Source organism: Macaca fascicularis, chromosome 13 (genome assembly GCF_037993035.2).
Source record: "Macaca fascicularis isolate 582-1 chromosome 13, T2T-MFA8v1.1".
NCBI lineage: Eukaryota > Metazoa > Chordata > Mammalia > Primates > Cercopithecidae > Macaca > Macaca fascicularis.
In genome coordinates this window covers 32,194,814-32,338,992 of record NC_088387.1, presented here as the reverse complement: position 1 = coordinate 32,338,992, position 144,179 = coordinate 32,194,814, and positions in this window count along the sequence as shown.

Below are 144,179 nucleotides of genomic sequence, written 5' to 3'. Positions count from 1 at the left end.
GTGAGGATATTTTCTATTTCACCATAGCCCTCTATGGGCTTCCAAATAACACTTTGCCAATTCCAGAAGAACTGTCTTAGCGAAAGGCTTCTTGAGGGGAAAGCTGTAACTCTGTGAGATGATTTCACAGAACACAAAGAAGTTTCTCAGAAAGCTTCTTTGTCTTTTTTATCGGAGGATATTTCCTTTGGCCCTATAGTCTTCAAAGGGATCCGAAATATCTGTTGTCAGATTCCACAGAAATAAGGCTAGCAAAGAGATCCACGAAATAAAGATGTAACTCTGTGAGATGAATTAACAGAACACTAAGCAGTTTCTCAGAAAGCTTCTTTCCAGATTTCATCTGAGGATATTTCCTTTTTAACCATAGCCCTCTATGGGCTTCCAAATATCACTTTGCCAATTCCGCAAGAACTGTCTTAGCGAAAGGCTTCTTGAGGGGAAAGCTGTAACTCTGTGAGATGATTTCACAGAACACAAAGAAGTTTCTCAGAAAGCTTCTTTCCCTTTGTTATCGGAGGCTATTTCCTTTGGCCTTATAGTCTTTCAAGGGATCCGAAATATCTGTTCTCAGATTCCACAGAAATAAGGCTAGCAAAGAGATCCACGAAATACAGATGTAACTCTGTGAGATGAATTAACAGAACACTAAGCAGTTTCTCAGAAAGCTTCTTTCCAGATTTCATCTGAGGATATTTCCTTTTTCTTCAAAGCCCTCAATGGGCTTCCAAATATCACTTTGCCAATTCCACAAGAACTGTCTTAGCGAAAGGCTTCTTGAGGGGAAAGCTGTAATTCTGTGAGATGATTTCACAGAAAACAAAGAAGTTTCCCAGAAAGCATCTTTCTCTTTGTTATCGGAGGATATTACCTTTGGCCCTATAGTCTTCCAAGTAATCCGAAATATCTGTTCTCAGATTCCACAGAAATAAGGCTAGCAAAGAGATCCACGAAATACAGATGTAACACTGTGAGATGAATTAACAGAACACTAAGCAGTTTCTCAGAAAGCTTCTTTGCAGATTTCATCTGAGGATATTTCCTTTTTCACCATAGCCCACAATGGGCTTCCAAATATCACTTTGCCAATTCCACAAGAACTGTCTTAGTGAAAAGCTTCTTGAGGGGAACGCTGTAACTCTGTGAGATGGTTTCACAGAACACAAAGAAGTTTCTCAGAAAGCTTCTTTCTCTTTGTTAACGGAGGATATTTCCTTTGGCCCTATATTCTTCCAAGGCCTCCGAAATATCTGTTCTCAGACTCCACAGAAATAAGGCTAGCAGAGAGACCCAAGAAATACAGAGGTAACTCTGTTAGATGAATTAACAGAACACTAAGCAGTTTCTCAGAAAGCTTCTTTCCAGATTTCATCTGAGGATATTTCCTTTTTCAGCATAGCCCTCTATGGGCTTCCAAATATCACATTGCCAATTCCACAAGAACTGTCTTAGCGAAAGGCTTCTTGAGGGGAAAGCTGTAACTCTGTGAGATGATTTTACAGAACACAAAGAAGTTCCTCAGAAAGTTTCCTTCTCTTTGTTATCGGAGGATATTTCCTTTGGCCCTATAGTCTTACAAGGGATCCGAAATATCTCTTGTCAGATTCCACAGAAATAAGGCTATCAAAGAGATCCACGAAATACAGATGTAACTCTGTGAGTGGAAGTCACATATCACAGAGCAGTTTCTCAGAAAGCTTCTTTCCGATTTCATGAGGATATTTCCTTTTTCACCATAGCCCTCTATGGGCTTCCAAATATCACTTTGCCAATTCCACAAGATCTGTCTTAGCGAAATTCTTCTTGAGGGGAAAGCTGTAACTCTGTGAGATGATTTCACAGAACACAAAGAAGTATCTCAGAAAGCTTCTTTCTCTTTGTTAACGGAAGTTATTTCCTTTGGCCCTATAGTCTTCAAAGGGATCCGATATATCTGTTCTCAGATTGCACAGAAATAAGGCTAGCAAAGAGATCCACGAAATGCAGATGTAACTCTGTGAGTGGAAGTCACATATCACAGAGCAGTTTCTCAGAAAGCTTCTTTCCATATTTCAACTGTGGATATTTCCTTTTTCACCATAGCCCTCTATGGGCTTCCAAATATCACTTTGCTAATTCCACAAGAACTGTCTTAGCGAAAGGCTTCTTGAGGGGAAAGCTGTAACTCTTTGAGATGATTTCACAGAACACAAAGAAGTTTCTCAGAAAGCTTCTTTCTCTTTGTTATCGGAGGATATTTCCTTTGGCCCTATAGTCTACAAAGGGATACGAAATATCTGTTCTCAGATTCCACAGAAATAAGGCTAGCAAAGAGATCCACGAAATACAGATGTAACTCTGTGAGATGAATTAACAGAACACTAAGCAGTTTCTCAGAAAGCTTCTTTCCAGATTTCATCTGAGGATATTTCCTTTTTCACCAGAGCCCTCTGGGTGCCTCCAAATATCACTTTGCCAATTCCACAAGAACGGTCTTAGCGAAAGGCTTCTTGAGGGGAAAGCTGTAACTCTGTGAGATGATTTCACAGAACACAAAGAAGTTTCTCAGAAAGTTTCCTTCTCTTTGTTATCGGAGGATATTTCCTTTGGCCCTATAGTCTTCAAAGGGATCCGAAATATCTGTTCTCAGATTCCACAGAAATAAGGCGAGCAAAGAGATCCACGAAATACAGTGACATGAATTAATTCTGTGACATGAATTAACAGAACACGAAGCAGTTTCTCAGAAAGCTTCTTTCCAGATTTCATCTGAGGATATTTCCTTTTTCACCATAGCCCTCTATTGGCTTCCAAATATCACTTTGCAAATTCCAGAAGAACTGTCTTGGCGAAAGGCTTCTTGAGGGGAATGCTGTAACTCTGTGAGATGATTTCACAGAACACAAAGAAGTTTCTCAGAAAGCTTCTTTCTCTTTGTTATCGGAGGATATTTCCTTTGGCCCTATAGTCTTCAAAGGGATCCGAAATATCTGTTCTCAGATTCCACAGAAAGAAGGCTAGCAAAGAGATCCACGAAATACAGATGTAACTCTGTGAGATGAATTAACAGAACACTAAGCAGTTTCTCAGAAAGCTTCTTTCCAGATTTCATGAGGATATTTCCTTTTTCACCATAGCCCTCTATGGGCTTCCAAATATCACTTTGCCAATTCCACAAGAACTGATTTAGCGAAAGGCTTCTTGAGGGGAAAGCTGTAACTGTGTGAGATGATTTCACAGAACACAAAGAAGTTCCTCAGAAAGCTTCTTTCTCTTTGTTATCGGAGGATATTTCCTTTGGCCCTATAGTCTTCCAAGGGATCCGAAATATCTGTTCTCAGATTCCACAGAAATAAGGCTAACAAAGAGATCGACGAAATACAGATGTAACTCTGTGAGATGAATTAACAGAACACTAAGCAGTTTCTCAGAAAGCTTCTTTCCAGATTTCATGTGAGGATATTTTCTATTTCACCATAGCCCTCTATGGGCTTCCAAATAACACTTTGCCAATTCCACAAGCACTGTCTTAGCGAAAGGCTTCTTGAGGGGAAAGCTGTAACTCTGTGAGATGATTTCACAGAACACAAAGAAGTTTCTCAGAAAGCTTCTTTGTCTTTGTTATCGGAGGATATTTCCTTTGGCCCTATAGTCTTCAAAGGGATCCGAAATATCTGTTGTCAGATTCCACAGAAATAAGGCTAGCAAAGAGATCCACGAAATAAAGATGTAACTCTGTGAGATGAATTAACAGAACACTAAGCAGTTTCTCAGAAAGCTTCTTTCCAGATTTCATCTGAGGATATTTCCTTTTTAACCATAGCCCTCTATGGGCTTCCAAATATCACTTTGCTAATTCCGCAAGAACTGTCTTAGCGAAAGGCTTCATGAGGGGAAAGCTATAACTCTGTGGGATGATTTCACAGAACACAAAGAAGTTTCTCAGAAAGCTTCTTTCCCTTTGTTATCGGAGGCTATTTCCTTTGGCCCTATAGTCTTACAAGGGATCCGAAATATCTGTTCTCAGATTCCACAGAAATAAGGCTAGCAAAGAGATCCACGAAATACAGATGTAACTCTGGAGATGAATTAACAGAACACTAAGCAGTTTCTCAGAAAGCTTCTTTCCAGATTTCATCTGAGGATATTTCCTTTTTCACCAAAGCCCTCAATGGGCTTCCAAATATCACTTTGCCAATTCCACAAGAACTGTCTTAGCGAAAGGCTTCTTGAGGGGAAAGCTGTAATTCTGTGAGATGATTTCACAGAAAACAAAGAAGTTTCCCAGAAAGCATCTTTCTCTTTGTTATCGGAGGATATTACCTTTGGCCCTATAGTCTTCCAAGGAATCCGAAATATCTGTTCTCAGATTCCACAGAAATAAGGCTAGCAAAGAGATCCACGAAATACAGATGTAACTCTGTGAGATGAATTAACAGAACACTAAGCAGTTTCTCAGAAAGCTTCTTTGCAGATTTCATGTGAGGATATTTCCTTTTTCACCATAGCCCACAATGGGCTTCCAAATATCACTTTGCCAATTCCACAAGAACTGTCTTAGTGAAAAGCTTCTTGAGGGGAACGCTGTAACTCTGTGAGATGGTTTCACAGAACACAAAGAAGTTTCTCAGAAAGCTTCTTTCTCTTTGTTATCGGAGGATATTTCCTTTGGCCCTATATTCTTCCAAGGCCTCCGAAATATCTGTTCTCAGATTCCACAGAAATAAGGCTAGCAGAGAGACCCAAGAAATACAGAGGTAACTCTGTTAGATGAATTAACAGAACACTAAGCAGTTTCTCAGAAAGCTTCTTTCCAGATTTCATCTGAGGATATTTCCTTTTTCAACATAGCCCTCTATGGGCTTCCAAATATCACATTGCCAATTCCACAAGAACTGTCTTAGCGAAAGGCTTCTTGAGGGGAAAGCTGTAACTCTGTGAGATGATTTCACAGAACACAAAGAAGTTTCTCAGAAAGCTTCTTTCACTTTTTTATCGGAGGATATTTCCTTTGGCCCTATAATCTTCAAAGGGATCCGAAATATCTGCTCTCAGATTCCACAGAAATAAGGCTAGCGAGGAGATCCACGAAATACAGATGTAACTCTGTGAGATGAATTAACAGAACACTAAGCAGTTTCTAAGAAAGCTTCTTTCCAGATTTCATCTGAGCATATTTCCTTTTTCACCATAGCCCTCTATGGGCTTCCAAATATCACTTTGCCAATTCCACAATAACTGTCTTAGTGAAAGGCTTTTTGACGGGAAAGCTGTAACTCTGTGAGATGATTTCACAGAACACAAAGAAGTTCCTCAGAAAGCTTCTATCTCTTTGTTATCGGAGGATATTTCCTTTCGCCCTATAGTCTTCCAAGGGATCCGAAATATCTGTTCTCAGATTCCACAGAAATAAGGCTAGCAAAGAGATCCACGAAATACAGATGTAACTCTGTGAGATGAATTAACAGAACACTAAGCAGTTTCTCAGAAAGCTTCTTTCCAGATTTCATCTGAGGATATTTCCATTTTCAACATAGCCCTCTTGGGCTTCCAAATATCACTTTGCCAATTCCACAAGAACTGTCTTAGCGAAAGGCTTCTTGAGGTGAAAGCTGTAACTCTGTGAGATGATTTCAAAGAACACAAAGAAGTTTCTCAGAAAGCTTCTTTTCTTTGTTATCGGATGATATTTCCTTTGGCCCTATAGTCTTCAAAGAGATCCGAAATATCTGTTCTCAGATTACACAAAAATAAGGCTAGCAAAGAGATCCACGAAATACAGATGTAACTCTGTGAGATGAATTAACAGAATACTAAGCAGTTTCTGAGAAAGCTTCTTTCCAGATTTCATCTGAGGATATTTCCTTTTTCACCATTCCCCTCTATGGTCTTCCAAATATCACTTTGCCAATTCCAAAAGAACTGTCTTAGCGAAAGGCTTCTTGAGGGGAAAGCTGTAACTCTGTGAGATGATTTCACAGAACACAAAGAAGTTTCTCCGAAACCTTCTTTCTCTTTGTTATCAGAGGATATTTCCTTTGGTCCTAGAGTCTTCCAAGGGATCCGAAATATCTGTTCTCAGATTCCACAGAAATAAGGCTAGCAAAGAGATCCACGAAATACAGATGTAACTCTGTGAAATGAATTAACAGACCACTTAGCAGTTTCTCAGAAAGCTTCTTTCCAGATTTCATGAGGATATTTCCTTTTTCACCATAGCCCTCTATGGGCTTCCAAATATCACTTTGCCAATTCCACAAGAACTGTCTTAGTGAAAGGCTTCTTGAGGGGAAAGCTGTAACTCTGTGAGATGATTTCACAGAACACAAAGAAGTTTCTCAGAAACCTTCTTTCTCTTTGTTATCGGAGGATATTTCCTTTGGCCCTATAATCTTCCAAGGGATCCGAAATATCTGTTCTCAGATTCCACAGAAATAAGGCTAGCAAAGAGATCCACGAAATACAGATGTAACTCTGTGAGATGAATTAACAGAACACTAAGCAGTTTCTCAGAAAGCTTCTTTCCAGATTTCATGAGGATATTTCCTTTTTCACCATAGCCCTCTATGGGCTTCGAAATATCACTTTGCCAATTCCACAAGAACTGTCTTAGCGAAAGGCTTCTTGAGGGGAAAGCTGTACCTCTGTGAGATTATTTCACAGAACACAAAGAAGTTTCACAGAAAGCTTCTTTCTCTTTGTTATCGGAGAACATTTCCTATGGCCCTATAGTCTTCAAAGGGATGCGAAGCATCTGTTCTCTGATTCCACAGAAATAAGGCTAGCAAAAAGATCCACTAAATACAGATGTAACTCTGTGAGATGAATTAACAGAACACTAAGCAGTTCTCAGAAATCTTCTCTCCAGATTTCATCTGAGGATATTTCCTTTTTCAACAAAGCCCTCTATGGCCTTCAAAATATCACTTTGCCAATGCCACAAGAACTGTCTTAGCGATAGGCTTCTTGAGGGGAAAGCTGTAACTCTGTGAGATGATTTCACAGAACACAAAGAAGTTCCTCAGAAAGCTTCTCTCTCTTTGTTATCGGAGGATATTTCCTTTGGCCATATAATCTTCAAAGGGATCCGATATATCTGTTCTCAGAATCCACAGAAATAAGGCTAGCAAAGAGATCCACGAAATACAGATGTAACTCTGTGAGATGAATGAACAGAACACTAAGCGGTATCTCAGAAATCTTCTTTCCAGATTTCATCTGAGGATACTTCCTTTTTCACCATAGCCCTCTATGGGCTTCCAAATATCACTTTGCCAATTCCACAAGAACTGTCTTAGCGAAAGGCTTATTGAGGGGAAAGCTGTAACTCTTTGAGATGATTTCACAGAACTCATAGAAGTTTTTCAGAAAGCTTCTTTCTCTTTGTTATCGGAGGATATTTCCTTTGGCCCTATAGTCTTCCGAGGGATCCGAAATATCTTTTCTCAGATTCCACAGAAATAAGGCTATCAAAGAGAACCAAGAAATACAGATGTAACTCTGTGAGATGAATTAACAGAACACTAAGCAGTTTCTCATAAAGCTTCTTTCCGGATTTCATTAGGATATTTCCTTTTTCACCATAGCCTTCTATGGGCTTCCAAATATCACTTTGCCAATTCCACAAGAACTGTCTTAGCGAAAGGCTTCTTGAGGGGAAAGCTGTAACTCTGTGAGATGATTTCACAGAACACAAAGAAGTTTCTCAGAAAGCTTCTTTCTCTTTGTTATCGGAGGATATTTCCTTTGGCCCTATAGTTTTCAAAGGGATCCGAAATATCTGTTCTCAGATTCCACAGAAATAAGGCTAGCAAAGACATCCACGAAATACAGATGTAACTCTGTGAGATGAATTAACAGAACACTAAGCAGTTTCTCAGAAATCTTCTTTCCACATTTCATCTGAGGATATTTCCTTTTTCAACACAGCCCTCTATGGGCTTCCAAATATCACTTTGCCAATTCCACAAGAACTGTCTTAGCGAAAGGCTTCTTCGGGGAAAGCTGTAACTCTGTGAGATGATTTCACAGAACACAAAGAAGTTTCTCAGAAAGCTTCTTTCTCTTTGTTATCGGAGGATATTTCCTTTGGCCCTATAGTCTTCCAAGGGATCCGAAATATCTGTTCTCAGATTCCACAGAAATAAGGCTAGCAAAGAGATCCACGAAATACAGATGTAACTCTGTGAGATGAATTAACAGAACACTAAGCGGTATCTCAGAAAGCTTCTTTCCAGATTTCATCTGAGGATACTTCCTTTTTCAGCATAGCCCTCCATGGGTTTCCAAATATCACTTTGCCAATTCCACAAGAACTGTCTTAGCGAAAGGCTTCTTGAGGGGAAAGCTGTAACTCTGTGAGATGATTTCACAGAACACAAAGAAGTTCCTCAGAAAGCTTCTTTCTCTTTGTTATCGGAGGATATTTCCTTTGGCCCTACAGTCTTCCAAGGGATCCGAAATATCTGTTCTCAGATTCCACAGAAAAAAGGCTAGCCCAGAGATCCACGAAATACAGATGTAACTCTGTGACATGAATTAACAGAACACTAAGCAGTTTCTCAGAAAGCTTCTTTCCAGATTTCATCTGAGGATATTTCCATTTTCAACATAGCCCTCTTGGGCTTCCAAATATCACTTTGCCAATTCCACAAGAACTGTCTTGGCGAAAGGCTTCTTGAGGGGAAAGCTGTAACTCTGTGAGATGATTTCACAGAACACAAAGAAGTTTCTCAGAAAGCTTCTTTCTCTTTGTTTTCGGAGGATATTTCCTTTGGCCCTATAGTCTTCAAAGGGATCCGAAATATCTGTTGTCAGATTCCACAGAAATAAGGCTAGCAAAGAGATCCACGAAATACATATGTAACTCTGTGAGATGAATTAGCAGAACACTAAACAGTTTTTCAGAAAGCTTCTTGGCAGATTTCATCTGAGGATATTTCCTTTTTCACCGTAGCCCTCAAAGGGCTTCCAAATATCACTTTGCCAATTCCACAAGAACTGTCTTAGTGAAAAGCTTCTTGAGGGGAACGCTGTAACTCTGTCAGATGGTTTCACAGAACACAAAGAAGTTTCTCAGAAAGCTTCTTTCTCTTTGTTATCGGAGGATATTTCCTTTGGCCCTATATTCTTCCAAGGCATCCGAAATATCTGTTCTCAGATTCCAGAGAAATAAGGCTAGCAGAGAGACCCAAGAAATACAGAGGTAACTCTGTTAGATGAATTAACAGAACACTAAGCAGTTTCTCAGAAAGTTTCTTTCCAGATTTCATCTGAGGATATTTCCTTTTTCAACATAGCCCTCTATGGGCTTCCAAATATCACATTGCCAATTCCACAAGAACTGTCTTAGCGAAAGGCTTCTTGAGGGGAAAGCTGTAACTCTGTGAGATGGTTTCACAGAACACAAAGAAGTTTCTCAGAAAGCTTCTTTCTCTTTGTTATCGGTGTACATTTCCTTTGGCCCTATAGTCTTCAAAGGGATCCGAAATATCTGTTCTCAGATTCCACAGAAATAAGGCTAGCAAAAAGATACACTAAATACAGATGTAACTCTGTGAGATGAATTAACAGAACACTAAGCAGTTTCTCAGAAAGCTTCTTTCCAGATTTCATCTGAGGATAATTCCTTTTTCATCATAGCCCTCTATGGGCTTCCAAATATCACTTTGCCAATAACACAAGAACTGTCTTAGGGAAAGGCTTCTTGAGGGGAAAGTTGAAACTCTGTGAGATGATTTCACAGAACACAAAGAAGTTTCTCAGAAAGCTTTTTTCTCTTTGTTATCGGAGGATATTTCCTTTGGCCCTATAGTCTTCCAAGGGATCCTAAATATCTGTTCTCAGATTCCACAGAAATAAGGCTAGCAAAGAGATCCACGAAATACAGATGTAACTCTGTGAGATGAATTAACAGAATACTAAGCGGTATCTCAGAAAGCTTCTTTCCAGATTTCATCTGAGGATACTTCCTTTTTCAGCATAGCCCTCTAGGGGCTTCCAAATATCACTTTGCCAATTCCACAAGAACTGTCTTAGCGAAAGGCTTCTTGAGGGGAAAGCTGTAACTCTGTGAGATGATTTCACAGAACACAAAGAAGTTTCTCAGAAAGCTTCTTTCTCTTTGTTATCGGTGTACATTTCCTTTGGCCCTATAGTCTTCCAAGGGATCCGAAATATCTGTTCTCTGATTCCACAGAAATAAGGCTAGCAAAGAGATCCACTAAATACAGATGTAACTCTGTGAGATGAATTAACAGAACACTAAGCAGTTTCTCAGAAAGCTTCTTTCCAGATTTCATCTGAGGATATTTCCTTTTTCACCATAGCCCTCTATGGGCTTCCAAATATCACTTTGCCAATTCCACAAGAACTGTCTTAGTGAAAGGTTTCTTGAGGGGAAGCTGTAACTCTGTGAGATGATTTCACAGAACACAAAGAAGTTCCTCAGAAAGCTTCTTTCTCTTTGTTATCGGAGGATATTTCCTTTGGCCCTATAATCTTCAAAGGGATCCGATATATCTGTTCTCAGATTCCACAGAAATAAGGCTAGCAAAGAGAACCACGAAATACAGATGTAACTCTGTGAGATGAATTAACAGAACACTAAGCAGTTTCTCAGAAAGCTTCTTTCCAGATTTCATCTGAGGATATTTCCTTTTTCACCATAGCCCTCTATGGGCTTCCAAATATCACTTTGCCAATTCCACAAGAACTGTCTTAGTGAAAGGATTTTTGAGGGGAAAGCTGTAACTCTGTGAGATGATTTCACAGAACACAAAGAAGTTTCTCAGAAAGCTTTTTTCTCTTTCTTATCTGAGGATATTTCCTTTGGCCCTATAGTCTTCAAAGGGATCCGAAATATCTGTTCTCAGATTCCACAGAAATAAGGCTAGCAACGAGATCCACGAAATACAGATGTAACTCTGTGAGATGAATTAACAGAACACTAAGCAGTTTCTCAGAAAGCTTCTTTCCAGATTTCATCTGAGGATATTTCCTTTTTCACCACACCGCTCTATGGGCTTCCAAATATCACTTTGCCAATTCCCGAAGAACTGTCTTAGCGAAAGGCTTCTTGAGGGGAAAGTTGTAACTCTGTGAGATGATTTCACAGAACACAAAGAAGTTTCTCAGAAAGCTTCTTTCTCTTTGTTATCGGAGGCTATTTCCTTTGGCCCTATAGTCTTCAAAGGGATCCGAAATATCTGTTCTCAGATTCCAAAGAAATAAGGCTAGCAAGGAGATCCAAGAAATACAGATGTAACTCTGTGAGATGAATTAACAGAACACTAAGCAGTTTCTCAGAAAGCTTCTTTCCAGATTTCATGAGGATATTTCCTTTTTCACCACAGCCCTCTAAGGGCTTCCAAATATCACTTTGCCAATTGCACAAGAACTGTCTTAGCGAAAGGCTTCTTGAGGGGAAAGCTGTAACTCTGTGAGATGATTTCACAGAACACAAAGAAGTTCCTCAGAAAGCTTCTTTCTCTTTGTTATCGGAGGATATTTCCTTTGGCCCTATAATCTTCAAAGGGATCCGAAATATCTGTTCTCAGATTCCACAGAAATAAGACTAGCAAAGAGATCCACGAAATACAGATGTAACTCTGTGACATGAATTAACAGAACACTAAGCAGTTTCTCAGAAAGCTTCTTTCCAGATTTCATCTGAGGATATTTCCATTTTCACCGTAGCTCTCTATGGGCTTCCAAATATCACTTTGCCAACTCCACAAGAACTGTCTTAGCGAAAGGCTTCTTGAGGGGAAAGCTGTAACTCTGTGAGATGATTTCACAGAACACAAAGAAGTTTCTCAGAAAGCTTCTTTCTCTTTGTTATCGGAGGATATTTCCTTTGGCCCTATAGTCTTCGAAGGGATCCGAAATATCTGTTCTCAGATTCCACAGAAATAAGGCTAGCAAAGAGATGCCGAAATACAGATGTAACCCTGTGAGATGAATTAACAGAACACTAAGCAGTATCTCAGAAACCTTCTTTCCAGATTTCATCTGAGGATACTTCCTTTTTCACCGTAGCCCTCTATGGGCTTCCAAATATCACTTTGCCAATTCCACAAGAACTGTCTTAGCGAAAGGCTTCTTGAGGGGAAAGCTGTAACTCTGTGAGATGATTTCACAGAACTCAAAGAAGTTTCTCAGAAAGCTTCTTTCTCTTTGTTATCGGACGATATTTCCTTTGGCCCTATATTCTTCAAAGGGATCCGAAATATCTGTTGTCAGATTCCACAGAAATAAGGCTAGCAAAGAGATCCACGAAATACAGATGTAACTCTGTGAGATGAATTAACAGAACACTAAGCAGTTTCTCAGAAAGCTTCTATCCACATTTCATCTGAGGATATTTCCTTTTTCACCATACCCCTCTAAGGGCTTCCAAATATCACTTTGCCCATTCCACAAGAACTGTCTTAGCGAAAGGCTTCTTGAGGGGAAAGCTGTAACTCTGTGAGATGATTTCACAGAACACAAAGAAGCTTCTCAGAAAGCTTCTTTCTCTTTGTTATCGGAGGATATTTCCTTTGGCCCTATAGTCTTCAAAGGGATCCGAAATATCTGTTCTCAGATTCCACAGAAATAAGGCTAGCAAAGAGATCCACGAAATACAGATGTAACTCTGTGAGATGAATAAACAGAACACTAAGCAGTTTCTCAGAAAGCTTCTTTCCAGATTTCATCTGAGGATATTTCCTTTTTCACCTTAGCCCTCTATGGGCTTCCAAATATCGCTTTGGCAATTCCACAAGAACTGTCTTAGCGAAAGGCTTCTTGAGGGGAAAGCTGTAACTCTGTGAGGTGATTTCACAGAACACAAAGAAGTTTCTCAGAAAGCTTCTTTTCTTTGTTATCGGAAGATATTTCCTTTGGCCCTATTGTCTTCAAAGGGATCCGAAATATCTGTTGTCAGATTCCACAGAAATAAGGCTAGCAAAGAGATCCACGAAATACAGATGTAAATCTGTGAGATGAATTAACAGAACACAAAGCAGTTTCTCAGAAAGCTTCTTTCCAGATTTCATCTGAGGATATTTCCTTTTTCAGCATACCCCTCTATGGGCTTCCAAATATCACTTTGCCAATTCCAAAAGAACTGTCTTAGCGAAAGACTTCTTGAGGGGAAAGCTGTAACTCTGTGAGATGATTTCAGAGAACACAAAGAAGTTTCTCCGAAACCTTCTTTCTCTTTGTTATCGGAGGATATTTCCTTTGGCCCTATAGTCTTCCAAGGGATCCGAAATATCTGTTCTCAGATTGCACAGAAATAAGGCTAGCAAAGAGATCCACGAAATACAGATGTAACTCTGTGAGATGAAGTAACAGAACACTTAGCAGTTTCTCAGAAATCTTCTTTCCAGGTTTCATCTGAGGATATTTCCTTTTTCACCAAAGCCCTCTATGAGCTTCCAAATATCACTTTGACAATTCCACAAGAACTGTCTTAGCGAAAGGCTTCTTGAGGCGAAACCTGTAACTCTGTGAGATGATTTCACAGAACACAAAGAAGATCCTCAGAAAGCTTCTTTCTCTTTGTTATCGGAGGATATTTCCTTTGGCCCTATAAGCTTCCAAGGGATCCGAAATATCTGTTCTCAGATTCCATAGAAATAAGGCTAGCAAAGAGATCCACGAAATACAGACGTAACACTGTGAGATGAATTAACAGAACACTAAGCAGTTTCTCAGAAATCTTCTTTCCAGATTTCATCTGAGGTTGTTTACTTTTTCACCAAAGCCTTCTATGGGCTTCCAAATATCACTTTGCCAATTCCAGAAGAAATGTCTTAGCGAAAGGCTTCTTGAGGGGAAAGCTGTAACTCTGTGACATGATTTCACAGAACACAAAGAAGTTCCTCAGAAAGCTTCTTTCTCTTTGTTATCGGAGGATATTTCCTTTGGCCCTATAATCTTCAAAGGGATCCGATATATCTGTTCTCAGATTCCACAGAAAGAAGGCTAGCAAAGAGATCCACGAAATACAGATGTAACTCTGTGAGATGGATTAACAGAACACTAAGCATTTTCTCAGAAAGATTCTTTCCAGATTTCATCTGAGGATATTACCTTTTTCAACATAGCCCTCCAAAGGCTTCCAAATATCACTTTGCCAATTCCACAAGAACTGTCTTAGCGAAAGGCTTCTTGAGGGGAAAGCTGTAACTCTGTGAGATGATTTCAGAGAACACAAAGAAGTTTCTCCGAAACCTTCTTTCTCTTTGTTATCGGAGGATATTTCCTTTGGCCCTATAGTCTTCCAAGGGATCCGAAATATCTGTTCTCAGATTCCACAGAAATAAGGCTAGCAAAGAGATCCACGAAATACAGATGTAACTCTGTGAGATGAAGTAACAGAACACTTAGCAGTTTCTCAGAAAGCTTCTTTCCTGATTTCATCTGAGGATATTTCCTTTTTCACCTTAGCCCTCTATGGGCTTCCAAATATCGCTTTGGCAATTCCACAAGAACTGTCTTAGTGAAAGGCTTCTTGAGGGGAAAGCTGTAACTCTGTGAGGTGATTTCACAGAACACAAAGAAGTTTCTCAGAAAGCTTATGTTCTTTGTTGTCGGAAGATATTTCCTTTGGCCCTATTGTCTTCAAAGGGATCCGAAATATCTGTTGTCAGATTCCACAGAAATAAGGCTAGCAAAGAGATCCACGAAATACAGATGTAAATCTGTGAGATGAATTAACAGAACACAAAGCAGTTTCTCAGAAAGCTTCTGTCCAGATTTCATCTGAGGATATTTCCTTTTTCAGCATACCCCTCTATGCGCTTCCAAATATCACTTTGCCAATTCCAAAAGAACTGTCTTAGCGAAAGGCTTCTTGAGGGGAAAGCTGTAACTCTGTGAGATGATTTCAGAGAACACAAAGAAGTTTCTCCGAAACCTTCTTTCTCTTTGTTATCGGAGGATATTTCCTTTGGCCCTATAGTCTTCCAAGGGATCCGAAATATCTGTTCTCAGATTCCACAGAAATAAGGCTAGCAAAGAGATCCACGAAATACAGATGTAACTCTGTGAGATGAAGTAACAGAACACTTAGCAGTTTCTCAGAAAGCTTCTTTCCAGATTTCATGAGGATATTTCCTTTTTCACCATAGCCCTCTATGGGCTTCCAAATATCACTTTGCCAATTCCACAAGAACTGTCTTAGCGAAAGGCTTCTTGAGGGGAAAGCTGTAACTCTGTGAGATGATTTCACAAACACAAAGAAGTTTCTCAGAAAGCTTCTTTCTCTTTGTTATCGGAGTATATTTCCTTTGGCCATATAATCTTCAAAGGGATCCGAAGTATCTGTTCTCAGATTCCACAGAAATAATGCTAGCAAAAAGATCCACTAAATACAGATGTAACTCGGTGAGATGAATTAACAGAACACTAAGCAGTTTCTCAGAAATCTTCTTTCCAGGTTTCATCTGAGGATATTTCCTTTTTCACCAAAGCCCTCTATGAGCTTCCAAATATCACTTTGCCAATTCCACAAGAACTGTCTTAGCGAAAGGCTTCTTGAGGGGAAAGCTGTAACTCTGTGAGATGATTTCACAGAACACAAAGAAGATCCTCAGAAAGCTTCTTTCTCTTTGTTATCGGAGGATATTTCCTTTGGCCCTATAAGCTTCCAAGGGATCCGAAATATCTGTTCTCAGATTCCATAGAAATAAGGCTAGCAAAGAGATCCACGAAATACAGACGTAACACTGTGAGATGAATTAACAGAACACGAAGCAGTTTCTCAGAAATCTTCTTTCCAGATTTCATCTGAGGTTGTTTACTTTTTCACCAAAGCCCTCTATGGGCTTCCAAATATCACTTTGCCAATTCCAGAAGAACTGTCTTAGCGAAAGGCTTCTTGAGGGGAAAGCTTTAACTCTGTGACATGATTTCACAGAACACAAAGAAGTTCCTCAGAAAGCTTCTTTCTCTTTGTTATCGGAGTATATTTCCTTTGGCCCTATATTCTTCAAAGGGATCCGAAATATCTGTTCTCAGATTCCACAGAAATAAGGCTAGCAAAGAGATCCACGAAATACAGATGTAACTCTGTGAGATGAATTGACAGAACACTAAGCAGTTTCTCAGAAAGCTTCTTTCCATATTTCATCTGAGGATATTTCCTTTTTCACCATACCCCTCTATGGGCTTCCAAATATCACTTTGCCAATTCCACAAGAACTGTCTTAGCGAAAGGCTTCTTGAGGGGAAAGCTGTAACTCTGTGAGATGATTTCACAGAACACAAAGAAGTTTCTCCGAAACCTTCTTTCTCTTTGTTATCGGAGGATATTTCCTTTGGCCCTATAGTCTTCCACGGGATCCGAAATATCTGTTCTCAGATTCCACAGAAATAAGGCTAGCAAAGAGATCCACGAAATACAGATGTAACTCTGTGAGATGAAGTAACAGAACACTTAGCAGTTTCTCAGAAAGCTTCTTTCCAGATTTCATGAGGATATTTCCTTTTTCACCATAGCCCTCTATGGGCTTCCAAATATCACTTTGCCAATTCCACAAGAACTGTCTTAGCGAAAGGCTTATTGAGGGGAAAGCTGTAACTCTGTTAGATGATTTCACAGAACTCAAAGAAGTTTCTCAGAAAGCTTCTTTCTCTTTGTTATCGGAGTATATTTCCTTTGGCCCTATAGTCTTCCATGGGATCCGAAATATCTGTTCCCAGATTCCACAGAAATAAGGCTAGCAAAGAGATCCACGAAATACCGATGTAACTCTGTGAGATGAATTAACAGAACACTAAGCAGTTTCTCAGAAAGCTTCTTTCCAGATTTCATGAGGATATATCCTTTTTCACCATAGCCCTCTATGGGCTTCCTAATATCACTTTGCCAATTCTTCAAGAACTGTCTTAGCGAAACACTTCTTGAGGGGAAAGCTGTAACTCTGTGAGATGACGTCACAGAACACAAAGAAGTTCCTCTGAAAGCTTCTTTCTCTTTGTTATCGGAGGATATTTCCTTTGGCCCTATGACTTTCCAAGGGATCCGAAATATCTGTTCTCAGATTCCACAGAAATAAGACTAGCAAAGAGATCCACGAAACACAGATGTAACTCTGTGACATGAATTAACAAAACACTAAGCAGTTTCTCAGAAAGCTTCTTTCCAGATTTCATCTGAGGATATTTCCATTTTCACCATAGCTCTCTGTGGGCTTCCAAATATCACTTTGCCAATTGCACAAGAACTGTCTTAGCGAAAGGCTTCTTGAAGGGAAAGCTGTAACTCTGTGAGATGATTTCACAGAACACAAAGAAGTTTCTCAGAATGCTTCTTTCCCTTTGTTATCGGAGGATATTTCCTTTGGCCCTATAGTCCTCCAAGGGATCCGAAATATCTGTTCTCAGATTCCACAGAAATAAGGCTAGCAAAGAGATCCACGAAATACAGATGTAACTCTGTGAGATGAATTAACAGAACACCAAGCGGTATCTCAGAAAGCTTCTTTCCAGATTTCATCTGAGGATACTTCCTTTTTCACCATAGCCCTCTATCGGCTTCTAAATATCACTTTGCCAATTCCACAAGAACTGTCTTAGCGAAAGGCTTCTTGAGGGGAAAGCTGTAACTCTGTGAGATGATTTCACAGAACACAAAGAAGTTTCTCAGAAAGCTTCTTTCTCTTTGTTATCGGAGGATATTTCCTTTGGCCCTATAGTCTTCCTAGGGATCCGAAATATCTGTTGTCAGATTCCACAGAAATAAGGCTAGCAAAGAGATGCCGAAATACAGATGTAACTCTGTGAGATGAATTAACAGAACACTAAGCAGTATCTCAGAAAGCTTCTTTCCAGATTTCATCTGAGGATACTTCCTTTTTCACCATAGCCCTCTATGGGCTTCCAAATATCACTTTGCCAATTCCACAAGAACTGTCTTAGCGAAAGGCTTATTGAGGGGAAAGCTGTAACTCTGTGAGATGATTTCACAGAACTCAAAGAAGTTTCTCAGAAAGCTTCTTTCTCTTTGTTATCGGACGATATTTCCTTTGGACCTATATTCTTCAAAGGGATCCGAAATATCTGTTGTCAGATTCCACAGAAATAAGGCTAGCAAAGAGATACACGAAATACAGATGTAACTCTGTGAGATGAATTAACAGAACACTAAGCAGTTTCTCAGAAAGCTTCTTTCCAGATTTCATCTGAGGATATTTCCTTTTTCACCATACCCCTCTATGGACTTCCAAATATCACTTTGCTCATTCCACAAGAACTGTCTTAGCGAAAGACTTCTTGAGGGGAAAGCTGTAACTCTGTGAGATGATTTCACAGAACAGAAAGAAGCTTCTCAGAAAGCTTCTTTCTCTTTGTTATCGGAGGATATTTCCTTTGGCCCTATAGTCTTCAAAGGGATCCGAAATAACTGTTCTCAGATTCCACAGAAATAAGTCTAGCAAAGAGATCCACGAAATACAGATGTAACTCTGTGAGATGAATAAACAGAACACGAAGCAGGTTCTCAGAAAGCTTCTTTCCAGATTTCATCTGAGGATATTTCCTTTTTCACCATAGCCCTCCATGGGCTTCCAAATGTCGCTTTGCCAATTCCACAAGAACTGTCTTAGTGAAAGGCTTCTTGAGGGGAAAGCTGTAACTCTGTGAGATGATTTCAAAGAACACAAAGGAGTTTCTCAGAAAGCTTCTTTTCTTTGTTATCTGAGGATATTTCCTTTGGCCCTACAGTCTTCAAAGGGATCCGAAATATCTGTTCTCAGATTACACAGAAATAAGGCTAGCAAAGAGATCCAAGAAATACAGATGTAACTCTGTGAGATGAATTAACAGAACACTAAGCAGTTTCTCAGAAAGCTTCTTTCATCTGAGGATATTTCCTTTTTCACCATACCCCTCTGTGGGCTTCCAAATATCACTTTGCCAATTCCAAAACAACTGTCTTAGCGAAAGGCTTCTTCAGGGGAAAGCTGTAACTCTGTGAGATGATTTCACAGAACACAAAGAAGTTTCTCAGAAAGTTTCTTTCTCTTTGTTATCGGAGGATATTTCCTTTGGCCCTATAGTCTTCCAAGGGATACGAAATATCTGTTCTCAGATTCCACAGAAATAAGGCTAGCAAAGAGATACACGAAATACAGATGTAACTCTGTGAGATGAATTAACAGAACACTAAGCAGTTTCTCAGAAAACTTCTTTCCAGATTTCATCTGAGGATATTTCCTTTTTCACCGTAGCCCTCTATGGGCTTCCAAATATCACTTTGCCAATTCCACAAGAACTGTCTTAGCGAAAGGGTTCTTGAGGGGAAAGCTGTAACTCTGTGAGATTATTTCACAGAACACAAAGAAGTTTCTCAGAAAGCTTCTTTCTCTTTGTTATCGGAGGATATTTCCTTTGGCCCTATAGTCTTCAAAGGGATCCGATATATCTGTTCTCGGATTACACAGAAATAAGGCTAGCAAAGAGATCCACGAAATACCGATGTAACCCTGTGAGATGAATTAACAGAACACTAAGCAGTTTCTCAGAAAGCTTGTTTCCAGATTTCATCTAAGGATATTTCTTTTTTCACCACAGCCCTCTATGAGCTTCCAAATATCACTTTGCCAATTCCACAAGAACTGTCTTACCGATAGGCTTCTTGAGGGGAAAGCTGTAACTATGTGAGATGATTTCACAGAACACAAAGAAGTTTCTCAGAAAGCTTCTTTCTCTTTGTTATCGGAGGATATTTCCTTTGGCCCTGTAGTCTTCCAAGGGATCCGAAATATCTGTTCTCAGATTCCACAGAAATAAGGCTAGCAAAGAGATCCACGAAATACAGATGTAACTCTGTGAGATGAATTAACACAACACTAAGCAGTTTCTCAGAAAGCTTCTTTCCAGATTTCATCTGAGGATATTTCCTTTTTCACCATAGCCCTCTATGGGCTTCCAAATATCACTTTGCCAATTCCACAAGAACTGTCTTAGCAAAAGTCTTCTTCAGGGGAAAGTTGTAACTCTGTGAGATGATTTCTCAGAACACAAAGAAGTTTCTCAGAAAGCTTCTTTCTCTTTGTTATCGGAGGATATTTCCTTTGGCCCTATAGTCTTCCAAGGGATCCGAAATATCTGTTCTCAGATTCCACACAAATAAGGCTAGCAAAGAGATCCACGAAACACAGATGTAACTCTGTGACATGAATTAACAGAACACTAAGCAGTTTCTCAGAAAGCTTCTTTCCAGATTTCATCTGAGAATATTTCCTTTTTCACCATAGCCCTCTATGGGCTTCCAAATATCACTTTGCCAATTCCAAAAGAACTGTCTTAGCGAAAGGCTTCTTGAGGGGAAAGCTGTATCTCTGTGAGATGATTTCACAGAACACAACGAAGTTTCTCAGCAAGCTTCTTTCTCTTTGTTATCGGACGATATTTCCTTTGTCCCTATAGTCTTCCAGGGATCCGAAATATCTGTTCTCAGATTCCACAGAAAAAAGACTAGTAAAGTGATCCACGAAATACAGATGTAACTCTGTGACATGAATTAACAGAACACTAAGCAGTTTCTCAGAAAGCTTCTTTCCAGATTTCGTCTGAGGATATTTCCTTTTTCACCACACCGCTCTATGGGCTTCCAAATATCACTTTGCCAATTCCACAAGAACTGTCTTAGCGAAAGTCTTCTTGACGGGAAAGCTGTAACTCTGTGAGATGATTTCACAGAACACAAAGAAGTTTCTCAGAAAGGTTCTTTTTCTTTGTTATCGGAGGATATTTCCTTTGGCCCTATAGAGTTCCAAGGGATCCGAAATATCTGTTCTCAGATTCCACAGAAATAACGCTAGCAAAGATATCCACGAAATACCGATGTAACTCTGTGAGATGAATTAACAGAACACTAAGCAGTTTCTCAGAAAGCTTCTTTCCAGATTTCATCTGAGGTTATTTACTTTTTCACCAAAGCCCTCTATGGGCTTCCAAATATCACTTTACCAATTCCACAAGAACTGTCTTAGCGAAAGGCTTCTTGAGGGGAAAGCTGTAACTCTGTGAGATGATTTCGCAGAACACAAAGAAGTTCCTCAGAAAGCTTCTTTCTGTTTGTTATCGGAGGATATTTCCTTTGGCCCTGTAATCTTTAAAGGGATCTGATATATTTCTTCTCAGATTCCACAGAAAGAAGACTAGCAAAGAGATCCACGAAATACAGATGTAACTCTGTGAGATGGATTAACAGAACACTAAGCAGTTTCTCAGAAAGCCTCTTTCCTGATTTCATCTGAGGATATTACCTTTTTCAACTTAGCCCTCCAAAGGCTTCGAAATATCACTTTGCCAATTCCACAAGAACTGTCTTAGCGAAAGGCTTCTTGAGGGGAAAGCTGTAACTCTGTGAGATGATTTCACAGAACATAAAGAATTTCTCAGAAAGTTTCTTTCTCTTTGTTATCGGAGGATATTTCCTTTGGCCCTATAGTCTTCCAAGCGATCCGAAATATCTGTTCTCAGATTCCACAGAAATAAGGCTAGCAAAGAGATCCACGAAATACAGATGTAACTCTGTGAGATGAATTAACAGAGCACTAAGCAGTATCTCAGAAAGCTTCTTTCCAGATTTCATCTGAGGATACTTCCTTTTTCACCATAGCCCTCTAGGGGTTCCAAATATCACTTTGCCAATTCCACAAGAACTGTCTTAGCGAAAGGCTTCTCGAGGGGAAAGCTGTAACTCTGTGAGATGATTTCACAGAACACAAAGAAGTTCCTCAGAAAGCTTCTTTCTCTTTGTTTTCGGAGGATATTTCCTTTGGCCCTATAATCTTCAAAGGGATCCGATATATCTGTTCTCAGATGCCACAGAAATAAGGCTAGCAAAGAGATCCACGAAATACACATGTAACTCTGAAAGATGAATTAACAGAACACTAAGCAGTTTCTCAAAAAGCTTCTTTCCAGATTTCATCTTCGGATATTTCCTTTTTCACCATAGCCCTCTATGGGCTTCAAATATCACTTTGCCAATTCCACAAGAACTGTCTTAGTGAAAGGCTTCTTGAGGGGAAAGGTGTAACTCTGTGAGATGATTTCACAGAACACAAAGAAGTTTATCAGAAAGCTTCTTTCTCTTTGTTATGGGAGGATATTTCCTTTGGCCCTATAGTCTTCAAAGGGATCTGAAATATCTGTACTCAGATTCCACAGAAATAAGGCTAGCAAAGACATCCACGAAATACAGATGTAACTCTGTGAGATAAATTAACAGAACACTAAGCAGTTTCTCAGAAAGCTTCCTTCCAGATTTCGTCTGAGGATATTTCCTTTTTCACCCCACCGCTCTATGGGCTTCCAAATATCACTTTGCCAATTCCAGAAGAACTGTCTTAGCGAAAGGCTTCTTGAGGGGAAAGCTGTAACTCTGTGAGATGATTTCATAGAACACAAAGAAGTTTCTCACAAAGCTTCTTTCTCTTTGTTATCGGAGGATATTTCCTTTGGCCCTATAGTCTTCAAAGGGATCCTAAATATCTGTTCTCAGATTCCACAGAAATAAGGCTAGCAAAGAGATCCACGAAATACAGATGTAACTCTGTGAGATGAATTAACAGAACACTAAGCAGTTTCTCAGAAAGCTTCTTTCCAGATTTCATGAGGATATTTCCTTTTTCACCATAGCCCTCTATGGGCTTCCAAATATCACTTTGCCAATTCCACAAGAACTGTCTTAGCGAAAGGCTTCTTGAAGGGAAAGCTGTAACTCTGTGAGATGATTTCACAGAACACAAAGAAGTTCCTCAGAAAGCTTCTTTCTCTTTGTTATCGTAGGATATTTCCTTTGTCCCTATAATCTTCAAAGGGATCCGAAATATCTGTTCTCAGATTCCACAGAAATAAGACTAGCAAATAGATCCAGGAAATACAGATGTAACTCTGTGAGATGAATTAACAGAACACTAAGCAGTTTCTCAGAAAGCTTCTTTCCCGATTTCATCTGAGGATATTTCCTTTTTCACCATAGCTCTCTAAGGGCTTCCAAATATCACTTTGCCAATTCCACAAGAACTGTCTTAGCGAAAGGCTTCTTGAGGGGAAAGCTGTAACTCTGTGAGATGATTTCACAGAACACAAAGAAGTTTCTCAGAAAGCTTCTTTCTCTTTGTTATCGGAGGATATTTCCTTTGGCCCTATCGTCTTCCTAGGGATCCGAAATATCTGTTCTCAATTTCCACAGAAAGAAGGCTAGCAAAGAGATGCACGAAATACAGATGTAACTCTGTGAGATGAATTAACAGAACACTAAGCAGTATCTCAGAAAGCTTCTTTCCAGATTTCATCTGAGGATACTTCCTTTTTCACCATAGCCCTCTATGGGCTTCCAAATATCACTTTGCCAATTCCACAAGCACTGTCTTAGCGAAAGACTTATTGAGGGGAAAGCTGTAACTCTGTGAGATGATTTCACAGAACACAAAGAAGTTTCTCAGAAAGCTTCTATCTCTTTGTTATCGGAGTACATTTCCTTTGTCCCTATAGTCTTCAAAGGGATCTGAAATATCTGTTCTCAAATTCCACAGAAATAAGGCCAGCAAAGAGATCCACTAAATACATATGTAACTCTGTGAGGTGAATTAAGAGAACACTAAGCAGTTTCTCAGAAAGGTTCTTTCCAGATTTCATCTGAGGATATTTCCATTTTCACCATAGCTCCCTATGGGCTTCCAAATATCACTTTGCCAATTCCACAAGAACTGTCTTAGCGAAAGGCTTCTTGAGGGGAAAGCTGTAACTCTGTGAGATGATTTCACAGAACACAAAGAAGTTTCTCAGAAAGCTTCTTTCTCTTTGTTATCGGAGGATATTTCCTTTGGCCCTATAGTCTTCCAAGTGATCCGAAATATCTGTTCTCAGATTCCACAGAAATAAGGCTAGCAAAGAGATCCACGAAATACAGATGTAACTCTGTGAGATGAATTAACAGAACACTAAGCAGTTTCTCTGAATGCTTCTTTCCAGATTTCATCTGGGGATATTTCCTATTTCACCATACCCCTTTATGGGTTTCCAAATATCACTTTGCCAAATCCACAAGAACTGTCTTAGCGAAAGGCTTCTTGAGGGGAAAGCTGTAACTCTGTGAGATGATTTCACAGAACACAAAGAAGTTTCTCAGAAAGCTTCTTTCTCTTTGTTATCGGAGGATATTTCCTTTGGCCCTATAGTCTTCCAAGGGATACGAAATATCTGTTCTCAGATTCCACAGAAATAAGGCTAGCAAAGAGATACACGAAATACAGTTGTAACTCTGTGAGATGAATTAACAGAACACTAAGCAGTTTCTCAGAAAACTTCTTTCCAGATTTCATCTGAGGATATTTCCTTTTTCACCATAGCCCTCTATGGGCTTCCAAATATCACTTTGCCAATTCCACAAGAACTGTCTTAGCGAAAGGCTTCTTGAGGGGAAAGCTGTAACTCTGTGAGATGATTTCACAAAACACAAAGAAGTTTTTCAGAAAGCTTCTTTCTCTTTCTTATCGGAGGATATTTCCTTTGGCCCTATAGTCTTCGAGGCATCTGAAATATCTGTTCTCAGATTACAGAGAAATAAGGCTAGCAAAGAGATCCACGAAACACAGATGTAACTCTGTGAGATGAATTAACAGAACACTAAGCAGTATCTCAGAAAGCTTCTTTCCAGATTTCATCTGAGGATATTTCCTTTTTCACCATAGCCCTCTATGGGCTTCCAAATATCACTTTGCCAATTCCACAAGAACTGTCTTAGCGAAAGCGTTATTGAGGGGAAAGGTGTAACTCTTTGAGATGATTTCAGAGAACACAAAGAAGTTTCTCAGAAAGCTTCTTTCTCTTTGTTATTGGAGGATATTTGCTTTGGCCCTATAGTCTTCAAAGAGGTCAGAAATATCTGTTCTCAGATTCCACAGAAATAAGGCTAGCAAAGAGATCCACGAAATACAGATGTAACTCTGTGAGATGAATTAACAGAACACTAAGGAGTTTCTCAGAAAGCTTCTTTCCAGATTTCATCTGAGGATATTTCCTTTTTCACCATACCCCTCTATGGGCTTCCAAATATCACTTTGTCAATTCCAGAAGAACTGTCTTAGCGAAAGGCTTCTTGAGGGGAAAGCTGTAACTCTGTGAGATGATTTCACAGAACACAAAGAAGTTTCTCTGAAAGCTTCTTTCTCTTTGTGATCGGAGGATATTTCCTTTGGCCTTATAGTCTTCCAAGGGATCCGAAATATCTGCTCTCAGATTCCACAGAAATAAGGCTAGCAAAGAGATCCACGAAATACCGATGTAACTCTGTGCGATGAATTAACAGAACACTAAGCAGTTTCTCAGAAAGCTTCTTTCCAGATTTCATCAGAGGTTATTTACTTTTTCACCAAAGCCCTCCATGGGCTTAAAATATCACTTTGCCAATTCCAGAAGAACTGTCTTAGCGAAAGGCTTCTTGAGGGGAAAGCTGTAACTCTGTGATATGATTTCACAGAACACAAAGAAGTTCCTCAGAAAGCTTCTTTCTCTTTGTTATCGGAAGATATTTCCTTTGGCCCTATAATCTTCAACGGGATCCGATATATCTGTTCTAAGATTCCACAGAAAGAAGGCTAGCAAAGAGATCCACGAAATACAGATGTAACTCTGTGAGATGAATTAACAGAACACTAAGCAGTTTCTCAGAAAGCTTCTTTCCTGATTTCATCTGAGGATATTTCCTTTTTCACCATAGCCCTCTATTGGCTTCCAAATATCACTTTGCCAATTCCACAAGAACTGTCTTAGCGAAAGGTTTCTTGAGGGGAAAGCTGTAACTCTGTGAGATGTTTTCACAAAAGACAAAGAAGTTTCTCAGAAAGCTTCTTTCTCTTTGTTATCGGAGGATATTTCCTTAGGCCCTATAGTCTTCAAAGGGATCCGAAATATCTCTTCTCAGATTCCACAGAAATAAGGCAAGCAAAGAGATTCACGAAATACCGATGTACCTCTGTGAGATGAATTAACAGAACACTAAGAAGTTTCTCAGAAACCTTCTTTCCAGATTTCATCTGAGGATATTTCCTTTTTCACCATAGCCCTCTATGGGCTTCCAAATATCACTTTGCCAATTCCACAAGAACTGTCTTAGCGAAAGGGTTCTTGAGGGGAAAGCTGTAACTCTGTGACATGATTTCACAGAACACAAAGAAGTTTCTCAGAAATCTTCTTTCTCTTTGTTATCGGAGGATATTTCCTTTGGCACTATAGTCTTCAAAGGGATCCGAAATATCTGTTCTCAGATTACACAGAAATAAGCCTAGAAAAGAGATCCACGAAATACCGATGTAACTCTGTGAGATGAATTAACAGAACACTAAGCAGTTTCTCAGAAAGCTTCTTTCCAGATTTCATCTGAGGATATTTCCTTTTTCACCATACCCCTCTATGGGCTTCCAAATATCACTTTGTCAATTCCAGAAGATCTGTCTTAGCGAAAGGCTTCTTGAGGGGAAAGCTGTAACTCTGTGACATGATTTCACAGAACACAAAGAAGTTCCTCAGAAAGCTTTTTTCTCTTTGTTATCGGAGGATATTTCCTTTGGCCCTATAGTCTTCAAAGGGATCCGAAATATCTGTTCTCAGATTACACAGAAATATGGCTAGCAAAGAGATCCACGAAATACCGATGTAACTCTGTGAGATGAATTAACAGAACACTAAGCAGTTTCTCAGAAAGCTTCTTTCCAGATTTCATCTGAGGATATTTCTTTTTTCACCACAGCCCTCAATGAGTTTCCAAATATCACTTTGCCAATTCCACAAGAACTGTCTTAGCGAAAGGCTTCTTGAGGGGAAAGGTGTAACTCTGTGAGATGATTTCACAGAACACAAAGAAGTTTCTCAGAAAGCTTCTTTCTCTTTGTTATCGGAGGATATTTCCTTTGGCCCTGTAGTCTTCCAAGGGATCCGAAATATCTGTTCTCAGATTCCACAGAAATAAGGCTAGCAAAGAGATCCACGAAATACAGATGTAACCCTGTGAGATGAATTAACAGAACACTAAGCAGTTTCTCAGAAAGCTTCTTTCCAGATTTCATCTGAGGATATTTCCTTTTTCACCATAGCCCTCCATGGGCTTCCAAATATCACTTTGCCAATTCCACAAGAACTGTCTTAGCGAAAGGCTTCTTGAGGGGAAAGCTGTAACTCTGTGAGATGATTTCACAGAACACAAAGAAGTTTCTCAGAAAGCTTCTTTCTCTTTGTTATCGGAGGATATTTCCTTTGGCCCTATAGTCTTCCAAGGGATCCGAAATATCTGTTCTCAGATTCCCCAGAAATAAGGCTAGCAAAGAGATCCACGAAATACAGATGAAACTCTGTGAGATGAATTAACAGAACACTAAGCAGTTTCTCAGCAAGCTTCTTTCCAGATTTCATCTGAGAATATTTCCTTTTTCACCATAGCCCTCTATGGGCTTCCAAATATCACTTTGCCAATTCCACAAGAACTGTCTTAGCGAAAGGCTTCTTGAGGAGAAAGCTGTAACTCTGTGAGATGTTTTCACAAAAGACAAAGAAGTTTCTCAGAAAGCTTCTTTCTCTTTGTTATCGGAGGATATTTCCTTAGGCCCTATAGTCTTCAAAGGGATCCGAAATATCTGTTCTCAGATTCCACAGAAATAAGGCAAGCAAAGAGATCCACGAAATACCGATGTAACTCTGTGAGATGAATTAACAGAACACTAAGCAGTTTCTCAGAAACCTTCTTTCCAGATTTCATCTGAGGATATTTCCTTTTTCACCATAGCCCTCCATGGGCGTCCAAATATCACTTTGCCAATTCCACAAGAACTGTCTTAGCGAAAGGCTTCTTGAGGGGAAAGCTGTAACTGTGTGAGACGATTTCGCAGAACACAAAAAAGTTCCTCAGAAAGCTTCTTTCTGTTTGTTATCGGAGGATATTTCCGTTGGCCCTATAGTCTGCCAAGGGATCCGAAATATCCGTTCTGAGATTCCACAGAAATAAGGCTAGCAAAGATACCACGTAATACAGGTGTAACTCTGTGAGATGAATTAACAGAACACTAAGCAGTTTCTCAGAAACCTTCTTTCCAGATTTCATCTGAGGATATTTCCTTTTTCACCATACCCCTCTATGGGCTTCCAAATATCACTTTGCCAATTCCACAAGAACTGTCTTAGCGAAAGGCTTCTTGAGGGGAAAGCTGTAACTCTGTGAGATCATTTCACAGAACACAAAGAAGTTCCTCAGAATGCTTCTTTCTCTTTGTTATCGGAGGATATTTCCTTTGTCCCTATAATCTTCAAAGGGATCCGAAATATCTGTTCTCAGATTCCACAGAAATAAGGCTAGCAAAGAGATCCACGAAATACAGATGTAACTCTGTGAGATGAATTAACAGAACACTAAGAAGTTTCTCAGAAAGCTTCTTTCCAGATTTCATCTGAGGATATTTCCTTTTTCACCATACCCCTCTAGGGGCTTCCAAATATCACTTTGCCAATTCCAGAAGAACTGTCTTAGCGAAAGGCTTCTTGAGAGGAAAGCTGTAACTCTGTGAGATGATTTCACAGAACACAAAGAAGTTTCTCAGAAAGCTTCTTTGTCTTTGTTATCGGAGGATATTCCCTTTGGCCCTATAGTCTTCCAAGGGATCCGAAATATCTGTTCTCAGACTCCACAGAAATAAGCCTAGAAAAGAGATCCACGACATACAGATGTAAATCTGTGAAATGAATTAACAGAACACTAAGCAGTTTCTCAGAAAGCTTCTTTCCAGATTTCTTCTGAGGATATTTCCTTTTTCACCATAGCCCTCTATGGGCTTCCAAATATCACTTTGCCAATTCCACAAGAACTGTCTAAGCGAAAGGCTTCTTGAGGGGAAAGCTGTAACTCTGTGAGATGATTTCACAGAACACAAAGAAGTTCCTCAGAAAGCTTCTTTCTCTTTGTTATCGGAGGATATTTCCTTTGGCCCTATAATCTTCAAAGGGATCCGAAATATCTGTTTTCAGATTCCACAGAAATAAGGCTAGCAAAGAGATCCACGAAATACAGATGTAACTCTGTGACATGAATTAACAGAACACTAAGCAGTTTCTCAGAAAGCTTCTTTCCAGATTTCATCTGAGGATATTTCCGTTTTCACCATAGCCCTCTATGGGCTTCCAAATATCACTTTGCCAATTCCACAAGAACTGTCTTAGCGAAAGGGTTCTTGAGGGGAAAGCTGTAACTCTGTGAGATGATTTCACAGAACACAAAGAAGTTTCTCAGAAATCTTCTTTCTCTTTGTTATCGGAGGATATTTCCTTTGGCCCTATAGTCTTCAAAGGGATCCGAAATATCTTTTCTCAGATTACACAGAAATAAGGCTAGCAAAGAGATCCACGAAATACCGATGTAACTCTGTGAGATGAATTAACAGAACACTAAGCAGTTTCTCAGAAAGCTTCTTTCCAGATTTCATCTAAGGATATTTCTTTTTTCACCACAGCCCTCTATTAGCTTCCAAATATCACTTTGCCAATTCCACAAGAACTGTCTTAGCGAAAGGGTTCTTGAGGGGAAAGCTGTAACTCTGTGAGATGATTTCACAGAACACAAAGAAGTTTCTCAGAAAGCTTCTTTCTCTTTATTATCGGAGGATATTTCCTTTGGCCCTGTAGTCTTCCAAGGGATCCGAAATATCTATTCTCAGATTCCACAGAAATAAGGATAGCAAAGAGATCCATGAAATACAGATGTAACTCTGTGAGATGAATTAACACAACACTAAGCAGTTTCTCAGAAAGCTTCTTTCCAGATTTCATCTGAGGATATTTCCTTTTTCACCATAGCCCTCTATGGGCTTCCAAATATCACTTTGCCAATTCCACAAGAACTGTCTTAGCAAAAGGCTTCTTCAGGGGAAAGTTGTAACTCTGTGAGATGATTTCTCAGAACACAAAGAAGTTTCTCAGAAAGCTTCTTTCTCTTTGTTATCGGAGGATATTTCCTTCGGCCCTATAGTCTTCCAAGGGATCCGAAATATCTGTTCTCAGATTCCACACAAATAAGGCTAGCAAAGAGATCCACGAAATACAGATGTAACTCTGTGAGATGAATTAACAGAACACTAAGCAGTTTCTCAGAAAGCTTCTTTCCAGATTTCATCTGAGAATATTTCCTTTTTCACCATAGCCCTCTATGGGCTTCCAAATATCACTTTGCCAATTCCACAAGAACTGTCTTAGCGAAAGGCTTCTTGAGGGGAAAGCTGTAACTCTGTGAGATGTTTTCACAAAACACAAAGAAGTTTCTCAGAAAGCTTCTTTCTCTTTGTTATCGGAGGATATTTCCTTAGGCCCTATAGTCTTCAAAGGGATCCGAAATATCTCTTCTCAGATTCCACAGAAATAAGGCAAGCAAAGAGATCCACGAAATACCGATGTAACTCTGTGAGATGAATTAACAGAACACTAAGCAGTTTCTCAGAAATCTTCTTTCCAGATTTCATCTGAGGATATTTCCTTTTTCACCATTGCCCTCTATGGGCGTCCAAATATCACTTTGCCAATTCCACAAGAACTGTCTAAGCGAAAGGCTTCTTGAGGGGAAAGCTGTAACTCTGTGAGATGATTTCGCAGAACACAAAGAAGTTCCTCAGAAAGCTTCTTTCTGTTTGTTATCGGAGGATATTTCCTTTGGCCCTATAGTCTGCCAAGGGATTCGAATTATCTGTTCTCAGATTCCACAGAAATAAGGCTGGCAAAGAGATCCACGAAACGCAGATGTAACTCTGTGAGATGAATTAACAGAACACTAAGCAGTCTCTCAGAAAGCTTCTTTCCAGATTTCATCTGAGGATATATCCTTTTTCACCATAGCCCTCTAGGGGCTTCCAAATATCACTTTGCCAATTCCGCAAGAACTGTCTTAGCGAAAGGCTTCTTGAGGGGAAAGCTGTAACTCTGTGAGATGATTTCACAGAACCAAAGAAGTTTCCCAGAAAGCTTCTTTCTCTTTGTTATCGGAGGATATTACTTTTGGCCCAATGGTCTTCCAAGGGATCCGAAATATCTGTTCTCAGATTCCACAGAAATAAGGCTAGCAAAGAGATCCACAAATACAGATGTAACTCTGTGAGATGAATTAACAGAACACTAAGCAGTTTCTCCGAAAGCTTCTTTCCAGATTTCATCTGAGGATATTTCCTTTTTCACCATAGCCCTCTATGGGCGTCCAAATATCACTTTGCCAATTCCACAAGAACTGTCTTAGCGAAAGGCTTCTTCAGGGGAAAGCTGTAACTCTGTGAGATGATTTCAGAGAAAACAAAGAAGTTTCTCAGAAAGCTTCTTTCTCTTTTTATCGGAGGATATTTGCTTTGGCCCTATAGTCTTCAAAGAGATCAGAAATATCTGTTCTCAGATTCCACAGAAATAAGGCTAGCAAAGAGATCCACGAAATACAGATGTAACTCTGTGAGATGAATTTACAGAACACTAAGCAGTTTCTCAGAAAGCTTCTTTCCAGATTTCATCTGAGGATATTTCCTTATTCACCATACCCCTGTATGGGCTTCCAAATATCACTTTGTCAATTCCAGAAGAACTTTCTTAGCGAAAGGCTTCTTGGGGTGAACGCTGTAACTATGTGAGTTGATTTCACAGAACACAAAGAAGTTTCTCAGAAAGCTTCTTTCTCTTTGTTATCGGAGGATATTTCCTTTGGCCCTATAGTCTTCGAAGGCATCTGAAATATCTGTTCTCACATTCCACAGAAATAAGGCTAGCAAAGAGATCCACGAAATACAGATGTAACTCTGTGAGATGAATTAACAGAACACTAAGCAGTATCTCAGAAAGCTTCTTTCCAGATTTCATCTGAGGATATTTCCTTTTTCACCATAGCTCTCTATGGGCTTCCAAATATCACTTTGCCAATTCCCGAAGAACTGTCTTAGCGAAAGGCTTCTTCAGGGGAAAGCTGTAACTCTGTGAGATGATTTCACAGAAAACAAAGTAGTTTCTCAGAAAGCTTCTTTCTCTTTGTTATCGGAGGATATTTGCTTTGGCCCTATAGTCTTCAAAGAGATCAGAAATGTCTGTTCTAAGATTCCACAGAAATAAGGCTAGCAAAGAGATCCACGAAATACAGATGTAACTCTGTGAGATGAATTAACAGAACACTAAGCAGTTTCACAGAAAGCTTCTTTCCAGATTTCATCTGAGGATATTTCCTTTTTCACCATAGCCCTCAATGGGCTTCCAAATATCACATTGCCAATTCCACAAGAACTGTCTTAGCGAAAGGCTTTTGAGAGGAAAGCTGTAACTCTGTGAGATGATTTCACAGAACACAAAGAAGTTTCTCACAAAGCTTCTTTCTCTTTTTTATTGGAGGATATTTCCTTTGGCCCTCTATTCTTCCAAGGGATCCGAAATATCTGTTCTCAGATTCCACAGAAATAAGCCTAGAAAAGAGATCCACGAAATACAGATGTAATTCTGTGAGATGAATTAACAGAACACTAAGCAGTTTCTCAGAAAGCTTCTTTCCAGATTTCATCTGAGGATATTTCCTTTTTCACCATAGCTCTCTATGGGCTTCCAAATATCACTTTGCCAATTCCACAAGAACTGTCTAAGCAAAAGGCTTCTTGAGGGGAAAGCTGTAACTCTGTGAGATGATTTCACAGAACACAAAGAAGTTCCTCAGAAAGCTTCTTTCTCTTTGTTATCGGAGGATATTTCCTTTGGCCCTATAATCTTCCAAGGGATCCGAAATATCTGTTCTCAGATTCCACAGAAATAAGGCTAGCAAAGAGATCGACGAAATACAGATGTAACTCTGTGACATGAATTAACAGAACACTAAGCAGTTTCTCAGAAAGCTTCTTTCCAGATTTCATCTGAGGATATTTCCTTTTTCACCATACCCCTCTATGGGCTTCCAAATATCACTTTGTCAATTCCAGAAGAACTGTCTTAGCGAAAGGCTTCTTGAGGGGAAAGCTGTTACTCTGTGAGATGATTTCACAGAACACAAAGAAGTTTCTCAGAAAGCTTCTTTCTCTTTGTTATCGGAGGATATTTCCTTTGTCCCTATAGTCTTCTAAGGGATCCGAAATATCTGTTCTCAGATTCCACAGAAATAAGGCTAGCAAAGAGATCCACGAAATACAGATGTAACTCTGTGAGATGAATTAACAGAACACTAAGCAGTCTCTCAGAAAGCTTCTTTCCAGATTTCATCTGAGGATATTTCCTTTTTCACCATAGCCCTCTATGGGCTTCCAAATATCACTTTGCCAATTCCACAAGAAGTGTCTAAGCGAAAGACTTCTGGAGGGGAAAGCTGTAACTCTGTGAGATGATTTCACAGAACACAAAGAAGTTTCTCAGAAAGCTTCTTTCTCTTTGTTATCGGAGGATATTTCCTTTGGCCCTATAATCTTCTAAGGGATCCGAAATATCTGTTCTCAGATTCCACAGAAATAAGGCTAGCAAAGAGATCCACGAAATACAGATGTAACTCTTTGACATGAATTAACAGAACACTAAGCAGTTTCTCAGAAAGCTTCTTTCCAGATTTCATCTGAGGATATTTCCATTTTCACCATAGCCCTCTATGGGCTTCCAAATATCACTTTGCCAATTCCACAAGAACTGTCTTAGCGAAAGGGTTCTTGAGGGGAAAGCTGTAACTCTGTGAGATGATTTCACAGAACACAAAGAAGTTTCTCAGAAAGCTTCTTTCTCTTTGTTATCGGAGGATATTTTCTTTGGCCCTATAGTCTTCAAAGTGATCCGAAATATCTGTTCTCAGATTACACAGAAATAAGGCTAGCAAAGAGATCCACGAAATACCGCTGTAACTCTGTGAGATGAATTAACAGAACACTAAGCAGTTTCTCAGAAAGCTTCTTTCCAGATTTCATCTAAGGATATTTCTTTTTTCACCACAGCCCTCTATGAGCTTCCAAATATCACTTTGCCAATTCCACAAGAACTGTCTTAGCGAAAGGCTTCTTGAGGGGAAAGCTGTAACTCTGTGAGATGATTTCACAGAACACAAAGAAGTTTCTCAGAAAGCTTCTTTCTCTTTGTTATCGGAGGATATTTCCTTTAGCCCTATAGTCTTCCAAGGGATCCGAAATATCTGTTCTCAGATTCCACAGAAATAAGGCTAGCAAAGAGATCCACGAAATACAGATGTAACTCTGTGAGATGAATTAACAGAACACTAAGCAGTTTCTCAGAAAGCTTCTTTCCAGATTTCATCTGAGAATATTTCCTTTTTCACCATAGCCCACTGTGGGCTTCCAAATATCACTTTGCCAATTCCACAAGAACTGTCTTAGCGAAAGGCCTCTTGAGAAGAAAGCTGTAACTCTGTGAGATGTTTTCACAAAAGACAAAGAAGTTTCTCAGAAAGCTTCTTTCTCTTTGTTATCGGAGGATATTTCCTTAGGCCCTATAGTCTTCAAAGGGATCCGAAATATCTCCTCTCAGATTCCACAGAAATAAGGCAAGCAAAGAGATCCACGAAATACCGATGTACCTCTGTGAGATGAATTAACAGAACACTAAGAAGTTTCTCAGAAACCTTCTTTCCAGATTTCATCTGAGGATATTTCCTTTTTCACCATAGCCCTCTATGGGCGTCCAAATATCACTTTGCCAATTCCAGAAGAACTGTCTTAGCGAAAGGCTTCTTGAGGGGAAAGCTGTAACTCTGTGAGATGATTTCATAGAAAACAAAGAAGTTTCTCAGAAAGCTTCTTTCTCTTTGTTATCGGAGGATATTTGCTTTGGCCCTATAGTCTTCAAAGAGATCAGAAATATCTGTTCTCAGATTCCACAGAAATAAGGCTAGCAAAGAGATCCACGAAATACAGATGTAACTCTGTGAGATGAATTAACAGAACACTAAGCAGTTTCTCAGAAAGCTCCTTTCCAGATTTCATCTGAGGATATTTCCTTTTTCACCATACCCCTCTATGGGCTTCCAAATATCACTTTGTCAATTCCAGGAGAACTGTCTTAGTGAAAGGCTTCTTGAGGGGAAAGCTGTAACTCTGTGAGATGATTTCACAGAACACAAAGAAGTTTCTCAGAAAGCTTCTTTCTCTTTGTTATCGGAGGATATTTCCTTTGGCCCTATAGTCTTCAAAGGGATCCGAAATATCTGTTCTCAGATTCCACAGAAATAAGGCTAGCAAAGAGATCCACGAAATACAGATGTAACTCTGTGAGATGAATTAACAGAACACTAAGCAGTTTTTCAGAAAGCTTCTTTCCAGATTTCATCTGAGGATATTTCCTTTTTCACCATAGCCCTCTATGGGCTTCCAAATATCACTTTGCCAATTCCACAACAACTGTCTTAGCGAAAGGCTTCTTTAGAGGAAAGCTGTAGCTCTGTGAGATGATTTCACAGAACACAAAGAAGTTTCTCACAAAGCTTCTTTCTCTTTGTTATCGGAGGATATTTCCTTTGGCCCTATAGTCTTCCAAGGGATCCGAAATATCTGTTCTCAGATTCCACAGAAATAAGCCTAGAAAAGATATCCACCAAATACAGATGTAATTCTGTGAGATGAATTAAGAGAACACTAAGCAGTTTCTCAGAAAGCTTCTTTCCAGATTTCATCTGAGGATATTTCCTTTTTCACCATAGCCCTCTATGGGCTTCCAAATATCACTTTGCCAATTCCACAAGAACTGTCTTAGCGAAAGGGTTCTTGAGGGGAAAGCTGTAACTCTGTGAGATTATTTCACAGAACACAAAGAAGTTTCTCAGAAAGCTTCTTTCTCTTTGTTATCGGAGGATATTTCCTTTGGCCCTATAGTCTTCAAAGGGATCCGAAATATCTGTTCTCAGGTTACACAGAAATAAGGCTAGCAAAGAGATCCACGAAATACCGACGTAACCCTGTGAGATGAATTAACAGAACACTAAGCAGTTTCTCAGAAAGCTTCTTTCCAGATTTCATCTAAGGATATTTCTTTTTTCACCACAGCCCTCTATTAGCTTCCAAATATCACTTTGCCAATTCCACAAGAACTGTCTTAGCGAAAGGCTTCTTGAGGGGAAAGCTGTAACTCTGTGAGATGATTTCACAGAACACAAAGAAGTTTCTCAGAAAGCTTCTTTCTCTTTGTTATCGGAGGATATTTCCTTTGGCCCTGTAGTCTTCCAAAGGATCCGAAATATCTCTTCTCAGATTCCACAGAAATAAGGCAAGCAAAGAGATCCACGAAATACCGATGTAACTCTGTGAGATGAATTAACAGAACACTAAGCAGTTTCTCAGAAATCTTCTTTCCAGATTTCATCTGAGGATATTTCCTTTTTCACCATTGCCCTCTATGGGCGTCCAAATATCACTTTGCCTATTCCACAAGAACTGTCTTAGCGAAAGGCTTCTTGAGGGGAAAGCTGTAACTCTGTGAGATGATTTCGCAGAACACAAAGAAGTTCCTCAGAAAGCTTCTTTCTGTTTGTTATCGGAGGATATTTCCTTTGGACCTATAGTCTGCCAAGGGATTCGAAATATCTGTTCTCAGATTCCACAGAAATAAGGCTGGCAAATAGATCCACGAAATGCAGATGTAACTCTGTGAGATGAATTAACAGAACACTAAGCAGTCTCTCAGAAAGCTTCTTTCCAGATTTCATCTGAGGATATATCCTTTTTCACCATAGCCCTCTAGGGGCTTCCAAATATCACTTTGCCAATTCCGCAAGAACTGTCTTAGCGAAAGGCTTCTTGAGGGGAAAGCTGTAACTCTGTGACATGATTTCACAGAACCAAAGAAGTTTCTCAGAACGCTTCTTTCTCTTTGTTATCGGAGGATATTTCCTTAGGCCCTATAGTCTTCCAAGGGATCCGAAATATCTGTTCTCAGATTCCAGAGAAATAAGGCTAGCAAAGAGATCCACGAAATACCGATGTAACTCTGTGAGATGAATTAACAGAACACTAAGCAGTTTCTCAGAAAGCTTCTTTCCAGATTTCATCTGAGGATATTTCCTTTTTCATCATAGCCCTCTATGGGCTTCCAAATATCACTTTGCCAATTCCACAAGAACTGTCTAAGCGAAAGGCTTCTTCAGGGGAAAGCTGTAACTCTGTGAGATGATTTCACAGAACACAAAGAAGTTTCTCAGAAAGCTTCTTTCTGTTTGTTATCGGAGGATATTTCCTTTGGCCCTGTAGTCTTCCAAGGGATCCGAAATATCTGTTCTCAGATTCCACAGAAATAAGGCTAGCAAAGAGATCCACGAAATACAGATGAACCCTGTGAGATGAATTAACAGAACACTAAGCAGTTTCTCAGAAAGCTTCTTTCCAGATTTCATCTGAGGATATTTCCTTTTTCACCATAGCCCTCTATGGGCTTCCAAATATCACTTTGCCAATTCCACAAGAACTGTCTTAGCGAAAGGCTTCTTGAGGGGAAAGCTGTAACTCTGTGAGATGATTTCACAGAACACAAAGAAGTTTCTCAGAAAGCTTCTTTCTCTTTGTTATCGGAGGATATTTCCTTTGGCCCTATAGTCTTCCAAGGGATCCGAAATATCTGTTCTCAGATTCCCCAGAAATAAGGCTAGCAAAGAGATCCACGAAATACAGATGAAACTCTGTGAGATGAATTAACAGAACACTAAGCAGTTTCTCAGAAAGCTTCTTTCCAGATTTCATCGGAGAATATTTCCTTTTTCACCATAGCCCTCTATGGGCTTCCAAATATCACTTTGCCAATTCCACAAGAACTGTCTTAGCGAAAGGCTTCTTGAGGAGAAAGCTGTAACTCTGTGAGATGTTTTCACAAAAGACAAAGAAGTTTCTCAGAAAGCTTCTTTCTCTTTGTTATCGGAGTATATTTCCTTAGGCCCTATAGTCTTCAAAGGGATCCGAAATATCTGTTCTCAGATTCCACAGAAATAAGGCAAGCAAAGAGATCCACGAAATACCGATGTAACTCTGTGAGATGAATTAACAGAACACTAAGCAGTTTCTCAGAAACCTTCTTTCCAGATTTCATCTGAGGATATTTCCTTTTTCACCATAGCCCTCCATGGGCGTCCAAATATCACTTTGCCAATTCCACAAGAACTGTCTTAGCGAAAGGCTTCTTGAGGGGAAAGCTGTAACTGTGTGAGATGATTTCGCAGAACACAAAAAAGTTCCTCAGAAAGCTTCTTTCTGTTTGTTATCGGAGGATATTTCCGTTGGCCCTATAGTCTGCCAAGGGATCCGAAATATCCGTTCTGAGATTCCACAGAAATAAGGCTAGCAAAGATATCCACGTAATACAGGTGTAACTCTGTGAGATGAATTAACAGAACACTAAGCAGTTTCTCAGAAACCTTCTTTCCAGATTTCATCTGAGGATATTTCCTTTTTCACCATACCCCTCTATGGGCTTCCAAATATCACTTTGCCAATTCCACAAGAACTGTCTTAGCGAAAGGCTTCTTGAGGGGAAAGCTGTAACTCTGTGAGATCATTTCACAGAACACAAAGAAGTTCCTCAGAATGCTTCTTTCTCTTTGTTATCGGAGGATATTTCCTTTGTCCCTATAATCTTCAAAGGGATCCGAAATATCTGTTCTCAGATTCCACAGAAATAAGGCTAGCAAAGAGATCCACGAAATACAGATGTAACTCTGTGAGATGAATTAACACAACACTAAGAAGTTTCTCAGAAAGCTTCTTTCCAGATTTCATCTGAGGATATTTCCTTTTTCACCATACCCCTCTAGGGGCTTCCAAATATCACTTTGCCAATTCCAGAAGAACTGTCTTAGCGAAAGGCTTCTTGAGAGGAAAGCTGTAACTCTGTGAGATGATTTCACAGAACACAAAGAAGTTTCTCAGAAAGCTTCTTTGTCTTTGTTATCGGAGGATATTTCCTTTGGCCCTATAGTCTTCCAAGGGATCCGAAATATCTGTTCTCAGACTCCACAGAAATAAGCCTAGAAAAGAGATCCACGAAATACAGATGTAAATCTGTGAAATGAATTAACAGAACACTAAGCAGTTTCTCAGAAAGCTTCTTTCCAGATTTCATCTGAGGATATTTCCTTTTTCACCATAGCCCTCTATGGGCTTCCAAATATCACTTTGCCAATTCCACAAGAACTGTCTAAGCGAAAGGCTTCTTGAGGGGAAAGCTGTAACTCTGTGAGATGATTTCACAGAACACAAAGAAGTTCCTCAGAAAGCTTCTTTCTCTTTGTTATCGGAGGATATTTCCTTTGGCCCTATAATCTTCAAAGGGATCCGAAATATCTGTTTTCAGATTCCACAGAAATAAGGCTAGCAAAGAGATCCACGAAATACAGATGTAACTCTGTGACATGAATTAACAGAACACTAAGCAGTTTCTCAGAAAGCTTCTTTCCAGATTTCATCTGAGGATATTTCCGTTTTCACCATAGCCCTCTATGGGCTTCCAAATATCACTTTGCCAATTCCACAAGAACTGTCTTAGCGAAAGGGTTCTTGAGGGGAAAGCTGTAACTCTGTGAGATGATTTCACAGAACACAAAGAAGTTTCTCAGAAATCTTCTTTCTCTTTGTTATCGGAGGATATATTTTTTGGCCCTATAGTCTTCAAAGGGATCCGAAATATCTTTTCTCAGATTACACAGAAATAAGGCTAGCAAAGAGATCCACGAAATACCGATGTAACTCTGTGAGATGAATTAACAGAACACTAAGCAGTTTCTCAGAAAGCTTCTTTCCAGATTTCATCTAAGGATATTTCTTTTTTCACCACAGCCCTCTATTAGCTTCCAAATATCACTTTGCCAATTCCACAAGAACTGTCTTAGCGAAAGGGTTCTTGAGGGGAAAGCTGTAACTCTGTGAGATGATTTCAGAGAAAACAAAGAGGTTTCTCAGAAAGCTTCTTTCTCTTTTTATCGGAGGATATTTGCTTTGGCCCTATAGTCTTCAAAGAGATCAGAAATATCTGTTCTCAGATACCACAGAAATAAGGCTGGCAAAGAGATCCACGAAATGCAGATGTAACTCTGTGAGATGAATTAACAGAACACTAAGCAGTCTCTCAGAAAGCTTCTTTCCAGATTTCATCTGAGGATATATCCTTTTTCACCATAGCCCTCTAGGGGCTTCCAAATATCACTTTGCCAATTCCGCAAGAACTGTCTTAGCGAAAGGCTTCTTGAGGGGAAAGCTGTAACTCTGTGAGATGATTTCACAGAACCAAAGAAGTTTCCCAGAAAGCTTCTTTCTCTTTGTTATCGGAGGATATTACCTTTGGCCCAATGGTCTTCCAAGGGATCCGAAATATCTGTTCTCAGATTCCACAGAAATAAGGCTAGCAAAGAGATCCACAAATACAGATGTAACTCTGTGAGATGAATTAACAGAACACTAAGCAGTTTCTCCGAAAGCTTCTTTCCAGATTTCATCTGAGGATATTTCCTTTTTCACCATAGCCCTCTATGGGCGTCCAAATATCACTTTGCCAATTCCACAAGAACTGTCTTAGCGAAAGGCTTCTTCAGGGGAAAGCTGTAACTATGTGAGATGATTTCAGAGAAAACAAAGAGGTTTCTCAGAAAGCTTCTTTCTCTTTTTATCGGAGGATATTTGCTTTGGCCCTATAGTCTTCAAAGAGATCAGAAATATCTGTTCTCAGATTCCACAGAAATAAGGCTAGAAAAGAGATCCACTTAATACAGATGTAACTCTGTGAGATGAATTTACAGAACACTAAGCAGTTTCTCAGAAAGCTTCTTTCCAGATTTCATCTGAGGATATTTCCTTATTCACCATACCCCTGTATGGGCTTCCAAATATCACTTTGTCAATTCCAGAAGAACTTTCTTAGCGAAAGGCTTCTTGAGGTGAACGCTGTAACTATGTGAGATGATTTCACAGAACACAAAGAAGTTTCTCAGAAAGCTTCTTTCTCTTTGTTATCGGAGGATATTTCCTTTGGCCCTATAGTCTTCGAGGGCATCTGAAATATCTGTTCTCAGATTCCACAGAAATAAGGCTAGCAAAGAGATCCACGAAATACAGATGTAACTCTGTGAGATGAATTAACAGAACACTAAGCAGTATCTCAGAAAGCTTCTTTCCAGATTTCATCTGAGGATATTTCCTTTTTCACCATAGCTCTCTATGGGCTTCCGAATATCACTTTGCCAATTCCCGAAGAACTGTCTTAGCGAAAGGCTTCTTCAGGGGAAAGCTGTAACTCTGTGAGATGATTTCACAGAACACAAAGAAGTTTCTCAGAAAGCTTCTTTCTCTTTGTTATCGTAGGATATTTCCTTTGGCCCTATAGTCTTCAAAGAGATCAGAAATATCTGTTCTCAGATTCCACACAAATAAGGCTAGCAAAGAGATCCACGAAATACAGATGTAACTCTGTGAGATGAATTTACAGAACACTAAGCAGTTTCTCAGAAAGCTTCTTTCCAGATTTCATCTGAGGATATTTCCTTTTTCACCATAGCCCTCTATGGGCTTCCAAATATCACTTTGTCAATTCCAGAAGAACTTTCTTAGCGAAAGGCTTCTTGGGGTGAACGCTGTAACTATGTGAGTTGATTTCACAGAACACAAAGAAGTTTCTCAGAAAGCTTCTTTCTCTTTGTTATCGGAGGATATTTCCTTTGGCCCTATAGTCTTCGAAGGCATCTGAAATATCTGTTCTCACATTCCACAGAAATAAGGCTAGCAAAGAGATCCACGAAATACAGATGTAACTCTGTGAGATGAATTAACAGAACACTAAGCAGTTTCTCAGAAAGCTCCTTTCCAGATTTCATCTGAGGATATTTCCTTTTTCACCATACCCCTCTATGGGCTTCCAAATATCACTTTGTCAATTCCAGGAGAACTGTCTTAGCGAAAGGCTTCTTGAGGGGAAAGCTGTAACTCTGTGAGATGATTTCACAGAACACAAAGAAGTTTCTCAGAAAGCTTCTTTCTCTTTGTTATCGGAGGATATTTCCTTTGGCCCTATAGTCTTCAAAGGGATCCGAAATATCTGTTCTTAGATTCCACAGAAATAAGGCTAGCAAAGAGATCCACGAAATACAGATGTAACTCTGTGAGATGAATTAACAGAACACTAAGCAGTTTTTCAGAAAGCTTCTTTCCAGATTTCATCTGAGGATATTTCCTTTTTCACCATAGCCCTCTATGGGCTTCCAAATATCACTTTGCCAATTCCACAACAACTGTCTTAGCGAAAGGCTTCTTTAGAGGAAAGCTGTAACTATGTGAGATGATTTCACAGAACACAAAGAAGTTTCTCACAAAGCTTCTTTCTCTTTGTTATCGGAGGATATTTCCTTTGGCCCTATAGTCTTCCAAGGGATCCGAAATATCTGTTCTCAGATTCCACAGAAATAAGCCTAGAAAAGAGATCCACCAAATACAGATGTAATTCTGTGAGATGAATTAAGAGAACACTAAGCAGTTTCTCAGAAAGCTTCTTTCCAGATTTCATCTGAGGATATTTCCTTTTTCACCATAGCCCTCTATGGGCTTCCAAATATCACTTTGCCAATTCCACAAGAACTGTCTTAGCGAAAGGGTTCTTGAGGGGAAAGCTGTAACTCTGTGAGATTATTTCACAGAACACAAAGAAGTTTCTCAGAAAGCTTCTTTCTCTTTGTTATCGGAGGATATTTCCTTTGGCCCTATAGTCTTCAAAGGGATCCGAAATATCTGTTCTCAGGTTACACAGAAATAAGGCTAGCAAAGAGATCCACGAAATACCGACGTAACCCTGTGAGATGAATTAACAGAACACTAAGCAGTTTCTCAGAAAGGTTCTTTCCAGATTTCATCTGAGGATATTTCCTTTTTCACCATACCCCTCTAAGGGCTTCCAAATATCACTTTGTCAATTCCAGAAGAACTTTCTTAGCGAAAGGCTTCTTGAGGTGAACGCTGTAACTATGTGAGATGATTTCACAGAACACAAAGAAGTTTCTCAGAAAGCTTCTTTCTCTTTGTTATCGGAGGATATTTCCTTTGGCCCTATAGTCTTCGAGGGCATCTGAAATATCTGTTCTCAGATTCCACAGAAATAAGGCTAGCAAAGAGATCCACGAAATACAGATGTAACTCTGTGAGATGAATTAACAGAACACTAAGCAGTATCTCAGAAAGCTTCTTTCCAGATTTCATCTGAGGATATTTCCTTTTTCACCATAGCTCTCTATGGGCTTCCGAATATCACTTTGCCAATTCCCGAAGAACTGTCTTAGCGAAAGGCTTCTTCAGGGGAAAGCTGTAACTCTGTGAGATGATTTCACAGAAATCAAAGAAGTTTCTCAGAAAGCTTCTTTCTCTTTGTTATCGGAGGATATTTCCTTTGGCCCTATAGTCTTCAAAGAGATCAGAAATATCTGTTCTCAGATTCCACACAAATAAGGCTAGCAAAGAGATCCACGAAATACAGATGTAACTCTGTGAGATGAATTAACAGAACACTAAGCAGTTTCTCAGAAATCTTCTTTCCAGATTTCATCTGAGGATATTTCCTTTTTCACCATTGCCCTCTATGGGCGTCCAAATATCACTTTGCCAATTCCACAAGAACTGTCTTAGCGAAAGGCTTCTTGAGGGGAAAGCTGTAACTCTGTGAGATGATTTCGCAGAACACAAAGAAGTTCCTCAGAAAGCTTCTTTCTGTTTGTTATCGGAGGATATTTCCTTTGGCCCTATAGTCTGCCAAGGGATTCGAAATATCTGTTCTCAGATTCCACAGAAATAAGGCTGGCAAAGAGATCCACGAAATGCAGATGTAACTCTGTGAGATGAATTAACAGAACACTAAGCAGTCTCTCAGAAAGCTTCTTTCCAGATTTCATCTGAGGATATATCCTTTTTCACCATAGCCCTCTAGGGGCTTCCAAATATCACTTTGCCAATTCCGCAAGAACTGTCTTAGCGAAAGGCTTCTTGAGGGGAAAGCTGTAACTCTGTGAGATGATTTCACAGAACCAAAGAAGTTTCCCAGAAAGCTTCTTTCTCTTTGTTATCGGAGGATATTACCTTTGGCCCAATGGTCTTCCAAGGGATCCGAAATATCTGTTCTCAGATTCCACAGAAATAAGGCTAGCAAAGAGATCCACAAATACAGATGTAACTCTGTGAGATGAATTAACAGAACACTAAGCAGTTTCTCCGAAAGCTTCTTTCCAGATTTCATCTGAGGATATTTCCTTTTTCACCATAGCCCTCTATGGGCGTCCAAATATCACTTTGCCAATTCCACAAGAACTGTCTTAGCGAAAGGCTTCTTCAGGGGAAAGCTGTAACTCTGTGAGATGATTTCAGAGAAAACAAAGAAGTTTCTCAGAAAGCTTCTTTCTCTTTTTATCGGAGGATAATTTCTTTGGCCCTATAGTCTTCAAAGAGATCAGAAATATCTGTTCTCAGATTCCACAGAAATAAGGCTAGAAAAGAGATCCACGAAATACACACGTAACTCTGTGAGATGAATTTACAGAACACTAAGCAGTTTCTCAGAAAGCTTCTTTCCAGATTTCATCTGAGGATATTTCCTTATTCACCATACCCCTGTATGGGCTTCCAAATATCACTTTGTCAATTCCAGAAGAACTTTCTTAGCGAAAGGCTTCTTGAGGTGAACGCTGTAACTATGTGAGATGATTTCACAGAACACAAAGAAGTTTCTCAGAAAGCTTCTTTCTCTTTGTTATCGGAGGATATTTCCTTTGGCCCTATAGTCTTCGAGGGCATCTGAAATATCTGGTCTCAGATTCCACACAAATAAGGCTAGCAAAGAGATCCACGAAATACAGATGTAACTCTGTGAGATGAATTAACAGAACACTAAGCAGTTTCTCAGAAAGTTTCTTTCCAGATTTCATCTGAGAATATTTCCTTTTTCACCATAGCCCTCTATGGGCTTCCAAATATCACTTTGCCAATTCCACAAGAACTGTCTTAGCGAAAGGCTTCCTGAGGGGAAAGCTGTAACTCTGTGAGATGTTTTCACAAAACACAAAGAAGTTTCTCAGAAAGCTTCTTTCTCTTTGTTATCGGAGGATATTTCCTTAGGCCCTATAGCCTTCAAAGGGATCCGAAATATCTCTTCTCAGATTCCATAGAAATAAGGCAAGCAAAGAGATCCACGAAATACAGATGTAACTCTGTGAGATGAATTAACAGAACACTAAGCAGTTTCTCAGAAATCTTCTTTCCAGATTTCATCTGAGGATATTTCCTTTTTCACCATAGCCTTCTATGGGCGTCCAAATATCACTTTGCGAATTCCACAACAACTGTCTTAGCGAAAGGCTTCTTGAGGGGAAAGCTGTAACTCTGTGAGATGATTTCGCAGAACACAAAGAAGTTCCTCAAAAAGCTTCTTTCTGTTTGTTATCGGAGGATATTTCCTTTGGCCCTATAGTCTGCCAAGGGATTCGAAATATCTGTTCTCAGATTCCAGAGAAATAAGGCTGGCAAAGAGATCCACGAAATACAGATGTAACTCTGTGAGATGAATTAACAGAACACTAAGCAGTCTCTCAGAAAGCTTCTTTCCAGATTTCATCTTAGGATATATCCTTTTTCACCATAGCCCTCTAGGGGCTTCCAAATATCACTTTGCCAATTCCGCAAGAACTGTCTTAGCGAAAGGCTTCTTGAGGGGAAAGCTGTAACTCTGTGAGATGATTTCACAGAACCAAAGAAGTTTCTCAGAAAGCTTCTTTCTCTTTGTTATCGGAGGATATTTCCTTTGGCCCTATAGTCTTCCAAGGGATCCGAAATATCTGTTCTCAGATTCCACAGAAATAAGGCTAGCAAAGAGATCCACGAAATACAGATGTAACTCTGTGAGATGAATTAACAGAACACTAAGCAGTTTCTCAGAAAGCTTCTTTCCAGATTTCATCTGAGGATATTTCCTTTTTCCCCATAGCCCTCTATGGGCTTCCAAATATCACTTTGCCAATTCCACAAGAACTGTCTTAGCGAAAGGCTTCTTCAGGGGAAAGCTGTAACTCTGTGAGATGATTTCAAAGAACACAAAGAAGTTTCTCAGAAAGCTTCTTTCTCTTTGTTATCGGAGGATATTTCCTTTGGCCCTATAGTCTTCCAAGGGATCCGAAATATCTGTTCTCAGATTCCACAGAAATAAGGCTAGCAAAGAGATCCACGAAATACAGATGTAAGACTGTGAGATGAATGAACAGAACACTAAGCAGTTTCTCAGAAAGCTTCTTTAAAGATTTCATCTGAGGATATTTCCTTTTTCACTAGAGCCCTCTATGGGCTTCCAAATATCACTTTGCCAATTCCACAAGAACTGTCTTAGCGAAAGGCTTCTTGAGGGGAAAGCTGTAACTCTGTGAGATGATTTCACAGAACACAAAGAAGTTTCCCAGAAAACTTCTTTCTCTTTGTTATCGGAGGATATTACCTTTGGCCCTATGGTCTTCCAAGGCATCTGAAATATCTGTTCTCAGATTCCACACAAATAAGGCTAGGAAAGAGATCCACGAAATACAAATGTAACTCTGTGAGATGAATTAACAGAACACTAAGCAGTTTCTCCGAAAGCTTATTTCCAGATTTCATCTGAGGATATTTCCTTTTTCACCGTAGCCCTCAATGGTCTTCCAAATATTACTTTGCCAATTCCACAAGAACTGTCTTAGCGAAAGGCTCCTTGAGGGGAAAGCTGTAACTCTGTGAGATGATTTCACAGAACACAAAGAAGTTTCTCAGTAAGCTTCTTTCTCTTTGTTATCGGAGGATATTTCCTTTGGCCCTATAGTCTTCAAAGGGATGCGAAATATCTCTTCTCAGATTCCACAGAAATAAGGCTAGCAAAGAGATCCCCGAAATACAGATGTAATTCTGTGAGATGAATTAAGAGAACACTAAGCAGTTTCTGCGAAAGCTTCTTTCCAGATTTCATCTGAGGATATTTCCTTTTTCACCATAACCCTATGGGCTTCCAAATATCACTTTGCCAATTCCACAAGAACTGTCTTAGCGAAAGGCTTCTGGAGGGGAAAGCTGTAACTCTGTGAGATGATTTCGCAGAACACAAAGAAGTTCCTCAAAAAGTTTCTTTCTGTTTGTTATCGGAGGATATTTCCTTTGGCCCTATAGTGTGTCAAGAGATTCGAAATATCTGTTCTCAGATTCCACAGAAATAAGGCTGGCAAAGAGATCCAAGAAATACAGATGTAACTCTGTGAGATGAATTAACAGAACACTAAGCAGTCTCTCAGAAAGCTTCTTTCCAGATTTCATCTGAGGATATTTCCTTTTTCACCATAGCTCTCTATGGGCTTCCAAATATCACTTTGCCAATTCCACAAGAACTGTCTTAGCGAAAGGCTTCTTGAGGGGAAAGCTGTAACTCTGTGAGATGATTTCACAGAACCAAAGAAGTTTCTCAGAAAGCTTCTTTCTCTTTGTTATCGGAGGATATTTCCTTTGGCCCTATAGTCTTCCAAGGGATTCGAAATATCTGTTCTCAGATTCCAGAGAAATAAGGCTAGCAAAGAGATCCACGAAATACCGATGTAACTCTGTGAGATGAATTGACAGAACACTAAGCAGTTTCTCAGAAAGCTTCTTTCCAGATTTCATCTGAGGATATTTCCTTTTTCAGCATAGCCCTCAATGGGCTTCCAAATATCACTTTGCCAATACCACAAGAACTGTCTTAGCGAAAGGCTTTTTCAGGAGAATGCTGTAACTCTGTGAGATGATTTCACAGAACACAAAGAAGTTTCTCAGAAAGCTTCTTTCTGTTTGTTATCGGAGGATATTTCCTTTGGCCCTATAGTCTTCAAAGGGATGCGAAATACCTCTTCTCAGATTCCACAGAAATAAGGCTAGCACAGAGATCCACGAAATACAGATGTAACACTGTGAGATGAATGAACAGAAAACTAAGCAGTTTCTCAGAAAGCTTCTTTCCAGATTTCATCTGAGGATATTTCCTTTTTCACTATAGCCCTCTATGGGCTTCCTAATATCACTTTGCCAATTCCACAAGAACTGTCTTAGCGAAAGGCTCCTTGAGGGGAAAGCTGTAACTCTGTGAGATGATTTCACAGAACACAAAGAAGTTTCTCAGAAAGCATCTTTCTCTTTGTTATCGGAGGATATTTCCTTTAGCCCTATAGTCTTCCAAGGGATCCGAAATATCTGTTCTCAGATTCCACAGAAATAAGGCTAGTAAAGAGATCCACGAAATACAGATGTAACTCCGTGACATGAATTAACAGAACACTAAGCAGTTTCTCAGAAAGCTTCTTTCCAGATTTCATATGAGGATATTTCCTTTTTCACCATAGCCTCCTATGGGCTTCCAAATATCACTTTGCCAATTCCACAAGAACTGTCTTAGCGAAAGGGTTCTTGAGGGGAAAGCTGTAACTCTGTGAGATGATTTCACAGAACACAAAGAAGTTTCTCAGAAAGCTTCTTTCTCTTTGTTATCGGAGGATATTTCCTTTGGCCCTATAGTCTTCCAAGGGATCCGAAATATCTGTTCTCAGATAACACAGAAATAAGGCTAGCAAAGAGAACCAAGAAATACAGATGTAACTCTGTGAGATGAATTAACAGAACACTAAGCAGTTTCTCAGAAAGCTTCTTTCCAGATTTCTTCTGAGGATATTTCCTTTTTCACCATAGCCCTCAATGGTCTTCCAAATATTACTTTGCCAATTCCACAAGAACTGTCTTAGCGAAAGGCTTCTTGAGGGGAATGCTGTAACTCTGTGAGATGATTTCACAGAACACAAAGAAGTTTCTCAGAAAGCTTCTTTCTCTTTGTTATCGGAGGATATTTCCTTTGGCCCTATAGTCTTCCACGGGATCCGAAATATCTGTTCTCAGATTCCACAGAAATAAGGCTAGCAAAGAGATCCACGAAATACCGATGTAACTCTGTGAGATGAATGAACAGAACACTAAGCAGTTTCTCAGAACGCTTCTTTCCAGATTTCATCTGAGGATATTTCCTTTTTCACCATAGCCCTCAAAGGGCTTCCAAATTTCACTTTGCCAATTCCACAAGAACTGTCTTAGCGAAAGGCTTCTTGAGGGGAAAGCTGTAACTCTGTGAGATGATTTCACAGAACACAAAGAAGTTTCTCAGAAAGCTTCTTTCTCTTTGTTATCGGAGGATATTTCCTTTGGCCCTATAGTCTTCCAAGGGATCCGAAATATCTGTTCTCAGATTCCACAGAAATAAGGCTAGCAAAGAGATCCACGAAATACAGATGTAACTCTTTGAGATGAATGAACAGAACACTAAGCAGTTTCTCAGAAAGCTTCTTTCCAGATTTCATCTGAGGATATTTCCTTTTTCACCATAGATCTCTAAGGGCTTCCAAATATCACTTTGCCAATTCCACAGGAACTGTCTTAGCGAAAGGCTTATTGAGGGGAAAGCTGTAACTCTGTGAGATGATTTCACAGAACACAAAGAAGTTTTCCAGAAAGCTTCTTTCTCTTTGTTATCGGAGGATATTACCTTTGGCCCTATAGTCTTCCAAGGGATCCGAAATATCTGTTCTCAGATTCCACAGAAATAAGGCTAGCAAAGAGATCCACGAAATACAGATGTAACACTGTGAGATGAATTAACAGAACACTAAGCAGTTTCTCAGAAAGCTTCTTTCCAGATTTCATCTGAGGATAATTCCTTTTTCACCATACCCCTCTATGGGCTTCCAAATATCACTTTGCCAATTCCACAAGAACTGCCTTAGCGAAAGGCTTCTTGAGGGGAAAGCTGTAACTCTGTGAGATGATTTCACAGAACACAAAGAAGTTTCTCAGAAAGCTTCTTTCTCTTTGTTATCGGAGGATATTTCCTTTGGCCCTATAGTCTTCAAAGGGATCCGAAATATCTGTTCTCAGATACCACAGAAACAAGGCTAGCAAAGAGATCCACGAAATACAGATGTAACTCTGTGAGATGAATTAACAGAACACTAAGCAGTTTCTCAGAAAGCTTCTTTCCAGATTTCATCTGAGGATACTTCCTTTTTCACCATAGCACTCTATGGGGTTCCAAATATCACTTTGTCAATACCACAAGAACTGTCTTAGCGAAAGGCTTCTTGAGGGGAATGCTGTAACTCTGTGAGATGATTTCACAGAACACAAAGAAGTTTCTCAGAAAGCTTCTTTCTCTTTGTTATCGGAGGATATTTCCTTTGGCCCTATAGTCTTCCAAGGGATCCGAAATATCTGTTCTCAGATTCCACAGAAATAAGGCTAGCAAAGAGATCCACGAAATACAGATGTAACACTGTGAGATGAATGAACAGAACACTAAGCAGTTTCTCAGAAAGCTTCTTTCCAGATTTCATCAGAGGATATTTCCTTTTTCACCATAGCCCTCTATGGGCTTCCAAATATCACTTTGCCAATTCCACAAGAAGTGTCTTAGCGAAAGGCTTCTTGAGGGGAAAGCTGTAACTCTGTAAGATGATTTCACAAAACGCAAAGAAGTTTCTCAGAAAGCTTGTTTCTCTTTTTTATCGGAGGATATTTCCTTTGGCCCTATAGTCTTCAAAGGGATCCGAAATATTAGTTCTCACATTCTACAGAAATAAGGCTATCAAAGAGATCCACGAAATACCGATGTAACTCTGTGAAATGAATTAACAGAACACTTAGCAGTTTCTCGGAAAGCTTCTTTCCAGATTTCATCTGAGGATATTTCCTTTTTCACCGTAGCCCTCTATGGGCTTCCAAATATCACTTTGCCAATTCCACAAGAACTGTCTTAGCGAAAGGCTTCTTGAGGGGAACGCTGTAACTATGTGAGATGATTTCACAGAACACAAAGAAGTTTCTCAGAAAGCTTCTTTCTCTTTGTTATCGGAGGATATTTCCTTTGGCCCTATAGTCTTCCAAGGGATCTGAAATATCTGTTCTCAGATTCCAGAGAAATAAGGCTAGCAAAGAGATCCACGAAATACAGATGTAACTCTGTGAGATGAATTAACAGAACACTAAGCAGTTTCTCAGAAAGCTTCTGTCCAAATTTCATCTGAGGATATTTCCTTTTTCACCATAGCCCTCTATGGGCTTCCAAATATCACTGTGCCAATTCCACAACAACTGCCTTAGCGAAAGGCTTCTTCAGGGGAAAGCTGTAACTCTGTGAGATGATTTCACAGAAAACAAAGAAGTTTCTCAGAAAGCTTCTTTCTCTTTGTTATCGGAGGATATTTGCTTTGGCCCTATAGTCTTCAAAGAGATCAGAAATATCTGTTCTCAGATTCCACAGAAATAAGGCTAGCAAAGAGATCCACGAAATACAGATGTAACTCTGTGAGATGAATTAACAGAACACTAAGCAGTTTCTCAGAAAGCTTCTTTCCAGATTTCATCTGAGGATATTTCCTTTTTCACCATACCCCTCTATGTTCTTCCAAATATCACTTTGTCAATTCCAGAAGAACTGTCTCAGCGAAAGGCTTCTTGAGGGGAAAGCTGTAACTCTGTGACATGATTTCACAGAACACAAAGAAGTTTCTCAGAAAGCTTCTTTCTCTTTGTTATCGGAGGATATTTCCTTTAGCCCTATAGTCTTCCAAGGGATCCGAAATATCTGTTCTCAGATTCCACAGAAATAAGGCTAGTAAAGAGATCCACGAAATACAGATGTAACTCCGTGACATGAATTAACAGAACACTAAGCAGTTTCTCAGAAAGCTTATTTCCAGATTTCATATGAGGATGTTTCCTTTTTCACCATAGCCTTCTATGGGCTTCCAAATATCACTTTGCCAATTCCACAAGAACTGTCTTAGCGAAAGGGTTCTTGAGGGGAAAGCTGTAACTCTGTGAGATGATTTCACAGAACACAAAGAAGTTTCTCAGAAAGCTTCTTTCTCTTTGTTATCGGAGGATATTTCCTTTGGCCCTATAGTCTTCCAAGGGATCTGAAATATCTGTTCTCAGATAACACAGAAATAAGGCTAGCAAAGAGAACCAAGAAATACAGATGTAACTCTGTGAGATGAATTAACAGAACACTAAGCAGTTTCTCAGAAAGCTTCTTTCCAGATTTCTTCTGAGGATATTTCCTTCTTCACCATAGCCCTCAATGGTCTTCCAAATATTACTTTGCCAATTCCACAAGAACTGTCTTAGCGAAAGGCTTCTTGAGGGGAAAGCTGTAACTCTGTGAGATGATTTCACAGAACACAAAGAAGTTTCTCAGAAAGCTTCTTTCTCTTTGTTATCGGAGGATATTTCCTTTGGCCCTATAGTCTTCCACGGGATCCGAAATATCTGTTCTCAGATTCCACAGAAATAAGGCTAGCAAAGAGATCCACGAAATACCGATGTAACTCTGTGAGATGAATGAACAGAACACTAAGCAGTTTCTCAGAACGCTTCTTTCCAGATTTCATCTGAGGATATTTCCTTTTTCACCATAGCCCTCAATGGGCTTAAAAAATTTCACTTTGCCATTTCCACAAGAACTGTCTTAGCGAAAGGCTTCTTGAGGGGAAAGCTGTAACTCTGTGAGATGATTTCACAGAACACAAAGAAGTTTCTCAGAAAGCTTCTTTCTCTTTGTTATCGGAGGATATTTTCTTTGGCCCTATAGTCTTCCAAGGGATCCGAAATATCTGTTCTCAGATACCACAGAAACAAGGCTAGCAAAGAGATCCACGAAATACAGATGTAACTCTGTGAGATGAATTAACAGAACACTAAGCAGTTTCTCAGAAAGCTTCTTTCCAGATTTCATCTGAGGATACTTCCTTTTTCACCATAGCACTCTATGGGGTTCCAAATATCACTTTGCCAATACCACAAGAACTGTCTTAGCGAAAGGCTTCTTGAGGGGAAAGCTGTAACTCTGTGAGATGATTTCACAGAACACAAAGAAGTTTCTCAGAAAGCTTCTTTCTCTTTGTTATCGGAGGATATTTCCTTTGGCCCTATAGTCTTCCAAGGGATCCGAAATATCTGTTCTCAGATTCCACAGAAATAAGGCTAGCATAGAGATCCACGAAATACAGATGTAACACTGTGAGATGAATGAACAGAACACTAAGCAGTTTCTCAGAAAGCTTCTTTCCAGATTTCATCAGAGGATATTTCCTTTTTCACCGTAGCCCTCTATGGGCTTCCAAATATCACTTTGCCAATTCCACAAGAAGTGTCTTAGCGAAAGGCTTCTTGAGGGGAAAGCTGTAACTCTGTAAGATGATTTCACAAAACACAAAGAAGTTTCTCAGAAAGCTTCTTTCTCTTTTTTATCGGAGGATATTTCCTTTGGCCCTATAGTCTTCAAAGGGATCCGAAATATCAGTTCTCACATTCTACAGAAATAAGGCTAGCAAAGAGATCCACGAAATACCGATGTAACTCTGTGAAATGAATTAACAGAACACTAAGCAGTTTCTCGGAAAGCTTCTTTCCAGATTTCATCTGAGGATATTTCCTTTTTCACCGTAGCCCTCTATGGGCTTCCAAATATCACTTTGCCAATTCCACAAGAACTGTCTTAGCGAAATTCTTCTTGAGGGGAACGCTGTAACTCTGTGAGATGATTTCACAGAACACAAAGAAGTTTCTCAGAAAGCTTCTTTCTCTTTGTTATCGGAGGATATTTCCTTTGGCCCTATAGTCTTCCAAGGGATCTGAAATATCTGTTCTCAGATTCCAGAGAAATAAGGCTAGCAAAGAGATCCACGAAATACAGATGTAACTCTGTGAGATGAATTAACAGAACACTAAGCAGTTTCTCAGAAAGCTTCTGTCCAAATTTCATCTGAGGATATTTCCTTTTTCACCATAGCCCTCTATGGGCTTCCAAATATCACTGTGCCAATTCCACAACAACTGCCTTAGCGAAAGGCTTCTTCAGGGGAAAGCTGTAACTCTGTGAGATGATTTCACAGAAAACAAAGAAGTTTCTCAGAAAGCTTCTTTCTCTTTGTTATCGGAGGATATTTGCTTTGGCCCTATAGTCTTCAAAGAGATCAGAAATATCTGTTCTCAGATTCCACAGAAATAAGGCTAGCAAAGAGATCCACGAAATACAGATGTAACTCTGTGAGATGAATTAACAGAACACTAAGCAGTTTCTCAGAAAGCTTCTTTCCAGATTTCATCTGAGGATATTTCCTTTTTCACCATACCCCTCTATGTTCTTCCAAATATCACTTTGTCAATTCCAGAAGAACTGTCTTAGCGAAAGGCTTCTTGAGGGGAAAGCTGTAACTCTGTGACATGATTTCACAGAACACAAAGAAGTTTCTCAGAAAGCTTCTTTCTCTTTGTTATCGGAGGATATTTCCTTTGGCCCTATAGTCTTCAAAGGGATCCGAAATATCTGTTCTCAGATTCCACAGAAATAAGGCTAGCAAAGAGATCCACGAAACACAGATGTAACTCTGTGAGATGAATTAACAGAACACTAAGCAGTTTCTCAGAAAGCTTCTTTCCAGATTTCATCTGAGGATATTTCCTTTTTCACCATAGCCCTCAAAGGGCTTCCAAATATCACATTGCCAATTCCACAAGAACTGTCTTAGCGAAAGGCTTCTTGAGAGGAAAGCTGTAACTCTGTGAGATGATTTCACAGAACACAAAGAAGTTTCTCACAAAGCTTCTTTCTCTTTGTTATCGGAGGATATTTCCTTTGGCCCTATAGTCTTCCAAGGGATCCGAAATATCTGTTCTCAGATTCCACAGAATTAAGCATAGAAAAGAGATCGACCAAATACAGATGTAATTCTGTGAGATGAATTAACAGAACACTAAGCAGTTTCTCAGAAAGCTTCTTTCTAGATTTCATCTGAGGATATTTCCTTTTTCACCATAGCCCTCTATGGGCTTCCAAATATCACTTTGCCAATTCGACAAGAACTGTCTAAGCGAAAGGCTTCTTGAGGGGAAAGCTGTAACTCTGTGAGATGATTTCACAGAACACAAAGAAGTTCCTCAGAAAGCTTCTTTCTCTTTGTTATCGGAGGATATTTCCTTTGGCCCTATAATCTTCCAAGGGATCCGAAATATCTGTTCTCAGATTCCACAGAAATAAGGCTAGCAAAGACATCCACGAAATACAGATGTAACTCTGTGACATGAATTAACAGAACACTAAGCAGTTTCTCAGAAACCTTCTTTCCAGATTTCATCTGAGGATATTTCCTTTTTCACCCTAGCCCTCTATGGGCTTCCAAATATCACTTTGCCAATTCCACAAGAACTGTCTTAGAGAAAGGGTTCTTGAGGGGAAAGCTGTAACTCTGTGAGATGATTTCACAGAACTCAAAGAAGTTTCTCAGAAACCTTCTTTCTCTTTGTTATCGGAGGATATTTCCATTGGCCCTATAGTCTTCAAAGTAATCCGAAATATCTGTTCTCAGATTACACAGAAATAAGGCTAGCAAAGAGATCCACGAAATACAAATGTAACTCTGTGAGATGAATTAACAAAACACTAAGCAGTTTCTCAGAAAGCTTCTTTCCAGATTTCATCTGAGGATATTTCCTTTTTCACCAAAGCCCTCAATGGGCTTCCAAATATCACATTGCCAATTCCACAAGAACTGTCTTAGCGAAAGGCTTCTTGAGAGGAAAGCTGTAACTCTGTGAGATGATTTCACAGAACACAAAGAAGTTTCTCACAAAGCTTCTTTCTCTTTGTTATCGGAGGATATTTCCTTTGGCCCTATAGTCTTCCAAGGGATTCTAAATATCTGTTCTCAGATTCCACAGAAATAAGCCCAGAAAAGAGATCCACCAAATAGAGATGTAATTCTGTGAGATGAATTAACAGAACACTAAGCAGTTTCTCAGAAAGCTTCTTTCCAGATTTCATCTGAGGATATTTCCTTTTTCACCATAGCCCTCTATGGGCTTCCAAATATCACTTTGCCAATTCCACAAGAACTGTCTAAGCGAAAGGCTTCTTGAGGGGAAAGCTGTAACTCTGTGAGATGATTTCACAGAACACAAAGAAGTTTCTTAGAAAGCTTCTTTCTCTTTGTTATCGGAGGATATTTCCTTTGGCCCTATAATCTTCCAAGGGATCCGAAATATGTTCTCAGATTCCCCAGAAATAAGGCTAGCAAAGAGATCCACGAAATACAGATGTAACTCTGTGACATGAATTAACAGAACACTAAGCAGTTTCTCCGAAAGCTTCTTTCCAGATTTCATCTGAGGATATTTCCTTTTTCACCATAGCCCTCTATGGGCGTCCAAATATCACTTTGCCAATTCCACAAGAACTGTCTTAGCCGAAGGCTTCCTGAGGGGAAAGCTGTAACTCTGTGAGATGATTTCGCAGAACACAAAGAAGTTCCTCAGAAAGCTCCTTTCTGTTTGTTATCGGAGGATATTTCCTTTGGCCCTATAGTCTGCCAAGGGATCCGAAATATCTGTTCTCAGATTCCACAGAAATAAGGCTGGCAAAGAGATCCACGAAATACAGATGTAACTCTGTGAGATGAATTAACAGAACACTAAGCAGTCTCTCAGAAAGTTCCTTTCCCGATTTCATCTGAGGATATATCCTTTTTCACCATAGCCCTCTATCGGCTTCCAAATATCACTTTGCCAATTCCACAAGAACTGTCTTAGCGAAAGGCTTCTTGAGGGGAAAGCTGTAACTCTGTCAGATGATTTCACAGAACACAAAGAAGTTTCTCAGAAAGCTTCTTTCTGTTTGTTATCGGAGGATATTTCCTTTGGCCCTATAGTCTTCCAAGGGATCCGAAATATCTGTTCTCAGATTCCACAGAAATAAGGCTAGCAAAGAGATCCACGAAATACAGATGTAACACTGTGAGATGAATGAACAGAACACTAAGCAGTTTCTCAGAAAGCTTCTTTCCAGATTTCATCTGAGAATATTTCCTTTTTCACCATAGCCCTCTATGGGCTTCCAAATATCACTTTGCCAATTCCACAAGAACTGTCTTAGCGAAAGGCTTCTGGAGGGGAAAGCTGTAACTCTGTGAGATGATTTCACAAAACACAAAGAAGTTTCTCAGAAAGCTTCTTTCTCTTTGTTATGGGAGGATATTTCCTTTGGCTCTATAGTCTTCAAAGGGATCCGAAATATCAGTTCTCAGATTCCACAGAAATAAGGCTAGCAAAGAGATCCACGAAATACCGATGTAACTCTGTGAGATGAATTAACAGAACACTAAGTAGTTTCTCGGAAAGCTTCTTTCCAGATTTCATCTGAGGATATTTCCTTTTTCACCGTAGGCCTCTATGGGCTTCCAAATATCACTTTGCCAATTCCAGAAGAACTGTCTTAGCGAAAGGCTTCTTGAGGGGGAGCGCTGTAACTATGTGAGATGATTTCACAGAACACAAAGAAGTTTCTCAGAAAGCTTCTTTCTCATTGTTATCGGAGGATATTTCCTTTGGCCCTATAGTCTTCGAAGGCATCTGAAATATCTGTTCTCACATTACACAGAAATAAGGCTAGCAAAGAGATCCACGAAATACAGATGTAACTCTGTGAGATGAATTAACAGAACACTAAGCAGTTTCTCAGAAAGCTTCTGTCCAGATTTCATCTGAGGATATTTCCTTTTTCACCATAGCCCTCTATGGGCTTCCAAATATCTCTTTGCCAATTCCACAACAACTGTCTTAGCGAAAGGCTTCTTGAGGGGAACGCTGTAACTATGTGAGATGATTTCACAGAACACAAAGAAGTTTCTCAGAAAGCTTCTTTCTCTTTGTTATCGGAGGATATTTCCTTTGGCCCTATACTCTTCGAAGGCATCTGAAATATCTGTTTTCAGATTCCACAGAAATAAGGCTACCAAAGAGATCGACGAAATACAGATGTAACTCTGTGAGATGAATTAACAGAACACTAAGCAGTATCTCAGAAAGCTTCTTTCCAGATTTCATCTGAGGATATTTCCTTTTTCACCATGCCTTTCTATGGGCTTCCAAATATCACTTTGCCAATTCCAGAAGAACTGTCTTAGCGAAAGGCTTCTTCAGGGGAAAGCTGTAAATCTGTGAGATGATTTCACATAAAACAAAGAAGTTTCTCAGAAAGCTTCTTTCTCTTTGTTATCGGAGGATATTTGCTTTGGCCCTATAGTCTTCAAAGAGATCAAAAATATTTGTTCTCAGATTCCACAGAAAAAAGGCTAGCAAAGAGATCCACGAAATACAGATGTAACTCTGTGAGATGAATTAACAGAACACTAAGCAGTTTCTCAGAAAGCTTCTTTCCAGATTTCATCTGAGGATATTTCCTTTTTCACCATAGCCCTCTATGGGCTTCCAAATATCACTTTGTCAATTCCAGAAGAACTGTCTTAGCGAAAGGCTTCTTGAGGGGAAAGCTGTATCTCTGTGAGATGATTTCACAGAACACAAAGAAGTTTCTCAGAAAGCTTCTTTCTCTTTGTTGTCGGAGGATATTTCCTTTGGCCCTGTAGTCTTCCAAGGGATCCAAAATATCTGTTCTCAGATTCCACAGAAATAAGGCTAGCAAAGAGATCCACGAAATACAGATGTAACTCTGTGAGATGAATTAACAGAACACTAAGCAGTTTCTCAGAAATCTTCTTTCCAGATTTCATCAGAGTATATTTCCTTTTTCATCATAGCCCTCTATGGGCTTCCAAATATCACTTTGCCAATTCCACAAGAACTTTCTTAGCGAAAGGCTTCTTCAGGGGAAAGCTGTAACTCTGTGAGATGATTTCTCAGAACACAAAGAAGTTTCTCAGAAAGCTTCTTTCTCTTTGTTATCGGAGGATATTTCCTTTGGCCCTAAATTCTTCCAAGGGATCCGAAATATCTGTTCTCAGATTCCACACAAATAAGGCTAGCAAAGAGATCCACGAAATACAGATGTAACTCTGTGAGATGAATTAACAGAACACTAAGCAGTTTCTCAGAAAGCTTCTTTCCAGATTTCATCTGAGAATATTTCCTTTTTCACCATAGCCCTCTATGGGCTTCCAAATATCACTTTGCCAATTCCACAAGAACTGTCTTAGCGAAAGGCTTCCTGAAGGGAAAGCTGTAACTCTGTGAGATGTTTTCACAAAACACAAAGAAGTTTCTCAGAAAGCTTCTTTCTCTTTGTTATCGGAGGATATTTCCTTAGGCCCTATAGTCTTCAAAGGGATCCGAAATATCTCTTCTCAGATTCCACAGAAATAAGGCAAGCAAAGAGATCCACGAAATACCGATGTAACTCTGTGAGATGAATTAACAGAACACTAAGCAGTTTCTCAGAAATCTTCTTTCCAGATTTCATCTGAGGATATTTCCATCTTCACCATAGCCTTCTATGGGCGTCCAAATATCACTTTGCCAATTCCACAACAACTGTCTTAGCGAAAGGCTTCTTGAGGGGAAAGCTGTAACTCTGTGAGATGATTTCGCAGAACACAAAGAAGTTCCTCAAAAAGCTTCTTTCTGTTTGTTATCGGAGGATATTTCCTTTGGCCCTATAGTCTGCCAAGGGATTCGAAATATCTGTTCTCAGATTCCAGAGAAATAAGGCTGGCAAAGAGATCCACGAAATACAGATGTAACTCTGTGAGATGAATTAACAGAACACTAAGCAGTCTCTCAGAAAGCTTCTTTCCAGATTTCATCTTAGGATATATCCTTTTTCACCATAGCCCTCTAGGGGCTTCCAAATATCACTTTGCCAATTCCGCAAGAACTGTCTTAGCGAAAGGCTTCTTGAGGGGAAAGCTGTAACTCTGTGAGATGATTTCACAGAACCAAAGAAGTTTCTCAGAAATCTTCTTTCTCTTTGTTATCGGAGGATATTTCCTTTGGCCCTATAGTCTTCCAAGGGATCCGAAATATCTGTTCTCAGATTCCACAGAAATAAGGCTAGCAAAGAGATCCACGAAATACAGATGTAACTCTGTGAGATGAATTAACAGAACACTAAGCAGTTTCTCAGAAAGCTTCTTTCCAGATTTCATCTGAGGATATTTCCTTTTTCCCCATAGCCCTCTATGGGCTTCCAAATATCACTTTGCCAATTCCACAAGAACTGTCTTAGCGAAAGGCTTCTTCAGGGGAAAGCTGTAACTCTGTGAGATGATTTCAAAGAACACAAAGAAGTTTCTCAGAAAGCTTCTTTCTCTTTGTTATCGGAGGATATTTCCTTTGGCCCTATAGTCTTCCAAGGGATCCGAAATATCTGTTCTCAGATTCCACAGAAATAAGGCTAGCAAAGAGATCCACGAAATACAGATGTAAGACTGTGAGATGAATGAACAGAACACTAAGCAGTTTCTCAGAAAGCTTCTTTAAAGATTTCATCTGAGGATATTTCCTTTTTCACTAGAGCCCTCTATGGGCTTCCAAATATCACTTTGCCAATTCCACAAGAACTGTCTTAGCGAAAGGCTTCTTGAGGGGAAAGCTGTAACTCTGTGAGATGATTTCACAGAACACAAAGAAGTTTCCCAGAAAACTTCTTTCTCTTTGTTATCGGAGGATATTACCTTTGGCCCTATGGTCTTCCAAGGCATCTGAAATATCTGTTCTCAGATTCCACACAAATAAGGCTAGGAAAGAGATCCACGAAATACAAATGTAACTCTGTGAGATGAATTAACAGAACACTAAGCAGTTTCTCCGAAAGCTTATTTCCAGATTTCATCTGAGGATATTTCCTTTTTCACCGTAGCCCTCAATGGTCTTCCAAATATTACTTTGCCAATTCCACAAGAACTGTCTTAGCGAAAGGCTCCTTGAGGGGAAAGCTGTAACTCTGTGAGATGATTTCACAGAACACAAAGAAGTTTCTCAGTAAGCTTCTTTCTCTTTGTTATCGGAGGATATTTCCTTTGGCCCTATAGTCTTCAAAGGGATGCGAAATATCTCTTCTCAGATTCCACAGAAATAAGGCTAGCAAAGAGATCCCCGAAATACAGATGTAATTCTGTGAGATGAATTAAGAGAACACTAAGCAGTTTCTGCGAAAGCTTCTTTCCAGATTTCATCTGAGGATATTTCCTTTTTCACCATAACCCTATGGGCTTCCAAATATCACTTTGCCAATTCCACAAGAACTGTCTTAGCGAAAGGCTTCTGGAGGGGAAAGCTGTAACTCTGTGAGATGATTTCGCAGAACACAAAGAAGTTCCTCAAAAAGTTTCTTTCTGTTTGTTATCGGAGGATATTTCCTTTGGCCCTATAGTGTGTCAAGAGATTCGAAATATCTGTTCTCAGATTCCACAGAAATAAGGCTGGCAAAGAGATCCAAGAAATACAGATGTAACTCTGTGAGATGAATTAACAGAACACTAAGCAGTCTCTCAGAAAGCTTCTTTCCAGATTTCATCTGAGGATATATCCTTTTTCACCATAGCCCTCTAGGGGCTTCCAAATATCACTTTGCCAATTCCGCAAGAACTGTCTTAGCGAAAGGCTTCTTGAGGGGAAAGCTGTAACTCTGTGAGATGATTTCACAGAACCAAAGAAGTTTCTCAGAAAGCTTCTTTCTCTTTGTTATCGGAGGATATTTCCTTTGGCCCTATAGTCTTCCAAGGGATTCGAAATATCTGTTCTCAGATTCCAGAGAAATAAGGCTAGCAAAGAGATCCACGAAATACCGATGTAACTCTGTGAGATGAATTGACAGAACACTAAGCAGTTTCTCAGAAAGCTTCTTTCCAGATTTCATCTGAGGATATTTCCTTTTTCAGCATAGCCCTCAATGGGCTTCCAAATATCACTTTGCCAATTCCACAAGAACTGTCTTAGCGAAAGGCTTTTTCAGGAGAATGCTGTAACTCTGTGAGATGATTTCACAGAACACAAAGAAGTTTCTCAGAAAGCTTCTTTCTGTTTGTTATCGGAGGATATTTCCTTTGGCCCTATAGTCTTCAAAGGGATGCGAAATACCTCTTCTCAGATTCCACAGAAATAAGGCTAGCACAGAGATCCACGAAATACAGATGTAACACTGTGAGATGAATGAACAGAACACTAAGCAGTTTCTCAGAAAGCTTCTTTCCAGATTTCATCTGAGGATATTTCCTTTTTCACTATAGCCCTCTATGGGCTTCCTAATATCACTTTGCCAATTCCACAAGAACTGTCTTAGCGAAAGGCTCCTTGAGGGGAAAGCTGTAACTCTGTGAGATGATTTCACAGAACACAAAGAAGTTTCTCAGAAAGCATCTTTCTCTTTGTTATCGGAGGATATTTCCTTTAGCCCTATAGTCTTCCAAGGGATCCGAAATATCTGTTCTCAGATTCCACAGAAATAAGGCTAGTAAAGAGATCCACGAAATACAGATGTAACTCCGTGACATGAATTAACAGAACACTAAGCAGTTTCTCAGAAAGCTTCTTTCCAGATTTCATATGAGGATATTTCCTTTTTCACCATAGCCTCCTATGGGCTTCCAAATATCACTTTGCCAATTCCACAAGAACTGTCTTAGCGAAAGGGTTCTTGAGGGGAAAGCTGTAACTCTGTGAGATGATTTCACAGAACACAAAGAAGTTTCTCAGAAAGCTTCTTTCTCTTTGTTATCGGAGGATATTTCCTATGGCCCTATAGTCTTCCAAGGGATCCGAAATATCTGTTCTCAGATAACACAGAAATAAGGCTAGCAAAGAGAACCAAGAAATACAGATGTAACTCTGTGAGATGAATTAACAGAACACTAAGCAGTTTCTCAGAAAGCTTCTTTCCAGATTTCTTCTGAGGATATTTCCTTTTTCACCATAGCCCTCAATGGTCTTCCAAATATTACTTTGCCAATTCCACAAGAACTGTCTTAGCGAAAGGCTTCTTGAGGGGAATGCTGTAACTCTGTGAGATGATTTCACAGAACACAAAGAAGTTTCTCAGAAAGCTTCTTTCTCTTTGTTATCGGAGGATATTTCCTTTGGCCCTATAGTCTTCCACGGGATCCGAAATATCTGTTCTCAGATTCCACAGAAATAAGGCTAGCAACGAGATCCACGAAATACCGATGTAACTCTGTGAGATGAATGAACAGAACACTAAGCAGTTTCTCAGAAAGCTCCTTTCCAGATTTCATCTGAGGATATTTCCTTTTTCACCATAGCCCTCAAAGGGCTTCCAAATTTCACTTTGCCAATTCCACAAGAACTGTCTTAGCGAAAGGCTTCTTGAGGGGAAAGCTGTAACTCTGTGAGATGATTTCACAGAACACAAAGAAGTTTCTCAGAAAGCTTCTTTCTCTTTGTTATCGGAGGATATTTCCTTTGGCCCTATAGTCTTCCAAGGGATCCGAAATATCTGTTCTCAGATTCCACAGAAATAAGGCTAGCAAAGAGATCCACGAAATACAGATGTAACTCTTTGAGATGAATGAACAGAACACTAAGCAGTTTCTCAGAAAGCTTCTTTCCAGATTTCATCTGAGGATATTTCCTTTTTCACCATAGATCTCTAAGGGCTTCCAAATATCACTTTGCCAATTCCACAGGAACTGTCTTAGCGAAAGGCTTATTGAGGGGAAAGCTGTAACTCTGTGAGATGATTTCACAGAACACAAAGAAGTTTTCCAGAAAGCTTCTTTCTCTTTGTTATCGGAGGATATTACCTTTGGCCCTATAGTCTTCCAAGGGATCCGAAATATCTGTTCTCAGATTCCACAGAAATAAGGCTAGCAAAGAGATCCACGAAATACAGATGTAACACTGTGAGATGAATTAACAGAACACTAAGCAGTTTCTCAGAAAGCTTCTTTCCAGATTTCATCTGAGGATAATTCCTTTTTCACCATACCCCTCTATGGGCTTCCAAATATCACTTTGCCAATTCCACAAGAACTGCCTTAGCGAAAGGCTTCTTGAGGGGAAAGCTGTAACTCTGTGAGATGATTTCACAGAACACAAAGAAGTTTCTCAGAAAGCTTCTTTCTCTTTGTTATCGGAGGATATTTCCTTTGGCCCTATAGTCTTCAAAGGGATCCGAAATATCTGTTCTCAGATACCACAGAAACAAGGCTAGCAAAGAGATCCACGAAATACAGATGTAACTCTGTGAGATGAATTAACAGAACACTAAGCAGTTTCTCAGAAAGCTTCTTTCCAGATTTCATCTGAGGATACTTCCTTTTTCACCATAGCACTCTATGGGGTTCCAAATATCACTTTGTCAATACCACAAGAACTGTCTTAGCGAAAGGCTTCTTGAGGGGAATGCTGTAACTCTGTGAGATGATTTCACAGAACACAAAGAAGTTTCTCAGAAAGCTTCTTTCTCTTTGTTATCGGAGGATATTTCCTTTGGCCCTATAGTCTTCCAAGGGATCCGAAATATCTGTTCTCAGATTCCACAGAAATAAGGCTAGCAAAGAGATCCACGAAATACAGATGTAACACTGTGAGATGAATGAACAGAACACTAAGCAGTTTCTCAGAAAGCTTCTTTCCAGATTTCATCAGAGGATATTTCCTTTTTCACCATAGCCCTCTATGGGCTTCCAAATATCACTTTGCCAATTCCACAAGAAGTGTCTTAGCGAAAGGCTTCTTGAGGGGAAAGCTGTAACTCTGTAAGATGATTTCACAAAACACAAAGAAGTTTCTCAGAAAGCTTGTTTCTCTTTTTTATCGGAGGATATTTCCTTTGGCCCTATAGTCTTCAAAGGGATCCGAAATATTAGTTCTCACATTCTACAGAAATAAGGCTATCAAAGAGATCCACGAAATACCGATGTAACTCTGTGAAATGAATTAACAGAACACTAAGCAGTTTCTCGGAAAGCTTCTTTCCAGATTTCATCTGAGGATATTTCCTTTTTCACCGTAGCCCTCTATGGGCTTCCAAATATCACTTTGCCAATTCCACAAGAACTGTCTTAGCGAAAGGCTTCTTGAGGGGAACGCTGTAACTATGTGAGATGATTTCACAGAACACAAAGAAGTTTCTCAGAAAGCTTCTTTCTCTTTGTTATCGGAGGATATTTCCTTTGGCCCTATAGTCTTCCAAGGGATCTGAAATATCTGTTCTCAGATTCCAGAGAAATAAGGCTAGCAAAGAGATCCACGAAATACAGATGTAACTCTGTGAGATGAATTAACAGAACACTAAGCAGTTTCTCAGAAAGCTTCTGTCCAAATTTCATCTGAGGATATTTCCTTTTTCACCATAGCCCTCTATGGGCTTCCAAATATCACTGTGCCAATTCCACAACAACTGCCTTAGCGAAAGGCTTCTTCAGGGGAAAGCTGTAACTCTGTGAGATGATTTCACAGAAAACAAAGAAGTTTCTCAGAAAGCTTCTTTCTCTTTGTTATCGGAGGATATTTGCTTTGGCCCTATAGTCTTCAAAGAGATCAGAAATATCTGTTCTCAGATTCCACAGAAATAAGGCTAGCAAAGAGATCCACGAAATACAGATGTAACTCTGTGAGATGAATTAACAGAACACTAAGCAGTTTCTCAGAAAGCTTCTTTCCAGATTTCATCTGAGGATATTTCCTTTTTCACCATACCCCTCTATGTTCTTCCAAATATCACTTTGTCAATTCCAGAAGAACTGTCTCAGCGAAAGGCTTCTTGAGGGGAAAGCTGTAACTCTGTGACATGATTTCACAGAACACAAAGAAGTTTCTCAGAAAGCTTCTTTCTCTTTGTTATCGGAGGATATTTCCTTTAGCCCTATAGTCTTCCAAGGGATCCGAAATATCTGTTCTCAGATTCCACAGAAATAAGGCTAGTAAAGAGATCCACGAAATACAGATGTAACTCCGTGACATGAATTAACAGAACACTAAGCCGTTTCTCAGAAAGCTTATTTCCAGATTTCATATGAGGATGTTTCCTTTTTCACCATAGCCTTCTATGGGCTTCCAAATATCACTTTGCCAATTCCACAAGAACTGTCTTAGCGAAAGGGTTCTTGAGGGGAAAGCTGTAACTCTGTGAGATGATTTCACAGAACACAAAGAAGTTTCTCAGAAAGCTTCTTTCTCTTTCTTATCGGAGGATATTTGCTTTGGCCCTATAGTCTTCAAAGAGATCAGAAATATCTGTTCTCAGATTCCACAGAAATAAGGCTAGCAAAGAGATCCACGAAATACAGATGTAACTCTGTGAGATGAATTAACAGAACACTAAGCAGTTTCTCAGAAAGCTTCTTTCCAGATTTCATCTGAGGATATTTCCTTTTTCACCATACCCCTCTATGTTCTTCCAAATATCACTTTGTCAATTCCAGAAGAACTGTCTTAGCGAAAGGCTTCTTGAGGGGAAAGCTGTAACTCTGTGACATGATTTCACAGAACACAAAGAAGTTTCTCAGAAAGCTTCTTTCTCTTTGTTATCGGAGGATATTTCCTTTGGCCCTATAGTCTTCAAAGGGATCCGAAATATCTGTTCTCAGATTCCACAGAAATAAGGCTAGCAAAGAGATCCACGAAACACAGATGTAACTCTGTGAGATGAATTAACAGAACAGTAAGCAGTTTCTCAGAAAGCTTCTTTCCAGATTTCATCTGAGGATATTTCCTTTTTCACCATAGCCCTCAATGGGCTTCCAAATATCACATTGCCAATTCCACAAGAACTGTCTTAGCGAAAGGCTTCTTGAGAGGAAAGCTGTAACTCTGTGAGATGATTTCACAGAACACAAAGAAGTTTCTCACAAAGCTTCTTTCTCTTTGTTATCGGAGGATATTTCCTTTGGCCCTATAGTCTTCCAAGGGATCCGAAATATCTGTTCTCAGATTCCACAGAATTAAGCATAGAAAAGAGATCGACCAAATACAGATGTAATTCTGTGAGATGAATTAACAGAACACTAAGCAGTTTCTCAGAAAGCTTCTTTCCAGATTTCATCTGAGGATATTTCCTTTTTCACCATAGCCCTCTATGGGCTTCCAAATATCACTTTGCCAATTCGACAAGAACTGTCTAAGCGAAAGGCTTCTTGAGGGGAAAGCTGTAACTCTGTGAGATGATTTCACAGAACACAAAGAAGTTCCTCAGAAAGCTTCTTTCTCTTTGTTATCGGAGGATATTTCCTTTGGCCCTATAATCTTCCAAGGGATCCGAAATATCTGTTCTCAGATTCCACAGAAATAAGGCTAGCAAAGACATCCACGAAATACAGATGTAACTCTGTGACATGAATTAACAGAACACTAAGCAGTTTCTCAGAAACCTTCTTTCCAGATTTCATCTGAGGATATTTCCTTTTTCACCCTAGCCCTCTATGGGCTTCCAAATATCACTTTGCCAATTCCACAAGAACTGTCTTAGAGAAAGGGTTCTTGAGGGGAAAGCTGTAACTCTGTGAGATGATTTCACAGAACTCAAAGAAGTTTCTCAGAAACCTTCTTTCTCTTTGTTATCGGAGGATATTTCCATTGGCCCTATAGTCTTCAAAGTAATCCGAAATATCTGTTCTCAGATTACACAGAAATAAGGCTAGCAAAGAGATCCACGAAATACAAATGTAACTCTGTGAGATGAATTAACAAAACACTAAGCAGTTTCTCAGAAAGCTTCTTTCCAGATTTCATCTGAGGATATTTCCTTTTTCACCAAAGCCCTCAATGGGCTTCCAAATATCACATTGCCAATTCCACAAGAACTGTCTTAGCGAAAGGCTTCTTGAGAGGAAAGCTGTAACTCTGTGAGATGATTTCACAGAACACAAAGAAGTTTCTCACAAAGCTTCTTTCTCTTTGTTATCGGAGGATATTTCCTTTGGCCCTATAGTCTTCCAAGGGATTCTAAATATCTGTTCTCAGATTCCACAGAAATAAGCCCAGAAAAGAGATCCACCAAATAGAGATGTAATTCTGTGAGATGAATTAACAGAACACTAAGCAGTTTCTCAGAAAGCTTCTTTCCAGATTTCATCTGAGGATATTTCCTTTTTCACCATAGCCCTCTATGGGCTTCCAAATATCACTTTGCCAATTCCACAAGAACTGTCTAAGCGAAAGGCTTCTTGAGGGGAAAGCTGTAACTCTGTGAGATGATTTCACAGAACACAAAGAAGTTTCTTAGAAAGCTTCTTTCTCTTTGTTATCGGAGGATATTTCCTTTGGCCCTATAATCTTCCAAGGGATCCGAAATATGTTCTCAGATTCCCCAGAAATAAGGCTAGCAAAGAGATCCACGAAATACAGATGTAACTCTGTGACATGAATTAACAGAACACTACGCAGTTTCTCCGAAAGCTTCTTTCCAGATTTCATCTGAGGATATTTCCTTTTTCACCATAGCCCTCTATGGGCGTCCAAATATCACTTTGCCAATTCCACAAGAACTGTCTTAGCCGAAGGCTTCCTGAGGGGAAAGCTGTAACTCTGTGAGATGATTTCGCAGAACACAAAGAAGTTCCTCAGAAAGCTCCCTTCTGTTTGTTATCGGAGGATATTTCCTTTGGCCCTATAGTCTGCCAAGGGATCCGAAATATCTGTTCTCAGATTCCACAGAAATAAGGCTGGCAAAGAGATCCACGAAATACAGATGTAACTCTGTGAGATGAATTAACAGAACACTAAGCAGTCTCTCAGAAAGTTCCTTTCCCGATTTCATCTGAGGATATATCCTTTTTCACCATAGCCCTCTATGGGCTTCCAAATATCACTTTGCCAATTCCACAAGAACTGTCTTAGCGAAAGGCTTCTTGAGGGGAAAGCTGTAACTCTGTCAGATGATTTCACAGAACACAAAGAAGTTTCTCAGAAAGCTTCTTTCTGTTTGTTATCGGAGGATATTTCCTTTGGCCCTATAGTCTTCCAAGGGATCCGAAATATCTGTTCTCAGATTCCACAGAAATAAGGCTAGCAAAGAGATCCACGAAATACAGATGTAACACTGTGAGATGAATGAACAGAACACTAAGCAGTTTCTCAGAAAGCTTCTTTCCAGATTTCATCTGAGAATATTTCCTTTTTCACCATAGCCCTCTATGGGCTTCCAAATATCACTTTGCCAATTCCACAAGAACTGTCTTAGCGAAAGGCTTCTGGAGGGGAAAGCTGTAACTCTGTGAGATGATTTCACAAAACACAAAGAAGTTTCTCAGAAAGCTTCTTTCTCTTTGTTATGGGAGGATATTTCCTTTGGCTCTATAGTCTTCAAAGGGATCCGAAATATCAGTTCTCAGATTCCACAGAAATAAGGCTAGCAAAGAGATCCACGAAATACCGATGTAACTCTGTGAGATGAATTAACAGAACACTAAGTAGTTTCTCGGAAAGCTTCTTTCCAGATTTCATCTGAGGATATTTCCTTTTTCACCGTAGGCCTCTATGGGCTTCCAAATATCACTTTGCCAATTCCAGAAGAACTGTCTTAGCGAAAGGCTTCTTGAGGGGGAGCGCTGTAACTATGTGAGATGATTTCACAGAACACAAAGAAGTTTCTCAGAAAGCTTCTTTCTCATTGTTATCGGAGGATATTTCCTTTGGCCCTATAGTCTTCGAAGGCATCTGAAATATCTGTTCTCACATTACACAGAAATAAGGCTAGCAAAGAGATCCACGAAATACAGATGTAACTCTGTGAGATGAATTAACAGAACACTAAGCAGTTTCTCAGAAAGCTTCTGTCCAGATTTCATCTGAGGATATTTCCTTTTTCACCATAGACCTCTATGGGCTTCCAAATATCTCTTTGCCAATTCCACAACAACTGTCTTAGCGAAAGGCTTCTTGAGGGGAACGCTGTAACTATGTGAGATGATTTCACAGAACACAAAGAAGTTTCTCAGAAAGCTTCTTTCTCTTTGTTATCGGAGGATATTTCCTTTGGCCCTATACTCTTCGAAGGCATCTGAAATATCTGTTTTCAGATTCCACAGAAATAAGGCTACCAAAGAGATCGACGAAATACAGATGTAACTCTGTGAGATGAATTAACAGAACACTAAGCAGTATCTCAGAAAGCTTCTTTCCAGATTTCATCTGAGGATATTTCCTTTTTCACCATGCCTTTCTATGGGCTTCCAAATATCACTTTGCCAATTCCAGAAGAACTGTCTTAGCGAAAGGCTTCTTCAGGGGAAAGCTGAAAATCTGTGAGATGATTTCACATAAAACAAAGAAGTTTCTCAGAAAGCTTCTTTCTCTTTGTTATCGGAGGATATTTGCTTTGGCCCTATAGTCTTCAAAGAGATCAAAAATATTTGTTCTCAGATTCCACAGAAAAAAGGCTAGCAAAGAGATCCACGAAATACAGATGTAACTCTGTGAGATGAATTAACAGAACACTAAGCAGTTTCTCAGAAAGCTTCTTTCCAGATTTCATCTGAGGATATTTCCTTTTTCACCATAGCCCTCTATGGGCTTCCAAATATCACTTTGTCAATTCCAGAAGAACTGTCTTAGCGAAAGGCTTCTTGAGGGGAAAGCTGTATCTCTGTGAGATGATTTCACAGAACACAAAGAAGTTTCTCAGAAAGCTTCTTTCTCTTTGTTGTCGGAGGATATTTCCTTTGGCTCTGTAGTCTTACAAGGGATCCAAAATATCTGTTCTCAGATTCCACAGAAATAAGGCTAGCAAAGAGATCCACGAAATACAGATGTAACTCTGTGAGATGAATTAACAGAACACTAAGCAGTTTCTCAGAAAGCTTCTTTCCAGATTTCATCTGAGAATATTTCCTTTTTCACCATAGCCCTCTATGGGCTTCCAAATATCACTTTGCCAATTCCACAAGAACTGTCTTAGCGAAAGGCTTCCTGAGGGGAAAGCTGTAACTCTGTGAGATGTTTTCACAAAACACAAAGAAGTTTCTCAGAAAGCTTCTTTCTCTTTGTTATCGGAGGATATTTCCTTAGGCCCTATAGTCTTCAAAGGGATCCGAAATATCTCTTCTCAGATTCCACAGAAATAAGGCAAGCAAAGAGATCCACGAAATACCGATGTAACTCTGTGAGATGAATTAACAGAACACTAAGCAGTTTCTCAGAAATCTTCTTTCCAGATTTCATCTGAGGATATTTCCATCTTCACCATAGCCTTCTATGGGCGTCCAAATATCACTTTGCGAATTCCACAACAACTGTCTTAGCGAAAGGCTTCTTGAGGGGAAAGCTGTAACTCTGTGAGTTGATTTCGCAGAACACAAAGAAGTTCCTCAAAAAGCTTCTTTCTGTTTGTTATCGGAGGATATTTCCTTTGGCCCTATAGTCTGCCAAGGGATTCGAAATATCTGTTCTCAGATTCCACAGAAATAAGGCTTGCAAAGAGATCCACGAAATACAGATGTAACTCTGTGAGATGAATTAGCAGAACACTAAGCAGTCTCTCAGAAAGCTTCTTTCCAGATTTCATCTTAGGATATATCCTTTTTCACCATAGCCCTCTAGGGGCTTCCAAATATCACTTTGCCAATTCCGCAAGAACTGTCTTAGCGAAAGGCTTCTTGAGGGGAAAGCTGCAACTCTGTGAGATGATTTCACAGAACCAAAGAAGTTTCTCAGAAAGCTTCTTTCTCTTTGTTATCGGAGGATATTTCCTTTGGCCCTATAGTCTTCCAAGGGATCCGAAATATCTGCTCTCAGATTCCACAGAAAAAAGGCAAGCAAAGAGATCCACGAAATACAGATGTAACACTGTGAGATGAATGAACAGAACACTAAGCAGTTTCTCAGAAAGCTTCTTTAAAGATTTCATCTGAGGATATTTCCTTTTTCACTATAGCCCTCTATGGGCTTCCAAATATCACTTTGCCAATTCCACAAGAACTGTCTTAGCGAAAGGCTTCTTGAGGGGAAAGCTGTAACTCTGTGAGATGATTTCACAGAACACAAAGAAGTTTCCCAGAAAGCTTCTTTCTCTTTGTTATCGGAGGATATTACCTTTGGCCCTATGGTCTTCCAAGGGATCCGAAATATCTTTTCTCAGATTCCACACAAATAAGGCTAGCAAAGAGATCCAAGAAATACAGATGTAACTCTGTGAGATGAATTAACAGAACACTAAGCAGTTTCTCCGAAAGCTTCTTTCCAGATTTCATCTGAGGATATTTCCTTTTTCACCGTAGCCCTCAATGGTCTTCCAAATATTACTTTGCCAATTCCACAAGAACTGTCTTAGCGAAAGGCTCCTTGAGGGAAAAGCTGTAACTCTGTGAGATGATTTCACAGAACACAAAGAAGTTTCTCAGTAAGCTTCTTTCTCTTTGTTATCGGAGGATATTTCCTTTGGCCCTATAGTCTTCCAAGTGATCCGAAATATCTGTTCTCAGATTCCACAGAAATAAGGCTAGCAAAGAGATCCACGAAATACCGATGTAACTCTGTGAGATGAATTAACAGAACACTAAGCAGTTTCTCAGAAATCTTCTTTGAGATTTCATCTGAGGATATTTCCTTTTTCACCACAGCCCTCTATGGGCGTCCAAATATCACTATGCCCATTCCACAAGAACTGTCTTAGCGAAAGGCTTCTTGAGGGGAAAGCTGTAACTCTGTGAGATGATTTCACAGAACACAAAGAAGTTTCTCAGAAAGCTTCTTTCTGTTTGTTATCGGAGGATATTTCCTTTGGCCCTATAGTCTTCAAAGGGATGCGAAGTATCTCTTCTCAGATTCCACAGAAATAAGGCTAGCAAAGAGATCCACGAAATACAGATGTAATTCTGTGAGATGAATTAAGAGAACACTAAGCAGTTTCTGCGAAAGCTTCTTTCCAGATTTCATCTGAGGATATTTCCTTTTTCACCATAACCCTCTATGGGCTTCCAAATATCACTTTGCCAATTCCACAAGAACTCTCTTAGCGAAAGGCTTCTGGAGGGGAAAGCTGTAACTCTGTGAGATGATTTCGCAGAAGACAAAGAAGTTCCTCAAAAAGCTTCTTTCTGTTTGTTATCGGAGGATATTTCCTTTGGCCCTATAGTCTGTAAAGAGATTCGAAATATCTGTTCTCAGATTCCACAGAAATAAGGCTGGCAAAGAGATCCACGAAATACAGATGTAACTCTGTGAGATGAATTAACAGAACACTAAGCAGTCTCTCAGAAAGCTTCTTTCCAGATTTCATCTGAGGATATATCCTTTTTCACCATAGCCCTCTAGGGGCTTCCAAATATCACTTTGCCAATTCCGCCAGAACTGTCTTAGCGAAAGGCTTCTTGAGGGGAAAGCTGTAACTCTGTGAGATGATTTCACAGAACCAAAGAAGTTTCTCAGAAAGCTTCTTTCTCTTTGTTATCGGAGGATATTTCCTTTGGCCCTATAGTCTTCCAAGGGATCCGAAATATCTGTTCTCAGATTCCAGAGAAATAAGGCTAGCAAAGAGATCCACGAAATACCGATGTAACTCTGTGAGATGAATTAACAGAACACTAAGCAGTTTCTCAGAAAGCTTCTTTCCAGATTTCATCTGAGGATATTTCCTTTTTCACCATAGCCCACTATGGGCTTCCAAATATCACTTTGCCAATTCCACAAGAACTGTCTTAGCGAAAGGCTTCTTGAGGGGAAAGCTGTAACTCTGTGAGATGATTTCACAGAACACAAAGAAGTTTCTAAGAAAGTTTCTTTCTGTTTGTTATCGGAGGATATTTCCTTTGGCCCTATAGTCTTCCTAGGGATCCGAAATATCTGTTTTCAGATTCCACAGAAATAAGGCTAGCAAAGAGATCCACGAAATACAGATGTAACACTGTGAGATGAATGAACAGAACACTAAGCAGTTTCTCAGAAAGCTTCTTTCCAGATTTCATCTGAGGATATTTCCTTTTTCACTATAGCCCTCTAAGGGCTTCCAAATATCACTTTGCCAATTCCACAAGAACTGTCTTAGCGAAAGGCTCCTTGAGGGGAAAGCTGTAACTCTGTGAGATGATTTCACAGAACACAAAGAAGTTTCTCAGAAAGCTTCTTTCTCTTTGTTATCGGAGGATATTTCCTTTGGCCCTATAGTCTTCCAAGGGATCCGAAATATCTGTTCTCAGATTCCACAGAAATAAGGCTAGCAAAGAGATCCACGAAATACAGATGTAACACTGTGAGATGAATGAACAGAACACTAAGCAGTTTCTCAGAAAGCTTCTTTCCAGATTTCATCTGAGGATACTTCCTTTTTCACCATAGCACTCTACAGGGTTCCAAATATCACTTTGCCAATACAACAAGAACTGTCTTAGCGAAAGGCTTCTTGAGGGGAAAGCTGTAACTCTGTGAGATGATTTCACAGAACACAAAGAAGTTTCTCAGAAAGCTTCTTTCTCTTTGTTATCGGAGGATATTTCCTTTGGCCCTATAGTCTTCGAAGGCATCTGAAATATCTGTTTTCAGATTCCACAGAAATAAGGCTACCAAAGAGATCGACGAAATACAGATGTAACTCTGTGAGATGAATTAACAGAACACTAAGCAGTATCTCAGAAAGCTTCTTTCCAGATTTCATCTGAGGATATTTCCTTTTTCACCATACCTTTCTATGGGCTTCCAAATATCACTTTGCCAATTCCAGAAGAACTGTCTTAGCGAAAGGCTTCTTGAGGGGAAAGCTGTAACTCTGTGAGATGATTTCACAGAAAACAAAGAAGTTTCTCAGAAAGCTTCTTTCTCTTTGTTATCGGAGGATATTTGCTTTGGCCCTATAGTCTTCAAAGAGATCAGAAATATTTGTTCTCAGATTCCACAGAAAAAAGGCTAGCAAAGAGATCCACGAAATACAGATGTAACTCTGTGAGATGAATTAACAGAACACTAAGCAGTTTCTCAGAAAGCTTCTTTCCAGATTTCATCTGAGGATATTTCCTTTTTCACCATAGCCCTCTATGGGCTTCCACATATCACTTTGTCAATTCCAGAAGAACTGTCTTAGCGAAAGGCTTCTTGAGGGGAAAGCTGTAACTCTGTGAGATGATTTCACAGAAAACAAAGAAGTTTCTCAGAAAGCTTCTTTCTCTTTGTTATCGGAGGATATTTCCTTAGGCCCTATAGTCTTCAAAGGGATCCGAAATATCTCTTCTCAGATTCCACAGAAATAAGGCAAGCAAAGAGATCCACGAAATACCGATGTAACTCTGTGAGATGAATTAACAGAACACTAAGCAGTTTCTCAGAAATCTTCTTTCCAGATTTCATCTGAGGATATTTCCATCTTCACCATAGCCTTCTATGGGCGTCCAAATATCACTTTGCGAATTCCACAACAACTGTCTTAGCGAAAGGCTTCTTGAGGGGAAAGCTGTAACTCTGTGAGTTGATTTCGCAGAACACAAAGAAGTTCCTCAAAAAGCTTCTTTCTGTTTGTTATCGGAGTATATTTCCTTTGGCCCTATAGTCTGCCAAGGGATTCGAAATATCTGTTCTCAGATTCCACAGAAATAAGGCTGGCAAAGAGATCCACGAAATACAGATGTAACTCTGTGAGATGAATTAGCAGAACACTAAGCAGTCTCTCAGAAAGCTTCTTTCCAGATTTCATCTTAGGATATATCCTTTTTCACCATAGCCCTCTAGGGGCTTCCAAATATCACTTTGCCAATTCCGCAAGAACTGTCTTAGCGAAAGGCTTCTTGAGGGGAAAGCTGCAACTCTGTGAGATGATTTCACAGAACCAAAGAAGTTTCTCAGAAAGCTTCTTTCTCTTTGTTATCGGAGGATATTTCCTTTGGCCCTATAGTCTTCCAAGGGATCCGAAATATCTGTTCTCAGATTCCACAGAAATAAGGCTAGCAAAGAGATCCACGAAATACAGATGTAACTCTGTGAGATGAATTAATAGAACACTAAGCAGTTTCTCAGAAAGCTTCTTTCCAGTTTTCATCTGAGGATATTTCCTTTTTCACCATAGCCCTCTATGGGCTTCCAAATATCACTTTGCCAATTCCACAAGAACTGTCTTAGCGAAAGGCTTCTTCAGGGGAAAGCTGTAACTCTGTGAGATGATTTCACAGAACACAAAGAAGTTTCTCAGAAAGCTTCTTTCTGTTTGTTATCGGAGGATATTACCTTTGGCCCTATAGTCTTCCAAGGGATCCGAAATATCTGCTCTCAGATTCCACAGAAAAAAGGCTAGCAAAGAGATCCACGAAATACAGATGTAACACTGTGAGATGAATGAACAGAACACTAAGCAGTTTCTCAGAAAGCTTCTTTAAAGATTTCATCTGAGGATATTTCCTTTTTCACTATAGCCCTCTATGGGCTTCCAAATATCACTTTGCCAATTCCACAAGAACTGTCTAAGCGAAAGGCTTCTTGAGGGGAAAGCTGTAACTCTGTGAGATGATTTCACAGAACACAAAGAAGTTTCCCAGAAAGCTTCTTTCTCTTTGTTATCGGAGGATATTACCTTTGGCCCTATGGTCTTCCAAGGGATCCGAAATATCTTTTCTCAGATTCCACACAAATAAGGCTAGCAAAGAGATCCAAGAAATACAGATGTAACTCTGTGAGATGAATTAACCGAACACTAAGCAGTTTCTCCGAAAGCTTCTTTCCAGATTTCATCTGAGGATATTTCCTTTTTCACCGTAGCCCTCAATGGTCTTCCAAATATTACTTTGCCAATTCCACAAGAACTGTCTTAGCGAAAGGCTCCTTGAGGGGAAAGCTGTAACTCTGTGAGATGATTTCACAGAACACAAAGAAGTTTCTCAGTAAGCTTCTTTCTCTTTGTTATCGGAGGATATTTCCTTTGGCCCTATAGTCTTCCAAGTGATCCGAAATATCTGTTCTCAGATTCCACAGAAATAAGGCTGGCAAAGAGATCCACGAAATACAGATGTAACTCTGTGAGATGAATTAACAGAACACTAAGCAGTCTCTCAGAAAGCTTCTTTCCAGATTTCATCTGAGGATATATCCTTTTTCACCATAGCCCTCTAGGGGCTTCCAAATATCACTTTGCCAATTCCGCCAGAACTGTCTTAGCGAAAGGCTTCTTGAGGGGAAAGCTGCAACTCTGTGAGATGATTTCACAGAACCAAAGAAGTTTCTCAGAAAGCTTCTTTCTCTTTGTTATCGGAGGATATTTCCTTTGGCCCTATAGTCTTCCAAGGGATCCGAAATATCTGTTCTCAGATTCCAGAGAAATAAGGCTAGCAAAGAGATCCACGAAATACCGATGTAACTCTGTGAGATGAATTAACAGAACACTAAGCAGTTTCTCAGAAAGCTTCTTTCCAGATTTCATCTGAGGATACTTCCTTTTTCACCATAGCACTCTACGGGGTTCCAAATATCACTTTGCCAATACCACAAGAACTGTCTTAGCGAAAGGCTTCTTGAGGGGAAAGCTGTAACTCTGTGAGATGATTTCACAGAACACAAAGAAGTTTCTCAGAAAGCTTCTTTCTCTTTGTTATCGGAGGATATTTCCTTTGGCCCTATAGTCTTCCAAGGGATCCGAAATATCTGTTCTCAGATTCCACAGAAATAAGGCTAGCAAAGAGATCCACGAAATACAGATGTAACACTGTGAGATGAATGAACAGAACACTAAGCAGTTTCTCAGAAAGATTCTTTCCAAATTTCATCAGAAATATATTTCCTTTTTCACCATAGCCCTCTATGGGCTTCCAAATATCACTTTGCCAATTCCACAAGAACTGTCTTAGCGAAAGGCTTCTTGAGGGGAAAACTGTAACTCTGTAAGATGATTTCACAAAACACAAAGAAGTTTCTCAGAAAGCTTCTTTCTCTTTTTTATCGGAGGATATTTCCTTTGGCCCTATAGTCTTCAAAGGGATCCGAAATATCAGTTCTCAGATTCCAGAGAAATAAGGCAGGCAAAGAGATCCACGAAATACCGATGTAACTCTGTGAAATGAATTAACAGAACACTAAGCAGTTTCTCGGAAAGCTTCTTTCCAGATTTCATCTGAGGATATTTCCTTTTTCACCGTAGCCCTCTATGGGCTTCCAAATATCACTTTGCCAATTCCACAAGAACTGTCTTAGCGAAAGGCTTCTTGAGGCGAACGCTGTAACTATGTGAGATGATTTCACAGAACACAAAGAAGTTTCTCAGAAAGCTTCTTTCTCTTTGTTATCGGAGGATATTTCCTTTGGCCCTATAGTCTTCCAAGGGATCTGAAATATCTGTTCTCAGATTCCAGAGAAATAAGGCTAGCAAAGAGATCCACGAAATACAGATGTAACTCTGTGAGATGAATTAACAGAACACTAAGCAGTTTCTCAGAAAGCTTCTGTCCAGATTTCATCTGAGGATATTTCCTTTTTCACCATAGCCCTCTATGGGCTTCCATATATCACTGTGCCAATTCCACAACAACTGCCTTAACGAAAGGCTTCTTCAGGGGAAAGCTGTAACTCTGTGAGATGATTTCACAGAAAACAAAGAAGTTTCTCAGAAAGCTTCTTTCTCTTTGTTATCGGAGGATATTTGCTTTGGCCCTATAGTCTTCAAAGAGATCAGAAATATCTGTTCTCAGATTCCACAGAAATAAGGCTAGCAAAGAGATCCACGAAACACAGATGTAACTCTGTGAGATGAATTAACAGAACACTAAGCAGTTTCTCAGAAAGCTTCTTTCCAGATTTCATCTGAGGATATTTCCTTTTTCACCATACCCCTCTATGTTCTTCCAAATATCACTTTGTCAATTCCAGAAGAACTGTCTTAGCGAAAGGCTTCTTGAGGGGAAAGCTGTAACTCTGTGACATGATTTCACAGAACACAAAGAAGTTTCTCAGAAAGCTTCTTTCTCTTTGTTATCGGAGGATATTTCCTTTGGCCCTATAGTCTTCAAAGGGATCCGAAATATCTGTTCTCAGATTCCACAGAAATAAGGCTAGCAAAGAGATCCACGAAACACAGATGTAACTCTGTGAGATGAATTAACAGAACACTAAGCAGTTTCTCAGAAAGCTTCTTTCCAGATTTCATCTGAGGATATTTCCTTTTTCACCAGAGCCCTCAATGGGCTTCCAAATATCACATTGCCAATTCCACAAGAACTGTCTTAGCGAAAGGCTTCTTGAGAGGAAAGCTGTAACTCTGTGAGATGATTTCACAGAACACAAAGAAGTTTCTCACAAAGCTTCTTTCTCTTTGTTATCGGAGGATATTTCCTTTGGCCCTATAGTCTTCCAAGGGATCCGAAATATCTGTTCTCAGATGCCACAGAATTAAGCCTAGAAAAGAGATCGACCAAATACAGATGTAATTCTGTGAGATGAATTAACAGAACACTAAGCAGTTTCTCAGAAAGTTTCTTTCCAGATTTCATCTGAGGATATTTCCTTTTTCACCATAGCCCTCTATGGGCTTCCAAATATCACTTTGCCAATTCCACAAGAACTGTCTAAGCGAAGGGCTTCTTGAGGGGAAAGCTGTAACACTGTGAGATGATTTCACAGAACACAAAGAAGTTCCTCAGAAAGCTTCTTTCTCTTTGTTATCGGAGGATATTTCCTTTGGCCCTATAATCTTTCAAGGGATCCGAAATATCTGTTCTCAGATTCCACAGAAATAAGGCTAGCAAAGAGATCCACGAAATACAGATGTAACTCTGTGAGATGAATTAACAGAACACTAAGCAGTTTCTCAGAAAGCTTCTTTCCAGATTTCATCTGAGGATATTTCCTTTTTCACCCTAGCCCTCTATGGGCTTCCAAATATCACTTTGCCAATTCCACAAGAACTGTCTTAGCGAAAGGGTTCTTGAGGGGAAAGCTGTAACTCTGTGAGATGATTTCACAGAACACAAAGAAGTTTCTCAGAAAGCTTCTTTCTCTTTGTTATCGGAGGATATTTCCTTTGGCCCTATAGTCTGCCAAGGGATTCGAAATATCTGTTCTCAGATTCCACAGAAATAAGGCTGGCAAAGAGATCCACGAAATACAGATGTAACTCTGTGAGATGAATTAGCAGAACACTAAGCAGTCTCTCAGAAAGCTTCTTTCCAGATTTCATCTTAGGATATATCCTTTTTCACCATAGCCCTCTAGGGGCTTCCAAATATCACTTTGCCAATTCCGCAAGAACTGTCTTAGCGAAAGGCTTCTTGAGGGGAAAGCTGCAACTCTGTGAGATGATTTCACAGAACCAAAGAAGTTTCTCAGAAAGCTTCTTTCTCTTTGTTATCGGAGGATATTTCCTTTGGCCCTATAGTCTTCCAAGGGATCCGAAATATCTGTTCTCAGATTCCACAGAAATAAGGCTAGCAAAGAGATCCACGAAATACAGATGTAACTCTGTGAGATGAATTAATAGAACACTAAGCAGTTTCTCAGAAAGCTTCTTTCCAGATTTCATCTGAGGATATTTCCTTTTTCACCATAGCCCTCTATGGGCTTCCAAATATCACTTTGCCAATTCCACAAGAACAGTCTTAGCGAAAGGCTTCTTCAGGGGAAAGCTGTAACTCTGTGAGATGATTTCACAGAACACAAAGAAGTTTCTCAGAAAGCTTCTTTCTCTTTGTTATCGGAGGATATTACCTTTGGCCCTATAGTCTTCCAAGGGATCCGAAATATCTGCTCTCAGATTCCACAGAAAAAAGGCTAGCAAAGAGATCCACGAAATACAGATGTAACACTGTGAGATGAATGAACAGAACACTAAGCAGTTTCTCAGAAAGCTTCTTTAAAGATTTCATCTGAGGATATTTCCTTTTTCACTATAGCCCTCTATGGGCTTCCAAATATCACTTTGCCAATTCCACAAGAACTGTCTTAGCGAAAGGCTTCTTGAGGGGAAAGCTGTAACTCTGTGAGATGATTTCACAGAACACAAAGAAGTTTCCCAGAAAGCTTCTTTCTCTTTGTTATAGGAGGATATTACCTTTGGCCCTATGGTCTTCCAAGGGATCCGAAATATCTTTTCTCAGATTCCACACAAATAAGGCTAGCAAAGAGATCCAAGAAATACAGATGTAACTCTGTGAGATGAATTAACAGAACACTAAGCAGTTTCTCCGAAAGCTTCTTTCCAGATTTCATCTGAGGATATTTCCTTTTTCACCGTAGCCCTCAATGGTCTTCCAAATATTACTTTGCCAATTCCAGAAGAACTGTCTTAGCGAAAGGCTCCTTGAGGGGAAAGCTGTAACTCTGTGAGATGATTTCACAGAACACAAAGAAGTTTCTCAGAAAGCTTCTTTCTCTTTGTTATCGGAGGATATTTCCTTTGGCCCTTTAGTCTTCCAAGGGATCCGAAATATCTGTTCTCAGATTCCACAGAAATAAGGCTAGCAAAGAGACCCACGAAATACCGATGTAACTCTGTGAGATGAATTAACAGAACACTAAGCAGTTTCTCAGAAATCTTCTTTGAGATTTCATCTGAGGATATTTCCTTTTTCACCATAGCCCTCTATGGGCGTCCAAATATCACTTTGCCCATTCCACAAGAACTGTCTTAGCGAAAGGCTTCTTGAGGGGAAAGCTGTAACTCTGTGAGATGATTTCACAGAACACAAAGAAGTTTCTCAGAAAGCTTCTTTCTGTTTGTTATCGGAGGATATTTCCTTTGGCCCTATAGTCTTCAAAGGGATGCGAAATATCTCTTCTCAGATTCCACAGAAATAAGGCTAGCAAAGAGATCCACGAAATACAGATGTAATTCTGTGAGATGAATTAAGAGAACACTAAGCAGTTTCTGCGAAAGCTTCTTTCCAGATTTCATCTGAGGATATTTCCTTTTTCACCATAACCCTCTATGGGCTTCCAAATATCACTTTGCCAATTCCACAAGAACTCTCTTAGCGAAAGGCTTCTGGAGGGGAAAGCTGTAACTCTGTGAGATGATTTCGCAGAACACAAAGAAGTTCCTCAAAAAGCTTCTTTCTGTTTGTTATCGGAGGATATTTCCTTTGGCCCTATAGTCTGTAAAGAGATTCGAAATATCTGTTCTCAGATTCCACAGAAATAAGGCTGGCAAAGAGATCCACGAAATACAGATGTAACTCTGTGAGATGAATTAACAGAACACTAAGCAGTCTCTCAGAAAGCTTCTTTCCAGATTTCATCTGAGGATATATCCTTTTTCACCATAGCCCTCTAGGGGCTTCCAAATATCACTTTGCCAATTCCGCCAGAACTGTCTTAGCGAAAGGCTTCTTGAGGGGAAAGCTGTAACTCTGTGAGATGATTTCACAGAACCAAAGAAGTTTCTCAGAAAGCTTCTTTCTCTTTGTTATCGGAGGATATTTCCTTTGGCCCTATAGTCTTCCAAGGGATCCGAAATATCTGTTCTCAGATTCCAGAGAAATAAGGCTAGCAAAGAGATCCACGAAATACCGATGTAACTCTGTGAGATGAATTAACAGAACACTAAGCAGTTTCTCAGAAAGCTTCTTTCCAGATTTCATCTGAGGATACTTCCTTTTTCACCATAGCACTCTACAGGGTTCCAAATATCACTTTGCCAATACAACAAGAACTGTCTTAGCGAAAGGCTTCTTGAGGGGAAAGCTGTAACTCTGTGAGATGATTTCACAGAACACAAAGAAGTTTCTCAGAAAGCTTCTTTCTCTTTGTTATCGGAGGATATTTCCTTTGGCCCTATAGTCTTCGAAGGCATCTGAAATATCTGTTTTCAGATTCCACAGAAATAAGGCTACCAAAGAGATCGACGAAATACAGATGTAACTCTGTGAGATGAATTAACAGAACACTAAGCAGTATCTCAGAAAGCTTCTTTCCAGATTTCATCTGAGGATATTTCCTTTTTCACCATACCTTTCTATGGGCTTCCAAATATCACTTTGCCAATTCCAGAAGAACTGTCTTAGCGAAAGGCTTCTTGAGGGGAAAGCTGTAACTCTGTGAGATGATTTCACAGAAAACAAAGAAGTTTCTCAGAAAGCTTCTTTCTCTTTGTTATCGGAGGATATTTGCTTTGGCCCTATAGTCTTGAAAGAGATCAGAAATATTTGTTCTCAGATTCCACAGAAAAAAGGCTAGCAAAGAGATCCACGAAATACAGATGTAACTCTGTGAGATGAATTAACAGAACACTAAGCAGTTTCTCAGAAAGCTTCTTTCCAGATTTCATCTGAGGATATTTCCTTTTTCACCATAGCCCTCTATGGGCTTCCACATATCACTTTGTCAATTCCAGAAGAACTGTCTTAGCGAAAGGCTTCTTGAGGGGAAAGCTGTAACTCTGTGAGATGATTTCACAGAAAACAAAGAAGTTTCTCAGAAAGCTTCTTTCTCTTTGTTATCGGAGGATATTTCCTTAGGCCCTATAGTCTTCAAAGGGATCCGAAATATCTCTTCTCAGATTCCACAGAAATAAGGCAAGCAAAGAGATCCACGAAATACCGATGTAACTCTGTGAGATGAATTAACAGAACACTAAGCAGTTTCTCAGAAATCTTCTTTCCAGATTTCATCTGAGGATATTTCCATCTTCACCATAGCCTTCTATGGGCGTCCAAATATCACTTTGCGAATTCCACAACAACTGTCTTAGCGAAAGGCTTCTTGAGGGGAAAGCTGTAACTCTGTGAGTTGATTTCGCAGAACACAAAGAAGTTCCTCAAAAAGCTTCTTTCTGTTTGTTATCGGAGTATATTTCCTTTGGCCCTATAGTCTGCCAAGGGATTCGAAATATCTGTTCTCAGATTCCACAGAAATAAGGCTGGCAAAGAGATCCACGAAATACAGATGTAACTCTGTGAGATGAATTAGCAGAACACTAAGCAGTCTCTCAGAAAGCTTCTTTCCAGATTTCATCTTAGGATATATCCTTTTTCACCATAGCCCTCTAGGGGCTTCCAAATATCACTTTGCCAATTCCGCAAGAACTGTCTTAGCGAAAGGCTTCTTGAGGGGAAAGCTGCAACTCTGTGAGATGATTTCACAGAACCAAAGAAGTTTCTCAGAAAGCTTCTTTCTCTTTGTTATCGGAGGATATTTCCTTTGGCCCTATAGTCTTCCAAGGGATCCGAAATATCTGTTCTCAGATTCCACAGAAATAAGGCTAGCAAAGAGATCCACGAAATACAGATGTAACTCTGTGAGATGAATTAATAGAACACTAAGCAGTTTCTCAGAAAGCTTCTTTCCAGTTTTCATCTGAGGATATTTCCTTTTTCACCATAGCCCTCTATGGGCTTCCAAATATCACTTTGCCAATTCCACAAGAACTGTCTTAGCGAAAGGCTTCTTCAGGGGAAAGCTGTAACTCTGTGAGATGATTTCACAGAACACAAAGAAGTTTCTCAGAAAGCTTCTTTCTGTTTGTTATCGGAGGATATTACCTTTGGCCCTATAGTCTTCCAAGGGATCCGAAATATCTGCTCTCAGATTCCACAGAAAAAAGGCTAGCAAAGAGATCCACGAAATACAGATGTAACACTGTGAGATGAATGAACAGAACACTAAGCAGTTTCTCAGAAAGCTTCTTTAAAGATTTCATCTGAGGATATTTCCTTTTTCACTATAGCCCTCTATGGGCTTCCAAATATCACTTTGCCAATTCCACAAGAACTGTCTAAGCGAAAGGCTTCTTGAGGGGAAAGCTGTAACTCTGTGAGATGATTTCACAGAACACAAAGAAGTTTCCCAGAAAGCTTCTTTCTCTTTGTTATCGGAGGATATTACCTTTGGCCCTATGGTCTTCCAAGGGATCCGAAATATCTTTTCTCAGATTCCACACAAATAAGGCTAGCAAAGAGATCCAAGAAATACAGATGTAACTCTGTGAGATGAATTAACCGAACACTAAGCAGTTTCTCCGAAAGCTTCTTTCCAGATTTCATCTGAGGATATTTCCTTTTTCACCGTAGCCCTCAATGGTCTTCCAAATATTACTTTGCCAATTCCACAAGAACTGTCTTAGCGAAAGGCTCCTTGAGGGGAAAGCTGTAACTCTGTGAGATGATTTCACAGAACACAAAGAAGTTTCTCAGTAAGCTTCTTTCTCTTTGTTATCGGAGGATATTTCCTTTGGCCCTATAGTCTTCCAAGTGATCCGAAATATCTGTTCTCAGATTCCACAGAAATAAGGCTGGCAAAGAGATCCACGAAATACAGATGTAACTCTGTGAGATGAATTAACAGAACACTAAGCAGTCTCTCAGAAAGCTTCTTTCCAGATTTCATCTGAGGATATATCCTTTTTCACCATAGCCCTCTAGGGGCTTCCAAATATCACTTTGCCAATTCCGCCAGAACTGTCTTAGCGAAAGGCTTCTTGAGGGGAAAGCTGCAACTCTGTGAGATGATTTCACAGAACCAAAGAAGTTTCTCAGAAAGCTTCTTTCTCTTTGTTATCGGAGGATATTTCCTTTGGCCCTATAGTCTTCCAAGGGATCCGAAATATCTGTTCTCAGATTCCAGAGAAATAAGGCTAGCAAAGAGATCCACGAAATACCGATGTAACTCTGTGAGATGAATTAACAGAACACTAAGCAGTTTCTCAGAAAGCTTCTTTCCAGATTTCATCTGAGGATACTTCCTTTTTCACCATAGCACTCTACGGGGTTCCAAATATCACTTTGCCAATACCACAAGAACTGTCTTAGCGAAAGGCTTCTTGAGGGGAAAGCTGTAACTCTGTGAGATGATTTCACAGAACACAAAGAAGTTTCTCAGAAAGCTTCTTTCTCTTTGTTATCGGAGGATATTTCCTTTGGCCCTATAGTCTTCCAAGGGATCCGAAATATCTGTTCTCAGATTCCACAGAAATAAGGCTAGCAAAGAGATCCACGAAATACAGATGTAACACTGTGAGATGAATGAACAGAACACTAAGCAGTTTCTCAGAAAGATTCTTTCCAAATTTCATCAGAAATATATTTCCTTTTTCACCATAGCCCTCTATGGGCTTCCAAATATCACTTTGCCAATTCCACAAGAACTGTCTTAGCGAAAGGCTTCTTGAGGGGAAAACTGTAACTCTGTAAGATGATTTCACAAAACACAAAGAAGTTTCTCAGAAAGCTTCTTTCTCTTTTTTATCGGAGGATATTTCCTTTGGCCCTATAGTCTTCAAAGGGATCCGAAATATCAGTTCTCAGATTCCAGAGAAATAAGGCAGGCAAAGAGATCCACGAAATACCGATGTAACTCTGTGAAATGAATTAACAGAACACTAAGCAGTTTCTCGGAAAGCTTCTTTCCAGATTTCATCTGAGGATATTTCCTTTTTCACCGTAGCCCTCTATGGGCTTCCAAATATCACTTTGCCAATTCCACAAGAACTGTCTTAGCGAAAGGCTTCTTGAGGCGAACGCTGTAACTATGTGAGATGATTTCACAGAACACAAAGAAGTTTCTCAGAAAGCTTCTTTCTCTTTGTTATCGGAGGATATTTCCTTTGGCCCTATAGTCTTCCAAGGGATCTGAAATATCTGTTCTCAGATTCCAGAGAAATAAGGCTAGCAAAGAGATCCACGAAATACAGATGTAACTCTGTGAGATGAATTAACAGAACACTAAGCAGTTTCTCAGAAAGCTTCTGTCCAGATTTCATCTGAGGATATTTCCTTTTTCACCATAGCCCTCTATGGGCTTCCATATATCACTGTGCCAATTCCACAACAACTGCCTTAACGAAAGGCTTCTTCAGGGGAAAGCTGTAACTCTGTGAGATGATTTCACAGAAAACAAAGAAGTTTCTCAGAAAGCTTCTTTCTCTTTGTTATCGGAGGATATTTGCTTTGGCCCTATAGTCTTCAAAGAGATCAGAAATATCTGTTCTCAGATTCCACAGAAATAAGGCTAGCAAAGAGATCCACTAAACACAGATGTAACTCTGTGAGATGAATTAACAGAACACTAAGCAGTTTCTCAGAAAGCTTCTTTCCAGATTTCATCTGAGGATATTTCCTTTTTCACCATACCCCTCTATGTTCTTCCAAATATCACTTTGTCAATTCCAGAAGAACTGTCTTAGCGAAAGGCTTCTTGAGGGGAAAGCTGTAACTCTGTGACATGATTTCACAGAACACAAAGAAGTTTCTCAGAAAGCTTCTTTCTCTTTGTTATCGGAGGATATTTCCTTTGGCCCTATAGTCTTCAAAGGGATCCGAAATATCTGTTCTCAGATTCCACAGAAATAAGGCTAGCAAAGAGATCCACGAAACACAGATGTAACTCTGTGAGATGAATTAACAGAACACTAAGCAGTTTCTCAGAAAGCTTCTTTCCAGATTTCATCTGAGGATATTTCCTTTTTCACCAGAGCCCTCAATGGGCTTCCAAATATCACATTGCCAATTCCACAAGAACTGTCTTAGCGAAAGGCTTCTTGAGAGGAAAGCTGTAACTCTGTGAGATGATTTCACAGAACACAAAGAAGTTTCTCACAAAGCTTCTTTCTCTTTGTTATCGGAGGATATTTCCTTTGGCCCTATAGTCTTCCAAGGGATCCGAAATATCTGTTCTCAGATGCCACAGAATTAAGCCTAGAAAAGAGATCGACCAAATACAGATGTAATTCTGTGAGATGAATTAACAGAACACTAAGCAGTTTCTCAGAAAGTTTCTTTCCAGATTTCATCTGAGGATATTTCCTTTTTCACCATAGCCCTCTATGGGCTTCCAAATATCACTTTGCCAATTCCACAAGAACTGTCTAAGCGAAGGGCTTCTTGAGGGGAAAGCTGTAACACTGTGAGATGATTTCACAGAACACAAAGAAGTTCCTCAGAAAGCTTCTTTCTCTTTGTTATCGGAGGATATTTCCTTTGGCCCTATAATCTTTCAAGGGATCCGAAATATCTGTTCTCAGATTCCACAGAAATAAGGCTAGCAAAGAGATCCACGAAATACAGATGTAACTCTGTGAGATGAATTAACAGAACACTAAGCAGTTTCTCAGAAAGCTTCTTTCCAGATTTCATCTGAGGATATTTCCTTTTTCACCCTAGCCCTCTATGGGCTTCCAAATATCACTTTGCCAATTCCACAAGAACTGTCTTAGCGAAAGGGTTCTTGAGGGGAAAGCTGTAACTCTGTGAGATGATTTCACAGAACACAAAGAAGTTTCTCAGAAAGCTTCTTTCTCTTTGTTATCGGAGGATATTTCCTTTGGCCCTATAGTCTGCCAAGGGATTCGAAATATCTGTTCTCAGATTCCACAGAAATAAGGCTGGCAAAGAGATCCACGAAATACAGATGTAACTCTGTGAGATGAATTAGCAGAACACTAAGCAGTCTCTCAGAAAGCTTCTTTCCAGATTTCATCTTAGGATATATCCTTTTTCACCATAGCCCTCTAGGGGCTTCCAAATATCACTTTGCCAATTCCGCAAGAACTGTCTTAGCGAAAGGCTTCTTGAGGGGAAAGCTGCAACTCTGTGAGATGATTTCACAGAACCAAAGAAGTTTCTCAGAAAGCTTCTTTCTCTTTGTTATCGGAGGATATTTCCTTTGGCCCTATAGTCTTCCAAGGGATCCGAAATATCTGTTCTCAGATTCCACAGAAATAAGGCTAGCAAAGAGATCCACGAAATACAGATGTAACTCTGTGAGATGAATTAATAGAACACTAAGCAGTTTCTCAGAAAGCTTCTTTCCAGATTTCATCTGAGGATATTTCCTTTTTCACCATAGCCCTCTATGGGCTTCCAAATATCACTTTGCCAATTCCACAAGAACAGTCTTAGCGAAAGGCTTCTTCAGGGGAAAGCTGTAACTCTGTGAGATGATTTCACAGAACACAAAGAAGTTTCTCAGAAAGCTTCTTTCTCTTTGTTATCGGAGGATATTACCTTTGGCCCTATAGTCTTCCAAGGGATCCGAAATATCTGCTCTCAGATTCCACAGAAAAAAGGCTAGCAAAGAGATCCACGAAATACAGATGTAACACTGTGAGATGAATGAACAGAACACTAAGCAGTTTCTCAGAAAGCTTCTTTAAAGATTTCATCTGAGGATATTTCCTTTTTCACTATAGCCCTCTATGGGCTTCCAAATATCACTTTGCCAATTCCACAAGAACTGTCTTAGCGAAAGGCTTCTTGAGGGGAAAGCTGTAACTCTGTGAGATGATTTCACAGAACACAAAGAAGTTTCCCAGAAAGCTTCTTTCTCTTTGTTATAGGAGGATATTACCTTTGGCCCTATGGTCTTCCAAGGGATCCGAAATATCTTTTCTCAGATTCCACACAAATAAGGCTAGCAAAGAGATCCAAGAAATACAGATGTAACTCTGTGAGATGAATTAACAGAACACTAAGCAGTTTCTCCGAAAGCTTCTTTCCAGATTTCATCTGAGGATATTTCCTTTTTCACCGTAGCCCTCAATGGTCTTCCAAATATTACTTTGCCAATTCCACAAGAACTGTCTTAGCGAAAGGCTCCTTGAGGGGAAAGCTGTAACTCTGTGAGATGATTTCACAGAACACAAAGAAGTTTCTCAGAAAGCTTCTTTCTCTTTGTTATCGGAGGATATTTCCTTTGGCCCTTTAGTCTTCCAAGGGATCCGAAATATCTGTTCTCAGATTCCACAGAAATAAGGCTAGCAAAGAGACCCACGAAATACCGATGTAACTCTGTGAGATGAATTAACAGAACACTAAGCAGTTTCTCAGAAATCTTCTTTGAGATTTCATCTGAGGATATTTCCTTTTTCACCATAGCCCTCTATGGGCGTCCAAATATCACTTTGCCCATTCCACAAGAACTGTCTTAGCGAAAGGCTTCTTGAGGGGAAAGCTGTAACTCTGTGAGATGATTTCACAGAACACAAAGAAGTTTCTCAGAAAGCTTCTTTCTGTTTGTTATCGGAGGATATTTCCTTTGGCCCTATAGTCTTCAAAGGGATGCGAAATATCTCTTCTCAGATTCCACAGAAATAAGGCTAGCAAAGAGATCCACGAAATACAGATGTAATTCTGTGAGATGAATTAAGAGAACACTAAGCAGTTTCTGCGAAAGCTTCTTTCCAGATTTCATCTGAGGATATTTCCTTTTTCACCATAACCCTCTATGGGCTTCCAAATATCACTTTGCCAATTCCACAAGAACTCTCTTAGCGAAAGGCTTCTGGAGGGGAAAGCTGTAACTCTGTGAGATGATTTCGCAGAACACAAAGAAGTTCCTCAAAAAGCTTCTTTCTGTTTGTTATCGGAGGATATTTCCTTTGGCCCTATAGTCTGTAAAGAGATTCGAAATATCTGTTCTCAGATTCCACAGAAATAAGGCTGGCAAAGAGATCCACGAAATACAGATGTAACTCTGTGAGATGAATTAACAGAACACTAAGCAGTCTCTCAGAAAGCTTCTTTCCAGATTTCATCTGAGGATATATCCTTTTTCACCATAGCCCTCTAGGGGCTTCCAAATATCACTTTGCCAATTCCGCCAGAACTGTCTTAGCGAAAGGCTTCTTGAGGGGAAAGCTGTAACTCTGTGAGATGATTTCACAGAACCAAAGAAGTTTCTCAGAAAGCTTCTTTCTCTTTGTTATCGGAGGATATTTCCTTTGGCCCTATAGTCTTCCAAGGGATCCGAAATATCTGTTCTCAGATTCCAGAGAAATAAGGCTAGCAAAGAGATCCACGAAATACCGATGTAACTCTGTGAGATGAATTAACAGAACACTAAGCAGTTTCTCAGAAAGCTTCTTTCCAGATTTCATCTGAGGATATTTCCTTTTTCACCATAGCCCACTATGGGCTTCCAAATATCACTTTGCCAATTCCACAAGAACTGTCTTAGCGAAAGGCTTCTTCAGGAGAAAGCTGTAACTCTGTGAGATGATTTCACAGAACACAAAGAAGTTTCTAAGAAAGTTTCTTTCTGTTTGTTATCGGAGGATATTTCCTTTGGCCCTATAGTCTTCCTAGGGATCCGAAATATCTGTTTTCAGATTCCACAGAAATAAGGCTAGCAAAGAGATCCACGAAATACAGATGTAACACTGTGAGATGAATGAACAGAACACTAAGCAGTTTCTCAGAAAGCTTCTTTCCAGATTTCATCTGAGGATATTTCCTTTTTGACTATAGCCCTCTAAGGGCTTCCAAATATCACTTTGCCAATTCCACAAGAACTGTCTTAGCGAAAGGCTCCTTGAGGGGAAAGCTGTAACTCTGTGAGATGATTTCACAGAACACAAAGAAGTTTCTCAGAAAGCTTCTTTCTCTTTGTTATCGGAGGATATTTCCTTTAGCCCTATAGTCTTCCAAGGGATCCGAAATATCTGTTCTCAGATTCCACAGAAATAAGGCTAGCAAAGAGATCCACGAAATACAGATGTAACTCTGTGAGATGAATTAACAGAACACTAAGCAGTTTCTCAGAAAGCTTCTTTCCAGATTTCATCTGAGGATACTTCCTTTTTCACCATAGCACTCTACGGGGTTCCAAATATCACTTTGCCAATACCACAAGAACTGTCTTAGCGAAAGGCTTCTTGAGGGGAAAGCTGTAACTCTGTGAGATGATTTCACAGAACACAAAGAAGTTTCTCAGAAAGCTTCTTTCTCTTTGTTATCGGAGGATATTTCCTTTGGCCCTATAGTCTTCCAAGGGATCCGAAATATCTGTTCTCAGATTCCACAGAAATAAGGCTAGCAAAGAGATCCACGAAATACAGATGTAACACTGTGAGATGAATGAACAGAACACTAAGCAGTTTCTCAGAAAGCTTCTTTCCAGATTTCATCAGAGGATATTTCCTTTTTCACCATAGCCCTCTATGGGCTTCCAAATATCACTTTGCCAATTCCACAAGAACTGTCTTAGCGAAAGGCTTCTTGAGGGGAAAACTGTAACTCTGTAAGATGATTTCACAAAACACAAAGAAGTTTCTCAGAAAGCTTCTTTCTCTTTTTTATCGGAGGATATTTCCTTTGGCCCTATAGTCTTCAAAGGGATCCGAAATATCAGTTCTCAGATTCCAGAGAAATAAGGCAGGCAAAGAGATCCACGAAATACCGATGTAACTCTGTGAAATGAATTAACAGAACACTAAGCAGTTTCTCGGAAAGCTTCTTTCCAGATTTCATCTGAGGATATTTCCTTTTTCACCGTAGCCCTCTATGGGCTTCCAAATATCACTTTGCCAATTCCACAAGAACTGTCTTAGCGAAAGGCTTCTTGAGGCGAACGCTGTAACTATGTGAGATGATTTCACAGAACACAAAGAAGTTTCTCAGAAAGCTTCTTTCTCTTTGTTATCGGAGGATATTTCCTTTGGCCCTATAGTCTTCCAAGGGATCTGAAATATCTGTTCTCAGATTCCAGAGAAATAAGGCTAGCAAAGAGATCCACGAAATACAGATGTAACTCTGTGAGATGAATTAACAGAACACTAAGCAGTTTCTCAGAAAGCTTCTGTCCAGATTTCATCTGAGGATATTTCCTTTTTCACCATAGCCCTCTATGGGCTTCCAAATATCACTGTGCCAATTCCACAACAACTGCCTTAACGAAAGGCTTCTTCAGGGGAAAGCTGTAACTCTGTGAGATGATTTCACAGAAAACAAAGAAGTTTCTCAGAAAGCTTCTTTCTCTTTGTTATCGGAGGATATTTGCTTTGGCCCTATAGTCTTCAAAGAGATCAGAAATATCTGTTCTCAGATTCCACAGAAATAAGGCTAGCAAAGAGATCCACGAAACACAGATGTAACTCTGTGAGATGAATTAACAGAACACTAAGCAGTTTCTCAGAAAGCTTCTTTCCAGATTTCATCTGAGGATATTTCCTTTTTCACCATACCCCTCTATGTTCTTCCAAATATCACTTTGTCAATTCCAGAAGAACTGTCTTAGCGAAAGGCTTCTTGAGGGGAAAGCTGTAACTCTGTGACATGATTTCACAGAACACAAAGAAGTTTCTCAGAAAGCTTCTTTCTCTTTGTTGTCGGAGGATATTTCCTTTGGCCCTATAGTCTTCAAAGGGATCCGAAATATCTGTTCTCAGATTCCACAGAAATAAGGCTAGCAAAGAGATCCACGAAACACAGATGTAACTCTGTGAGATGAATTAACAGAACACTAAGCAGTTTCTCAGAAAGCTTCTTTCCAGATTTCATCTGAGGATATTTCCTTTTTCACCAGAGCCCTCAATGGGCTTCCAAATATCACATTGCCAATTCCACAAGAACTGTCTTAGCGAAAGGCTTCTTGAGAGGAAAGCTGTAACTCTGTGAGATGATTTCACAGAACACAAAGAAGTTTCTCACAAAGCTTCTTTCTCTTTGTTATCGGAGGATATTTCCTTTGGCCCTATAGTCTTCCAAGGGATCCGAAATATCTGTTCTCAGATGCCACAGAATTAAGCCTAGAAAAGAGATCGACCAAATACAGATGTAATTCTGTGAGATGAATTAACAGAACACTAAGCAGTTTCTCAGAAAGTTTCTTTCCAGATTTCATCTGAGGATATTTCCTTTTTAACCATAGCCCTCTATGGGCTTCCAAATATCACTTTGCCAATTCCACAAGAACTGTCTAAGCGAAGGGCTTCTTGAGGGGAAAGCGGTAACACTGTGAGATGATTTCACAGAACACAAAGAAGTTCCTCAGAAAGCTTCTTTCTCTTTGTTATCGGAGGATATTTCCTTTGGCCCTATAATCTTTCAAGGGATCCGAAATATCTGTTCTCAGATTCCACAGAAATAAGGCTAGCAAAGAGATCCACGAAATACAGATGTAACTCTGTGAGATGAATTAACAGAACACTAAGCAGTTTCTCAGAAAGCTTCTTTCCAGATTTCATCTGAGGATATTTCCTTTTTCACCCTAGCCCTCTATGGGCTTCCAAATATCACTTTGCCAATTCCACAAGAACTGTCTTAGCGAAAGGGTTCTTGAGGGGAAAGCTGTAACTCTGTGAGATGATTTCACAGAACACAAAGAAGTTTCTCAGAAAGCTTCTTTCTCTTTGTTATCGGAGGATATTTCCTTTGGCCCTATAGTCTTCAAAGGGATCCGAAATATCTGTTCTCAGATTACACAGAAATAAGGCTAGCAAAGAGATCCACGAAATACAAATGTAACTCTGTGAGATGAATTAACAGAACACTAAGCAGTTTCTCAGAAAGCTTCTTTCCAGATTTCATCTGAGGATATTTCCTTTTTCACCATAGCCTTCTAAGGGCGTCCAAATATCACTTTGCGAATTCCACAACAACTGTCTTAGCGAAAGGCTTCTTGAGGGGAAAGCTGTAACTCTGTGAGTTGATTTCGCAGAACACAAAGAAGTTCCTCAAAAAGCTTCTTTCTGTTTGTTATCGGAGGATATTTCCTTTGGTCCTATAGTCTGCCAAGGGATTCGAAATATCTGTTCTCAGATTCCACAGAAATAAGGCTGGCAAAGAGATCCACGAAATACAGACGTAACTCTGTGAGATGAATTAGCAGAACACTAAGCAGTCTCTCAGAAAGCTTCTTTCCAGATTTCATCTGAGGATATATCCTTTTTCACCATAGCCCTCTAGGGGCTTCCAAATATCACTCTGCCAATTCCGCCAGAACTGTCTTAGCGAAAGGCTTCTTGAGGGGAAAGCTGTAACTCTGTGAGATGATTTCACAGAACCAAAGAAGTTTCTCAGAAAGCTTCTTTCTCTTTGTTATCGGAGGATATTTCCTTTGGCCCTATAGTCTTCCAAGGGATCCGAAATATCTGTTCTCAGATTCCAGAGAAATAAGGCTAGCAAAGAGATCCACGAAATACCGATGTAACTCTGTGAGATGAATTAACAGAACACTAAGCAGTTTCTCAGAAAGCTTCTTTCCAGATTTCATCTGAGGATATTTCCTTTTTCACCATAGCCCTCTATGGGCTTCCAAATATCACTTTGCCAATTCCACAAGAACTGTCTTAGCGAAAGGCTTCTTGAGGGGAAAGCTGTAACTCTGTCAGATGATTTCACAGAACACAAAGAAGTTTCTCAGAAAGCTTCTTTCTGTTTGTTATCGGAGGATATTTCCTTTGGCCCTATAGTCTTCCAAGGGATCCGAAATATCAGTTCTCAGATTCCACAGAAATAAGGCTAGCAAAGAGATCCACGAAATACCGATGTAACTCTGTGAGATGAATTAACAGAACACTAAGCAGTTTCTCGGAAAGCTTCTTTCCAGAATTCATCTGAGGATATTTCCTTTTTCACCGTAGGCCTCTATGGGCTTCCAAATATCACTTTGCCAATTCCAGAAGAACTGTCTTAGCGAAAGGCTTCTTGAGGGGAACGCTGTAACTATGTGAGATGATTTCACAGAACACAAAGAAGTTTCTCAGAAAGCTTCTTTCTCTTTGTTATCGGAGGATATTTCCTTTGGCCCTATAGTCTTCGAAGGCATCTGAAATATCTGTTCTCAGATTACACAGAAATAAGGCTAGCAAAGAGATCCACGAAATACAGATGTAACTCTGTGAGATGAATTAACAGAACACTAAGCAGTTTCTCAGAAAGCTTCTGTCCAGATTTCATCTGAGGATATTTCCTTTTTCACCATAGCCCTCTATGGGCTTCCAAATATCACTTTGCCAATTCCACAACAACTGTCTTAGCGAAAGGCTTCTTGAGGGGAACGCTGTAACTATGTGAGATGATTTCACAGAACACAAAGAAGTTTCTCAGAAAGCTTCTTTCTCTTTGTTATCGGAGGATATTTCCTTTGGCCCTATAGTCTTCGAAAGCATCTGAAATATCTGTTTTCAGATTCCACAGAAATAAGGCTACCAAAGAGATCGACGAAATACAGATGTAACTCTGTGAGATGAATTAACAGAACACTAAGCAGTATCTCAGAAAGCTTCTTTCCAGATTTCATCTGAGGATATTTCCTTTTTCACCATAGCCCTCTATGGGCTTCCAAATATCACTTTGTCAATTCCAGAAGAACTGTCTTAGCGAAAGGCTTCTTGAGGGGAAAGCTGTAACTCTGTGAGATGATTTCACAGAAAACAAAGAAGTTTCTCAGAAAGCTTCTTTCTCTTTGTTATCGGAGGATATTTGCTTTGGCCCTATAGTCTTCAAAGAGATCAGAAATATTTGTTCTCAGATTCCACAGAAAAAAGGCTAGCAAAGAGATCCACGAAATACAGATGTAACTCTGTGAGATGAATTAACAGAACACTAAGCAGTTTCTCAGAAAGCTTCTTTCCAGATTTCATCTGAGGATATTTCCTTTTTCACCATAGCCTTCTAAGGGCGTCCAAATATCACTTTGCGAATTCCACAACAACTGTCTTAGCGAAAGGCTTCTTGAGGGGAAAGCTGTAACTCTGTGAGTTGATTTCGCAGAACACAAAGAAGTTCCTCAAAAAGCTTCTTTCTGTTTGTTATCGGAGGATATTTCCTTTGGTCCTATAGTCTGCCAAGGGATTCGAAATATCTGTTCTCAGATTCCACAGAAATAAGGCTGGCAAAGAGATCCACGAAATACAGACGTAACTCTGTGAGATGAATTAGCAGAACACTAAGCAGTCTCTCAGAAAGCTTCTTTCCAGATTTCATCTGAGGATATATCCTTTTTCACCATAGCCCTCTAGGGGCTTCCAAATATCACTCTGCCAATTCCGCCAGAACTGTCTTAGCGAAAGGCTTCTTGAGGGGAAAGCTGTAACTCTGTGAGATGATTTCACAGAACCAAAGAAGTTTCTCAGAAAGCTTCTTTCTCTTTGTTATCGGAGGATATTTCCTTTGGCCCTATAGTCTTCCAAGGGATCCGAAATATCTGTTCTCAGATTCCAGAGAAATAAGGCTAGCAAAGAGATCCACGAAATACCGATGTAACTCTGTGAGATGAATTAACAGAACACTAAGCAGTTTCTCAGAAAGCTTCTTTCCAGATTTCATCTGAGGATATTTCCTTTTTCACCATAGCCCTCTATGGGCTTCCAAATATCACTTTGCCAATTCCACAAGAACTGTCTTAGCGAAAGGCTTCTTCAGGAGAAAGCTGTAACTCTATGAGATGATTACACAGAACACAAAGAAGTTTCTAAGAAAGTTTCTTTCTGTTTGTTATCGGAGGATATTTCCTTTGGCCCTATAGTCTTCCTAGGGATCCGAAATATCTGTTCTCAGATTCCACAGAAATAAGGCTAGCAAAGAGATCCACGAAATACAGATGTAACACTGTGAGATGAATGAACAGAACACTAAGCAGTTTCTCAGAAAGCTTCTTTCCAGATTTCATCTGAGGATATTTCCTTTTTCACTCTAGCCCTCTAAGGGCTTCCAAATATCACTTTGCCAATTCCACAAGAACTGTCTTAGCGAAAGGCTCCTTCAGGGGAAAGCTGTAACTCTGTGAGATGATTTCACAGAACACAAAGAAGTTTCTCAGAAAGCTTCTTTCTCTTTGTTATCGGAGGATATTTCCTTTAGCCCTATAGTCTTCCAAGGGATCCGAAATATCTGTTCTCAGATTCCACAGAAATAAGGCTAGCAAAGAGATCCACGAAATACAGATGTAACTCTGTGAGATGAATTAACAGAACACTAAGCAGTTTCTCTGAAAGCTTCTTTCCAGATTTCATCTGAGGATATTTTCTTTTTTACCATAGCCCTCTATGGGCTTCCAAATATCACTTTGCCAATTCCACAAGAACTGTCTTAGCGAAAGGCTTCTTGAGGGGAAAGCTGTAACTCTGTGAGATGATTTCACAGAACACAAATAAGTTTCCCAGAAAGCTTCTTTCTCTTTGTTATCGGAGGATATTACCTTTGGCCCTATGGTCTTCCAAGGGATCCGAAATATCTGTTCTCAGATTCCACAGAAATAAGGCTAGCAAAGAGATCCAAGAAATACAGATGTAACTCTGTGAGATGAATTAACAGAACACTAAGTAGTTTCTCCGAAAGCTTCTTTCCAGATTTCATCTGAGGATATTTCCTTTTTCACCATAGCCCTCAATGGTCTTCCAAATATTACTTTGCCAATTCCACAAGAACTGTCTTAGCGAAAGGCTTCTTGAGGGGAAAGCTGTAACTCTGTGAGATGATTTCACAGAACACAAAGAAGTTTCTCAGAAAGCTTCTTTCTCTTTGTTATCGGAGGATATTTCCTTTGGCCCTATTGTCTTCAAAGGGATCCGAAATATCTGTTCTCAGATTCCACAGAAATAAGGCTAGCAAAGAGATCCACGAAATACCGATGTAACTCTGTGAGATGAATTAACAGAACACTAAGCAGTTTCTCAGAAATCTTCTTTTCAGATTTCATCTGAGGATATTTCCTTTTTCACCATAGCCCTCTATGGGCGTCCAAATATCACTTTGCCCATTCCACAAGAACTGTCTTAGCGAAAGGCTTCTTGAGGGGAAAGCTGTAACTCTGTGAGATGATTTCACAGAACACAAAGAAGTTTCTCAGAAAGCTTCTTTCTGTTTGTTATCGGAGGATATTTCCTTTGGCACTATAGTCTTCAAAGGGATGCGAAATACCTCTTCTCAGATTCCACAGAAATAAGGCTAGCAAAGAAATCCACGAAATACAGATGTAACACTGTGAGATGAATGAACAGAACACTAAGCAGTTTCTCAGAAAGCTTCTTTCCAGATTTCATCTGAGGATATTTCCTTTTTCACTATAGCCCTCTATGGGCTTCCAAATATCACTTTGCCAATTCCACAAGAACTGTCTTAGCGAAAGGCTCCTTGAGGGGAAAGCTGTAACTCTGTGAGATGATTTCACAGAACACAAAGAAGTTTCTCAGAAAGCATCTTTCTCTTTGTTATCGGAGGATATTTCCTTTAGCCCTATAGTCTTCCAAGGGATCCGAAATATCTGTTCTCAGATTCCACAGAAATAAGGCTAGCAAAGAGATCCACGAAATACAGATGTAACTCTGTGAGATGAATTAACAGAACACTAAGGAGTTTCTCAGAAAGCTTCTTTCCAGATTTCATCTGAGGATATTTTCTTTTTCACCATAGCCCTCTATGGGCTTCCAAATATCACTTTGCCAATTCCACAAGAACTGTCTTAGCGAAAGGCTTCTTGAGGGGAAAGCTGTAACTCTGTGAGATGATTTCACAGAACACAAATAAGTTTCCCAGAAAGCTTCTTTCTCTTTGTTATCGGAGGATATTACCTTTGGCCCTATGGTCTTCCAAGGGATCCGAAATATCTGTTCTCAGATTCCACAGAAATAAGCTAGCAAAGAGATCCAAGAAATACAGATGTAACTCTGTGAGATGAATTAACAGAACACTAAGTAGTTTCTCCGAAAGCTTCTTTCCAGATTTCATCTGAGGATATTTCCTTTTTCACCATAGCCCTCAATGGTCTTCCAAATATTACTTTGCCAATTCCACAAGAACTGTCTTAGCGAAAGGCTTCTTGAGGGGAAAGCTGTAACTCTGTGAGATGATTTCACAGAACACAAAGAAGTTTCTCAGAAAGCTTCTTTCTCTTTGTTATCGGAGGATATTTCCTTTGGCCCTATAGTCTTCCAAGGGATCCGAAATATCTGTTCTCAGATTCCACAGAAATAAGGCTAGCAAAGAGATCCACGAAATACCGATGTAACTCTGTGAGATGAATTAACAGAACAGTAAGCAGTTTCTCAGAAATCTTCTTTCCAGATTTCATCTGAGGATATTTCCTTTTTCACCATAGCCCTCTATGGGCGTCCAAAAATCACTTTGCCCATTCCACAAGAACTGTCTAGGGAAAGGCTCCTTGAGGGGAAAGCTGTAACTCTGTGAGATGATTTCACAGAACACAAAGAAGTTTCTCAGAAAGCTTCTTTCTGTTTGTTATCGGAGGATATTTCCTTTGGCCCTATAGTCTTCAAAGGGATGCGAAACACCTCTTCTCAGATTCCACAGAAATAAGGCTAGCAAAGAGATCCACGAAATACAGATGTAATTCTGTGAGATGAATTAAGAGAACACTAAGCAGTTTCTCCGAAAGCTTCTTTCCAGATTTCATCTGAGGATATTTCCTTTTTCACCATAGCCCTCTATGGGCTTCCAAATATCACTTTGCCAATTCCACAGGAACTGTCATAGCGAAACGCTTCTGGAGGGGAAAGCTGTAACTCTGTGAGATGATTTCACAGAACACAAAGAAGTTTCTCAGAAAGCTTCTTTCTCTCTGTTATCGGAGGATATTTCCTTTGGCCCTATAGTCTTCCACGGGATCCGAAATATCTTTTCTCAGATTCCACAGAAATAAGGCTAGCAAAGAGATCCACGAAATACAGATGTAACTCTGTGAGATGAATGAACAGAACACTAAGCAGTTTCTCAGAAAGCTTCTTTCCATATTTCATCTGAGGATATTTCCTTTTTCACCATAGATCTCTATGAGCTTCCAAATATCACTTTCCCATTCCACAAGAACTGTCTTAGCGAAAGGCTTCTTGAGGGGAAAGCTGTAACTCTGTGAGATGATTTCACAGAACACAAAGAAGTTTCTCAGAAAGCTTCTTTCTGTTTGTTATCGGAGGATATTTCCTTTGGCCCTATAGTCTTCAAAGGGATGCGAAATACCTCTTCTCAGATTCCACAGAAATAAGGCTAGCAAAGAGATCCACGAAATACAGATGTAACACTGTGAGATGAATGAACAGAACACTAAGCAGTTTCTCAGAAAGCTTCTTTCCAGATTTCATCTGAGGATATTTCCTTTTTCACTATAGCCCTCTATGGGCTTCCAAATATCACTTTTCCAATTCCACAAGAACTGTCTTAGCGAAAGGCTCCTTGAGGGGAAAGCTGTAACTCTGTGAGATGATTTCACAGAACACAAAGAAGTTTCTCAGAAAGCATCTTTCTCTTTGTTATCGGAGGATATTTCCTTTAGCCCTATAGTCTTCCAAGGGATCCGAAATATCTGTTCTCAGATTCCACAGAAATAAGGCTAGCAAAGAGATCCACGAAATACAGATGTAACTCTGTGAGATGAATTAACAGAACACTAAGGAGTTTCTCAGAAAGCTTCTTTCCAGATTTCATCTGAGGATATTTTCTTTTTCACCATAGCCCTCTATGGGCTTCCAAATATCACTTTGCCAATTCCACAAGAACTGTCTTAGCGAAAGGCTTCTTGAGGGGAAAGCTGTAACTCTGTGAGATGATTTCACAGAACACAAATAAGTTTCCCAGAAAGCTTCTTTCTCTTTGTTATCGGAGTATATTACCTTTGGCCCTATGGTCTTCCAAGGGATCCGAAATATCTGTTCTCAGATTCCACAGAAATAGGCTAGCAAAGAGATCCAAGAAATACAGATGTAACTCTGTGAGATGAATTAACAGAACACTAAGTAGTTTCTCCGAAAGCTTCTTTCCAGATTTCATCTGAGGATATTTCCTTTTTCACCATAGCCCTCAATGGTCTTCCAAATATTACTTTGCCAATTCCACAAGAACTGTCTTAGCGAAAGGCTTCTTGAGGGGAAAGCTGTAACTCTGTGAGATGATTTCACAGAACACAAAGAAGTTTCTCAGAAAGCTTCTTTCTCTTTGTTATCGGAGGATATTTCCTTTGGCCCTGTAGTCTTCCAAGGGATCCGAAATATCTGTTCTCAGATTCCACAGAAATAAGGCTAGCAAAGAGATCCACGAAATACCGATGTAACTCTGTGAGATGAATTAACAGAACACTAAGCAGTTTCTCAGAAATCTTCTTTCCAGATTTCATCTAAGGATATTTCCTTTTTCACCATAGCCCTCTATGGGCTTCCAAATATCACTTTGCCAATTCCACAGGAACTGTCTTAGCGAAACGCTTCTGGAGGGGAAAGCTGTAACTCTGTGAGATGATTTCACAGAACACAAAGAAGTTTCTCAGAAAGCTTCTTTCTCTCTGTTATCGGAGGATATTTCCTTTGGCCCTATAGTCTTCCACGGGATCTGAAATATCTTTTCTCAGATTCCACAGAAATAAGGCTAGCAAAGAGATCCACGAAATACAGATGTAACTCTGTGAGATGAATGAACAGAACACTAAGCAGTTTCTCAGAAAGCTTCTTTCCAGATTTCATCTGAGGATATTTCCTTTTTCACCATAGATCTCCATGAGCTTCCAAATATCACTTTGCCCATTCCACAAGAACTGTCTTAGCGAAAGGCTTCTTGAGGGGAAAGCTGTAACTCTGTGACATGATTTCACAGAACACAAAGAAGTTTCTCAGAAAGCTTCTTTCTGTTTGTTATCGGAGGATATTTCCTTTGGCCCTATAGTCTTCAAAGGGATGCGAAATACCTCTTCTCAGATTCCACAGAAATAAGGCTAGCAAAGAGATCCACGAAATACAGATGTAACACTGTGAGATGAATGAACAGAACACTAAGCAGTTTCTCAGAAAGCTTCTTTCCAGATTTCATCTGAGGATATTTCCTTTTTCACTATAGCCCTCTATGGGCTTCCAAATATCACTTTGCCAATTCCACAAGAACTGTCTTAGCGAAAGGCTTCTTGAGGGGAAAGCTGTAACTCTGTGAGATGATTTCACAGAACACAAAGAAGTTTCTCAGAAAGCTTCTTTCTGTTTGTTATCGGAGGATATTTCCTTTGGCCCTATAGTCTTCAAAGGGATCCGAAATATCTGTTCTCAGATTCCACAGAAATAAAGCTAGCAAAGAGATCCACGAAATACAGATGTAACTCTGTGAGATGAATGAACAGAACACTAAGGAGTTTCTCAGAAAGCTTCTTTCCAGATTTCATCTGAGGATATTTTCTTTTTCACCATAGCCCTCTATGGGCTTCCAAATATCACTTTGCCAATTCCACAAGAACTGACTTAGCGAAAGTCTCCTTGAGGGGAAAGCTGTAACTCTGTGAGATGATTTCACAGAACACAAAGAAGTTTCTCAGAAAGCATCTTTCTCTCTGTTATCGGAGGATATTTCCTTTAGCCCTATAGTCTTCCAAGGGATCCGAAATATCTGTTGTCAGATTCCACAGAAATAGGCTAGCAAAGAGATCCAAGAAATACAGATGTAACTCTGTGAGATGAATTAACAGAACACTAAGTAGTTTCTCCGAAAGCTTCTTTCCAGATTTCATCTGAGGATATTTCCTTTTTCACCATAGCCCTCAATGGTCTTCCAAATATTACTTTGCCAATTCCACAAGAACTGTCTTAGCGAAAGGCTTCTTGAGGGGAAAGCTGTAACTCTGTGAGATGATTTCACAGAACACAAAGAAGTTTCTCAGAAAGCTTCTTTCTCTTTGTTATCAGAGGATATTTCCTTTGGCTCTGTAGTCTTCCAAGGGATCCGAAATATCTGTTCTCAGATTCCACAGAAATAAGGCTAGCAAAGAGATCCACGAAATACCGATGTAACTCTGTGAGATGAATTAACAGAACACTAAGCAGTTTCTCAGAAATCTTCTTTCCAGATTTCATCTAAGGATATTTCCTTTTTCACCATAGCCCTCTATGGGCGTCCAAATAGCACTTTGCCCATTCCACAAGAACTGTCTTAGCGAAAGGCTTCTTGAGGGGAAAGCTGTAACTCTGTGAGATGATTTCACAGAACACAAAGATGTTTCTCAGAAAGCTTCTTTCTGTTTGTTATCGGAGGATATTTCCTTTGGCCCTATAGTCTTCAAAGGGATGCGAAATACCTCTTCTCAGATTCCACAGAAATAAGGCTAGCAAAGAGATCCACGAAATACAGATGTAATTCTGTGAGATGAATTAAGAGAACACTAAGCAGTTTCTCCGAAAGCTTCTTTCCAGATTTCATCTGAGGATATTTCCTTTTTCACCATAGCCCTCTATGGGCTTCCAAATATCACTTTGCCAATTCCACAGGAACTGTCTTAGCGAAACGCTTCTGGAGGGGAAAGCTGTAACTCTGTGAGATGATTTCACAGAACACAAAGAAGTTTCTCAGAAAGCTTCTTTCTCTCTGTTATCGGAGGATATTTCCTTTGGCCCTATAGTCTTCCACGGGATCCGAAATATCTTTTCTCAGATTCCACAGAAATAAGGCTAGCAAAGAGATCCACGAAATACAGATGTAACACTGTGAGATGAATGAACAGAACACTAAGCAGTTTCTCAGAAAGCTTCTTTCCAGATTTCATCTGAGGATATTTCCTTTTTCACTATAGCCCTCTATGGGCTTCCAAATATCACTTTGCCAATTCCACAAGAACTGTCTTAGCGAAAGGCTCCTTGAGGGGAAAGCTGTAACTCTGTGAGATGATTTCACAGAACACAAAGAAGTTTCTCAGAAAGCATCTTTCTCTTTGTTATCGGAGGATATTTCCTTTAACCCTATAGTCTTCCAAGGGATCCGAAATATCTGTTCTCAGATTCCACAGAAATAAGGCTAGCAAAGAGATCCACGAAATACAGATGTAACTCTGTGAGATGAATTAACAGAACACTAAGGAGTTTCTCAGAAAGCTTCTTTCCAGATTTCATCTGAGGTTATTTTCTTTTTCACCATAGCCCTCTATGGGCTTCCAAATATCACTTTGCCAATTCCACAAGAACTGTCTTAGCGAAAGGCTTCTTGAGGGGAAAGCTGTAACTCTGTGAGATGATTTCACAGAACACAAAGATGTTTCTCAGAAAGCTTCTTTCTCTTTGTTATCGGAGGATATTTCCTTTGGCCCTGTAGTCTTCCAAGGGATCCGAAATATCTGTTCTCAGATTCCACAGAAATAAGGCTAGCAACGAGATCCACGAAATACCGATGTAACTCTGTGAGATGAATTAACAGAACACTAAGCAGTTCCTCAGAAATCTTCTTTCCAGATTTCATCTAAGGATATTTCCTTTTTCACCATAGCCCTCTATGGGCGTCCAAATAGCACTTTGCCCATTCCACAAGAACTGTCTTAGGGAAAGGCTTCTTGAGGGGAAAGCTGTAACTCTGTGAGATGATTTCACAGAACACAAAGAAGTTTCTCAGAAAGCTTCTTTCTGTTTGTTATCGGAGGATATTTCCTTTGGCCCTATAGTCTTCAAAGGGATGCGAAATACCTCTTCTCAGATTCCACAGAAATAAGGCTAGCAAAGAGATCCACGAAATACAGATGTAATTCTGTGAGATGAATTAAGAGAACACTAAGCAGTTTCTCCGAAAGCTTCTTTCCAGATTTCATCTGAGGATATTTCCTTTTTCACCATAGCCCTCTATGGGCTTCCAAATATCACTTTGCCAATTCCACAGGAACTGTCTTAGCGAAACGCTTCTGGAGGGGAAAGCTGTAACTCTGTGAGATGATTTCACAGAACACAAAGAAGTTTCTCAGAAAGCTTCTTTCTCTCTGTTATCGGAGGATATTTCCTTTGGCCCTATAGTCTTCCACGGGATCCGAAATATCTTTTCTCAGATTCCACAGAAATAAGGCTAGCAAAGAGATCCACGAAATACAGATGTAACTCTGTGAGATGAATGAACAGAACACTAAGCAGTTTCTCAGAAAGCTTCTTTCCAGATTTCATCTGAGGATATTTCCTTTTTCACCATAGATCTCTATGAGCTTCCAAATATCACTTTGCCCATTCCACAAGAACTGTCTTAGCGAAAGGCTTCTTGAGGGGAAAGCTGTAACTCTGTGAGATGATTTCACAGAACACAAAGAAGTTTCCCAGAAAGCTTCTTTCTCTTTGTTATCGGAGGATTTTACCTTTGGCCCTATAGTCTTCCAAGGGATCCGAAATATCTGTTCTCAGATTCCACAGAAATAAGGCTAGCAAAGAGATCCAAGAAATACAGATGTAACTCTGTGAGATGAATTAACAGAACACTAAGTAGTTTCTCCGAAAGCTTCTTTCCAGATTTCATCTGAGGATATTTCCTTTTTCACCATAGCCCTCAATGGTCTTCCAAATATCACTTTGCCAATTCCACAAGAACTGTCTTAGCGAAAGGCTTCTTGAGGGGAAAGCTGTAACTCTGTGAGATGATTTCACAGAAAACAAAGAAGTTTCTCAGAAAGCTTCTTTCTCTTTGTTATCGGAGGATATTTCCTTTGGCCCTATAGTCTTCCAAGGGATCCGAAATATCTGTTCTCAGATTCCACAGAAATAAGGCTAGCAAAGAGATCCACGAAATACCGATGTAACTCTGTGAGATGAATTAACAGAACACTAAGCAGTTTCTCAGAAATCTTCTTTCCAGATTTCATCTGAGGATACTTCCTTTTTCACCATAGCCCTCTATGGGCGTCCAAAAATCACTTTGCCCATTCCACAAGAACTGTCTAGGGAAAGGCTTCTTGAGGGGAAAGCTGTAACTCTGTGAGATGATTTCACAGAACACAAAGAAGTTTCTCAGAAAGCTTCTTTCTGTTTGTTATCGGAGGATATTTCCTTTGGCCCTATAGTCTTCAAAGGGATGCGAAACCCCTCTTCTCAGATTCCACAGAAATAAGGCTAGCAAAGAGATCCACGAAATACAGATGTAATTCTGTGAGATGAATTAAGAGAACACTAAGCAGTTTCTCCGAAAGCTTCTTTCCAGATTTCATCTGAGGATATTTCCTTTTTCACCATAGCCCTCTATGGGCTTCCAAATATCACTTTGCCAATTCCACTGGAACTGTCTTAGCGAAACGCTTCTGGAGGGGAAAGCTGTAACTCTGTGAGATGATTTCACAGAACACAAAGAAGTTTCTCAGAAAGCTTCTTTCTCTCTGTTATCGGAGGATATTTCCTTTGGCCCTATAGTCTTCCACGGGATCCGAAATATCTTTTCTCAGATTCCACAGAAATAAGGCTAGCAAAGAGATCCACGAAATACAGATGTAACTCTGTGAGATGAATGAACAGAACACTAAGCAGTTTCTCAGAAAGCTTCTTTCCAGATTTCTACTGAGGATATTTCCTTTTTCACTATAGCCCTCTATGGGCTTCCAAATATCACTTTGCCAATTCCACAAGAACTGTCTTAGCGAAAGGCTCCTTGAGGGGAAAGCTGTAACTCTGTGAGATGATTTCACAGAACACAAAGAAGTTTCTCAGAAAGCATCTTTCTCTTTGTTATCGGAGGATATTTCCTTTAGCCCTATAGTCTTCCAAGGGATCCGAAATATCTGTTCTCAGATTTCACAGAAATAAGGTTAGCAAAGAGATCCACGAAATACAGATGTAACTCTGTGAGATGAATTAACAGAACACTAAGGAGTTTCTCAGAAAGCTTCTTTCCAGATTTCATCTGAGGATATTTTCTTTTTCACCATAGCCCTCTATGGGCTTCCAAATATCACTTTGCCAATTCCACAAGAACTGTCTTAGCGAAAGGCTTCTTGAGGGGAAAGCTGTAACTCTGTGAGATGATTTCACAGAACACAAATAAGTTTCCCAGAAAGCTTCTTTCTCTTTGTTATCGGAGGATATTACCTTTGGCCCTATGGTCTTCCAAGGGATCCGAAATATCTGTTCTCAGATTCCACAGAAATAGGCTAGCAAAGAGATCCAAGAAATACAGATGTAACTCTGTGAGATGAATTAACAGAACACTAAGTAGTTTCTCCGAAAGCTTCTTTCCAGATTTCATCTGAGGATATTTCCTTTTTCACCATAGCCCTCAATGGTCTTCCAAATATTACTTTGCCAATTCCACAAGAACTGTCTTAGCGAAAGGCTTCTTGAGGGGAAAGCTGTAACTCTGTGAGATGATTTCACAGAACACAAAGAAGTTTCTCAGAAAGCTTCTTTCTCTTTGTTATCGGAGGATATTTCCTTTGGCCCTATAGTCTTCCAAGGGATCCGAAATATCTGTTCTCAGATTCCACAGAAATAAGGCTAGCAAAGAGATCCACGAAATACCGATGTAACTCTGTGAGATGAATTAACAGAACACTAAGCAGTTTCTCAGAAATCTTCTTTCCAGATTTCATCTAAGGATATTTCCTTTTTCACCATAGCCCTCTATGGGCGTCCAAATAGCACTTTGCCCATTCCACAAGAACTGTCTTAGCGAAAGGCTTCTTGAGGGGAAAGCTGTAACTCTGTGAGATGATTTCACAGAACACAAAGAAGTTTCTCAGAAAGCTTCTTTCTGTTTGTTATCGGAGGATATTTCCTTTGGCCCTATAGTCTTCAAAGGGATGCGAAATACCTCTTCTCAGATTCCACAGAAATAAGGCTAGCAAAGAGATCCACGAAATACAGATGTAATTCTGTGAGATGAATTAAGAGAACACTAAGCAGTTTCTCCGAAAGCTTCTTTCCAGATTTCATCTGAGGATATTTCCTTTTTCACCATAGATCTCTATGAGCTTCCAAATATCACTTTCCCATTCCACAAGAACTGTCTTAGCGAAATTCTTCTTGAGGGGAAAGCTGTAACTCTGTGAGATGATTTCACAGAACACAAAGAAGTTTCTCAGAAAGCTTCTTTCTCTTTGTTATCGGAGGATATTTCCTTTGGCCCTATAGTCTTCCAAGGGATCCGAAATATCTGTTCTCAGATTCCACAGAAATAAGGCTAGCAAAGAGATCCACGAAATACCGATGTAACTCTGTGAGATGAATTAACAGAACACTAAGCAGTTTCTCAGAAATCTTCTTTCCAGATTTCATCTAAGGATATTTCCTTTTTCACCATAGCCCTCTATGGGCTTCCAAATAGCACTTTGCCCATTCCACAACAACGGTCTTAGCGAAAGGCTTCTTGAGGGGAACGCTGTAACTATGTGAGATGATTTCACAGAACACCAAGAAGTTTCTCAGAAAGCTTCTTTCTCTTTGTTATCGGAGGATATTTCCTTTGGCCCTATAGTCTTCGAAGGCATCTGAAATATCTGTTCTCAGATTCCACAGAAATAAGGCTAGCAAAGAGATCCACGAAATACAGATGTAACTCTGTGAGATGAATTAACAGAACACTAAGCAGTATCTCAGAAAGCTTCTTTCCAGATTTCATCTGATGATATTTCCTTTTTCACCATACCCCTCTATGTTCTTCCAAATATCACTGTGTCAATTCCAGAAGAACTGTCTTACCGAAAGGCTTCTTGAGGGGAAAGCTGTAACTCTGTGAGATGATTTCACAGAACCAAAGAAGTTTCTCAGAAACCTTCTTTCTCTTTGTTATCGGAGGATATTTCCTTTGGCCCTATAGTCTTCGAAGGCATCTGAAATATCTGTTCTCAGATTACACAGAAATAAGTCTAGCAAAGAGATCCATGAAATACAGATGTAACACTGTGAGATGAATTAACAGAACACTAAGCAGTTTCTCAGAAAGCTTCTTTCCAGATTTCATCTGAGGATATTTCCTTTTTCACCATAGCCCTCTATGGTCTTCCAAATATCACTTTGCCAATTCCACAACAACTGTCTTAGCGAAAGGCTTCTTGAGGGGAACGCTGGAACTATGTGAGATGATTTCACAGAACACAAAGAAGTTTCTCAGAAAGCTTCTTTCTCTTTGTTATCGGAGGATATTTCCTTTGGCCCTATAGTCTTCGAAGGCATCTGAAATATCTGTTCTCAGATTGCACAGAAATAAGGCTACCAAAGAGATCGACGAAATACAGATATAACTCTGTGAGATGAATTAACAGAACACTAAGCAGTATCTCAGAAAGCTTCTTTCCAGATTTCATCTGAGGATATTTCCTTTTTCACCTTAGCCCTCTATGGGCTTCCAAATATCACTTTGCCAATTCCAGAAGAAATGTCTTAGCGAAAGGCTTCTTCAGGGGAAACCTGTAACTCTGTGAGATGATTTCACAGAAAACAAAGAAGTTTCTCAGAAAGCTTCTTTCTCTTTGTTATCGGAGGATATTTCCTTTGGCCCTATAGTCTTCAAAGAGATCAGAAATATCTGTTCTCAGATTCCACAGAAACAAGGCTAGCAAAGAGATCCACGAAATACAGATGTAACTCTGTGAGATGAATTAACAGAACACTAAGCAGTTTCTCAGAAAGCTTCTTTCCAGATTTCATCTGAGGATATTTCCTTTTTCACCGTAGCCCTCAATGTCTTCCAAATATTACTTTGCCAATTCCACAAGAACTGTCTTAGCGAAAGGCTCCTTGAGGGGAAAGCTGTAACTCTGTGAGATGATTTCACAGAACACAAAGAAGTTTCTCAGTAAGCTTCTTTCTCTTTGTTATCGGAGGATATTTCCTTTGGCCCTATAGTCTTCCAAGTGATCCGAAATATCTGTTCTCAGATTCCACAGAAATAAGGCTAGCAAAGAGATCCACGAAATACCTATGTAACTCTGTGAGATGAATTAACAGAACACTAAGCAGTTTCTCAGAAATCTTCTTTGAGATTTCATTTGAGGATATTTCCTTTTTCACCATAGCCCTCTATGGGCGTCCAAATAGCACTTTGCCCATTCCACAAGAACTGTCTTAGCGAAAGGCTTCTTGAGGGGAAAGCTGTAACTCTGCGAGATGATTTCACAGAACACAAAGAAGTTTCTCAGAAAGCTTCTTTCTGTTTGTTATCGGAGGATATTTCCTTTGGCCCTATAGTCTTCAAAGGGATGCGAAATATCTCTTCTCAGATTCCACAGAAATAAGGCTAGCAAGGAGATCCACGAAATACAGATGTAATTCTGTGAGATGAATTAAGAGAACACTAAGCAGTTTCTGCGAAAGCTTCTTTCCAGATTTCATCTGAGGATATTTCCTTTTTCACCGTAACCCTCTATGGGCTTCCAAATATCGCTTTGCCAATTCCACAAGAACTGTCTTAGCGAAAGGCTTCTGGAGGGGAAAGCTGTAACTCTGTGAGATGATTTCGCAGAACACAAAGAAGTTCCTCAAAAAGCTTCTTTCTGTTTGTTATCGGAGGATATTTCCTTTGGCCCTATAGTCTGTCAAGAGATTCGAAATATCTGTTCTCAGATTCCACAGAAATAAGGCTGGCAAAGAGATCCACGAAATACAGATGTAACTCTGTGAGATGAATTAACAGAACACTAAGCAGTCTTTCAGAAAGTTTCTTTCCAGATTTCACTGAGGATATATCCTTTTTCACCATAGCCCTCTAGGGGCTTCCAAATATCACTTTGCCAATTCCGCAAGAACTGTCTTAGCGAAAGGTTTCTTGAGGGGAAAGCTGTAACTCTGTGAGATGATTTCACAGAACCAAAGAAGTTTCTCAGATAGCTTCTTTCTCTTTGTTATCGGAGGATATTTCCTTTGGCCCTATAGTCTTCCAAGGGATCCGAAATATCTGTTCTCAGATTCCAGAGAAATAAGGCTAGCAAAGAGATCCACGAAATACCGATGTAACTCTGTGAGATGAATTAACAGAACACTAAGCAGTTTCTCAGAAAGCTTCTTTCCAGATTTCATCTGAGGATATTTCCTTTTTCACCATAGCCCTCTATGGGCTTCCAAATATCACTTTGCCAGTTCCACAAGAATTGTCTTAGCCAAAGGCTTCTTCAGGAGAGAGCTGTAACTCTGTGAGATGATTTCACAGAACACAAAGAAGTTTCTAAGAAAGTTTCTTTCTGTTTGTTATCGGAGGATATTTCCTTTGGCCCTATGGTCTTCGAAGGCATCTGAAATATCTGTTCTCAGATTACACAGAAATAAGGCTAGCAAAGAGATCCATGAAATACAGATGTAACACTGTGAGATGAATTAACAGAACACTAAGCAGTTTCTCAGAAAGCTTCTGTCCAGATTTCATCTGAGGATATTTCCTTTTTCACCATAGCCCTCTATGGGCTTCCAAATATCACTTTGCCAATTCCAAAACAACTGTCTTAGCGAAAGGCTTCTTGAGGGGAACGCTGGAATTATGTGAGATGATTTAACAGAACACAAAGAAGTTTCTCAGAAAGCTTCTTTCTCTTTGTTATCGGAGGATATTTCCTTTGGCCCCATAGTCTTCGAAGGCATCTGAAATATCTGTTCTCAGATTCCACAGAAATAAGGCTACCAAAGAGATCGACGAAATACAGATGTAACTCTGTGAGATGAATTAACAGAACACTAAGCAGTTTCTCAGAAACCTTCTTTCCAGATTTCATCTGAGGATATTATCTTTTTCACCATAGCCCTCTATGGGCTTCCAAATATCACTTTGCCAATTCCACAAGAACTGTCTTAGCGAAAGGCTTCTTGAGAGGAAAGCTGTAACTCTGTGAGATGATTTCACAGAACACAAATAAGTTTCCCAGAAAGCTTCTTTCTCTTTGTTATCGGAGGATATTACCTTTGGCCCTATGGTCTTCCAAGGGATCCGAAATATCTGTTCTCAGATTCCACAGAAATAAGGCTAGCAAAGAGATCCAAGAAATACAGATGTAATTCTGTGAGATGAATTAACAGAACACTAAGTAGTTTCTCGGAAAGCTTCTTTCCAGATTTCATCTGAGGATATTTCCTTTTTCACCATAGCCCTCAATGGTCTTCCAAATATTACTTTGCCAGTTCCACTAGAACTGTCTTAGCGAAAGGCTTCTTGAGGGGAAAGCTGTAACTCTGTGAGATGATTTCACAGAACACAAAGAAGTTTCTCAGAAAGCTTCTTTCTCTTTCTTATCGGAGGATATTTCCTTTGGCCCTATAGTCTTCCAAGGGATCCGAAATATCTGTTCTCAGATTCCACAGAAATAAGGCTAGCAAAGAGATCCACGAAATACCGATGTAACTCTGTGAGATGAATTAACAGAACACTAAGCAGTTTCTCAGAAATCTTCTTTCCAGATTTCATCTGAGGATATTTCCTTTTTCACCATAGCTCTCTATGGGCGTCCAAATATCACTTTGCCCATACCACAAGAACTGTCTTAGCGAAACGCTTCTTGAGGGGAAAGCTGTAACTCTGTGAGATGATTTCACACAACACAAAGAAGTTTCTCAGAAAGCTTCTTTCTCTTTGTTATCGGAGGATATTTCCTTTGGCCCTATAGTCTTCCACGGGATCCGAAATATCTTTTCTCAGATTCCACAGAAATAAGGCTAGCAAAGAGATCCACGAAATACAGATGTAACTCTGTGAGATGAATGAACAGAACACTAAGCAGTTTCTCAGAAAGTTTCTTTCCAGATTTCATCTGAGGATATTTCCTTTTTCACCATAGATCTCTATGAGCTTCCAAATATCACTTTGCCAATTCCACAAGAACTGTCTTAGCGAAAGGCTTATTGAGGGGAAAGCTGTAACTCTGTGAGATGATTTCACAGAACACAAAGAAGTTTCCCAGAAAGCTTCTTTCTCTTTGTTATCGGAGGATATTACCTTTGGCCCTATAGTCTTCCAAGGGATCCGAAATATCTGTTCTCAGATTCCACAGAAATAAGGCTAGCAAAGAGTTCCACGAAATACAGATGTAACACTGTGAGATGAATTAACAGAACACTAAGCAGTTTCTCAGAAAGCTTCTTTCCAGATTTCATCTGAGGATATTTCCTTTTTCACCATACCCCTCTATGGGGTTCCAAATATCACTTTGCCAATACCACAAGAACTGTCTTAGCGAAAGGCTTCTTGAGGGGAAAGCTGTAACTCTGTGAGATGATTTCACAGAACACAAAGAAGTTTCTCAGAAAGCTTCTTTCTGTTTGTTATCGGAGGATATTTCCTTTGGCCCTATAGTCTTCCAAGGGATCTGAAATATCTGTTCTCAGATTCCACAGAAATAATGCTAGCAAAGATATCCACGAAATACAGATGTAACACTGTGAGATGAATGAACAGAACACTAAGCAGTTTCTCAGAAAGCTTCTTTCCAGATTTCATCTGAGGATATTTCCTTTTTCACCATAGCCCTCTATGGGCTTCCAAATATCACTTTGCCAATTCCACAAGAAGTGTCTTAGCGAAAGGCTTCTTGAGGGGAAAGCTGTAACTCTGTAAGATGATTTCACAAAACACAAAGAAGTTTCTCAGAAAGCTTCTTTCTGTTTGTTATCGGAGGATATTTCCTTTGGCCCTATAGTCTTCAAAGGGATCCGAAATATCAGTTCTCAGATTCCACAGAAATAAGGCTAGCAAAGAGATCCACGAAATTCCGATGTAACTCTGTGAGATGAATTGACAGAACACTAAGCAGTTTCTCAGAAAGCTTCTTTCCAGATTTCATCTGAGGATATTTCCTTTTTCACCGTAGCCCTCTATGGGCTTCCAAATATCATTTTGCCAATTCCAGAAGAATTGTCTTAGCGAAAGGCTTCTTGAGGGGAACGCTGTAACTATGTGAGATGATTTCACAGAACACAAAGAAGTTTCTCAGAAAGCTTCTTTCTCTTTGTTATCAGAGGATATTTCCTTTGGCCCTATAGTCTTCCAAGGGATCTGAAATATCTGTTCTCAGATTCCACAGAAATAAGGCTAGCAAAGAAATCCACGAAATACAGATGTAACTCAGTGAGATGAATTAACAGAACACTAAGCAGTTTCTCAGAAAGCTTCTGTCCCGATTTCATCTGAGGATATTTCCTTTTTCACCATAGCCCTCTATGGGCTTCCAAATATCACTTTGCCAATTCCACAACAACTGTCTTAGCGAAAGGCTTCTTGAGGGGAACGCTGTAACTCTGTGACATGATTTCACAGAACACAAAGAAGTTTCTCAGAAATCTTCTTTCTCTTTGTTATCGGAGGATATTTCCTTTGGCCCTATAGTCTTCAAAGGGATCCGAAATATCTGTTCTCAGATTCCACAGAAATAAGGCTAGCAAAGAGATCCACGAAATACAGATGTAACTCTGTGAGATGAATTAACAGAACACTAAGCAGTTTCTCAGAAAGCTTCTTTCCAGATTTCATCTGAGGATATTTCCTTTTTCACCATAGCCCTCAATGGGCTTCCAAATATCACATTGCCAATTCCACAAGAACTGTCTTAGCGAAAGGCTTCTTGAGAGGAAAGCTGTAACTCTGTGAGATGATTTCACAGAACACAAAGAAGTTTCTCAGAAAGCTTCTTTCTGTTTGTTATCGGAGGATATTTCCTTTGGCCCTATAGTCTTCCAAGGGATCTGAAATATCTGTTCTCAGATTCCACAGAAATAAGGCTAGCAAAGATATCCACGAAATACAGATGTAACACTGTGAGATGAATGAACAGAACACTAAGCAGTTTCTCAGAAAGCTTCTTTCCAGATTTCATCTGAGGATATTTCCTTTTTCACCATAGCCCTCTATGGGCTTCCAAATATCACTTTGCCAATTCCACAAGAACTGTCTTAGCGAAAGGCTTCTGGAGGGGAAAGCTGTAACTCTGTGAGATGATTTCGCAGAACACAAAGAAGTTCCTCAAAAAGCTTCTTTCTGTTTGTTATCGGAGGATATTTCCTTTGGCCCTATAGTCTGTCAAGAGATTCGAAATATCTGTTCTCAGATTCCACAGAAATAAGGCTGGCAAAGAGATCCACGAAATACAGATGTAACTCTGTGAGATGAATTAACAGAACACTAAGCAGTCTTTCAGAAAGTTTCTTTCCAGATTTCACTGAGGATATATCCTTTTTCACCATAGCCCTCTAGGGGCTTCCAAATATCACTTTGCCAATTCCGCAAGAACTGTCTTAGCGAAAGGTTTCTTGAGGGGAAAGCTGTAACTCTGTGAGATGATTTCACAGAACCAAAGAAGTTTCTCAGATAGCTTCTTTCTCTTTGTTATCGGAGGATATTTCCTTTGGCCCTATAGTCTTCCAAGGGATCCGAAATATCTGTTCTCAGATTCCAGAGAAATAAGGCTAGCAAAGAGATCCACGAAATACCGATGTAACTCTGTGAGATGAATTAACAGAACACTAAGCAGTTTCTCAGAAAGCTTCTTTCCAGATTTCATCTGAGGATATTTCCTTTTTCACCATAGCCCTCTATGGGCTTCCAAATATCACTTTGCCAGTTCCACAAGAATTGTCTTAGCCAAAGGCTTCTTCAGGAGAGAGCTGTAACTCTGTGAGATGATTTCACAGAACACAAAGAAGTTTCTAAGAAAGTTTCTTTCTGTTTGTTATCGGAGGATATTTCCTTTGGCCCTATGGTCTTCGAAGGCATCTGAAATATCTGTTCTCAGATTACACAGAAATAAGGCTAGCAAAGAGATCCATGAAATACAGATGTAACACTGTGAGATGAATTAACAGAACACTAAGCAGTTTCTCAGAAAGCTTCTGTCCAGATTTCATCTGAGGATATTTCCTTTTTCACCATAGCCCTCTATGGGCTTCCAAATATCACTTTGCCAATTCCAAAACAACTGTCTTAGCGAAAGGCTTCTTGAGGGGAACGCTGGAATTATGTGAGATGATTTAACAGAACACAAAGAAGTTTCTCAGAAAGCTTCTTTCTCTTTGTTATCGGAGGATATTTCCTTTGGCCCCATAGTCTTCGAAGGCATCTGAAATATCTGTTCTCAGATTCCACAGAAATAAGGCTACCAAAGAGATCGACGAAATACAGATGTAACTCTGTGAGATGAATTAACAGAACACTAAGCAGTTTCTAAGAAACCTTCTTTCCAGATTTCATCTGAGGATATTTTCTTTTTCACCATAGCCCTCTATGGGCTTCCAAATATCACTTTGCCAATTCCACAAGAACTGTCTTAGCGAAAGGCTTCTTGAGAGGAAAGCTGTAACTCTGTGAGATGATTTCACAGAACACAAATAAGTTTCCCAGAAAGCTTCTTTCTCTTTGTTATCGGAGGATATTACCTTTGGCCCTATGGTCTTCCAAGGGATCCGAAATATCTGTTCTCAGATTCCACAGAAATAAGGCTAGCAAAGAGATCCAAGAAATACAGATGTAATTCTGTGAGATGAATTAACAGAACACTAAGTAGTTTCTCGGAAAGCTTCTTTCCAGATTTCATCTGAGGATATTTCCTTTTTCACCATAGCCCTCAATGGTCTTCCAAATATTACTTTGCCAGTTCCACTAGAACTGTCTTAGCGAAAGGCTTCTTGAGGGGAAAGCTGTAACTCTGTGAGATGATTTCACAGAACACAAAGAAGTTTCTCAGAAAGCTTCTTTCTCTTTCTTATCGGAGGATATTTCCTTTGGCCCTATAGTCTTCCAAGGGATCCGAAATATCTGTTCTCAGATTCCACAGAAATAAGGCTAGCAAAGAGATCCACGAAATACCGATGTAACTCTGTGAGATGAATTAACAGAACACTAAGCAGTTTCTCAGAAATCTTCTTTCCAGATTTCATCTGAGGATATTTCCTTTTTCACCATAGCTCTCTATGGGCGTCCAAATATCACTTTGCCCATACCACAAGAACTGTCTTAGCGAAACGCTTCTTGAGGGGAAAGCTGTAACTCTGTGAGATGATTTCACACAACACAAAGAAGTTTCTCAGAAAGCTTCTTTCTCTTTGTTATCGGAGGATATTTCCTTTGGCCCTATAGTCTTCCACGGGATCCGAAATATCTTTTCTCAGATTCCACAGAAATAAGGCTAGCAAAGAGATCCACGAAATACAGATGTAACTCTGTGAGATGAATGAACAGAACACTAAGCAGTTTCTCAGAAAGTTTCTTTCCAGATTTCATCTGAGGATATTTCCTTTTTCACCATAGATCTCTATGAGCTTCCAAATATCACTTTGCCAATTCCACAAGAACTGTCTTAGCGAAAGGCTTATTGAGGGGAAAGCTGTAACTCTGTGAGATGATTTCACAGAACACAAAGAAGTTTCCCAGAAAGCTTCTTTCTCTTTGTTATCGGAGGATATTACCTTTGGCCCTATAGTCTTCCAAGGGATCCGAAATATCTGTTCTCAGATTCCACAGAAATAAGGCTAGCAAAGAGTTCCACGAAATACAGATGTAACACTGTGAGATGAATTAACAGAACACTAAGCAGTTTCTCAGAAAGCTTCTTTCCAGATTTCATCTGAGGATATTTCCTTTTTCACCATACCCCTCTATGGGGTTCCAAATATCACTTTGCCAATACCACAAGAACTGTCTTAGCGAAAGGCTTCTTGAGGGGAAAGCTGTAACTCTGTGAGATGATTTCACAGAACACAAAGAAGTTTCTAAGAAAGCTTCTTTCTGTTTGTTATCGGAGGATATTTCCTTTGGCCCTATAGTCTTCCAAGGGATCTGAAATATCTGTTCTCAGATTCCACAGAAATAAGGCTAGCAAAGATATCCACGAAATACAGATGTAACACTGTGAGATGAATGAACAGAACACTAAGCAGTTTCTCAGAAAGCTTCTTTCCAGATTTCATCTGAGGATATTTCCTTTTTCACCATAGCCCTCTATGGGCTTCCAAATATCACTTTGTCAATTCCACAAGAAGTGTCTTAGCGAAAGGCTTCTTGAGGGGAAAGCTGTAACTCTGTAAGATGATTTCACAAAACACAAAGAAGTTTCTCAGAAAGCTTCTTTCTGTTTGTTATCGGAGGATATTTCCTTTGGCCCTATAGTCTTCAAAGGGATCCGAAATATCAGTTCTCAGATTCCACAGAAATAAGGCTAGCAAAGAGATCCACGAAATTCCGATGTAACTCTGTGAGATGAATTGACAGAACACTAAGCAGTTTCTCAGAAAGCTTCTTTCCAGATTTCATCTGAGGATATTTCCTTTTTCACCGTAGCCCTCTATGGGCTTCCAAATATCACTTTGCCAATTCCAGAAGAATTGTCTTAGCGAAAGGCTTCTTGAGGGGAACGCTGTAACTATGTGAGATGATTTCACAGAACACAAAGAAGTTTCTCAGAAAGCTTCTTTCTCTTTGTTATCAGAGGATATTTCCTTTGGCCCTATAGTCTTCCAAGGGATCTGAAATATCTGTTCTCAGATTCCACAGAAATAAGGCTAGCAAAGAAATCCACGAAATACAGATGTAACTCAGTGAGATGAATTAACAGAACACTAAGCAGTTTCTCAGAAAGCTTCTGTCCCGATTTCATCTGAGGATATTTCCTTTTTCACCATAGCCCTCTATGGGCTTCCAAATATCACTTTGCCAATTCCACAACAACTGTCTTAGCGAAAGGCTTCTTGAGGGGAACGCTGTAACTCTGTGACATGATTTCACAGAACACAAAGAAGTTTCTCAGAAATCTTCTTTCTCTTTGTTATCGGAGGATATTTCCTTTGGCCCTATAGTCTTCAAAGGGATCCGAAATATCTGTTCTCAGATTCCACAGAAATAAGGCTAGCAAAGAGATCCACGAAATACAGATGTAACTCTGTGAGATGAATTAACAGAACACTAAGCAGTTTCTCAGAAAGCTTCTTTCCAGATTTCATCTGAGGATATTTCCTTTTTCACCATAGCCCTCAATGGGCTTCCAAATATCACATTGCCAATTCCACAAGAACTGTCTTAGCGAAAGGCTTCTTGAGAGGAAAGCTGTAACTCTGTGAGATGATTTCACAGAACACAAAGAAGTTTCTCAGAAAGCTTCTTTCTGTTTGTTATCGGAGGATATTTCCTTTGGCCCTATAGTCTTCCAAGGGATCTGAAATATCTGTTCTCAGATTCCACAGAAATAAGGCTAGCAAAGATATCCACGAAATACAGATGTAACACTGTGAGATGAATGAACAGAACACTAAGCAGTTTCTCAGAAAGCTTCTTTCCAGATTTCATCTGAGGATATTTCCTTTTTCACCATAGCCCTCTATGGGCTTCCAAATATCACTTTGCCAATTCCACAAGAAGTGTCTTAGCGAAAGGCTTCTTGAGGGGAAAGCTGTAACTCTGTAAGATGATTTCACAAAACACAAAGAAGTTTCTCAGAAAGCTTCTTTCTGTTTGTTATCGGAGGATATTTCCTTTGGCCCTATAGTCTTCAAAGGGATCCGAAATATCAGTTCTCAGATTCCACAGAAATAAGGCTAGCAAAGAGATCCACGAAATTCCGATGTAACTCTGTGAGATGAATTGACAGAACACTAAGCAGTTTCTCAGAAAGCTTCTTTCCAGATTTCATCTGAGGATATTTCCTTTTTCACCGTAGCCCTCTATGGGCTTCCAAATATCACTTTGCCAATTCCAGAAGAATTGTCTTAGCGAAAGGCTTCTTGAGGGGAACGCTGTAACTATGTGAGATGATTTCACAGAACACAAAGAAGTTTCTCAGAAAGCTTCTTTCTCTTTGTTATCAGAGGATATTTCCTTTGGCCCTATAGTCTTCCAAGGGATCTGAAATATCTGTTCTCAGATTCCACAGAAATAAGGCTAGCAAAGAAATCCACGAAATACAGATGTAACTCAGTGAGATGAATTAACAGAACACTAAGCAGTTTCTCAGAAAGCTTCTGTCCCGATTTCATCTGAGGATATTTCCTTTTTCACCATAGCCCTCTATGGGCTTCCAAATATCACTTTGCCAATTCCACAACAACTGTCTTAGCGAAAGGCTTCTTGAGGGGAACGCTGTAACTCTGTGACATGATTTCACAGAACACAAAGAAGTTTCTCAGAAATCTTCTTTCTCTTTGTTATCGGAGGATATTTCCTTTGGCCCTATAGTCTTCAAAGGGATCCGAAATATCTGTTCTCAGATTCCACAGAAATAAGGCTAGCAAAGAGATCCACGAAATACAGATGTAACTCTGTGAGATGAATTAACAGAACACTAAGCAGTTTCTCAGAAAGCTTCTTTCCAGATTTCATCTGAGGATATTTCCTTTTTCACCATAGCCCTCAATGGGCTTCCAAATATCACATTGCCAATTCCACAAGAACTGTCTTAGCGAAAGGCTTCTTGAGAGGAAAGCTGTAACTCTGTGAGATGATTTCACAGAACACAAAGAAGTTTCTCACAAAGCTTCTTTCTCTTTGTTATCGGAGGATATTTCCTTTGGCCCTATAGTCTTCCAAGGGATCAGAAATATCTGTTCTCAGATTCCACACAGAAAAGCCTAGAAAAGAGATCCACCAAATACAGATGTAATTCTGTGAGATGAATTAACAGAACACTAAGCAGTTTCTCGGAAAGCTTCTTTCCAGATTTCATCTGAGGATATTTCCTTTTTCACCGTAGCCCTCTATGGGCTTCCAAATATCACTTTGCCAATTCCAGAAGAACTGTCTTAGCGAAAGGCTTCTTGAGGGGAACGCTGTAACTATGTGAGATGATTTCACAGAACACAAAGAAGTTTCTCAGAAAGCTTCTTTCTCTTTGTTATCGGAGGATATTTCCTTTGGACCTATAGTCTTCCAAGGGATCCGAAATATCTGTTCTCAGATTCCACAGAAATAAGGCTAGCAAAGAGATCCACGAAATACAGATGTAACACTGTGAGATGAATTAACAGATCACAAAGCAGTTTCTCAGAATGCTTCTTTCCAGATTTCGTCTAAGGATATTTCCTTTTTCACCTTAGCCCTCTATGGGCTTCCAAATATCACTTTGCCAATTCCACAAGAACAGTCTTAGCGAAAGGCTCCTTGAGGGGAAAGCTGTAACTCTTTGAGATGATTTCACAGAACACAAACAAGTTCCTCAGAAAGCTTTTTTCTCTTTTTATCGGAGGATATTTCCTTTGGCCCAATAGTCTTCAAAGGGATCCGAAATATCTGTTCTCAGATTCCACAGAAATAAGGCGAGCAAAGAGATCCACGAAATACAGATGTAACTCTGTGAGATGAATTAACAGAACACTAAGCAGTTTCTCAGAAAGCTTCTTTCCATTTTCATCTGAGGTTATTTCCTTTTTCATCATAGCCCTCTATGGGCTTCCAAATATCACTTTGCCTATTCCACAAGAACTGTCTTAGCGTAAGGATTCTTGAGGGGAAAGCTGTAACTCTGTGAGATGATTTCGCAGAACACAAAGAAGTTTCTCAGAAAGCTTCTTTCTCTTTGTTATCGGAGGATATTATTTTGGCCCTATAATTTTCAAAGGGATCCGAAATATCTGTTCTCAGACTCCACAGAAATAAGGCTAGCAAAGAGATCCACGAAATACAGATGTAACTCTGTGAGATGAATTAACAGAACACTAAGCAGATTCTCAGAAAGCTTCTTTCCAGATTTCATCTGAGGATATTTCCTTTTTCAACATAGCCCTCTATGGGCTTCCAAATATCACTTTGCCAATTCCACAAGAACTGTCTTAGTGAAAGGCTTATTCAGGGGAAAGCTGTAACTCTGTGAGATGATTTCACAGAACACAGAGAAGTTTGTCAGAAAGCTTCTTTCTCTTTGTTATCGGAGGATATTTCCTTTGGCCCTATAGTCTTCCAAGGGATCCGAAATATCTGTTCTCAGATTCCACAGAAATAAGGCTAGCAAAGAGATCCACGAAATACAGATGTAACTCTGTGAGATGAATTAACAGAACACTAAGCAGTTTCTCAGAAAGCTTCTTTCCATTTTCATCTGAGGATATTTCCTTTTTTATCATAGCCCTCTATGGGCTTCCAAATATCACTTTGCCTATTCCACAAGAACTGTCTTAGCGAAAGGATTCTTGAGGGGAAAGCTGTAACTCTGTGAGATGATTTCGCAGAACACAAGAAGTTTCTCAGAAAGCTTCTTTCTCTTTGTTATCGGAGGATATTATTTTGGCCCAATAATTTTCAAAGGGATCCGAAATATCTGTTCTCAGATTCCACAGAAATAAGGCTAGCAAAGAAATCCACGAAATACAGATGTAACTCTGTGAGATGAATTAACAGAACACTAAACAGTTTCTCAGAAAGCTTCTTACCAGATTTCATCTGAGGATATTTCCTTTCTCACCCTAGCCCTCTATGGGCTTCCAAATATCACTTTGCCAATTCCACAAGAACTGTCTTAGCGAAAGTCTTCTCGAGGGGAAAGCTGTAACTCTGTGAGATGATTTCACAGAACACAACGAAGTTTCTCAGAAAGCTTCTTTCTCTTTGTTATCGGAGGATATTTCCTATGGCCCTAGAGTCTTCCATGGGATCCGAAATATCTGTTCTCAGATTCCACAGAAATAAGGCTAGCAAAGAGATCCACGAAATACAGATGTAACTCTGTGAGATGAATTAACAGAACACTAAGCAGTTTCTCAGAAAGCTTCTTTCGAGATACCATCTCAGGATGTTTCCATTTTCACCATAGCCCTCTATGGGCTTCCAAATATCACTTTGCCAATTCCACAAGAACTGTCTTAGCGAAAGACTTCTTGAGGGGAAAGCTGTAACTCTGTGAGATGATTTCACAGAACACAAAGAAGTTTCTCAGAAAGTTTCCTTCTGTTTGTTATCGGAGGATATTTCCTTTGGCCCTATAGAATTCAACGGGATCCGAAATATCTGTTCTCAGATTCCACAGAATAAGGCTAGCAAAAAGATTCACGAAATACAGATGTAACTCTGTGAGATGAATTAACAGAACACTTAGCAGTTTCTCAGAAATCTTCTTTCCAGATTTCATCTGAGGATATTTCCTTTTTCACCATAGCCCTCTCTGGGCTTCCAAATATCACTTTGCCAATTCCACAAGAAGTGTCTTAGTGAAAGGCTTCTTGAGGGGAAAGCTGTAACTCTGTGAGATGATTTCACAGAACACAAAGAAGTTTCTCAGAAAGCTTCTTTCTCTTTGTTATCGGAGGATATTTCCTTTGGCCCTATAATCTTCAAAGGGATCCGAAATATCAGTTCTCAGATTCCACAGAAATAAGGCTAGCAAAGAGATCCACGAAATACAGCTGTAACTCTGTGAGATGAATTAACAGAACACTAAGCAGTTTCTCAGAAAGTTTCTTTCCAGATTTCATCTGAGGATATTTCCTTTTTCACCGTAGCCCTCTATGGGCTTCCAAATATCACTTTGCGAATTCCACAAGAACTGTCTTAGCGAAGGTCTTCTTGAGGGGAAAACTGTAACTCTGTGAGATGATTTCACAGATCACAAAGAAGTTTCTCAGAAAGCTTCTTCCTCTTTGTTATCCGAGGATATTTCCTTTGGCCCTATAGTCTTCCAAGGGATCCGAAATATCTGTTCTCAGATTCCACAGAAAAAAGGCTAGCAAAGAGATCCACGAAATACAGATGTAACTCTGTGAGATGAATTAACAGATCACTAAGCAGTTTCTCAGAAAATTTCTTTCCAGATTCCATCTGAGGATATTTCCTTTTTCACCATAGCCCTCTATGGGCTTCCAAATATCACTTTGCCAATTCCACAAGAACTGTCTTAGCGAAAGGCGTCTGGAGGGGAAAGCTGTAACTCTGTTGGATGATTTCACAGAACACAGAGAAGTTTCTCAGAAAGCTTCTTTCTCTTTGTTATCAGAGGATATTTCCTTTGGCCCTATAGTCTTCCAAGGCATCCGAAATATCTCTTCTCAAATTCCACAGAAGTAAGGCTAGCAAAGAGATCCACGAAATACAGATGTAACTCTGTGAGATGAATTAACAGAACACTAAGCAGTTTCTCAGAAAGCTTCTTTCCAGATTTCATCTGAGGATATTTCCTTTTTCACCATAGCCCTCTATGGGCTTCCAAATATCACTTTGCCAATTCCACAAGAACTGTCTTAGTGAAAGGCTTCTTCAGTGGAAAGCTGTAATTCTGTGAGATGGTTTCACAGAACACAAAGAAGTTTCTCAGAAAGCTTCTTTCTCTTTGTTATCGGAGGATATTTCCATTGGCCCTATAGTCTTCCAAGGGATCCGAAATATCTGTTCTCAGATTCCACAGAAATAAGGCTAGCAAAGAGATCCACGAAATACAGATGTAACTCTGTGAGATGAATTAACAGAACACTAAACAGTTTCTCAGAAAGCTTCTTTCCAGATTTCATCTGAGGATATTTCCTTTTTCACCATAGCCCTCTATGGGCTTCCAAATATCACTTTGCCAATTCACAAGAACAGTCTTAGCGAAAGGCTCCTTGAGTGGAAAGGTGTAACTCTTTGAGATGATTTCACAGAACACAAAGCAGTTTCTCAGAAACCTTCTTTCTCTTTGTTATCGGAGGATATTTCCTTTGGCCCAATAGTCTTCAAAGGGATCCGCAATATCTGTTCTCAGATTCCACAGAAATAAGGCTAGCAAAGACATCCACGAAATACAGATGTAACTCTGTGAGATGAATTAACAGAACACTAAGCAGTTTCTCAGAAAGCTTCTTTCCAGATTTCATCTGAGGATATTTCCTTTTTCACCATAGCCCTCTATGGGCTTCCAAATATCACTTTGCGAATTCCACAAGAACTGTCTTAGCGAAAGGCTTCTTGAGACGAAACCTGTAACTCTATGAGATGATTTCGCAGAACACCAAGAAGGTTCTCAGAAAGCTTCTTTCTCTTTGTTATCGGAGGATATTTCTTTTGGCCCTATAGTTTTCAAAGGGATCCGAAATATCTGTTCTCAGATTCCACAGTAATAAGGCTCGCAAACAGATCCACGAAATACAGATGTAACTGTGTGCGATGAATTAACAGAACATTAAGCAGTTTCTCACAAAGCTTCTTTACAGATTTCATCTGAGGATATTTCCTTTTTCACCATAGCCCTCTATGGGCTTCCAAATATCACTTTTCCAATTCCACAAGAACTGTCTTAGTGAAAGGCTTCTTGAGAGCAAAGCTGTAAATCTGTGAGATGATTTCACAGAACACAAAGAAGTTTCTCAGAAAGCTTCTTTCTCTTTGTTATCGGAGGATATTTCCTTTGGCCCAATAGTCTTCAAAGGGATCCGAAATATCTGTTCTCAGATTCCACAGAAATAAGGATAGCAAAGAGATCCACGAAATACAGATGTAACTCTGTGAGATGAATTAACAGAACACTAAGAAGTTTCTCAGAAAGCTTCTTTCCAGATTTCATCTGAGGATATTTCCTTTTTCACCTTAGCCCTCTATGGGCTTCCAAATATCACTTTGCCTATTCCCACAAGAACTGTCTTAGCGAAAGTCTTCTTGAGGGGAAAACTGTAACTCTGTGAGATGATTTCACAGAACACAAAGAAGTTTCTCAGAAAGCTTCTTTCTCTTTGTTATCGGAGGATATTTCCTTTGGCCCTATAGCCTTCCAAGGGATCCGAAATATCTGTTCTCCCATTCCACAGAAATAAGGCTAGCAAAGAGATCCACGAAATACAGATGTAACTCTGTGAGATGAATTAACAGAACACTAAGCATTTTCTCAGAAAGCTTCTTTCCAGATTCCATCTGAGGATATTTCCTTTTTCACCATAGCCCTCTATGGGCCTCCAAATATCACTTTGCCAATTCCACAAGAACTGTCTTAGCGAAAGACTTCTTGAGGGGAAAGCTGTAACTCTGTGAGATGATTTCACAGAACACAAAGAAGTTTCTCAGAAAGCTTCTTTCTCTTTGAACTCGGAGGATATTTCCTTTGGCCGTATAGTCTTCCATGGGATAAGAAATATCTCTTCTCAGATTCCACAGAAGTAAGGCTAGCAAAGAGATCCACGAAATACAGATGTAACTCTGTGAGATGAATTAACAGAACACTAAGCAGTTTCTCAGAAAGCTTCTTTCGAGATTTCATCTGAGGATATTTCCTTTTTCACCATAGCCCTCTAAGTGCTTCCAAATATCACTTTGCCAATTCCACAAGAACTGTCTTAGCGAAAGGCTTCTTGAGGCGAAACCTGTAACTCTGTGAGATGATTTCACAGAACACAAAGAAGTTTCTCAGAAAGCTTCTTTCTCTTTGTTATCGGAGGATATTTCCTTTGACCCTATAGTCTTCCATGGCATCCGAAATATCTGTTCTCAGATTCCACGGAAATAAGGCTCGCGAACAGATCCACGAAATACAGATGTAACTCTGTGCGATGAATTAACAGAACATTAAGCAGTTTCTCACAAAGCTTCTTTCCAGATTTCATCTGAGGATATTTCCTTTTTCACCATAGCCCTCTATGGGCTTCCAAATATCACTTTTCCAATTCCACAAGAACTGTCTTAGCGAAAGGCTTCTTGAGAGCAAAGCTGTAACTCTGTGAGATGATTTCACAGAACACAAAGAAGTTTCTCAGAAAGCTTCTTTCTCTTTGTTATCGGAGGATATTTCCTATGGCCTTATAGTCTTCCAAGGGATCCGAAATATCTGTTCTCAGATTCCACAGAAATAAGGCTAGGAAAGAGATCCACGAAATAGAGATGTAACTCTGTGAGATGAATTAACAGAACACTAAGCAGTTTCTCATAAAGCTTCTTTCCAGATTTCATCAGAGAATATTTCCTTTTTCACCGTAGACCTCTATGGGCTTCCAAATATCACTTTGCAAATTCCACAAGAACTGTCTTAGCGAAAGGCTTCTTCAGGCGAAACCTGTAACTCTGTGAGATGATTTCTCAGAACACAAAGAAGTTTCTCAGAAAGCTTCTTTCTCTTTGTTATCTGAGGATATTTCCTTTGGCCCTATAGTCTTCCAAGGGATCCGAAATATCTGTTCTCAGATTCCACAGAAATAAGGCTAGCAAAGAGATCAACGAAATGCAGATGTAACTCTGTGAGATGAATTAAGAGAACACTAAGCAGTTTCTCAGAAAGTTTCCTTCTAGAATTCATCTGAGAATATTTCCTTTTTCACCGTAGCCCTCTATGGGCTTCCAAATATCACTTTGCCTATTCCACAAGAACTGTCTTAGTGAAAGGCTTCTTCAGGGGAAAGCTGTAACTCTGTGAGATGGTTTCACAGAACACAAAGAAGTTTCTCAGAAAGCTTCTTTCTCTTTGTTATCGGAGGATATTTCCTTTGGCCCTATAGTCTTCCAAGCGATCCGAAATATATGTTCTCAGATTCCACAGAAATAAGGCTAGCAAAGAGATCCACGAAATACAGATGTAACACTGTGAGATGAATTAACAGATCACAAAGCAGTTTCTCAGAATGCTTCTTTCCAGATTTCGTCTAAGGATATTTCCTTTTTCACCTTAGCCCTCTATGGGCTTCCAAATATCACTTTGCCAATTCCACAAGAACAGTCTTAGCGAAAGGCTCCTTGAGGGGAAAGCTGTAACTCTTTGAGATGATTTCACAGAACACAAACAAGTTCCTAAGAAAGCTTTTTTCTCATTTTATCGGAGGATATTTCCTTTGGCCCAATAGTCTTCAAAGGGATCCGAAATATCTGTTCTCAGATTCCACAGAAATAAGGCGAGCAAAGAGATCCACGAAATACAGATGTAACTCTGTGAGATGAATTAACAGAACACTAAGCAGTTTCTCAGAAAGCTTCTTTCCATTTTCATCTGAGGATATTTCCTTTTTCATCATAGCCCTCTATGGGCTTCCAAATATCACTTTGCCTATTCCACAAGAACTGTCTTAGCGAAAGGATTCTTGAGGGGAAAGCTGTAACTCTGTGAGATGATTTCGCAGAACACAAAGAAGTTTCTCAGAAAGCTTCTTTCTCTTTGTTATCGGAGGATATTATTTTGGCCCTATAATTTTCAAAGGGATCCGAAATATCTGTTCTCAGACTCCACAGAAATAAGGCTAGCAAAGAGATCCACGAAATATAGATGTAACTCTGTGAGATGAATTAACAGAACACTAAGCAGTTTCTCAGAAAGCTTCTTTCCAGATTTCATCTGAGGATATTTCCTTTTTCAACATAGCCCTCTATGGGCTTCCAAATATCACTTTGCCAATTCCACAAGAACTGTCTTAGCGAAAGGCTTCTCGAGGGGAAAGCTGTAACTCTGTGAGATGATTTCACAGAACACAAAGAAGTTTCTCAGAAAGCTTCTTTCTCTTTGTTATCGGAGGATATTTCCTTTGGCCCAATAGTCTTCCAAGGGATCCGAAATATCTGTTCTCAGATTCCACAGAAATAAGGCTAGCAAAGAGATCCACGAAATACAGATGTAACTCTGTGAGATGAATTAACAGAACACTAAGCAGTTTCTCAGAAAGCTTCTTTCCAGATTTCATCTGAGGATGTTTCCTTTTTTAACCATAGCCCTCTATGGGCTTCCAAATATCACTTTTCACTTCCACAAGAACTGTCTTAGCGAAAGGCTTCTTGAGGGGAAAGCTGTAACTCTGTGAGATGATTTCACAGAACACAAAGAAGTTTCTCAGAAAGCTTCTTTCTCTTTGTTATCGGAGGATATTTCCTTTGGCCCTAGAGTCTTCCATGATATCCGAAATATCTGTTCTCAGATTCCACAGAAATAAGGCTAGCAAAGAGATCCACGAAATACAGATGTAACTCTGTGAGATGAATTAACAGAACACTAAGCAGTTTCTCAGAAAGCTTCTTTCGAGATACCATCTCAGGATGTTTCCATTTTCACCATAGCCCTCTATGGGCTTCCAAATATCACTTTGCCAATTCCACAAGAACTGTCTTAGCGAAAGACTTCTTGAGGGGAAAGCTGTAACTCTGTGAGATGATTTCACAGAACACAAAGAAGTTTCTCAGAAAGTTTCCTTCTGTTTGTTATCGGAGGATATTTCCTTTGGCCCTATAGAATTCAACGGGATCCGAAATATCTGTTCTCAGATTCCACAGAATAAGGCTAGCAAAAAGATTCACGAAATAGAGATGTAACTCTGTGAGATGAATTAACAGAACACTAAGCAGTTTCTCAGAAATCTTCTTTCCAGATTTCATCTGAGGATATTTCCTTTTTCACCATAGCCCTCTATGGGCTTCCAAATATCACTTTGCCAATTCCACAAGAAGTGTCTTAGTGAAAGGCTTCTTGAGGGGAAAGCTGTAACTCTGTGAGATGATTTCACAGAACACAAAGAAGTTTCTCAGAAAGCTTCTTTCTCTTTGTTATCGGAGGATATTTCCTTTGGCCCTATAATCTTCAAAGGGATCCGAAATATCAGTTCTCAGATTCCACAGAAATAAGGCTAGCAAAGAGATCCAAGAAATACAGCTGTAACTGTGTGAGATGAATTAACAGAACACTAAGCAGTTTCTCAGAAAGTTTCTTTCCAGATTTCATCTGAGGATATTTCCTTTTTCACCGTAGCCCTCTATGGGCGTCCAAATATCACTTTGCGAATTCCACAAGAACTGTCTTAGCGAAGGTCTTCTTGAGGGGAAAACTGTAACTCTGTGAGATGATTTCACAGATCACAAAGAAGTTTCTCAGAAAGCTTCTTCCTCTTTGTTATCCGAGGATATTTCCTTTGGCCCTATAGTCTTCCAAGGGATCCGAAATATCTGTTCTCAGATTCCACAGAAAAAAGGCTAGCAAAGAGATCCACGAAATACAGATGTAACTCTGTGAGATGAATTAACAGATCACTAAGCAGTTTCTCAGAAAATTTCTTTCCAGATTCCATCTGAGGATATTTCCTTTTTCACCATAGCCCTCTATGGGCTTCCAAATATCACTTTGCCAATTCCACAAGAACTGTCTTAGCGAAAGGCGTCTGGAGGGGAAAGCTGTAACTCTGTTGGATGATTTCACAGAACACAGAGAAGTTTCTCAGAAAGCTTCTTTCTCTTTGTTATCGGAGGATATTTCCTTTGGCCCTATAGTCTTCCAAGGGATCCGAAATATCTCTTCTCAGATTCCACAGAAGTAAGGCTAGCAAAGAGATCCACGAAATACAGCTGTAACTCTGTGAGATGAATTAACAGAACACTAAGCAGTTTCTCAGAAAGTTTCTTTCCAGATTTCATCTGAGGATATTTCCTTTTTCACCGTAGCCCTCTATGGGCTTCCAAATATCACTTTGCGAATTCCACAAGAACTGTCTTAGCGAAGGTCTTCTTGAGGGGAAAACTGTAACTCTGTGAGATGATTTCACAGATCACAAAGAAGTTTCTCAGAAAGCTTCTTCCTCTTTGTTATCCGAGGATATTTCCTTTGGCCCTATAGTCTTCCAAGGGATCCGAAATATCTGTTCTCAGATTCCACAGAAAAAAGGCTAGCAAAGAGATCCACGAAATACAGATGTAACTCTGTGAGATGAATTAACAGATCACTAAGCAGTTTCTCAGAAAATTTCTTTCCAGATTCCATCTGAGGATATTTCCTTTTTCACCATAGCCCTCTATGGGCTTCCAAATATCACTTTGCCAATTCCACAAGAACTGTCTTAGCGAAAGGCGTCTGGAGGGGAAAGCTGTAACTCTGTTGGATGATTTCACAGAACACAGAGAAGTTTCTCAGAAAGCTTCTTTCTCTTTGTTATCAGAGGATATTTCCTTTGGCCCTATAGTCTTCCAAGGCATCCGAAATATCTCTTCTCAGATTCCACAGAAGTAAGGCTAGCAAAGAGATCCACGAAATACAGATGTAACTCTGTGAGATGAATTAACAGAACACTAAGCAGTTTCTCAGAAAGCTTCTTTCCAGATTTCATCTGAGGATATTTCCTTTTTCACCATAGCCCTCTATGGGCTTCCAAATATCACTTTGCCAATTCCACAAGAACTGTCTTAGTGAAAGGCTTCTTCAGTGGAAAGCTGTAATTCTGTGAGATGGTTTCACAGAACACAAAGAAGTTTCTCAGAAAGCTTCTTTCTCTTTGTTATCGGAGGATATTTCCATTGGCCCTATAGTCTTCCAAGGGATCCGAAATATCTGTTCTCAGATTCCACAGAAATAAGGCTAGCAAAGAGATCCACGAAATACAGATGTAACTCTGTGAGATGAATTAACAGAACACTAAACAGTTTCTCAGAAAGCTTCTTTCCAGATTTCATCTGAGGATATTTCCTTTTTCACCATAGCCCTCTATGGGCTTCCAAATATCACTTTGCCAATTCACAAGAACAGTCTTAGCGAAAGGCTCCTTGAGTGGAAAGGTGTAACTCTTTGAGATGATTTCACAGAACACAAAGCAGTTTCTCAGAAACCTTCTTTCTCTTTGTTATCGGAGGATATTTCCTTTGGCCCAATAGTCTTCAAAGGGATCCGCAATATCTGTTCTCAGATTCCACAGAAATAAGGCTAGCAAAGACATCCACGAAATACAGATGTAACTCTGTGAGATGAATTAACAGAACACTAAGCAGTTTCTCAGAAAGCTTCTTTCCAGATTTCATCTGAGGATATTTCCTTTTTCACCATAGCCCTCTATGGGCTTCCAAATATCACTTTGCGAATTCCACAAGAACTGTCTTAGCGAAAGGCTTCTTGAGACGAAACCTGTAACTCTATGAGATGATTTCGCAGAACACCAAGAAGGTTCTCAGAAAGCTTCTTTCTCTTTGTTATCGGAGGATATTTCTTTTGGCCCTATAGTTTTCAAAGGGATCCGAAATATCTGTTCTCAGATTCCACAGTAATAAGGCTCGCAAACAGATCCACGAAATACAGATGTAACTGTGTGCGATGAATTAACAGAACATTAAGCAGTTTCTCACAAAGCTTCTTTACAGATTTCATCTGAGGATATTTCCTTTTTCACCATAGCCCTCTATGGGCTTCCAAATATCACTTTTCCAATTCCACAAGAACTGTCTTAGTGAAAGGCTTCTTGAGAGCAAAGCTGTAAATCTGTGAGATGATTTCACAGAACACAAAGAAGTTTCTCAGAAAGCTTCTTTCTCTTTGTTATCGGAGGATATTTCCTTTGGCCCAATAGTCTTCAAAGGGATCCGAAATATCTGTTCTCAGATTCCACAGAAATAAGGATAGCAAAGAGATCCACGAAATACAGATGTAACTCTGTGAGATGAATTAACAGAACACTAAGAAGTTTCTCAGAAAGCTTCTTTCCAGATTTCATCTGAGGATATTTCCTTTTTCACCTTAGCCCTCTATGGGCTTCCAAATATCACTTTGCCTATTCCCACAAGAACTGTCTTAGCGAAAGTCTTCTTGAGGGGAAAACTGTAACTCTGTGAGATGATTTCACAGAACACAAAGAAGTTTCTCAGAAAGCTTCTTTCTCTTTGTTATCGGAGGATATTTCCTTTGGCCCTATAGCCTTCCAAGGGATCCGAAATATCTGTTCTCCCATTCCACAGAAATAAGGCTAGCAAAGAGATCCACGAAATACAGATGTAACTCTGTGAGATGAATTAACAGAACACTAAGCATTTTCTCAGAAAGCTTCTTTCCAGATTCCATCTGAGGATATTTCCTTTTTCACCATAGCCCTCTATGGGCCTCCAAATATCACTTTGCCAATTCCACAAGAACTGTCTTAGCGAAAGACTTCTTGAGGGGATAGCTGTAACTCTGTGAGATGATTTCACAGAACACAAAGAAGTTTCTCAGAAAGCTTCTTTCTCTTTGAACTCGGAGGATATTTCCTTTGGCCGTATAGTCTTCCATGGGATCCGAAATATCTCTTCTCAGATTCCACAGAAGTAAGGCTAGCAAAGAGATCCACGAAATACAGATGTAACTCTGTGAGATGAATTAACAGAACACTAAGCAGTTTCTCAGAAAGCTTCTTTCGAGATTTCATCTGAGGATATTTCCTTTTTCACCATAGCCCTCTAAGTGCTTCCAAATATCACTTTGCCAATTCCACAAGAACTGTCTTAGCGAAAGGCTTCTTGAGGCGAAACCTGTAACTCTGTGAGATGATTTCACAGAACACAAAGAAGTTTCTCAGAAAGCTTCTTTCTCTTTGTTATCGGAGGATATTTCCTTTGACCCTATAGTCTTCCATGGCATCCGAAATATCTGTTCTCAGATTCCACGGAAATAAGGCTCGCAAACAGATCCACGAAATACAGATGTAACTCTGTGCGATGAATTAACAGAACATTAAGCAGTTTCTCACAAAGCTTCTTTCCAGATTTCATCTGAGGATATTTCATTTTTCACCATAGCCCTCTATGGGCTTCCAAATATCACTTTTCCAATTCCACAAGAACTGTCTTAGCGAAAGGCTTCTTGAGAGCAAAGCTGTAACTCTGTGAGATGATTTCACAGAACACAAAGAAGTTTCTCAGAAAGCTTCTTTCTCTTTGTTATCGGAGGATATTTCCTATGGCCTTATAGTCTTCCAAGGGATCCGAAATATCTGTTCTCAGATTCCACAGAAATAAGGCTAGGAAAGAGATCCACGAAATAGAGATATAACTCTGTGAGATGAATTAACAGAACACTAAGCAGTTTCTCATAAAGCTTCTTTCCAGATTTCATCAGAGAATATTTCCTTTTTCACCGTAGACCTCTATGGGCTTCCAAATATCACTTTGCAAATTCCACAAGAACTGTCTTAGCGAAAGGCTTCTTCAGGCGAAACCTGTAACTCTGTGAGATGATTTCTCAGAACACAAAGAAGTTTCTCAGAAAGCTTCTTTCTCTTTGTTATCTGAGGATATTTCCTTTGGCCCTATAGTCTTCCAAGGGATCCGAAATATCTGTTCTCAGATTCCACAGAAATAAGGCTAGCAAAGAGATCAACGAAATGCAGATGTAACTCTGTGAGATGAATTAAGAGAACACTAAGCAGTTTCTCAGAAAGTTTCCTTCTAGAATTCATCTGAGAATATTTCCTTTTTCACCGTAGCCCTCTATGGGCTTCCAAATATCACTTTGCCTATTCCACAAGAACTGTCTTAGTGAAAGGCTTCTTCAGGGGAAAGCTGTAACTCTGTGAGATGGTTTCACAGAACACAAAGAAGTTTCTCAGAAAGCTTCTTTCTCTTTGTTATCGGAGGATATTTCCTTTGGCCCTATAGTCTTCCAAGCGATCCGAAATATATGTTCTCAGATTCCACATAAATAAGGCTAGCAAAGAGATCCACGAAATACAGATGTAACACTGTGAGATGAATTAACAGATCACAAAGCAGTTTCTCAGAATGCTTCTTTCCAGATTTCGTGTAAGGATATTTCCTTTTTCACCTTAGCCCTCTATGGGCTTCCAAATATCACTTTGCCAATTCCACAAGAACAGTCTTAGCGAAAGGCTCCTTGAGGGGAAAGCTGTAACTCTTTGAGATGATTTCACAGAACACAAACAAGTTCCTCAGAAAGCTTTTTTCTCATTTTATCGGAGGATACTTCCTTTGGCCCAATAGTCTTCAAAGGGATCCGAAATATCTGTTCTCAGATTCCACAGAAATAAGGCGAGCAAAGAGATCCACGAAATACAGATGTAACTCTGTGAGATGAATTAACAGAACACTAAGCAGTTTCTCAGAAAGCTTCTTTCCATTTTCATTTGAGGATATTTCCTTTTTCATCATAGCCCTCTATGGGCTTCCAAATATCACTTTGCCTATTCCACAAGAACTGTCTTAGCGAAAGGATTCTTGAGGGGAAAGCTGTAACTCTGTGAGATGATTTCGCAGAACACAAAGAAGTTTCTCAGAAAGCTTCTTTCTCTTTGTTATCGGAGGATATTATTTTGGCCCTATAATTTTCAAAGGGATCCGAAATATCTGTTCTCAGACTCCACAGAAATAAGGCTAGCAAAGAGATCCACGAAATATAGATGTAACTCTGTGAGATGAATTAACAGAACACTAAGCAGTTACTCAGAAAGCTTCTTTCCAGATTTCATCTGAGGATATTTCCTTTTTCAACATAGCCCTCTATGGGCTTCCAAATATCACTTTGCCAATTCCACAAGAACTGTCTTAGCGAAAGGCTTCTCGAGGGGAAAGCTGTAACTCTGTGAGATGATTTCACAGAACACAAAGAAGTTTCTCAGAAAGCTTCTTTCTCTTTGTTATCGGAGGATATTTCCTTTGGCCCAATAGTCTTCCAAGGGATCCGAAATATCTGTTCTCAGATTCCACAGAAATAAGGCTAGCAAAGAGATCCACGAAATACAGATGTAACTCTGTGAGATGAAATAACAGAACACTAAGCAGTTTCTCAGAAAGCTTCTTTCCAGATTTCATCTGAGGATGTTTCCTTTTTCACCATAGCCCTCTATGGGCTTCCAAATATCACTTTTCACTTCCACAAGAACTGTCTTAGCGAAAGGCTTCTTGAGGGGAAAGCTGTAACTCTGTGAGATGATTTCACAGAACACAAAGAAGTTTCTCAGAAAGCTTCTTTCTCTTTGTTATCGGAGGATATTTCCTTTGGCCCTAGAGTCTTCCATGGGATCCGAAATATCTGTTCTCAGATTCCACAGAAATAAGGCTAGCAAAGAGATCCACGAAATACAGATGTAACTCTGTGAGATGAATTAACAGAACACTAAGCAGTTTCTCAGAAAGCTTCTTTCGAGATACCATCTCAGGATGTTTCCATTTTCACCATAGCCCTCTATGGGCTTCCAAATATCACTTTGCAAATTCCACAAGAACTGTCTTAGCGAAAGGCTTCTTGAGACGAAACCTGTAACTCTGTGAGATGATTTCACAGAACACCAAGAAGTTTCTCAGAAAGCTTCTTTCTCTTTGTTATCGCAGGATATTTCCTTTGGCCCTATAGTTTTCAAAGGGATCCGAAATATCTGTTCTCAGATTCCACAGTAATAAGGCTCGCAAACAGATCCACGAAATACAGATGTAACTCTGTGCGATGAATTAACAGAACATTAAGCAGTTTCTCACAAAGCTTCTTTCCAGATTTCATCTGAGGATATTTCCTTTTTCACCATAGCCCTCTATGGGCTTCCAAATATCACTTTTCCAATTCCACAAGAACTGTCTTAGCGAAAGGCTTCTTGAGAGCAAAGCTGTAAATCTGTGAGATGATTTCACAGAACACAAAGAAGTTTCTCAGAAAGCTTCTTTCTCTTTGTTATCGGAGGATATTTCCTATGGCCTTATAGTCTTCCAAGGGATCCGAAATATCTGTTCTCAGATTCCACAGAAATAAGGCTAGGAAAGAGATCCACGAAATAGAGATGTAATTCTGTGAGATGAATTAACAGAACACTAAGCAGTTTCTCATAAAGCTTCTTTCCAGATTTCATCTGAGAATATTTCCTTTTTCACCATAGACCTCTATGGGCTTCCAAATATCACTTTGCAAATTCCACAAGAACTGTCTTAGCGAAAGACTTCTTCAGGCGAAACCTGTAACTCTGTGAGATGATTTCTCAGAACACAAAGAAGTTTCTCAGAAAGCTTCTTTCTCTTTGTTATCTGAGGATATTTCCTTTGGCCCTATAGTCTTCAAAGGGATCCGAAATATCTGTTCTCAGATTCCACAGAAATAAGGCTAGCAAAGAGATCAACGAAATACAGATGTAACTCTGTGAGATGAATTAAGAGAACACTAAGCAGTTTCTCAGAAAGTTCCTTCTAGATTTCATCTGAGAATATTTCCTTTTTCACCATAGCCCTCTATGGGCTTCCAAATATCAATTTGCCTATTCCACAAGAACTGTCTTAGAGAAAGGCTTCTTCAGGGGAAAGCTGTAACTCTGTGAGATGGTTTCACAGAACACAAAGAAGTTTCTCAGAAAGCTTCTTTCTCTTTGTTATCGGAGGATATTTCCTTTGGCCCTATAGTCTTCCAAGGGATCCGAAATATCTGTTCTCAGATTCCACAGAAATAAGGCTAGCAAAGAGATCCACGAAATACAGATGTAACTCTGTGAGATGAATTAACAGATCACAAAGCAGTTTCTCAGAATGCTTCTTTCCAGATTTCGGCTAAGGATATTTCCTTTTTCACCATAGCCCTCTATGGGCTTCCAAATATCACTTTGCCAATTCCACAAGAACTGTCTTAGCGAAAGGCGTCTGGAGGGGAAAGCTGTAACTCTGTTGGATGATTTCACAGAACACAAAGAAGTTTCTCAGAAAGCTTCTTTCTCTTTGTTATCGGAGGATATTTCCTTTGGCCCTATAGTCTTCTAAGGGATCCGAAATATCTCTTCTCAGATTCCACAGAAGTAAGGCTAGCAAAGACATCCACGAAATACAGATGTAACTCTGTGAGATGAATTAACAGAACACTAAGCAGTTTCTCAGAAAGCTTCTTTCCAGATTTCATCTGAGGATATTTCCTTTTTCACCATAGCCCTCTATGGGCTTCCAAATATCACTTTGCAAATTCCACAAGAACTGTCTTAGCGAAAGCCTTCTTGAGGCGAAACCTGTAACTCTGTGAGATGATTTCACAGAACACAAAGAAGTTTCTCAGAAAGCTTCTTTCTCTTTGTTATCGGAGGATATTTCCTTTGGCCCTATAGTCTTCCATGGCATCCGAAATATGTGTTCTCAGATTCCACAGAAATAAGGCTAGCAAAGAGATTCACGAAATACAGATGTAACTCTGTGAGATGAATTAACCGAACACTAAGCAGTTTCTCAGAAATTTCCTTCCAGATTTCATCTGAGGATATTTCCTTTTTCACCCTAACCCACTAGGGGCTTCCAAATATCACTTTGCCAATTCCACAAGAACTGTCTTAGCGAAAGGCTTCTTGAGGCGAAACCTGAAACTCTGTGAGATGATTTCACAGAACACAAAAAAGTTTCTCTGAAAACTTCTTTCTCTTTGTTATCGGAGGATATTTCCTTTGGCCCTATAGTCTTCCAAGGGATCCGAAATATCTCTTCTCAGATTCCACAGAAGTAAGGCAAGGAAAGAGATCCACGAAATACAGATGTAACTCTGTGAGATGAATTAACAGAACACTAAGCAGTTTCTCAGAAAGCTTCTTTCCATTTTCATCTGAGGATATTTCCTTTTTCATCATAGCCCTCTATGGGCTTCCAAATATCACTTTGCCTATTCCAAAAGAATTGTCTTAGCGAAAGGATTCTTGAGGGGAAAGCTGTAACTCTGTGAGATGATTTCACAGAACACAAAGAAGTTTCTCAGAAAGCTTCTTTCTCTTTGTTATCGGAGGATATTATTTTGGCCCTATAATTTTCAAAGGGATCCGAAATATCTGTTCTCACATTCCACAGAAATAAGGCTAGCAAAGAGATCCACGAAATACAGATGTAACTCTGTGAGATGAATTAACAGAACACTAAGCAGTTTCTCAGAAAGCTTCTTACCAGATTTCATCTGAGGATATTTCCTTTTTCACCCTAGCCCTCTATAGGCTTCCAAATATCACTTTGCCAATTCCACAAGAACTGTCTTAGCGAAAGGCTTCTGGAGGGGAAAGCTGTAACTCTGTGAGATGATTTCACAGAACACAAAGAAGTTTCTCAGAAAGCTTCTTTCTCTTTGTTATCGGACGATATTTCCTTTGGCCCTATAGTCTTCAAAGGCATCCGAAATATCTGTTCTCAGATTCCACAGAAATAAGGCTAGCAAAGTGATCCACGAAATACAGATGTAACTCTGTGAGGTGAATTAACAGAACACTAAGCAGTTTCTCAGAAAGCTTCCTTCCAGATTTCATCTTAGGATATTTCCTTTTTCACCATAGCCCTATAAGGGCTTCCAAATATCACTTTGCCAATTCCGCAAGAACTGTCTTTCGAAAGGCTTCTTGAGGCGAAACCTGAAACTCTGTGAGATGATTTCACAGAACACAAAGATGTTTCTCAGAAAGCTTCTTTCTCTTTGTTATCGGAGGATATTTCCTATGGCCCTATAGTCTTCAAAGGGATCCGAAATATCTGTTCTCAGATTCCACAGAAATAAGGCTAGCAAAGAGATCCACGAAATACAGATGTAACTCTGTGAGATGAATTAACAGAACACTAAGCAGTTTCTCAGGAAGCTTCTTTCCAGATTTCATCTGAGGATATTTCCATTTTCACCATAGCCCTCTATGGGCTTCCAAATATCACTTTGCCAATTCCACAAGAACTGTCTTAGCGAAAGGCTTCTTGAGAGGAAAGCTGTAACTCTGTGAGATGATTTCACAGAACGCAAAGAAGTTTCTCAGAAAGCTTCTTTCTCTTTGTTATCGGAGGATATTTCCTTTGGCCCTATAGTCTTCCAAGAGATCCGAATTATCTGTTCTCAGATTGCACAGAAATAAGGCTAGCAAAGAGATCCACGAAATACAGATGTAACTCTGTGAGATGAATTAACAGAACACTAAGCAGTTTCTCAGAAAGCTTCTTTCCAGATACCATCTCAGGATATTTCCTTTTTCACATTAGCCATCTATGGGCTTCCAAATATCACTTTGCCAATTCCACAAGAACTGTCTTAGCGAAAGACTTCTTGAGGGGAAAGCTGTAACTCTGTGAGATGATTTCACAGAACACAAAGAAGTTTCTTAGAAAGCCTCTTTTTCTTTGTTATCGAAGGTTATTTCCTTTGGCCCTATAGTCTTCCAAGGGATCCGAAATATCTGTTCTCAGATTCCACAGAAATAAGGCTAGCGAAGAGATCCACGAAATACAGATGTAAGTCTGTGAGATAAATTAACAGAACACTAAGTAGTTTCTCAGAAAGCTTCTTTCCAGATTTCATCTGAGGATATTTCCTTTTTCACCATAGCCGTCTAGGGGCTTCCAAATATCACTTTGCCAATTCCACAGGAAGTGTCTTAGTGAAAGGCTTCTTGAGGGGAAAGCTGTAACTCTGTGAGATGATTTCACAGAACACAAAGAAGTTTCTCAGAAAGCTTCTTTCTCTTTGTTATCGGAGGATATTTCCTTTGGCCCTTTAGTCTTCAAAGGGATCCGAAATATCAGTTCTCAGATTCCACAGAAATAAGGCTAGAAAAGAGATCCACGACATACAGATGTAACTCTGTGAGATGAATTAACAGAACACTAAGCAGTTTCTCAGAAAGCTTCTTTCCAGATTTCATCTGAGGATATTTCCTTTTTCACCGTAGCCTTCTATGGGCTTCCAAATATCACTCTGCGAATTCCACAAGAACTGTCTTAGTGAAAGGCCTCTTGAGGGGAAAACTGTAACTCTGTGAGATGATTTCACAGATCACAAAGAAGTTTCTCAGAATGCTTCTTCCTCTTTGTTATCGGGGGATATTTTCTTTGGCCCTATAGTCTTCCAAGGGATCCGAAATACCTGTTCTCACAATCCACAGAAATAAGGCTAGCAAAGAAATCCACGAAATACAGATGTAACTCTGTGAGATGAATTAACAGAACACTAAGCAGTTTCTCAGAAAGTTTCTTTCCAGATTCCATCTGAGGATATTTCCTTTTTCAGCATAGCCCTCTATGGGCTTCCAAATATCACTTTGCCAATTCCACAAGAACTGTGTTAGCGAAAGGCGTCTGGAGGGGAAAGCTGTAACTCTGTGGGATGATTTCACAGAACACAAAGAAGATTCTCAGAAAGCTTCTTTCTCTTTGTTATCGGTGGATATTTCCTTTGGCCCTATAGTCTTCCAAGGGATCCGAAATATCTCTTCTCAGATTCCACAGAAGTAAGGCTAGCAAAGAGATCCAAGATATACAGATGTAACTCTGTGAGATGACTTAACAGAACACTAAGCAGTTTCTCAGAAAGCTTCTTTCCAGATTTCATCTGAGGATATTTCCTTTTTCACCATAGCCCTCTATGGGCTTCCAAATATCACTTTGCAAATTCCACAAGAACTGTGTTAGCGAAAGGCTTCTTGAGGCGAAACCTGTAACTCTGTGAGATGATTTCACAGAACACAAGGAAGATTCTCAGAAAGCTTCTTTCTCTTTGTTATCGGAGGATATTTCCTTTGGACCTATAGTCTTCCAAGGGATCCGAAATATCAGTTCTCAGATTCCACAGAAATAATGCTAGCAAAGAGATCCACGAAATACAGATGTAACTCTGTGAGATGAATTAACAGAACACTAAGCAGTTTCTCAGAAAGCTTCTTTCCAGATTTCATCTGAGGATATTTCCTTTTTCACCATAGCCCTCTAAGGGCTTCCAAATATCACTTTGCCAATTCCACAAGAACTGTTAGTGAAAGGTTTATTCAGGGGAAAGCTGTAACTCTGTGAGATGATTTCACAGAACACAAAGAAGTTTGTCAGAAAGCTTCTTTCTCTTTGTTATCGGAGGATATTTCCTTTGGCCCTATAGTCTTCCAAGGGATCCGAAATATCTGTTCTCAGATTCCACAGAAATAAGGCTAGCAAAAGAGATCCACGAAATACAGATGTAATTCTGTGAGATGAATTAACAGAACACTAAGCAGTTTCTCAGAAAGCTTCTTTCCATTTTCATCTGAGGATATTTCCTTTTTCATCATAGCCCTCTATGGGCTTCCAAATATCACTTTGCCTCTTCCACAAGAACTGTCTTAGCGAAAGGATTCTTGAGGGGAAAGCTGTAACTCTGTGAGATGATTTCGCAGAACACAAAGAAGTTTCTCAGAAAGCTTCTTTCTCTTTGTTATCGGAGGATATTATTTTGGCCCTATAATTTTCAAAGGTATCCGAAATATCTGTTCTCACATTCCACAGAAATAAGGCTAGCAAAGAGATCCACGAAATACAGATGTAACTCTGTGAGATGAATTAACAGAACACTAAGCAGTTTCTCAGAAAGCTTCTTACCAGATTTCATCTGAGGATATTTCCTTTTTCACGCTAGCCCTCTATAGGCTTCCAAATATCACTTTGCCAATTCCACAAGAACTGTCTTAGCGAAAGGCTTCTGGAGGGGAAAGCTGTAACTCTGTGAGATGATTTCACAGAACACAAAGAAGTTTCTCAGAAAGCTTCTTTCTCTTTGTTATCGGACGATATTTCCTTTGGCCCTATAGTCTTCAAAGGCATCCGAAATATCTGTTCTCAGATTCCACAGAAATAAGGCTAGCAAAGTGATCCACGAAATACAGATGTAACTCTGTGAGGTGAATTAACAGAACACTAAGCAGTTTCTCAGAAAGCTTCCTTCCAGATTTCATCTGAGGATATTTCCTTTTTCACCATAGCCCTATAAGGGCTTCCAAATATCACTTTGCCAATTCCGCAAGAACTGTCTTTCGAAAGGCTTCTTGAGGCGAAACCTGAAACTCTGTGAGATGATTTCACAGAACACAAAGATGTTTCTCAGAAAGCTTCTTTCTCTTTGTTATCGGAGGATATTTCCTATGGCCCTATAGTCTTCAAAGGGATCCGAAATATCTGTTCTCAGATTCCACAGAAATAAGGCTAGCAAAGAGATCCACGAAATACAGATGTAACTCTGTGAGATGAATTAACAGAACACTAAGCAGTTTCTCAGGAAGCTTCTTTCCAGATTTCATCTGAGGATATTTCCATTTTCACCATAGCCCTCTATGGGCTTCCAAATATCACTTTGCCAATTCCACAAGAACTGTCTTAGCGAAAGGCTTCTTGAGAGGAAAGCTGTAACTCTGTGAGATGATTTCACAGAACGCAAAGAAGTTTCTCAGAAAGCTTCTTTCTCTTTGTTATCGGAGGATATTTCCTTTGGCCCTATAGTCTTCCAAGGGATCCGAATTATCTGTTCTCAGATTGCACAGAAATAAGGCTAGCAAAGAGATCCACGAAATACAGATGTAACTCTGTGAGATGAATTAACAGAACACTAAGCAGTTTCTCAGAAAGCTTCTTTCCAGATACCATCTCAGGATATTTCCTTTTTCACATTAGCCATCTATGGGCTTCCAAATATCACTTTGCCAATTCCACAAGAACTGTCTTAGCGAAAGACTTCTTGAGGGGAAAGCTGTAACTCTGTGAGATGATTTCACAGAACACAAAGAATTTTCTTAGAAAGCCTCTTTTTCTTTGTTATCGAAGGTTATTTCCTTTGGCCCTATAGTCTTCCAAGGGATCCGAAATATCTGTTCTCAGATTCCACAGAAATAAGCCTAGCGAAGAGATCCACGAAATACAGATGTAAGTCTGTGAGATAAATTAACAGAACACTAAGTAGTTTCTCAGAAAGCTTCTTTCCAGATTTCATCTGAGGATATTTCCTTTTTCACCATAGCCGTCTAGGGGCTTCCAAATATCACTTTGCCAATTCCACAGGAAGTGTCTTAGTGAAAGGCTTCTTGAGGGGAAAGCTGTAACTCTGTGAGATGATTTCACAGAACACAAAGAAGTTTCTCAGAAAGCTTCTTTCTCTTTGTTATCGGAGGATATTTCCTTTGGCCCTTTAGTCTTCAAAGGGATCCGAAATATCAGTTCTCAGATTCCACAGAAATAAGGCTAGAAAAGAGATCCACGACATACAGATGTAACTCTGTGAGATGAATTAACAGAACACTAAGCAGTTTCTCAGAAAGCTTCTTTCCAGATTTCATCTGAGGATATTTCCTTTTTCACCGTAGCCTTCTATGGGCTTCCAAATATCACTCTGCGAATTCCACAAGAACTGTCTTAGTGAAAGGCTTCTTGAGGGGAAAACTGTAACTCTGTGAGATGATTTCACAGATCACAAAGAAGTTTCTCAGAATGCTTCTTCCTCTTTGTTATCGGGGGATATTTTCTTTGGCCCTATAGTCTTCCAAGGGATCCGAAATACCTGTTCTCACAATCCACAGAAATAAGGCTAGCAAAGAAATCCACGAAATACAGATGTAACTCTGTGAGATGAATTAACAGAACACTAAGCAGTTTCTCAGAAAGTTTCTTTCCAGATTCCATCTGAGGATATTTCCTTTTTCAGCATAGCCCTCTATGGGCTTCCAAATATCACTTTGCCAATTCCACAAGAACTGTCTTAGCGAAAGGCGTCTGGAGGGGAAAGCTGTAACTCTGTGGGATGATTTCACAGAACACAAAGAAGATTCTCAGAAAGCTTCTTTCTCTTTGTTATCGGTGGATATTTCCTTTGGCCCTATAGTCTTCCAAGGGATCCGAAATATCTCTTCTCAGATTC